Source organism: Falco punctatus (assembly GCF_963210335.1).
Source record: "Falco punctatus genome assembly, chromosome: 4".
Taxonomy (NCBI): Eukaryota; Metazoa; Chordata; class Aves; order Falconiformes; family Falconidae; genus Falco; species Falco punctatus.
In genome coordinates, this window is record NC_137583.1 from 84,289,094 (window position 1) to 84,405,124 (window position 116,031).

Sequence of the window (116,031 nt, forward strand, 5' to 3'; positions counted from 1 at the left end):
TAGAGATTTTTGCAGAAGTATTGGCTGTCAGTTAATAGGCTCATTTTTCTCTCAAGGGAAAATAGATTTTCCCTCTATAAAGATTTTTTTTTTATTTCCTCATAGTGTGCAGCACTATAATTTGCATGCAAGGGACTTGGAATTTACAAATGACAGTAGCCTTTTATTGTGTTTTATGCACTTGTAAAACTAGAATGGCTACTGTAACTAAAATAATATAGTAGTCATTTTCTATGCAATTTGATTTAGGGAAATCTAATGTCTGATGAGAACTTGTTATGTGATTGAGCATTAATATTCTTTCTTGCTCCTTTTTGGTTTAGTTCCTCCTTTTTAACAAAAAGTTCATTGACATTCTCCCAGTCATGCTCAAGGTTATTCATTACGTGATCATTACTGCCTACCTTCAACTCACTTTTGCAGAATTTCTAGTCTCAGGTAGTTACAGTGAGCCCTTCAACAATTCTAAGGTTTTGCAGAAATCAAAATAATTGCTTCTTCAGCACTATCCAAAACTAGTGAGACACCCTGTCCCTCCCCACAGCCGCAGCGATAACCTCCGGTGGCCCAGCTGCAGGTTTGTTCCATGCTGCTACTCAAGACTGATGGTGAGTGAAGTTTCTAAGTTTACCACGGGCCTTTAAGGGTTCCTCTACATCACTCTTACACTTTCGATGTGTGACTTTTATCCCAATACACTTAAAGCTATTTCTTGAAATGGATTTGTTCTAAAAATAAGGACCATTGAACCCAAATGTGCCTGAAGTCTATAGGTTTGATTTGCAGGGAACATGCCTTTCTGCACTGCCAACTTTGTGATTTTAAGCTGAGGTCTGACATTTGCTGTTTAAGCTAGTGACATGTCTCTTGAAGACTGATGATTGTAAGACTGTCTGCTTTCATTTAGGTGAAATCTCTAGGCCTGTAACTACATGGCATAGTTTGAAAACTTACTCTGAGTTCACTTATCAATTCCAGAAACAAGGACAGAAGCTTTCCAATTAAAAAATAATTTAGCCTTTTTTTTTTTTTTTAATAGGATTGCTTTTTGTCTTGTGGAGTTTAGGGGTCTTTTCTGAGGTTATGGATTTGTTACCGTTTTGGATTATGGCACATTTTCTAAACTCTTATCTTTTGCACTTGGCAAAACAGCACATTGCCTCTATTGTCATTTTTGTCACTGTTGTCAAGAAGTTATTAACTCTTGAAAATTGCTTTGAGGATCTTTCAGATTACTGCTTCTTATTAAGTCAGGCTGTAAATGATCAGAGTTAACATAACATATTAATTAGCCAGCTGACCCAGGGATCCCTATGGGAAAATCAATAACATTAGGTTTTTCAGAAATGGAATTAAATGAAAATGCATTTGGTTTGTCAGATGAACTGTCTTTGCTCTTGAACAAAGCTATACTGTCTATAATAATGTAAGTGTAAAGAAACTAGGGTACAGATGTCTGACAGGAAAAACCACAGAAAAGTGTTAGAAGGAAAGGAAAACTGAGAAAATCTGAGTGGTTTTCATCAAGAAGTGTCAATTTCAGGGGGCTGATTAGCACCAAGAAGCTCTTGGCACTGGCATGCTACCCCAGTGCAAAGAGAGGCTGCCATATTACAATAAAGTAATATTCTGGTCCAAGGAAAACTGATTTTTTTGCTGGAGATGTTTTACTACTTCACAGAAATAAAGCAGTGGGATGTGCAGGATGCTGAACTGTGTATATACCTTCAAGCTACACTAACTTTCAACAGATTCCATGTAATAATTTTCTGTGCCTTCCCTCTTGCTAATCATTAAACTTTGAATATGATGAGCTGCCTCCTGTGTGGGGAAAGGGGCAGAAAGGGCCCTGACCTGCTTTAAAGAGGTCAAAGAGGGAGAAGTCCAAGTCTGGAGGGGCAGTCCTCTGTCACAGGTATAAATGAGTATGAAGTTAACGTTGGAGATTACCAGTGTGTTTGACTCTGCAGGCGCACCACTTAACTGGAAGAGAAAATACCTTGTTTAAGATGCATGCTCCATAGGGATGCCATCGCTGAATTTTTAAAAAATAATGATTTCTTTTTAAAGCCACCAAAACAGATACAAGTAGGTTTTCCCCACTCATATGAGTTCCTTAGTTCCTGGGCTATAAAGCTGGGATATATCTTCTCTGTTGTCTTTCTAGCCTTGTAACCATTGCATTTTTAGAATATAGCTTAGATTTTCTTGGGTCAGAACCTTACATTTGAGTTGGTAATATTCCTTCTGTTTAAGACCAAAGCTGAGGCTTTAGCTCCTCCACTGTCTTGTCCCAGCTCCAGTCAGCATGTCATGGCAAAGTTTACCTTGTATTGGCAACAAGTCCACACTGCTAAAGGGTAGCAAGGGGAATATTCTGTTTCAACCACTGTCATTCTAAGCTTTCCCCGAATTTCTGTGCCTTCCTGCAGGCACCAGGAACAGCAGGGTTTCTCAGTAGCTCACCAGTAGCTGGCTGCAACTTCACAATACCAAAAGGGTGTTCAAACAGTATATTCAGCAAGTACAAACAGGCTCATTTGAGTATTGAATTACTGCTAGCCAGGAGCTGAACATTAACCAAGCCATGGCAATGCAGAAAAGACAATGAGACAGTTTCATGGCTTGCTCTTTTATCTTACCAGAGTTTTGGTTTGTTGTTTTTTGTGGTTTTTTGGTTTGTTTGGTTTTTTTTTTTTTTTTTTTTTTAACAATAATTAAGGAAGTTTATGATGCAATACAATGTAATCTAAACACTTCTTCCTCATAAAGTTTCAAACTTTACAGACTGCCCAGTCATCACTCTTTTGAACTCAGTAGCCTGTTTATCGAAGCAGCAGAAGTACATGCAAAGTGATTTTGCAGTGTAACTTTAACAGCATTTGTCATGTACTGGAAAATCACTTAGAAATGGCGTTTCCATGTGCCTCCTGTCTTGGAGTGCAGAGGGTCTAGCATTTCAATAGGATGTGTCAGTAGGCTTTGAAGGTCAGATCTATGTTCTTATTCCATTGAAAATCAAAACATACTGAAGGTTTTTCACATTTCGATTTCATACTTATGCTCACCTTTTTATTTTGTAACTTCTTCCTTCATATTTCTTGTGTGGTTTCCCCCTTCTTCTATTCAGCTTCCTCCTTTTCACCTCCTTTTCCTGTGCAGTTCAAGCTTTGATTATCTAATAAGACTTGTTCTCAAAGTGGAGTTAAGCTGAGATTGAAGAAGTATGTTAGCTCACTGCCCAGAAATAGAAAACGGCCAGGAAACATGCACAATACCTGTGACCAGAAAATAATAAAAATGGTAATAGATGTAACTCTGGAGATACGACACTCCAGAGTTTCCTTGCAGGGGTGCTAAAGGACCACATCTAAGGAAATCTCACTGCACAGCTAAAAGATATTGAAACATTAACTACCCAGAAATATTGACTATGGGAAAGGAAATATTTTGTGAATGAAAAACTAAATTGAAAGGTTGTGCTGGTAGAAATGTAAGGAGGGGAAGAAGAGGGAGAATGACGTCATGCTTCATTAAAAAGAAATGTCCCTCAGAAGAGAAAGTCATATCTTTCACTTTTCCACTCCTGCCAGGTCAGTCCGTTCTCACAGGCAGGGCTGCTGGCCACACATGAGTCATCTCACCGGGACCACACTTTCATCCTCTTTTCCCCTGGTCACCTTTTTCTTGCTGTTGCTCTCCACAATACTGCAGAGTCAGTGCAGTATTGTGGACAGATAAGAAGTAAATTATGTTCATCATGCCAGAATAACAGGTTGACCAGAAATCTGAGGGATAATTATAAGGGTGGAAAAGAAAGGAAGATCTGGTGATATAAAAGGAACTGAGATGCAAAGGGGATAGGGATATCAGCATTCTTTGTTGTTAATGAACGTTGAGCAACAGGCTGATTTAAGATAACTATTCTTCTAAAAGTCACTTTTATGGCTAGAAACTGACTGATATGTATGAATTTATATCTACCTCTAAAATATGCTACTGATCCTGCAACAGATATACAATGAACTCTTGTTTCACCACTTGAATAAAAAAGAGGGTGGCTTTGGTAACCAGAGAAAGTGTCCCAGTTTCTGTGTCTCAACTGATCCTTGTGCTCAACTTCATATCAACAGATTCCCTGTGCTGTACCCAGAAAGGAGTATTTTTAATGTATTATAAATATGTTTAGCTTACTTACAGCTTTATTTTCAAAAGAGATATTAGTGTGCCCCTCATGAATGGAAGTGAGTCCTATAGGAAAATTAAATGGTTTTCCAACAGAAGTCATAAATACTAAATTCTGCAGCAAGCAGCCACTAGTCTTAATATTTGCAAGAAAACACTGGTAAGCAAAAGGTGATATTTTCTTTCACAAAGGCGGGTGCATGTTACTTAAAGATCTGATGCTGAATCTGTGCAAGAAAAAACTTTATTGTGAGATAATTTTTGAAACTCCTGGGGGAGCTGAGCAGCGAAGGGGACTAAAATACAAAGTGTTCACAAGGACTGGAAAAAAGTACAGCCCACAGAAGGCCCTGCAGCAATGCCAGCATTACCTTTGTAACCTGGGAGAGACACTGCCACTGGGGAGATCATTTTGCAGGGTCTGGTATTTAAAAGCTTTGCATCACCATATGAAGAAGCAGCAAAACAAAGCTATAGCATGGACAAATCTCTAGGACCTTTGCACACCCTGCATCACCTCAGAAATAGATAATCCCTGCTTTCCCAATCCCCTAAGAGATCAATTATGGAATTCTTTTGAATAATAAAACATAAGCGAAATTTCAGTCTCAGCTGCTACCTTACCTTGCATTTAAATTGAGTCATCAGAAAGCCTCGCTTACGGCAGAGGCAATGGCACGGGAAGGGCAGAGGGAGTTTATAGCGTATAGTTTATAGTGCTCTAGCTTGGCATGGGTACACACCTTGCACAGAAAAGTTTCAAAAGTCTTCTGATTACAGTGACTGTGGTATTACTGGTTTTGAGCACATAATTCCAATCCCTTCATTTTAAAATAATCTATGCTGCTGCAGAAATACTAACTCCAGAGGACAGTGGTGCAGGGGGTCCCAGGCCAGCAGTAGCTTTCAGGTCACTCCCCACCTCCTACCGAGTCAGTGGCCAGTCCTGCCCAGTGCCCATAATCTGCTGCTGCCCAGGACCACCTGGTTGGTGATGGGCTACACCAGTACCACATCACCCAGCCCACAGCTCCCCTCAGACACGAATATTTCCACATCAATTAGTGCTCTAGGACAGGTTTTTAATTAGTGGCATTTCTTTGTAACTGATGCTGTCTGACACTGCTTAAGGCAGAGGCCATTGTGCAGGGACAAGGAGCTGGTGTCAAGTCCTGTGGTATTTATACAGGAACCCTGCTGTGGATTTCTGTTAGCTCAGGATGATATCAGCAAGTGATACATTTGCTTATTTTTGACATCTCACAAACCATACAAGAAGTCCTTCTTCTGCAGGACTTCCAGGTTCATCCTTCTACCTCCAGACTTTTTTCTCCATGGGTCAGTGCTGTTCATTTAACAGTGAGACAACGCCTGAAGAATGGGGCAGCAGCTTCTGCATTCCTCGAGTCTTGGAGCTTTTGCTTTAGTTTGCAATGCCAAGATATTAATATAGCGTGCAGCCTATCTGACTATCTTCAAACTGTTTGCAAGCAATGTGTGTAGGAACAGCTCTTGTGCAATGAAGCAGGCTTGGGAGGAGGAAAGTGGCTGTATGAATACACAGCTTGTTTTCCAGATCTCACCTCCTCCTGGTAGTGAAATCCCTTTGCAGAATGGCCAGGCTTGCACTTAGGCGCTAGAAGAAAAGTGTGTGCCATTGCGTGCCTGTTTTTTCATTATTTTTTTTTTTTAAAGGTTCATGTTTACCTTGACAGCAAAGGGCTGATGGTGTGGCTTGCAAGCCCTGGTGTGCTGCAGCAGCTGGGATGGGAGACAGGTGTGTTGGCAAAGCCAGGGCTCCCGGCCCCAGCTCCATGGGTGCCAGGGCCCCAGCTCATGCCCAGGCACCTGGGAGTCTCAGAGATCTTCTTTAGAGCCAGGGCATGGGATTACACTTATTTCTGTAACTCTGAATTCAAATCTACAGCTATTGAAATTAGTCACCATAAATTTCATAAAAGTTCAAAAAAGAATTTTTCTGGGTGAAGTACTAAGGTATGTGGAAGTGTTGCATTAAAAAGCAAAGAATTGACTATTTAGATCTCCTTGACTGGTAATGCTTAACCAAAACACTCTGTGGAGAGTGGTATCAATAAAGCAAGTCAGATCATACAGAACACAGTGACGGTTTGTGAGAGGTTAACATCAGGTAGCAAGACTGTTTCAGAAACATCACAGTTAGAACTGACAGTTTTACAGCCTCCTAGAAAATACACCTTTACTTTGCTTAGCTGCACTTCAGAGCCTTCATATATCAGTAAGCCCAGAAGAAAAATGTGGACATTATTGTTTTGTCTAAACAAAAAAGTCTGTTCCAATAACTTTTGTGGCAAAAATTAATGGGACTAAAATGACATGTCAAAATCAATGTGTGCTTAATATCAGTGTGGTGTTGTCTTGTTTTCCTTTGAGTCTGTATGTTGGCAAACACTCATGGGATGTGGAGTCCTCATGAAGTTCCATGGGTTTGGTGCCTATACATAAACTCAGTAATGTAAAAATACATTTCATTAATGACCAGTACTTGAAATAATACTTCAGGAGTATTGGTAAAGGTCAAAATCTTGTATTGTCCCTAGAAAATGTTGGTATATGTTGCTGAAGTCCCAGTGTGGTATACATAGGTCCACTTATATGTGTCATTGCACATTTCAAACTTCTCACTGATCAAATAAATCTTCTGGAGGAACTGTGGTTTATGAGGAAGCTATGCCAATACCAACCAACAGATATTAAGTTCAACAGAGTGCAAGGCATTTTCTGTTGCATTACAGCTAAAATCTCATAACCACCTTTATCCAAAAGAAATATGAGCTTTTAACATCTTTGAGGCGAAACCCATAATAATAGCTTTTTTATGTAGCATTTTTCATTTCAGGATTGCACAAAGTGCTGTGATTCATGGAGCTGCTTTTAAGCCAAGAGAAATCATGATTTTGGTCTCCTGCAAAGCACAGACCTGTAGTTCTTCTACAGTGCCTTGTCACTTGTGGTCGCTGTAGTAAACTTGGAAGAGCCCCATCAGGCAGGTTATACCAGGCTTATTTTGCAAATAGGGAAATCGTGATGTTCCGTTAGCTGTCTGACTCTCAGAACACACAGCAAGAATTAAAATGCTCAAAATAAATGGAGATTAATCTAGGAATTAGTTGTTTTGCCAGCTGCAAAATGCCTAGCTCTTTTCAGACATGCATTTGATGAGAAGAAAACAAGCTTCTGAGCAGTTCCTTCTTTAAGTCTCAAGAACTTGTATGAACAGAATTAACTGTCTTTAACTGAAACTGTAAGAGTAGTGATAGACACTTCCTGATAATATTTTTGGGGGTTCATTATAGTATTTGGATTCCCTGTGTAGTGTTGAGGAGGAGAAAGTTTACTTTCTTTTCCTGACACGCCATTAACAAGCTGGTGGTGATGAAAACAAGTCATAAGGAATGCTTTGGGGAGATTTTATTACATTTCATTGCTATAATAAAATAATGAATAGTAATAAAAGAGAAGCAAATCGAAGAGCAGCAGAAGAAAATGGAGAATCAATGTTGTTTATGTTCCATGCTAATAAAGGGCAACTTCTTTTGTGTTGATTATGCACTAATGATCAGAGTTGTGTGGATAAATATGAAGTCTATTTGGTGCCAGACAGAATGGCACATAAAAAGGGGCTGTCCTTTAAAAAAAATTTATAGTGGAAATGATAAAATTGTAAGGTTCATTTTCATCTACAATGGTGTCTTATTGAGATGCAGAGCAAGATATGTTGTTCAACATTAGGATCAATGAAACATATTTAACAGATCCAGTTTGCTGCTAAACTAAACACAGTTACTATATTGTTCACTAGCTATAGGAAAAATCATATTAATATCAATTTTTTGCATTTGTTTTCAGACTTGGTTTTAGAGGCTATTGCTAATAGCTATATAAAGTGTGTAATAACCCCAATTCTGCCAAGTTCTTATTGTAAGGCTTCATTTACAAGTTTCCCTACAGTCTTTCTAAGAAAGTTGCATGAATGGGGGTTTTTGGTGAGATTTTTTTCATCTACTTTTCTTTGGTAAAGTTTATTTTTGCTGTTGCTGCTTTATCAAATCAGGGGAATCAAAACACCGGAATCTAGAGAAAAGTTTAGGGTTTGTAAGGAATATCATTCCCTACAGAAAAGTTTCCACTGTATTGGGAGAACTGTTCTATTAATTTGAGGAGGTTTTGTCTTTAAATCAGTAGCAGAATGATCCACTTAATTACGCAAGATAATTTCTTTTTTTAGTAGTGCAACATAACGTTGTATATATTTAGACTCCTGAGAAATGTTTGTTGAGCTTTGAGTCAGGTCCTAGGTATTGACAGAAAGACTCCATCTTGTTAAAGGATGTCTTTCATCGTAGCACTTAGTAGATGAAAGGAGTGTTCATACAGGGTCACCTTGTCATTCTGGTTTCTCATCGTTCCTGAAGAGAGAGACTTTTTCAGCTTTGCTGAAAAAGCCAAGGAAGCAAAATGAGGAAATAAAATTACCTGCTTCTTCACCTTGCACACTTACAGACACTTGAGATTAGTCTGCTCTCTTTTATCATGGCAATATATATTTCTGCATACTCCACCACAGAAATTTGTTAGGAATTTTTCACCTGAGTGGTACAAATAATTAAGCACTGTCTTTTCACATTACTGACATTTCTTTCAAGATGATTCTATGCTATTGTTCAAGCTAAAGTACCACATCATAGATTTTTAAGCTTAAAGAGGTTCCTGATTTCCCACAGATTCAATGATGTCAGGATGCCTGGGAAAACTGTAATTTATTCTGATTTGGGTTTAGAGTTTAGGTGTTCAAATTTTGCTTAGTTAGCACTGTATTGATTTTAGCTTCTAAGTGACCTATGATTATGGGCTTATGTTCTAACATTTGAATGTAGATGGAAAAGAGGGAATTACTTTCTCTGTATCAATTTCCTTTTTTGCTCTAATGGCTAGGAAGCCACGAAAATTTTAGACAAGCTGTGTCAGTGTGATTTCAGGAGTGAAATGTTGGCTTCAAAGCATCCAGCTTTTTTCTGAGCATGAAATGCAACATAGCAATGTGACTTCGAACAACTGGTCTTTCATCTAGCCTGCATTCATCACTAGAAGTCTCAGAAACCAAGCTACATACTAAAAACAATTAAGGCTTTAATTTCAGCACTGCAGAAACACTCCACTGAAAGCAATTTACTCTAGGTAACAGGGTAAATTGTATATCAGGCACCTGAAAGGAAGAAAATAAGTTGAAGTATGCCTTTGTGGTTTACTGTGGTTATAAAATGACTAATTTAACAAAGTAGAGCATGAGCAGAAAACAACCTCTATATGCAGTTGAAGAGATATCATTAATGTGTTGCAGAATCCATTAAAATAATATACTGCTTCATGCAGTGTCTTTGGTAATCTAACTGGCAAGAAAATCTACCATCAGCAGCAAACCTGAAGAACACAGGTGAATTTGGCATTTTGCATTAAATTGTGGGAGAATAGTTGTTGTTATGTGGTATGCCAGAGGCCATCAATTGATCTGCAACATACTGCAGACACTGCAGTTAGGGTTTTCATTAAAAACTCTTGTTCAGGCTCTTCAGTATCACACAGCAGTGGGCACGTACATCACCTAGACCTGAATCTTGCACTGCCAAGTTGTTCATGTTCCCATCTTTGCTTTTACTCCTGCTAGAGATAAAATGTGACGTCTGCCTTATAGAATTACATGGCAGTTCTAATAAATGTACTGCTCAGTAACAAGATGAAACCAAAACCTTCCTAAGGTTTCTTGCCCACTTCTGAAATACTGAATTATGAGATCTAACCCAGAGTACAAAAGACTTTGGTTGTAAAGAAATGGAAATGACCTCAAGTTACACAGGGGAGGATTGGATATTAGGAAAAATTTCTTCACTGAAAGGGTGGTCAAGCGTTGGAAGAGGCTGCCCAGGGTGATGGTGGAATCACCATCCCTGGAGGTGTTTAAAAAAAGCATAGATGTAGTCCTTAGTGGCACGGTTTAGTGATAGACTTGGCAGTGCTGGGTTAATGATTGGACTCGATGATCTCAAAGGTCTTTTCCAGCCTAAATGGTTCTATGATTCTATGGGTCATGAAGGCATGAAACAGCCAATATGACTCAGATTTCCTGGTCTGAATTATAACACCTCTGGCTTTGAACCCAAGGTTTCTTGCTTCTCACCTGAATGTCCAAACTAGAAGACAAATAGTATCTTTCTGTGATAGCTCGGTTGTTTTGACCAAAAAAGTTTCTGCAACTTGAGAAACCTTTCCTGAGTTGCATTGAGGCTGGTACATGAAGTCTTTGCTATTGAGTAGCTGCAGCTTGCTCTTCTGAGTCATTGTCTCTCCATATAAAAACTTAAATGCTATAGAGTTGGATTTTGACAGGGTTTTTTCTGCATTTGTTTTAGGGGGATTGGGGGAGTGGGTTTTGGGTTTTAGGTTTTATTTTATTTCATTTTATTTTAATTTAATTTTGGTCTTATTATGCATAGGCACTCTGGAAAAGGTAGAACCATTCATAAATCTGTCTCTCTCACACAGATGGACTTGTGCAGATGTTGTACAGATGTCCATCTTGTTGGAGAAACAAGCTGTTTACTGTGGTCCTCAGACCTCAGTTTTGACCTGTCTTCCAGAGCTCACTGATAGTCTGTTCAGACCAGTATGCAGAATGAGTATAACGTGTCTGCAGGAACGGGTGTTCCTGGGGAATGCAACACGACTTTCTCTCCTCATTTTGTGTCTGTGTGGGAGTGCCAAGAACTAATTTACGCATGGATAACTGAGACTAGCCCACCATCTTCCAGTGACAAGAAGCCAACTAACTGATCAGAAATGGTAGGAAGCTACATACATAGGAAATCTTACATGAGAGCAAAATGTCACTAAAGAATGCAATAGAGCTTTTCAAATTCTTCATGCTTGTCTGTCTGTGTCAGTTCTAGTCACAACCCACCCCATAATGGTACAATATTAGCACTGTCTCACTGCATAAAGATTATCTGATCTATAATAAGATGAAGAAAGATGTGTAATAAGGTTATCAGAGAAGATAATAAATATACAAATTATGCAAGATTAGGAAACTTGCTTAAAATGTGCAAACTTCCCTTAATTATCAGCTGCATTACTGGGGAGCTAGTCTTCCTTGTATCTTATTGTTGCTGGGTTTTGCGTTACTGTAGCATCTAGGAAATCCAGTTATGGATCCATCAAGGCAATCAGATACTATACTAGATATTTCATATTTTGTATCTATAATAATATTCTTGTCCCAAAGGAGCCAGCAATGTAGCAGTTAGACATCTAAGAAGCAGCAGATGCATGGGTATAGAGACAGTAGTCCAAGGGAACAGCCAGATGTAACCTCTCACTCTTCAAAAATAGAGCCAATGTGCTAACATAAAAGAGCATATTATGACACCTGATTCCTTTTGCTTAATATCTCATCTGGACAAGCTGCTATAAAGTTCTCTTGAAATGATGTTATGGAAACAATCTTTCCTCTCTCCTGTCTAAACTACTGCTTCTCTTGAATTAGCTGGGAAAGTGCTTTAGATTTCAGCCTTTTCCAAACCACTGTAATTTCATGGTCATGTGATGAATACAGATGGGATATTTTTGGAAAACAAAAATGTAGTTCTTGGTTTGGAGGCAAGTGGATATTCTCTCAAGTGTCTTTGCTCATCTTAAAATCTAAAAGGCCAGTCAATACATTTTACAAATTCATACACCAAGAAATCATAGGATTATGGAAAAACAGGATTGGAAGAGATCTGAAAAGGTCATCTACCCTGTTCCTTTGTGCCAGGGTGGGACCAGCCAGGTTTGTGGCATTTTAAAAGTGGAGATTGCACAGCCTCCTCAGCAGTGGGTTCGTGCTTACTGGTAGGTTGCTACTGATAATAAACCCACACATTTTCTCCTGCAAGTCCAGCTCACCCAGGTGTTCTGACTTCTCTTGCCATAGTAATATATTAAAATACACTGTATTACAATAAAACTGAGCAACTATCAGTAGGAGATGCATCAACTTTTTAGTTAAGTTCCTTTTTAACACAGTTGAGTATTTTCCTGGTAGGAAAACCAATGCAAGTAGGAAGTGAGGAGACTGACAGTATCTTTTAAATTAACTTTTTTTTTTTTAATTGAGGTGCAACTGAAAAATAGATCAGGGAAAAGAAAATGTGGTACTCAATGGTTTCTGCTGCTATTGTGATGCTTTGGATAAGTGCAGTACTCTAAGTGCATTCTTTTTAGGTAATCAAGCAGAAGTAAAGTTTTCCAAAAAAATTGTTACTGGCGATAGTCATAACTTCCCTAAAACCAGTAGCTTCAATATCTACTTATCTGGTTAGAATCATACCAAATCAAACTAGACAGAATCTTTTTTTCATAGTTTTTGACAACCACTCTATAAAATGTATGTAGAGTGAAGGCTGGAAAGCTTAATGGAGCATGCTAATTTAACAACTAGTGATTTTTATCAGGCAAAATGGCTTTTATATAATGCCCAGATATTTTATTTGTGATTTGTTTTATGAACTCAGTATGAATGCATCTGCAAGAATTGGTTATTTACATGTTCATTCTGGTGTTACAAATTAATTTTATATTAAATAAAATACTTGGAAATATGACAATTTAAGGTTGATATACAGTGCCATATAAATACTTGACCATTGTAGTGAATACTACAGATCTGATGATAAAGGGTCAATTGAGCAAAGCATTTTAAGGATCTTTGATTTCTGTGGAAGTTAAGCTAAACTGCACTCTGAATCTTCTTAACACACTGGTAATTTGGTTAATACCCATTCTGCAGTGGGGAAAATAAAACCTGCTATTTAGCCTAACTCACAGAGCTTGTCAAAGGCAAAAGCAAATTGTCTTCTGCATCTTTCTGCCATTACTATGCCACTTCTCTAGAATAAACGAAAAATCTGCTGAAGAGGGAAAAATCCACTACATCCTAATTGTCAAAGGCTAGCTATTCAGTCTGTATGTCGTAACGAAATAATGAAACAAACCGTGCCATTCTCTTTCCAATTCTGTAAGAGCAGAACAGGGAGACAAAGACTATTCCAGGCTCTAGGCTGACAGGGAAACGGGAGAACTCCGGTGCACTCCTCTGCTCCAGGCTTCCTATGTAGCCTCAGGTAAATCAGTTTTCCAGCTCTAAAATACAGGATAGATCTAAATCCCTATTCTTTGAAGAATTGTGAATAGCTGTATTATGTATCAGATGCTCAAGAATAGGATAGTAGTGATCTAAAAGGTTTCAAAATGATGGTCAGTATGGTGCCATTTAGAAATTTAATACCGGGTAATAATTTAACCTATCTGAAAACATACTTAAACTTCTATATTTGTTAGGTGTTAAGGGAAGGAATATGTCAAAACTTGAAAGAATAGTAATTAGATCTTTCTTGCAGCTTAAGCCAATGAAGAACAGTAAATGTCACCAGTGTAATGTTACCAGAGTGGCCCAAACCACTGATCCCGATCAAGCTTTTTGGCAGACTGAAGACTTAAATTGCCCAATTTTAAGATAATATTTTCTGAAACACAATCCTTTAAAGTTGTCTCAAATTGGTCATTCAAAACCAGCTAGTTCAAATCATTATTCCGCCTTGAAAATCTCAGTCTTCACTTTAGAATGGATCACCATATTTTGATGAATCCACTGCATTCAAAGATCTCTTTATGTACTCTCCTTCAGAAGTGTGGGATGTGATAGTTACTGTAAGCAATTTCTACAGCATAAGTCATAGGGATTGGTTTCAGCTTAGACACAAATTCTGGTACAGTTAAAGATCTGAAAAATGAGTAATGAGCAGAAGGGCTGGCTCAGTGTTAACCTTGTGCAGTTAGATCAATACTGTAATACAGACCCTCAAGCTGAGACAGCATCACCCTTCCTGATCACCCCTACTTACTGCATGCTGCAGTGCATTGTGTAAACCTTTACAGGAAAGGATTTAAAAATAGAAATGAGGTGCAGTGGTTATCTTGGGGCTGGTTCTTGGAAAGGGAAGGTGTTACAGACATTAGAGAAAAATCTTATCCTTTCCTTCTAAATGCATTGGGTGAGAGAATACAGCTATACAAGCTGTATTCTGACACTGCACTGGTAAAACTCTCACTTTTGCAATGTCCTGGCAAATTTAAAAGCCCGAAAGTAGGACCAGACCCACATACTTGATGCAGAATGCAATAGACTGCCTTCTAGCTCTGGGATTCCAGAATTCTTCCAGTGAAGTTGTATGAATCATTCTGCGGTTGGCTTATTGTGGTTCAGCGACTGATCAAACAGAATCATTGGGTATACTCAAAATACTCTTTTCTGGCTATTTCAAAAATAACCCAAAACCCTGCATTTTTTTTCACTTATTTTCCACTTTTGAAAGTTGTGTTTCTTTAATGAATGTCTAAATTAGCCAATTTTTTCTGTTTAGAAAATGTCAAAAAATATTCTGATACTTCAGGAGGGGTTTTTCTTATGCATCCTTGTTGTTTTTCCTAAATTTGTCTTAACTTTCTCCCAATTTTGTTCAAAATTTTTTAATAACTGGGAGACTGGAAGATTTCTATGTAAAAAAAGCTTTTATTAATTATATCATCCATCTTAAAGCTGCATCTAGCTCTTTTCAATGGTCTATTTAAAATATGTGTGTGTGTGCTCAGCCCATTCTTTTGCATTATAATCATCTTAATATCACTGTTAAGCAAAAAATCACTGTCAGAACTGGTTCCACTATTGGTACCCTTGCCAAGCATCTCAATGACTGAATGGACTGTGGGGCTCATTAGGCATCTGGAATGGGCTCATTTCTCATCTGTAAAGCTTGGCTTATCAGAAGGAGACTGGGGAGGATGAAGAATGCTAAAGAGCTTTTTCTTTTGTCACATGAGCCTACTGTGTTATTATCCATTTCATTTCATTAAAACATAAAAATGTATTACATGGCAATTTGATGATTTTAATTTTCATAATGAAACTATACCAAGATGATCCATGACTTTAAAAAATTTGAATCAAAACTCTTAGAACTATGGAAATCATTATACTGATTTCAAATTTGCCCAGTCAGATTTATTTTTTATTTTTTCTAAAGGTAACTAAAAGCTTAATATAATGTAATAAATTATTTTAAAATACTATTAAGGAAATAGTATTAATCTAATAAAACTATATCAATCAAAATTAAGAAGCCATCTTTTAAGCCACTGTAACCACAGCAGAAAACAAAAAAAATTACCTTCAGTAGATCTTGCGCTTTTTGTTTTATTTTATTGTGACTTAAGAATTTCATTCATGACACCTTAATTTGGATTTAGGATTCTAAAATTAAGTTTCTATTTTTGCCCAGATGTATCATTCTCTCTTCAGTCTTTAATCTTATTAATGAAAATGTGCCTGTTATAATAAGGGTTAGTTTATTAAAACTCTTCATCTCTCTGCTTACACGTTCACTTCTGCTACTTGAACTGATACTCCACTCCAGTAATTCAATGCTGAATTTAAATCTATCTTTCTACATAGCTGCCAAAGTGGCTGGTTTTGTTACATACAAATTTCTCATTTTCAATTATATTCTAATTTATCAGACAGAGTTCTTGTGTCTTATTTTTTTTTTCCATTTTTTTGTGGTGATCAGTAGTCTCCACTTGAGAGAAGTTTTCAGTGGGCTCTAGGCAAGTGTCACCCACATTGCTTCATCAATTCTAAAAATGTATCTGACAGTTCACCAAGATTACTTGACAATTATGTGGTTGCTTCACTATCTTTTCTCAGTATTCAACAGAAACTTAAGATATTTAAGAATACCAGAAGTGTCAAGTGTTGTCTATACTAACACCTCTCTACCACAAAAATTTCATAATTGTAAAACAAACCTCAGGAAAAGATGAGATTATCTGGGGAAAAACAGGTTGTAAAATACATTTTATATGCTTTATTTTTACTCTCTGGCTTCTGAGCTTTTAGGTATGTACTTCAGATGTATTTTGTACCCCTTCCTTCGCAACCACTTGAACAGAAATTCCTAAAAGAAAATGTAAACTGACATTTTCTAAATCATAAACTTCTATCAACTCTAGAGAGTTGATAACTGTGCCTTAGGTTCTCCCCAGTTAATATGGAAAACAACTTACTGCCAAGATCTGACTATAACCTTTTAGACAAAGTCACCTGTGTCTCTCTCCTCCTGCCTCTTCATGGGACGTAACTCTTGTGCTCGCAGTGTCTCTGTTCAGAGATGGAGCCAAAGCTGACAAAGGAAGCAGCAAAATTCATCACCCTGGTTAGTGTGTTCAAGAGCCTCTGTTAATCTGAGTTTACTTGCAGTGTAAAACAAAGCATGACCTTCTGGCTTTGCATTTCCATTGTAGGCTGGGGGCAAGGACACTCCAAAGCCATGGCTTCCTTGTTAGGAATTATTAAAAATAATAATTCTTAAATTCCTTTCTTAGAGAAGGAAAGAAAAGGAAAAAATCCTATGAGATTTATTCCTCACTTATTGAAAGTCGACATGAATTCTTCGAAATTGGAAGGGTTGATCCATAGTTTGTAGCAGCATTATAACTATGTTAAAATCTGGCTTTTGGTAAGCACTTAGACCACCTGTGTCTTATGCACTGAGAAAGTCTCTTTCTCATTTGCTTTTGTTTTAGTAAGTACTTCTCTGTGCCTTAAGAAGCAGATTGTTGTTGTGGAAACAAAATTTTTTTTCTGGTGCTGGTCCCAATGGGTCTGATCCAAGTTATAAACACTTTTTCAATACCTGTTTTTGGATTATTTATTCAGTAATATTCAACTTACATATGCACACATACATACATATATATACATTGAATATGAGGCATTGATTAGTCCTCTAAAAATCATGGTCATCAGCCAGACTTCTTAATCATAACAAATGCTGCAAGCGGTATTGAAATGCATACATAGAAAGCTTTCAAAATAGTCTCTTTTCAAGTACTGTTTTATTTGAAATGACAGTTCTTTTCTTATTAAAAGCAAAAGATTCTGGAGTTAATTTAATCATGTTGAATTGTATATAAGAAACAAAGTGTTAAATGTACCTAATTCATTGTAGAAGATGTATTTATTACTTCCTAATTTGTTTCCTCTGAAATAAGAAGCTGATGCAGAGAGCAGCACAAAGCAGACATGCTGAGCAGCAGGAGTTGGCTTTTTGTCTTTGATGGTGCCAGAAGTGTATGCTTTCATTTCAACATCAACAGATAAAAGGTAGTCTCCACTGTCTCTATCTTGAGAGGTCCCATAAAACATCTGTGGCTCAGAGCACTTATGAGGGTATGACTGTAGTTTCAATGTACTCTATAGCTGAAAAAGAAGGCAAGGCTCCTCGCACTTGGGGAACTGACCACACAGTAATTGGCTAGGCTTTGCTTTCAGATGCAGCAAAATTTCATCGCTAGCACCAAATTTGTGTTATTACTTAACATACTAATACTGACTCCTCAGTTCAGTGAGTCTGACAAAGTGCCGTACGACTACAGATCATGTGTAGCTTGTAACCTGTACTGGCAGCTCAGCAGCCAGATAAAAGCTCCGTGATAACACAATGCAAAAATCCTAAGAATAAGCAAGTTACTGAATAAAATGTCATCTAAAAACATGATATCCAAGTCTATCAGTTCTGAAATGCATTTCCGTCACCTCTGCTGCTCTCATTCCACCTCTTCAGAGAGTACCAGCCATATTTTAAAAGCATTGTACAGGATTCAGGCGCTTTTAGTCATTCTGATTCATGTTTTGTGATGTTACTCTGCTCTGCTACAGCATTTTTCAAATGAGAAAGTGCAGAAAGAGACTTGGTTTTCTATCTACATTTAATGACTACCAGTTAGATTTAAAAGCTATCTGACTAAAATAGCGAGAATAAATAAAGGAACAAATAACCCTTTATTTTAGTTACACTGTAGCTGCAATTAGTCTTTGCTACTATTACTGTATTGACACCTTTCACATTGTTTCATTTGATGTGATGTTTCATTCACTAGAGTAATGAGAAACAACCAGCTGTATGTTATTGTTGATAAGGGTCCTGCTAATAATCATCTTATTAAACTGGACCAACAGAGAATACGTGACAGAAAATTTTCCATCATAATTTCACCATTCCTTAATTACCTTCAGTTTCTTTACTTCCTTTCACATAACCAATGTGTAAAAGCTAATCATAAAGAGTGTAGTGATCATTACTAAAACTATATTTTCTAACAAAGAATGTACATTCAACCAGTTCACCAATTTTTTCAAATTCTGTTTGTACTAAAGTATCATTTACACTTAATTGTGTGAATAAAAAGGTATTTATCACCTTGGTTTGTGTAATAAATGCAGCAATGTAAATATAATATAATGAAAATCCTTGTAAAAATTAAGAAAAAATTTAGAAGTTATAAAAAATATGGGAAAATGGAGTAAATGGATCTTTATGTGAAGAAACACACAGTCAAACAGTAACATGTCAAGAACATAAATATTTGACCCAAGCAGTCTAAAATAAAAAGTTTAAGAGAGTTAACAGCAGTATTCTAAAGATCTGTGGCAATTTTGAAGTTTTAGACAGTTTTTTACTTGCTCCTTCTAAACAAGTTCATGGTATTGTAGTCAGTGTTACCTCCTGTTTAGCATGAAAGAAAGAAAGAAAAGAAAAATAAACTTGTGCACAAGGAAATGTATGGCCCAGTCAACATCATCCTGAACTGAGTAGTTGTTACTGGAATTCTGAATTGTTTTAATCTGGATCTCCCACCATGATTCTGCCTCCTTGCTATAGGCATCTGCGGTATTCAGCTTCTTAATTATGTATTTTCCATTGTGTGTTTTGGAGGTAAGTGTGAAGATCTTCATACTACAGGAGAGATATCCTGCCCTACTTTGCTCATAGGGCAAAGCAGAATTATTTTTAGAAACAGAGGAATGATGGAGACACTTTTAACATGGCAAAGCTAAAGGGCTGAGGCTGGGCTGAGCTGCTACCGAGACCTTAACAGGAGGTAGCTGGAAGGTTTAACCACCATAGGTGAGGCAGGTGTGGGTTTAGATGTCTTAAAACATGCACAGTAGTCTCTGAACATAATATACTAATATTATGAGCTTGTAGCATTTTATACCTGTGTTGCTCAGTTAACACTAGTAAATGGTAAGTTAGCACTCTGAGAGGTGGAATCTGACTCGGTCATTTAAGTTACTTGTGGGTTTTATTAAAAGAAGGAAAAAGACACTTGCCTAAGAGAGTCAAATTCATTGCAGATATGAACAGTGAAAACTCTGTTGAGGTCATTTGGCTTAGTTACAATATAAAATAACACAGCCTCCAGTGCTTAGGAAATTTTTGTTCTCTGTCTAAACAACTTTACACCCCTATTTAGAATAAAGAATATACAAACAGTGTGTTCTCTCTTACTTTCCATTTTAATCAGGCTGGAAAGTCTTACCAGGGCCATATGGCATGTGCACAGTTAGGCATCCCTCAGCTGACTTGAGAATGAACAACTGTTACTGTTATGGTCTGTTATGGTGTAAAATTACAAAGTCCATAAAGAGGTAGGTGATGCTCCTTCCTAAACCAGGATATTAAAATTATGCCAAACTGAACATGTCTGCAAAATTGGTCTGCATTTCTTAGGGATTTTTCTTTCCTCAAAGGCACCTGAGAGAAGTGTTTCCTCCTTATATTCAGTGTCTGCAAATGCCATCACAGAATGAATTAAACATCTAGAGATGGTGAGCATCTGAGGTATAATCCATCTGTATTGCAAAAGGCTCGGTCTGAGGCCCAGGTGTCAAAAGCACAACAAGTGGTGTCAATATTTTCTGCTCATACTGGACTTCGTTTCATCCTTCATGAGAACCTATACACTATAGTGTACACTATACACTTCAGGCAGGTAAGTAAACACCAGTATTTTTTCATTACCATTTTAAACATATTTTCAGCTAATTTTACAATATAAAAGTAAGGAAAGTGAAAAAGATCCCATCGCTTTAAGGTTATGATCAGTGAATATTTAGGAAGGAAAAGAGCTCAAAGTGGAACAAATAGAGTTACTGAAAAGTAATTAGTGTGCTTTGCCCTCAGGGGCATTGCTTTTAAATCTTATCTGGTTTACTCTGCTCTTGGCATTTTGCTGCTGACATCAAATGGACACTTTGCAGTTAGTTACCTAGGCTATGTCACAGATGTATGTGTCCCAGAAGAAGCTAACCATATAAAAGCAGCTTAACAAAACCAGCAAGCCATTTATAATGTGTCTCCAAATACCTGCTGGCTTTTGCAATAAAATTCCAATGCAATCATCACAGCTTCCAGAGCTCTGCAAAGCCTACTTCTGGTTTGGATGGCAAAGCAAGTGGCTAGCTTTTTTTGTCACTGATGTAAAATTGAAGCACACTTGCCACAAGACTTTAAAAAATATTTTAAAAGCCAGGGGGGGCGGGGGGGGGGGGGGGGGGGGCACTGTGTGCTATATCATTTCTGTATATTTATGACCACTTTGAAAACCTTGGATCCAAGCTTCATTTAGTATATATTGAAATCACTGATGCTGGGCTTATATACACAGATTATATGCATCTGACCTATAATTACTAGTCATGTGAGTTTGATAAGCAAACTTTTATATCTGTTTCATAAGCAGAAAGTTCAAGAAATGGAAAATTTTGAGGGTATGTTCTGGTATTGAATGAATCAGCCACAGTTTTATGGTACTGTCCTAGGAGGGCTGTAGCTCCTTCCTTAACCTTCCCAATTCAGTATGCTCACTTTGTGTCCTGCAAGGCTGAGATGCCCAGTGAAGCATTGCTTCTCCTGTTTTGTTTGGGCAGCTGCTGCTTCAAACCCTGCTAAAGTGGCAGGGCGCTCAGCTGTAGGCAGCCAAGCCAAGGTTTTCCAGTTGAGTGCTTAAGATTTCATGTCACAATACCTGTACCAGCATACATTGTGCCAACCTTAAAAGAAAGAGATTGTTTATCACCCTAACCACTTTTTCTCTTTTCCCTTGTTGCTTTCCCCAAGAAAATGACACTGTACTTATTTTAATTCAGAATGACCAGACACCTCTTGGCCAAGAAACTGATCCAAGGTGGGATTTCACAAGACAGCTTATGTACTCTGGTACTGAAGGTAGCCAGTTCAACTTACTGAATCAGTAGAGAACTAATTTAGGAAAACGAGGGACAGGTTTTCTTTCAGGTTAGTAAATTTCAGATATTTGTCAGAGAATTGCAAAGGAGAGAGAGGGGCCATGCACCTGTGAGCACTGACCCTTTAATGACTCATTTAGCTGGTCAACTGGAAATGTCCTCTTTGAGTTTTAAAGAGTAAAGTTAAACCTATCCAGATCTCTTGAGAGGCATTGAAGAGGAGACTGGCTATTAAATGCAACATGACACAGGTGTGCTTTCTGATGAGATCTATGTAATGATCAACTCTCTAACAGCAGGAATTTGGGGCATACAACACCTTGGTAAGATATGACAGCAGACCAGAGTTTTATAAGGGGTACAGAGAGATATTTCTGATTTATTAAGTCTGTTAAGCACACTGATTTTTTTATTTTTTTTTTTTATTTTAATTTGCAGCTCCCTTGTGTAAATAAGTGCAACTGTGTTGCCTGCTTTGGAGTTACATGAATGTGTTCTTTCCTTTGAATTTTATTTTGACTTGCCTTGAATGAAGTGCAGCTTCATGGTAAGTAAATAGCTGGAGGGCATTCCTTACACAACCGAGCAACAAATCTCTGTGCTGGAGCACCCTGGGTCCCTCCAAAGGATCTGTAAAGTGAAAGCACTACTCCATCTTCCTGGGTGAGTTAAAGATCTAGTACCTATCTGAGGGAAGACGTTTCTTCCAATAGAAGGTGGTGACCATGAAAACAATTCAACTTGCTGCAAGATAGTGAGATGCACGTTTGGACTCCAGGTCTCCAAGAAGTAGCTCACAGCACTTAGTGAAGCAGGCAGTTCTGGAAAGAGGTTGCTTTTGTTGTTCCTGATAACTTATACTGACAGTTATGTGAGCTCTGACAAGTGAGTCATGGGAGCAGACAAACTGATAGTGCTTGAAACAAGATAGTTGGGTCAGTCTGAACCTTCACTCAGGAAATACTGACTGTCATATGTTCAACATCACAGGAGGAGCCAGTGTAAGAAATGGGTGGGACAATGACTGGGACTAGAATGCATGAGTTTCTGTTCCTTCCTTTCATGCCAATCACTTGACTTATCCTGTGCAGTGGGTCATGAATATTCATGTATGTACAGTCCTTGTTTGAGGACAAGCTAGGTCCATGGTACTCAAACTGCTGTTGCAGAATTAGATGGGTAATGGTACTAAAATAACAGTCATGATCAAAGGGACTATGACAGTCGTAACAGTGGATGCCTGTGACCTTTTCTGCATAGATGGAAAGTATCTCTGTGCCCTTTACAGTTGAATTCTGTAGTTGTTTCAAGGACATCTTGACAACCGCTTTTTGCTCTGACTTTATGCAATGCCTAGCATAACAGTAGTGATGCTGCCTGTTTCTGGATCAGTTGTTACTACAAATAGAACAGTAATAAATCCCTTTGAATACATTGGTCTAAGTTATCTCCTGACCTTCAGCTGCGTCCTATCAGCATCAGGCTACAAATCTCCACTGTACGGCTTTTTCATTGTTTACACCAATATCCAAGATGTACAAAGAGGTGGAAGGAGGTGTGGATGTAATAGAAGAATAATGAAAGACAAAGACAGGGTTATAGTATTATGTATTGCCTTTAAAGTAGTCTTAATGAGTCTTGATGTTAATGTGACAGTGAAGAAGGAAACAGCAAACCATTATTAAAAGACAAAAAAAGAATAGTAAAAGATAATTTTGAAGGCTGAGATGTTGGATGTCATCACTTTAATGTCTGTAGGTATTTTGTAGGTACTTAAACATTTTTGACTTTCCTATGACCCTCTCTCCTTCATTAATTAAGCTGATTACAAATAGAAGCACAGGCAAGATTATGCAAGCAGATTTTGATTACTGTATTGTGCTCAGATATTATTGATTTTCTTGAGGGTAGTACTAGACACAGAGGAATATTTTCTGGAATTGTATAGGAACCAAATAAGGCTAGAAAAAGGAATTCACACTTTTTTATTATTGCATTCATGCATGGAAACTGTGAGGCATCTTCCACTAAATGAAACAGAGAAAAAAGAAATAACCCCAGAATGATGAAGAGACAGTCTGTTTTTTATTAGTCTGTGACTTGAGACAATGGCTGGCATTAATGTTTATTTCCTTTTAAGTCAAGTTGTTTTGCAGAATTTTGGTGGGCCATAACTAATAACATCATACAGGAACTCTATAACTAACCTCAGCAATTATTTCTCTGCCTTTTACTCGGTGCTATGCTGGCTTCCTTTTAGTGTTTGTGTAAGCACTTTTGTGCTCATTATAATCTTACTCATGTGCTGACAGTTTTTCAAAAAGTACCGCCCACAAAAATGTTCCTGTGTACTATATACCAAATGCTGTGTCCTTCTGGTGCACAGAAAAGGAGTGGGGATGGGAAGAGAAAGAATTTGGAATTTTAAGTTCCTTTTCTAAAAAAAGAAAAAATCATGATTTGTGGCATAGGCCATTTAGCACAGGTAAGTATAGGGAAACAGTGTGACTTTTGTAGGGGTTTTTTGTCAGCATTTGCAAGACTACAGTCCTAAAAGTGTAATGCTTGATAACATAAAACTAGCAGAATATAGGTGAATGTGGCTATATAACTAAGGTCTTTTAATATGTACAGTGAAAATTATTATTACTGCACATAATGAAGGGCCAGAGCATCCTTAACTTATATACATCTTTTAATGAGTCCCTTCGGCCTTAACAAGAAAAAGTTGGAGCTAGCAGCAGTGTTCTAAGTTAATAGGTATCCCTGAGGACAAAAATAATTGGACTTGAGGGAAAAAAATGTATGCAAAGCCAGTACCTTTTCTGGAGGCTTGTAGGAGGGTCCGGGTTCAAGATTTCTCATTTAGATTAACTAGCCTGGGATGTTATTTTCCTATATTCAGTGGTATCCATTTTGAAAGAACCAGTCTGCTAGAGAGAACTCATCTGAAATTATATGGTTACAAGAAAGCTGTTCGCTTTGGGCATGATCCAATTATATAGTGAAATATGGAATAATATTTCAATTAATAAAATGTAGTCAAAGTTATCATTGCTGCCCATTCTGGAGATGCATCTGACATTACCTAGAAAAGACTCTTGGATTATTTAAATGTTGTCTTTTCTCAAGACAACCTTGGTGACTAGGTGTCACACAGTCTTGGGTCTTACTTGCATTTGGGTATTACACAGAGAGACAGAGGGACTCCTCTATCAATGTCTTTGTCTGCTAAAGACATTTCACAGCTTTTATTTTTATTGGTCATGTGTACATTGCCAAGGCTGAAATAAAATAATTATAACAGTTAGGATTTCTGCAAAAACATCCTGTCTTAGAGGTCTGCTTGTAAGTGAATAAAAGCATCTCCTACATAGCCAATCTCCTACAAGCTCATCACAATTCATGGCCTGCAGTTACAATCCAGGGTGGCTCCTCTCTTCTGAAGGTCCATCCCACACCTGCACTTGGTGGGGTATCACCAGCTACTCACATGAGTACACCACCAGTCAGGCAGAGTGTACTTTCTTCATTGTGCAGTGAGATGAGTAGATCCCATGTGCAGAGGACGCCACAGTTTGGTTAGGTGATGGATATGTGTCCTTACACACAAGAGGAAAAATGCCTGCTGTATACAGCCTTTAAATGCTTCCTGTGAAGAACCTGTGAGCCTTGCTGCAGCCAAAAGACCAGTATTTCTTAACATACTTTTTCATGATAAGCCAGATAACTATAAAGGCAGCAATACCCAATGGGTAAGACATGAACTAGCCTTTGGAAGAATCCCAGAGATATCCTTTGAGTGACCTTGAGAAAAAGTTTTTCTAGCCTCACTTTGCTTCTTGTGTTTTTTGGCAGTTTCCATTACTGAAGATCACTGCACAGTAGATCTTCAGCCTCAAACAAGCCATTGATGTAGTACAAATAGATAACAACAATAATCATCCAAGTAATAATAACCTCTCTTTTTACCCCCCTCTCTGTTACCTTCCCCTCCTCTCCAGACATACTTTAGACCAGACAAAAATAAACTGTGAAGAGGGCTTGAAATGTGTTGATTGGCTGTTAATATCTTGTAGTGGGTTTAATTACTGTGTCTTCCACATCCTGTACTTTATTATATTTTCCTTCTCTGATGAAGTAACGTGACATGAATTTCCACAGGAGTACAATAGTCCCACAGAACCTCCATCAACATTGTACCTAGACTCAAGTATTCTGAGTTTCTGTGACAGCCGTGCTTATCTTTATGCAATCCAATCTCCAAAGTAAAATCCTGCTTGTTGTAAAAAGTCTTTCAAAAGGACAAAAGCCACGTGAGGTTACAGGCACTGCTGAAAACAGGAGACTGGCCTTAACTAATGTGCTGCTGCTAAATTTCTTGGCTTAATTCATTAAAAGTTGTATAAAATAGCAAGAAACCAGAAACCTGTGAGAAGGTGTCTTTTGCTTAGAGTAAAAATCATCCTTTGTCTTTGGCTTCTGTCTGTTAATGGACAGGACTATTACATCTCTGTGTTTTCTTTTTAATTTTGTCCAGATATATTCTTCTCGCCTGCCTTCAAAGTTATGTGTGGGCAGATTTTTTGGCTGGGGCAGCCTGTGTCCAGGCTGTTTTCAGCCTCATCAGGGGCCAGATCCTGGGATCTATTCCTGAGCAAAGAGCCAAATGGCGGGCTGGGCTCAGGCGCTGTAGCTCTAAGGGGAGAGCATCGCACACAGCTCACCAGGGGACTAGTGACAGGTAACAGCAGGATTTGTAAAAACCCAGCAAGGACCCACAGGCTGTGAGGTGGTGTTCATGGGGCAGTTGAGAGCTTGAGAGAAGCTCATAGAGGTATTTTATGGGTAGTAGAAACCCTGGAGAGCTGAGGGTGTTGGTGCAGAGGGTTGGAGATCAGAGAAAATGGGAGTCTCAGAAAATACCAGGACCTAGAGTGGTGGGCAAGGGAGGGTGGCTGAGATGTCAGGTGGGGTGGGAATCCACACTGAATGGCTGCCAGACAGGTCAAGGAGAGGACACCTCTGGGCAGAGGGGCGAGAGGTTTGGAAGGGATGAGCAAGCCCGGGAAGGCAGGCTGACCGCATGGGTCACAAAGGGGTCTGTGCAACTGATGTACCGATGTGAAGTCTTAACCAGCACCCATGGTGGGAAATATGCACAAGACAGCTCCTGTTCGAGTCTGCACAGCTCACTGTTGTTGTCCCCATCTCAGCTGCATCATCACATCATGGAGCAATACAGGCCTTTCATAGGCAAGTAAAAAACGAGGAAAGGGCAAGGCCCATTTAGCTTTTCTGCAGTAGTTTGGTATCTTTGATACGCAGAATATAGGGACTGCCACTTGTCACCTTGCTGCCTGGAGGCCTCCAGGTAAAGTGATTTATTTGTATGTGTGAAAATGGAGCTTCTGTCCTAAAACTTTTAACAATGCTTGAGGGCATATGGAGCTAACTCAAATTTCCGTTTCTATGAGATAATCCCCTGGCACTAATGACTAAGGTCTGTAATTTATTCAGCAAAATGTCCCAACTCCTTCTTGCTTTGTGACATCTTGCTAGAGCTTCAGGGCTTTCGCTGTTTTTTTTTTTTTTTTTTTTTTTTTTTGGAAGATTGGATAATCCTATTTAACCCTCCTGCAAATGGGACCCTAGGGAGAGCTTTTCAGTTACACACAATTAGTTTTATCAGCAGCATTATTAAACCATCCATTAGCTTGTGTTGTTTGTTTGTTTTTTTTTTTAACTCCTTTATTAATAGCAATAGAGGCTTTTGTATGAAGAATAGAGGGTGGTATTATATGAAATAGTTTCAGACTAATAATAGCATTTCCTACTTGCGAGTAGAACTAAGAAATGTGCTTTCTTGTCTGAGATTTCATTTGGTATCTACCACTCCTTCCCCCACTCCCCACCCCTCTTCTCCTTCATGTTTTTCCCTCAGATGCATGAAATAGGACTGTGCTGGATCCTGAAAGAAGAAAGGTCCATGGGCCAGTCCCATCCCTGAGGAGTCTGGCTAGGTTACCATCTCCCTGGTTAAAGTTTAGGATGGTGCTCCCCCATCAGTGACCCCATTGCCAGAAGCAGCCGGCCGAAGGGTCACAGCTCAGCCCAACCAGCTGCTCTTGGCACTAGAGGCCACGGACCAGGAGAGGGGCCATGGCTGTTGCTGAATAAGTTGATGAGCTATTGCCTGGGCTGGAGCAGAAGGGAGGCAGGGTGCTAGAAAGGAGCCTGCTGGGATGCATGGACTGTGCAAGTCCTGGGTTTGTAAGAGTGGTGGGAGAGTCGGGGTGAGAGCAGGCGCCTGCCCGCTCCAGCACCATAGTCTCCAGGGGTGAGTGTGAGAAACAGAGCGAGTGCAGGACATTTCTCCTTGCTGCATTTTTCAGTATCTGACTCTGAGTTATACAAAGCTGGTGGCTGTACACAAACCACCACATCCACGAGGCACTTTTTTCCATAAATTTGATTAATCGCCTTTCGCACCGATTTATGCTTTTGTCTTGGACAATATCCTGTAACAACACATTCCCCAGTTCCTCACTGTGTGAAAAGGTATTTTTGCTTATTTTTGAACCCATTGCCTGATAACGTCATTGTAGCGAGACATACCAAGCAGTCATTGCTTATTCACTTCCCCCCTGTCACTCCCGATTCCCTTTGTTCTCAGGGTATTGCATTTGACAAGGCTGTATTTTAGATTTTGTTCTGCATTTACCACAAACGTAATGTTTAAAGCTCTGAAGTTGTGGAGTGGAGCTGAATGCACGTCATCTTTGTCTGCTGTCTTGGGACTATTGTGCTGCCATCCTTATTCCTGGCAGGCTAGTTAATTTACATTTTAAAACCTGGGATTTAGAATGGATATGTAAATCGACTTTCCAGTCAGTATAGTAACTCCTGCTATTTAGTTTTAAATTAAAAACCTAATGACAAGTTTAGGATTTAAGATATAGGCTGTATTCCTTGCCAATTTGTACTGAAGGGATCACAAATAACAATTTGATTTGAGAAAATTGAAATGAATGTTCAATTAAAACCAATCATCAGCAGTATTATTTCTTCCTACTGAAGGTTCAGAAGCTTGTGTGAGTTTTGACTGACCCTTTCAAACAAAGATTTGCCTTTTCAAACTTACTTTAACGATTCTCTAACCAAAAGAAAAGAGAAAATTCGAGAGCATATTCTTGTGAGGAGGCCTGGCTTCCCCAGCAAGCTCCACAGACAGCCCTCTTCTCAATAGTGAGTTCATTCTGTTTCTGAAAGCAATATAAGCAAATTACTTTTGCTTATGAACATGCTAAAAGGAGTGTACATTCATCTTTTTAACACAGAGAATTTTTAAATGAAGAAAAATGTGCATAAAGGCATTGCTCATTTCCCTGGTATTAACAGAACCACGATCTTTCACCCTGTGGCTATCTTCCTCTTGTCTTTGTCTTATAAAAGCAAAATAAAATCCATGCAAGATTCCAGTGGAAAATACCATTTTCCTTTGTTTATTTTGTTTAAAAATATATACTGTAAGTTTTAAAAAAATAGATATTATATATATACATTGGCAACAAATATAAAATGACACTTTCTGTACTAGAATAATCCTGGGTTATTTGAATAGCTATATCCCATATTGTCTGTAGACATTTATTGGCAGCAGAACTATCAAGAACAATAGTTATCACCCACATTGGACTAACATTTTCTTTACATATCCACAATTGTTCTAGGACTTCTCCCGGGAATTTAATAGTCTGGTTGGTATCTCACACTAACCTGCAGAATACCATTTGCTACATCGTCTTCCTAGGGGGGGAAAAAAAATCCAACCCCTTTACTGTCCATTTTATTGTCTTTTCACAGGCAATTTTCATAGCTACAACACAAACAGAACAAAACAGCAAAGCTTTGTATTCCTATTTGGTTCAGCTGTCCATAGCTGAACAAGCCATTAGCTGATGAAAAAGCAGGATCACTGGGTTTAGCTGGGAACATGGTATTGCCATCTGCAGTTCTAAACAATAGCCTTTATTATTTAGTAGGTCATTGTCAGCTGGATCACTTGCTGAGTCCAGAAGTACTTTAGGAGTAAGTCTTTAGAGTCAACTGAACATAGCAAAATAGTTTCTCCTTTGGGGCTGCATAGTGTTTGCTTTTCACACAGCTTAGATTTACAGGAAGAATTTGTGAAAATCAGTCATTTTCACAAACTAAAAGACTTAAGAGGCACTTGCGCACTTCTCCCCATTTTTCTGGCCTCAGTAGGAAGAAGGATGGCTGATGCCTTCCTCCCTTTTTTTCCCCTGGATGATTCCATGAAGAATGCCCCTGAACCTGCAGCTTGCTCTTGCAACCAACCTGCTGCCCAGACACCAGCTTGGGAAGTAGCCCTTTACTTATATTTTAAAAGAAACTTCCTCTTCCTCCCCTAAACCTCTGCTTTCCAAAAAAAAACAAGTGAAACTTAAGGGACGGAACATTTCCCCAAACCCAACCAGAGGACTAATGTTATGTGGGGGACTAATTTGCCTTTTCTGTCCTGTCTCAGCTGTTACTAATTCAGAAATACAGCACCGCAGTGTGCCATTAAATGGCAAGGAGCTGAGATGCCTCTGCACTGTAACACCAGGAATGGTCTGCACCTTCATTGAAAAAGCAGCATTTCTAGCAGGAGCGACAGCTAGATTTTTCTCACCACCGCCCACTGTGGAAGGTGTCTGCCCCACTCAGGTGCAGCCATACCCGAGGGAACCATTTTTCCAGCTCTCATGGGGAGGTGGAATTGTAAAGCAATTAGTGAGCACACAAGGTTTTCATTTTCTCGTTTGCTTAAAAAATGTACCTAATCAGAGGTTAGAAGGATGGTGAAAGGGTGTTTTTTTCCGCCTACACATACAAAGGGAACTAGAACTGGCTGACACAGCTCTTTTCCCCCAGGCTGCACAAAGAAATTGGGAAACCTGGAAACTGAGAGTCATTTAAGGCAAGGACCAGCGGCTGGTATTTTTCCTTGTCTCTTCCCAAGGAGTTGTTAATCTCATCCCACTTCGAAGAAACCCAAGAAGGTATGTGTGCGAAGAAACCTAAGAAGGTATGTGCGCAGGCTCATGGGAAAGCTGTTCTCTCTTGACAGGGTGGGAGGAAAGGAGAAAAGGTCAAGAACAGAGTGTGTTTACCTAAACCATGTGCTCCTCACTCAGCTGTGCGTTGCTGCTAAGTGCAGCTGCTTCCACTCTCAGCTGGCATTTTGTGGTTTTGAGCACTAGAGCACTAAATAAAATATGGGGTTTAATACCTTTTTTTTAATATATCCAGTGTGGGCTGCTAAAGTAAACAGAATATTGCATGAGTGCACATTTCATTCATATGAACAGAAGCTTAAAGCAAAAACAGGGAGCGCAATTAGCAACCAAAACCCAAAGTCAAAAACTCTGGAGTACAGCACAGCTACAGATATAAATTCCCTTGCAAAGAAATACACTTGGAGGATCAATTGCATAATTCTGCAAGCTAAGGAGAACACTGACTCACTAAGTCAATATTTGCTAAATCTACTGGGCCAAATTCAACTCTCATTCAAGACAGAAACAACTTTGCTGTTGTTTCACAGCAATGAAAGGGCGTGGCCATGAGAATAAGAGGCGGCAGCCTCTGTTCCCTGAGCACTCCTCTTCCTGAGCTCCTGACCACTGACCACCTTCTCGGGGTGGATTATCCTTCAGCCTTGAAGGCTTTGGGTAGCTTGTCCTTCATATTTGGCAGAACAACACAACGAGGAATGGGTGCTTCTGGCAGCTTTCCCCCCCTTTTGACTAGTAGTAATAACAGGAAAATACAATAATTGCTTTCTTTTTCAATAGGACATGTAGTTAACATGTTTACTAAAGGGTAAGAAACTCAAATGTACAAAAAAAGGGTGGAAGCAGAGAGCTGTCTTCAGCAGCAGGAGTAAGCTGTGTCGCTTAGCTGTTACAGCCAAGTTAACAAAAGAGAAAAAAAAGAAAGTAAGTTAAAAAAAAGTGGCTTAACAGGGCTTTAAGTAAGGAAGCATTGCCTGCTGGGATGCCTGAAGATCAGCTGGTAAGAGAACAAGGTGAAGCTGAAAGATTTGATCCATGGTCTCCTCTGGTATTTCAGCTTTTAGGAAGCAAAAGAAAAAAAAAAAAAAAAAGTATTTCCCTGCAGTTTTAAGCAGGGAGATGGTGTGTGACCTGCTTAAAACCGCTGCAAAATCCTGTTCAGGTCTCACAGTCTCTGCTATGAGCAGGATCTAAGGTGAAAGCAGCACAGCAGTCTGGGAAACCTCAGAACCCTGGAAGTATGCAGTGGTACATTGTAAGTATAATTTTAAAGAATTTATTTTAATTTAATGCCTATTTTTAATATTTATAATTTTAATATTTGAACTTATCATTTTAACTTCAAAGAAGCCTATTCTAAAAGGAATCAGTATGCACCTTTTCCTTACCCTGCAGCACAAAAGAGAAAGACAAAAGATACTTTTCCCCCTTTTTTTGAGCCTTCACTGCCTGCAAGGAGGAAGGAACAGCTAGTGTCTGCACTGAAGTACAGATAACAAGGGAATGTTATTTTATACTTTCTCTGCAGCTTTTTTTAAACCTGCACAAGGCAAGATATAAAATAGGTGCTAGCAGCTGACACAACTGGGACCTCTGATAATCGGACTCCTTTGTTTCCACCTTTCCTTGATCAGCAAAAACAGTTACTGTTCTGTGGGCTGAATTCCTCATTCTGTTGCAAATCAGGAGGAAGTCCACTGGAGCCAGATGACTTGCACACATGCTAATTCAGTCATCCCCTGATACTAAAAAGTCTTTTGGTGAGTGAGCTTTCTTATTACCAGAGCAAGTGCTCTTTTCTCAGCGTCCTTCCTGAGCTATGCATGCTTTGGGAAAGCTTAATGAAAATAGAAAAGAAAGCAGGTTAGAGGAAAGGGGAGGGAAAGAAAAATGTGTAAATGCACTGTTTTGTTTTAAACCTCCTTCTTAGTAGAGATCAGCTAAGACAACAGTGGAAGCACAGATTCTGGACTGAAATGCTACTACTTTGTAGTACTCCTGAAAGAATTTGGCTTTGTCTTCTCAACTGCAAGTGATGGCAGAAGCCAATTTTCTTTTCAGCTGGGTGTCATGAGTATTTGCTGATGTTTCTGAATGAATGTTGATCAAAGGTGTTCAAAATGGCTTTAAGCTTTTAGATATACCACTTAACTAAAAATATATTTAACAACTTATGTTAAAAAAGGTATTTAAAGTTGGCTAGCCTGTAGCTATTTATTCAGCCTGTATTTTCTATTTATAATAAGCTACTCAGTAACTGAAAGATTTTTATTGATAGCACCTAAGTGGGGTTCTTTTTAGAACATATGACTAATGATAATTCATTGCTCCATAAATAAATGAATCTAAAAAGCAGCCCACTGTTACCTTTCTTTAGGAAAATAATTAGGCCATCACCAATATTCTTCAGTAAGGTAGAAGAAAATGATCAACAGAAGCAGGTGTGAGCTGCCTACAGTCCTACCTACAAAGTCACTCTTCCCTGTTTACCTCTTTAGTAAGAACAGAGTAGGAATAAGCAAATGATCAGAGGGATGGACAGTGTACACCAAGAAGGCTTCCTGAATTTCCACTCAGCATAATTTAGGCATATTTGCTGGAATTTAAACAAAACAAAACCAAAACAACAACAACAACAAAAAAAAACCCAAACAACAAAAAAAAAAGACTCAAACCCTGTTAGGTTCTATCAACACACCAAACAAAGTCAATCACCTTTAACCATTGTCTCTGTTCCAGTTTTCAAAAAACACACCAGAAGCTGTTTTGGAATGACTGAGTAGCACACACCTATTTTTCCAGGTGCAAATGCCTGTTTAATTCCTGTTTTGTGAGTTTTGTCCCAGCAGAGGATGAAAGAATCCTGAAGTTTTTTTCCTAAGCTAACCTGCACCTGTTGACTTAGAGTGGAAGTTTTTGGGCACCAATTGCAATAATGTATTAAATATTTAGATTTTAATACCTCACTGAAAACAATGTAAACCTATGTTTAAGAGGCTGAACTCATACATGCGTAGCTGTGGTTTTTTAAAACTTATCTCCACCTAGAAGTCAGTGCAATCATAAATTGTTAATTTTAGAAACGACCTTGTAAGATTCAAGTCATTTTTGTTGATGTCACTAGTTTAATCCCCCATTCTTTTCTTATTTACTCAGTAGCCATTAACAAGCTCTGACCATCTGTGGCTGAGAACCATGAGGCTAGAACCAGCATCAACTCAGGTAAAGCAAACTGCATTCTGTCATGCTCTACAAGCATTACTGAAGCACAAATATCAGCATTACAGTTACGCAAGAGATTTTCTGAAAAAAATATATTGGTAGTCTATTCTTCTTCCTCCATTTTGGAGAAAGCACTTGCCCTTAACACCTCCATGCAGTTCACAAGAATCAATGTTCCAGTTAACTCTCGCCAATGTTTTGTTACTGGGTTTTTCATTTTATCCAAGGCTGATTGCAGGTCTTGTAAGACATCCCTGTAACTGTCTCCATAATGGGCAGCCCACGTGTACAGAAAGTCATATGCAGGTTTCCACATCATCTGAAAATAAATGGAAAAAATGAAAAGATTTAGATGTAGAAATTTCATTATCGAGCAAAAAACCAGCAAATTCCTTCCAATGGTAGAAAAGCCATACGAAAAAAAAAAAAAAAGGAAAGTGATCCCTAGCTGCACTGAAATGCTTTATTATAAAAGGCATGCTGATATAAAAACTCCAGTAACCTTATGTAATTCATTTATATGAAACTCAAATTCTTAGAAGGATAAATAATGGAAAGATAAATCATCCACTCAGATGATTATCACCAGGTTGAAATATATCCCTGTCTGAAAGTATAATTCAGGAAACGGGTGCAGAAGGAAAACACTTTTCCCCCTTGGTCATTTTTGCAATGCATATACCCAGCTGCAGTTTCCCTATTTGGAGCTTGGCTGTGCTTTTGATGCTTCCTTTTGCCTCGTTGATCAACATCCTACTGTCCTTCTACTTAGCCTGGAACTTTTAGACATGTGTTTTACCTTTACAAAAATGCTTTTTAGTAACAGCAGCAGGAAGTTGGGTCAAACACCAACCAGAACTTAATCTGGCTGTTGTATAAAACACAATAAAAAAAAACTTTCTATAAATACATTAGCAACAAAAGGAGGGCTAAGGAGGATCTTATCCTTTATTGGATGTGAGGGGAAACAGTGACAAAGGGTGAGGAAAAGGCTGAGGTATTTAATGCCTCTGTTGCCTCAGTCTTTAATAGCAAGACCAGGTGTTCTCTAAGTACCCAGCCCCTGAGCTGGAAGACAGGGAAGGGGAGCAGAATGAAGCCTCCATAATCCAAGGGGAAATGCTCAGTGACCTGCTACACCCTTAGACACACACAAGCCTATGGGGCCAAATGGGATCCACCTGAGGGTACTGATGGAGCTGGCAGAAGTGCTCACTGAGCTACTGTCCATCATTTATCAGCAGTCCTGGCTAACTGGGGAGATCACAGCTGACCAGATGTTAGCCCATGTGATACCCACCTACAAGAAGAGCTGAAATGAGTATATGGGAAACTGCAGGCCTGAACTCGGTGCCAGGGAAGGTTATGGAGTACATCATCTTGAGTCTTATCACATGACATGTACAGGACAACCAGGTGATCAGGCCCAGTCAGCAGGGGTTTACAAAAGACAGGTCCTGTTTGACTAACCTGATCTCCTTCTATGACAAGGTGACCCACTTAGTGGATGAGGGAAAGGCTGTGGATGTTCTCTTCCTAGACTGTAGTAAAGCTTTTGACACCATTTCTCACAGGATTCTCCTTGAGAAACTGGCTGCTCAGGGCTCGGACAGGTGTACTCTTTGCTGAGTAAAAAGCTGGCTGGGTGGCCGAGCCCAGAGAGCAGTGGTGAATGGAGCTCAACGCAGCTGGCAGCTGGTCACAAGCGGTGTTCCCCAGGGCTCGGTACTGGGGCCAGTCCTGTTTGGTGTCTTTATCAATGATCCGGACAAGGGGATCGAGCGCACCCTCAGTCAGTTTGCAGGTGACACCAAGCTGGGCGGTAGAGTTGATCTGCTGGAGGGCAGGAAGGCTCTGCAGAGGGGGCTGGGCAGGCTGGGCTGATGGCCGAGGCCACTGTGTGAGGTTTGAACCTCAACAAGGCTGAGTGTGGGTCCTGCACTTCGGTCACACCAGCCCCACGCTGTGCTACAGGCTTGGGCAGGAGTGGTTTCTTATTAACCAGGGAGGTTTAGATTGTATATTAGGAAAAATTTCTTCACTGGAAGGGCTGTCAAGCGCTGGAACAGGGTGCCCAGGGAAGTGTTGGAGTCACCATCCCTGGAGGTATTTAAAAGACGTGTAGGTGTGGTACTTGGAGACATGGTTTAGTGGTAGACTTGGCAGTCCTGGGTTAATAGCTGATTTCAATGATCTTATAGTTTTTTTCTGACCTAAATGATTTTGTGATTCTAAAATTATGTATCTATAAAGTCTCTGTTCAAAATAAAAAAAAGAAAAGGAAAAAAATCACTCTATAACCAGGAGAGACAAAAGCTTTCATAATGAAATTTTTTTAATCAGGGCATGTAACTTTAAAAGTGTCCTGCAAGAAACAAAGGAAATTAAAAGATAGGTTACCAGTGCTCCTTAGTTCAAACTACAGTATGTTTATTTTATGCCAAACAAATATGGAGCAGATTCACAGCAGGTGTAGTTTGTTATTAGTCTAGTGATGTTAATTAAGCTATGACAGCACGATTCAGATACCAAGGGGACTTATATCTTTCAAAGTGCTGATGTCCAGAGTAAGTTTGCTCAGTTTACAAACAAGAAGATTGTTTTCCCAGCTGCTGCTTTTCCAAATTTAACATGGGCTATCCACTTTCTAGTTTCCCACTCCTCATTGGCAATGAAGAGTTTGCAAACAGCAACTGAGTTAGAAATTGTAGGAATGATCCACAAAGAAACTCATCACCTTCCTAAAAGGTTCTGGCATTTGCTGTTTTAACAGAAACACACTTATGTATAGCAATAAAAGCATACAGACTGATGTGTGCATAAAGTTATATAACATATATACACACAGACAGAGAAGTGATTAGGAAGTCCAGATTCTCTTTTAATGGAAAGGCAGTTTTCCTGGTTCTGAAGGATAATTCAGTAAGAAATTTTTTATTTCCTCAATATAATCCTATTAATTTACAAATGATACACCAACATGAAGCTCTACGACCTTGATTTAAGCTTTATTTACTTGAACCCTTGAAGACTTGAGTAACAGGAATATTTCTTTGCTCATAGTTCTGAGATTTTCTCCACATTTGGGCTAAGAACTCTCCATTTAACCCAAGACTGATTCTGTCATAGTTTCTGTAAACATTTCCTTCAACTTCTGCTGCCTTTCTCCCCATCCCTGAATAGAAAAAGCCATCAAAATCATATCCCCAGAAGCATGTCTCACAGTCTGATTAGTCTGGCTTCTGCCTTCAGTATAAGCCATAAAAAAGTCCCTATGCTTTCAGTGAAGTTTCTCATTTTAGATCTACAAAAGGGAAGGGTATCATCATTTACCCAAAACGAATGGTGCCTGCTTCTCGCTTTAAGCAAGTCTATCTTAAGTCATAGTCATAAGATTACAAAAAGAGGAAAGAAAAGTAATTTGGTGGTAGGTGGGAAGAAGGAGAGTAATGAATTCTTTCCTTTTATTATACAGGCTTTCTTGAAAAGGAAGGTTTTATTGTACTACTGTAAATACTAGATATTACAACATATTTTAATGAACTAAAGCAGCTCACTACTGTTTGTATTTATGCTGAGACCAGAAAGTTTCTGTATTCCTATTTTTAGCTTGATAACCAAGGTAGCCAACAAGTTTGGGTTTCCCAATACTCTGCTGCTGGCTATGCCTTTTCTCTGCCTCCTGCTTCCTTTTCTTATGTTCCAGTTAGACCAGGATATTTGAAGAATCAGGGTACAGCCTTCTGTCTTCACTAGAACGTGAAAAGACAGTGAGCAGAAAAAGGTGCTGTGCTTTGACTTATGCTGAAGGTCAGGCTGACCCACTGCAATCAGACAATTGGCTGAAATATGCCTAAAATACAAACCCTGTTTTCTTCTACTCTGTCACAACTGATTTTTTCATGAGACAAAAGAAAAGGTGGTGGGAAAAAGGGGGGGTGGGGAATCAAAAGCTTTATAACCTGGTCATCAGTGATGCACAATTCACTCAGCAATAATCCACTTACCACACTGAACTAACAGTGCAAAACAGGTTTCTAAGGCAGGTCCTTTCCCACATCCGCATACTCTAATGCAATGGGTGAACTGAATTGCATTTGACATTCCTGAATTCTATCAAAGCAGATTCTCAGGCAAAATACTAATTCACTGCAGCATCCTGGGCAAGTATCACCTCAGGCTGCGTGAGTTTTCCTTCTGCTCCCACTGCCTCTGCTGAGTAGGTAATAATAATACCTATATCCTCTGTAAAGTGCTTTGGAATTTACTGATAAAAAGCACTTCAGAACTCCAGGCACCAATTCTATGTACCTCAGGTTGCCTCTGTGATCATCTGGGAGAAGATTTCTCCCACTAAGTAAAATATTAAATTTAAAAATAGAAACATGTTTCAACCAATCAGCTCTCTCAATGGTAGAACAGTCCTTGATGGGTAGTGAATTGATTAATGTTTTCCGATAATCCTCAATAATTAGTCAAAACTTACTACTCCCCCACCTTTGCTGTTTTCATGCTAACTACTATTAATAAGAAAGTTTTTCCATTAGAAAAATCCAGGCTGGGATAAGATGGTTTCAATCAGGGGTTTTTTATACCTGCTAAGTAAATGTGATGACGAGCAATTATTCTGAAATTAGTCAGACTAATGCCAAACTTGTAACAGTGCTGGGGGCATCTCCACACAGGTATGAATTTAAACTGCATTAGCTACGTTTGTTCTGCATCCCTGCTGAACAACATACACAAAACTTTATAAGCAGAATATTGCTTTCTGTATGTAGAGGTTCAATTCACCAGAGCACCGAGAAGTTCAGAGCTCAGAAGAAAGCACTGAAATTCAGTAGAAAGTACTGAAATTTAAGGTTAGAGTCACAGGACACTGAGGATGCTGAGCTTTCACATGAGATACCAGTGCTAGAAACCTACTGTGCTTTGAGCTCACACCTGTGTGGACCAATGCTATTACAAAGCTCACATGAAACCAATAAATTCCCTGTGGGCCCATACTAAGCTTTGAGAAATTACATAAAAATACAGCAAAATTCCAAATTTTGATTGCTCATTGAATGTTCTTTTAAAAAACAAAACATACTCTATTATTGGCTCTTGTATGATGAATTTGACTGTACTATCTTTTGGCAACAGATGCTGTCACTGAAAGGCAGAGAATTTTGTGGGTGGTTTATCATAAAAATGATATAAAGAACTCCTGAAAGTAAAAGAATAGGGTGTATGAGGCAGAAGATGGGCTTCATGGAAATAGACATGTAAAATAATAATATTTTAAACATTTTATATATTATTTTAATATATAAAAATAAATAGGTACGGTGCTGGAAAAAGAGTTTTCAGATTGTTTTAGTTGTGCTGTCTGTTAGCAAAGGAGAAAGCATTTCCCAATTGAGACCAGTAGAGTCACACATTGTTCAGGTCTGTAATTCCTTCTGTAGAAAGCTGGGGGGGGTTGTCAGAAAAACAGAGAAAGCTTTAATGTCTAGGAAGTTAGACAAGTCACTGCATTACAGTAAAAAAAATTAAATAATGGAAATAAACAAGCATCCACACTTTGTTTGATTTTAGCATATTAGAATAAACTAGTGTAAAGCTAGAGAAAATAAGAGGGTGATTTTTTCACTAAAGGAGAGTAATAGACTAGGGATTAGTAGAACTGACTGGTTTATGAGAAAAAAAATTACAGAGGAAGTTTCATCCCAGTACGTGTAATGTACTCAGAAAAACTAAAAAAAAGAAAACCCAAACCAAACAAATTACAAAAAAACAATCACAAAATAGCTCAAAGAGAAAAGGAAGATCAAAGGAGGAGGCAGTGTTTGCAAACAGCAATGACAGAGATAGTTGTGCAGAACCTTGTAAGTAAATGTGTGGAATTTTGGTCAAATATTGTTTGGGGAAGGAGGACAGAGCATTCAAAGGGAATAAGAGGTGGCGGTTCACGATTAGAGCAGAAATTTCTTGATAGCTATCACCATGCAGATAAAACTGAGGTGAAAAACTCACTGGACTCAGGCTGTGGAAAGGAGGGTATGTTTGGCAGAGAACAGGAAGAATCAGCTACAGGGAAAGAAAAAGGGAGGGAAAAATTGTCTTGAGTAGCTGTGAACCTGTGAATGGGAAATAGCGTTTCCTTTGGTGGTGAGAGGGAAGGAATTCAGGCTGGGTCATGTGCATTACCTGCAATAATCAGGGGGTGATAGTACAGGCAGAGGGACAGTCAAACCTGAATGTAAGTGCTTAAGGCAGAAAGGTCAGCTTGAGCATCATTCAGCAGCACTTATAAAAGAGGCTGTTCAGGGTAAACCCCGGCCTGGAACCTAGAAGTCAGCAGCATATAACTCTGTGGGAAATAGTGGATCTACTGCATGCTTCAGTGTTTAAGAGTAAGAAACCACAGAAAGCAACTTGGCTGCCCAGGCAAAGGTGTGCCAGGAGCGCAGGCTGGCCCTCGGTTCAGAGGCATGGACGAGGGCCCACCCCAAGTCTTGTGGCACATGTGACATTGCATGGATGCCACGGGTACCTCTGGGCACCTCAAAAGGCACTAGAGAAATAATAAGGCACCTAAATTCCTCCTTAGATGCATATGCACTAAAACACATCTGAGAGGACAGCTTGGCTTTTATTTAGAACTCGTACGTCTGTATAAGCACAGTGCTTTACAAAGGGGAATAAATAGCATAACCTACCTGACAAACTATGAAATTAAAACATGGATTTGCCATGTTCACACAACAGGACAGAAATGGAATTGGTATCAGAGCTTCCACCATTTCGTCACACTGCTTAAGCTAAATGATGACAAATATTACACAGGCACAGAAAAGCGTTGTTAATGGTGAAGGTAAGCTTCCTTTCAGTGGAAAGGGCAAAAGCTGTACTGGGGGTGATTTGAAGTGGTTCCTGCAAGGACTGGATGGTCTTGCTCACTGTGTCTGAAATGACAGCAGAGGAGTGAATAAGATTAACAAGTTAGACAGGAAATAAGGACTGAAAGTGGCCCCTGGGGTGGGAGTAAAGAGCTGAAGCTCAAGACAGATACCAGGACCTCCACAGCAAATTAATTTGGCACGATAACACTGAACAACCGGCCTTAACGTCTATCTAGATCATTGCAAGCAAAAGTTGGTGAGAATTCCTCTCATTAAAGGGCTTACACATTAAATAAGGAGGCCAAAGTGCAAAAGGAAAGAAGCACACTAAGCAAGGAAGAACGGTCCCCAGCTGTGTGTGCTGAGGCGCAAGTGAGCACACACTGTTACACCAGAGCCTTACCTCCAGAGATACCACTCCGTTTTTCCCTCGGTGGGGCACTTCGTAAGCCTCAATTTGCTGCTTTGTGAGTCGGGCTAGCTTCTCTGCAAGCTCCCGCCAGTATTTGCCAAGCTTGACAGCTGAAGTCAAAATGATAGTGTCCTGGGTAAGACGCGCCACTAATCCCTGGCAATCTATTTTCAAAAGTGCCTGCAACAATAATTTTCATTAGCATTCCTTCACCAGTAATTACAAACAGAGCATTATCATTTGTTTTTATAGCACTATTCTATATTTCAAAGCAGGGAGGAAGGCTTTTTGTCTGCCTTGTGTTCTTACAAATACATAACTTTTTTTCCTACGAAAATATGTTGCCAACAGTTTCATAGGAAAACTGCCCATAAGTTTCAGAAGAAATTAAGCTGGCATTCAGCTGCTTCGGCATTCCAGTGTCAAATGGATCCTGCCAAACTGACAGATCCTGAAGGAAAATATACTTCTCCAACAAAAATATTTGGGACATCAAATTTAGCATCTTAAAAGTACAACATGAAAAAATTGAGAGCAGCATTATACTAAGGTGTGGTCCTTTGCTGCTTTTCTGAAAAATCATTGATTACACTGACCAGCACCTTTTGATTTACTCTTCCCACAGAACTGATAATTTGCTGACCATTAAGCAGAAATGCAAGCATAAAACTCTTTCCTCCCCCACACCAAATGAGCATTTAATAACAAACAAATTAAAATGGTTCCAGGAGTGAAACCCTGAGATGCAGATATGTTGCATTCTCCTTTCTTCATTTGTTTGGATAAGGGCTAATGAGAAAATTAGGTGGATTGTTGTTTTTTTCTTCTCCTTGAATTAACAGCAGAATGTTCCGTTGAAAACATTCACATTTTTAGTGAAAGATCAAGAACAAAATCCGGAAGTTTTCCTTGGGTTTTAGATACCAATTTTTAATAAAGTATCAAGTATTTCTGTAGAAATTGGACATTTGTGTGATTTAATTGTAAAACATTTTCCCATAAAAATCCTCATTGCAAGCAGTAGAACTTTTCGTAAGCACAGTAGTGAGAAGCAGACTACAGTGTGCAGTACAGATCCCTCTATACTCTGGCAGAGTGGAGACTGAGTTGTACAATTTGCCTTGTGGTAATAATTAAGAAAGCTATTAACCATAAAAATAGAATATTAATTAAAAGTAATTGAATGCTAAATTTTGCCCAACTGACACAGATGATATCCAGTTTTAAGTCTAGCTTTACAAAGATGGACCTGCATTGGCACTTCATAGCTTAAAATCATACGCATCTCAACAAAACAGGACATTTTGTTAATTTAATTATGCCCCACTTTTAGCCTAGTCTGTAATGAACTCTGTTTCACTGTATTCAATTAAAAGTTTGGATCATTTTCACCATTGCCTCCCCTCTTCACTTTTTCTACAGAGGCATGGCAGATTAAACTATACTTGATACTTGCTGAGTTTTATTCCATGCAGTTTAATGCAGCCTTAAGAGTTGTAAGTGGCCACTGCTATCAACATTTCCTGAATCCTGCTGAAATCGCTGTCAGCATTTCAAAGAGGGTAGATGAGTTATGAGAAGTAAACCTGATAAGGTTTACAATCAGGTAGTCAAAAGGCTTCAGATGAAAGGCTACCATGTGAACTTTTAAACACCCATTTTTATAGCACTTTATTCTCATATAAAAAATATGATTTTCTTCTGTCCCTCAACAGGCTGGTAGACTTTTCCATCAGAGCCAAGGAAAGTATTGAGTAATCATTAATTCCAAATTTATTTGTGCACAGATCCATAAGTAAACTAAGATAGTTAACAACGCAACCTATTACCTGGAAGCATTTAGAATAAAACCACTTAGATTCACATTGAACAGTACTGAATCACATAGAATTGCCCAGTGACTTGAAAGTGTGGCCCAGGAGAATATATACTGAAATGCAATATTGTCCTTAGGTCACTACAACATTGACTATGAAGTTGTCACATGTGGATAGAAAAATCTTGTCTTCAACATGTGGGTCAGGATTTCCTTGCTTTAAACATATGAAGCTAACTGAGACATGCACCTTAGGGTACACAAATATATATAAATAACGGAGGTTCCACACTATAAGGTTATTAAATACTTGACAATGGGAATGTGAACTGCTCAGAGAAGCAATTTACCACAATGACTTCCATGACAAAAGACAAAACTATTTCAGTCATAGCTGTTTAAAACCAAAAAAGTCAACTCAGTCAACCTACCAAATGAGCAAGGCTCCTGGAACATTTATAGAACACTCACTGTTTATAATTAATTCATGAAAGATTTATTTTTTATGAGAGTCTGAATGTGTCTTCCTCCTATAGGTGCCTACAATGTTTAGTAGTATCTTCAGGTTTGTAAAGATTCCTACAAGGGTGCTGGACCATGTTCACACATTATTATTGAGTAGTTTCGAGGAGGTGCATTCCTAATAACCAAGTTAGTTCATGCAATACTTACAACAATGAGCTCATAAAGAAACAGTCTTTTTTTTTTGTTAGCATGGCAGTCTTCCTTCATTCTCTTCACAACGTGCGCAACTCTCTCTGACTCTTTATCAGCATGTGCCTCATTAAAGTTATCCAAAGACATATGTGAATATCTCAGCACCTCAGCCAAAGCTCTCCAGTCATAAACACTCTCTGATACTGTAGACAGAACTACTGAGTAGATGTAAGTCAGTTTTTTGAATGGCAATGCAATTTGTTCAACAAGATTCCTGGTTGTTAGCTCACTGTCAGTAGTGTCCATAGCTTGTTCTTTGGAAATCACTTTTATGTTTTTGCAATGTACAAGACCAATCTTTCTTCTGAGAACTCCCACGTACCACTCTTTTATTTTAGTTTGTCCAATGGCTTTTACTTTGTCTTCACCAAGAAGTGCTATAGTGTCCCCTTTAAAATATTCTAGCAAATAGTCAATCTTATTTTGACGTAACACAGTTTTCAAAGCCACTCCATAAGTATTGACACTCAAAGTTTTATCTTGAAACTTTGGATATTTGACTGTTGGTATTAAAAGCCAAGGTGCAGACTTGATTTCTTTGCGGTTTTGTAAGTGCTTTGGCCTATTAATAACTCCACTTAATTTTGGAGCTGGATCAGGAGTCGTAACATGGAACTGCGTTACTTGGCTACTTTTTAAGACTTTAATTTGAACAAGAAAAACAAAGAAATGCATCTCCCTACATCCAAGCATGGAAAACAGGAATTGTTGGCGGATCATTTCACCTGTTTTCAGCTCCTCCTCTTTAATATTTTTGCTTTGGTCTTCCATCTTCACTTCAAAATCTGGATCACAGGATACCAAAGAAATGTTTAGATCTTGTGGCTTTTCAAGCAGAAACGTATGTTTTCCCCACAGCTGAAAGACAACAGGAGGCATATTTTTCCCCCCCTTTTTTATATCACAAATTGTGAGTTTTCCTGGAATGTAGTTATGACCAAAGACTGTAAAAACTGCTGTAAAAGATGGATGAATATATTTGGGGCCATAAATTCCAACTGAGACTGTTCTGTGAACATAATCCCAGACATTAGTTGCTGGAGGCTGGATTTTCTTTGCTTGTACAGCAATCACTGCATACATCACATGACTTAGGTCCGTTAACTTCACTTGTATGGTATCTTGATAGGTGTAGCAATTCTCTAGCTTCTTAAAAGGCCCTTCTTTATTGAAACTAAAAAGACACACTATATCACTCATAACTTGGCTGAGTGGATCATTCTTCACTTTAGCTGCAACTTTCACCTCGAGGAAAATGGCTTCCCTTGTGTTGAGGTTGCTCAGTGTAAGTTCTATCAGAGGACTTATGGTGCTAGACAGCTCATTGTTGAACGATGATGGAGGGTTAAGGATAGCCTTTAAACCAACTTCTTGGAATTCCCCAGGTAATACATGACCCACAGGGACATGAATGTTGATGTCCGAGTCAGGTAGCTGTACTGAACCCCCTTCATGATTCATTTTACAAACTACATGAATGTCTGTAGCTTGTGTTTGTGCCCATCCAGGACTATGGCTCATGGCTTCTAAATCTAGACAAGATCGGGTGAGTTGTCGGTGACTCAACCAAGCCACTTTGTAAGCTTCACGGTCACTTTGAAGCCATGTCATGTCTGAAGCTACAGTTTTTTGAGGTATTGTCTTGCGAGGATTAAATCTTTGGTTATCAACAATATCCAGGAAGTCAGAGACACTCTTGGATCGTCCAGATCTTCTTGCTGAAGTCTTTCTTAAAAGACAATCAATATCTAGCTCATCACCCGAGGAAGCCAAAGAATCACTGTTGCTAGAAACTTTAGAGAACAAATAGGGTTTTTCTTTTAAGATCGAAAGGTATTTATTATTTTCATTTCTATTTGAGGCAGCTATGTCATGTACAAAAGGGTTGGAGGCTGACAGTTCATTCCAGAAAGGATTAGTCTTGGAAACTGCATGGGCATGTCTGAATACATCAGGCCAGTCAATATCCAAATCCGATTTACTTTCATTGACATCTGTTTAAAAGAAAAAAACAGAAGCATTTCCTAAAGCATGGAGATTTGAGACATTCCATTAATTTCCAACTGATAGTCTGTTAAATTCACAGGTGACTAAATTTATCCTCCTAAAATACATATAGATCATTTATATATTTCTCATTCAGTTTTTCAGAGTGTATCAATATTGATTTCTAAGTGGCTTTAAGAATCTTGTTAATAGAAAGAGTCTAGCAAGTCGGTGCTGAAGGATGTAAAGAGTCTTCTTTGAAGCACTGATCATCATCAACTCTTACAACTGTTAATTGACACGCGCTAAGATCCCACAAGGTTTAAACCCTTACATTCCAGTAACCCTTGGCCTCTTACAAAATGCCATGGATTTCTTTCCTTTGTGTCTAACTCTCCACAAAAATTAAACAATTACTGTTTCATTTTTCACTGTAGACAGCACAGATAAATGTATTATTCAGGATTCCTTTTCGTGCTAGTGCACATGCATTTCATTGATAACAGTACTCTTACAATTTATGTCGGTGTGTGGAATTTGTTATACTAGCTTTCCATTAAAAAAAACTGATTGGTATAATTTATGAGGTCTTGTACAATTTGAAATTTGGCAAGAAACGTTTTTGTGCCTGCTGATTTTTCTGAGATTGCATTTAAATAGACAAATAGGGTTGTATAAGTGATATTTATGTATGATTTCTAATAAAAATTGTCATTATTAACATAATGTCTACCTGTTCTGAAGACAAGGTGTCCTTATATTTTATGTTAATAACTGTTCACAGAAACTGGTTTATAGGTTAAGACTCACACTCCTTGCAACAAAGTATCTGCAACTTCTTGTGCCAAGGGTTTCTATTACTCCAGTCTCCCATTATTTTTCTATATGCAGAGGTTATACCATCATTTCTTTGTACATCCTTGTGAAGAATTTTAATCTTAGAGGGAAAATTCAGCATTTCTATTCTTTCAGCATATCTATATCCTTCATTATTACACTTTCCATAGTACCTTCCATTTCCAAGGTTACTAATTATTGCTCAATTGCAAAAATGACAGTGTATTCAGCCACAAAAAGATATATTTAAAAAAACCAACCAAGATGTTAGTACTTTTTGTTCATTTCATTTGTCATGAATTGTGACAAAAAGCCAAAACTATGACTTTTTCCACAGTTCCTGAAAAATCCCAATTTGGAAGAACCAAAGTGGAATTTACCTGCTTCCCAGCTGCCCCTCTGCAAGGCTCTAGCACTGTCTTGACAAGAGCCTTCCAGGTGAGGTGCTGGGGTGGGGGGGGAGTGAGCCCAAAGGCAGCAAGCCCAGGGACAGCCTCCTCCCCCTTGGGCACCCAGCCTTGGTCAGAGCCACTAGATGGGGATGGGCTGCATAGCACCAGCTGCAAAGTCCTTTTGCTCCTGCCTGCAGGCCAAAAGTTTTCCTTGCCCTTTGATGCTATTACAGTCAGATCATTATTATATGTTAAAAAATAAATTCTTTAATCCCAAAAGAAATGTTAGGGGTTTGGGGATTTTTCCCCATCCTAAAGGGCATGTTTCTACAGGAAAAGTCTGAGCAGAAAACTCTGGCAGAGCCTGAGTCATTAGGCTGGATGCTTTCTCATGCCAAGGTAACAGCACAGATTACTGTGGTGCAGGAGGTTAGTGAGGAAATAATTCCTGCTTCCCAACTCATACAGCAAGTGCCAGACTTTACGTCACTCACATCTGCTACTGGACAAAGGCTAAGAGAAGGCCTACCTTGCGGAGGGGAATGTTTTCTTAACTTCTGGGTTAAACTAGCAATGAGATTAAATAAACTTTGCAGAGCCTCCCAACTTTTAACTGGGCTAACTCCAAACTTACCTGGCCTTCCTGGTTCTTAAAACCCTCAATTAATGTAGTTGGACTGAGAATTTCTACTTCTCTTCCCCATCTCGACCCCCAGTAAGCATACCCTAAATAGCATTTATTCATGTAATGATTCCAGCCCTTCCTCCCAACCTGCCTGACCCATGTTTGCTATGGCAGGGGACAGAGGAACTTCTTTCATACGGTAGTAAGTTTCTCCTAGGGGACCTTGTGACAATCCCTTGTGTTCTGGGTCCAGGGACACCTTACAGTGACCCGAGTAGTGCAAAACACAAGCAATTAAAAAAAAAAAAAAAGTGTACAGGGGTGTACGTAGGAGTTATCACTCCTGACACTACTGTTTTGCAGAAATAAAGACTTGAGGTGGAGAGCCTTAGTACAGAAAATAGTCAAACAGACATACTGTAGCTGGCTGCAGGGGTCCGGTCATCCACATCAATCAAAGTTCCCTCTGACCTGCTCCTTGGAATCTCTCTGCTGGTTAGGGAATCTGTTCCACTACTGGAAGTGTTTTCTTCCTAGGAAACAGTTAAACATATAAAGCATCAGCAAGCATGCAGTCTGAAAAAGGGAAACTGTTGAAAAATAACTGAGCTTTGCTCTTGTGATGTGACACAAATTAAAAAAAAAAAAAAAGTGATGTTATGGTTTATGAGTAAATTTATGGACTCTGCCTGAGAGCATCACAATCCTGAGTGAGTCTTACTATCTAATTTTCAGCAAAAACAGCAGATGCTACAGCTGCAATACAATATGGTACCCGTCCATAGTGAAGTCCAATACATATTTAAACATCTTGCAGTTGGAACTAAGCCAATTGTACAATAACCTCTGTACAGAAGTTCTTGAATAAAAACTTCTTTTTAAAAAAGTAAACATCCTCATTCCTGTTTTCTGCTAAGTGTTACTAGAATCCTTAAAGTGGAAGAGCTAGATCTGTTCCTTCCTTTGCCAATTAACATTAAGTATTTCCAACCCTTTCAGCTTTATTATTCTTCCTATGTTCTTCCCTGAGACAACATCAGGTCAGAATTTCCTTTTATTAAGAATGACTTAAAGTACCCTTCCTTAGGGTCCATGCCAGCACAGCAACAGCCCAAGAGAGGACATTCAAGTCTCTTCTCTTCCTTGTTTGGTCTACAAGTGCTGGTTGGTTTTGACACAGTTTGCACATGGACTGGGCCACATGAGAGCTGTAAACCAGATGCTGTGGTTGAAAGAGAGAGTCCACAGCAGACCTATTGCAAAGGCAGGGCAGGAGGGGCATCCCTCTGAGGCAGGCAACAGGAGGATGATCTGCTCAAGGCACCAGTGCCTAATGCTGTGTTCAGCTGCACAGAGAGAGGAGTTGGAAGTCTTCAACGGAGTGTTGGGTATCCTACATGCTGAAGTTACCGTGTCCCAGAAACAGAAGCTGGAGGAAGTAAAATATTCGAGTCTTTTTGTGTACTCATTAAATTGGTGCTATAAACCAAGCAATCATTTAGTGACTTTCCCAGAATCTTCTCACTGATCCTATACATAACGGGGTATAAATGCTTATGGGAACAGATACATTAAGACATAGTTAAAAAGAAAAGAAAACAAACAAGCAAACAAAAAAGACCACCAAAAAACGGGGGAGGCAGGGGGAGACAAAGGGTTAAAATAAACCAGAAGTTTTTCTGACTCCATCCACAGGATACAATAGTCAGCTTTGTTCAAGAGTCTGAAACATTGCAGCCTGTTACCTCTGCAGCAGTAGCTGCAGCCTAAGTAGATCTCATTTTATCATGTTTAAAATGAGGGGGGTGGGGGGCAGTGGGATATGCATTGGTCCTGCTTTTACTGTGGCTGTAAGAAAAAGAATTTCCAGTTACAGTTCTAGTAGGTGAGTTATGGGAAAAAGGAAGCATATCTTACATCAAAACATTACTGCATAGAAAGCCTGCTGTCTGTTTCCATTGCACAATGCCATGGTTTAAGACTTTCTTTTTTCCACTGCAGATGTAAATTGGTACTTTTTGTTCTTCCCACAAGAGCTGCCTTCAGCTAATGGCAATCTGTTCAGGTGCTGATTTGCACTCAGGCAGGATGCAAGGCTGAGGTCAGACTAAGCTCAACTGTCACCCAGCCACTCCGCTATCACAGGGCTGTACGGACTTTCAGGTTCCTCTGTTACCAGAAGTCTCAGATGTAGGCCTTAGAAGTCCTGATTTCAGACAGCAGTGAAAGCTAGCCTCCAAGACTAATACTTTGCAGCTTCTGCTATTAATACCCCACCAGAACCAAACTGGAAACTAGAATACCTCCTTAATCCCAACATCAGAATTCCAAGATCTGACATCCCACACCTGTATAAAAATATCACTATTCCCTCTGTTTCTGATAAAAGACAGTATCTTTGATAACATGTACCGATTCCTTCAAAGGAAATAAATTCTGCTTTGCTGCTGCATCTCAAAATGCTGAAAAAAAATGAACAAATTGTATAAACACGGAAGATTTTTATCCCAGCCTTCTACTTCAGGGATTGGGGAGGTTTAATCACACCAGTGTAGGGCATCCATAGTCTAAAATCCCAATAAATGTACAAAACCAAAGTCTACTTTTTACAATACCAGTGTATTTGTTACCAGCACTAATGTCTAACTGATGACTTACCAATCAATTGAAATATGAATCTAAGAATAGTTCTTTAAATAGTTAAACCACCCACAATTATTTCAGTAGCTGTTTGAAGTGGGAGGCAGTAATGATGCAGAAAGAGCACAAGAGTGCAAGTAGATGCACAGGGGCTAAAATAGGAAACCCATGGGGAAGGGGGAGGGAGAGAGAAAGAGAAAGAAAAACAATCTCTTTACACAGTGGGAGTATATTGACAGGGGCATGACAACAAGTTTGCATATGGAAGTTTTATAAACGCTAAGAATTTCTGCAAATAGAACAAGCCATTTCCTAAAAGTTCCCTCTGGGAACTCCTTAAAACATTCACCACTAGCCTGGCACAAAGACAGAAATGGTGGATGCTGAAAAGGAAAACTACTTTCAAAAATAAGCTCCCCCCTGCCTTGAAAGCATTCCTTGGTATGAGAGCATGATGAGGGAGCCCTTGTGACTGAGGCATATCTTCAGGCCAGCCAAGAAGAGGACGAGTGAAGGGGGGAGATTTAAACATTCCTGGGCAAAAGATGACCACATTTGATCAGCATGTCAAGGGATGTGGGAAATTCTGGGAACAAACTGTACACATGCCATCGGGTACCGGGCAATGTGCCTCCTGAACAGTTACATGATCTGACACCAGAGCTGGGTCCCGTCTCTCCTACGTCCCAGCCTTAGTGATCAGAATGCATAAATCCCTAGCACCTTCACAGACACTAGGAAAATAAGAAGATCCGATGCTCCCCCTTTTCCATGGGTACATTCTGTGATAAAATAGCATCCCAAATGAAACTTTTGATAGGACAACCCTATTAATTAAGAACCCATCAAATCTAAAGCACTTACCTGGACAAATCCAGACAAACGATCATTCACAAGAGAAGAGATGTGGGATATAAAGCTATGCTGATCTGTGGCAAAAGGAAAGGTATGAAACCTTTTTGCTGCAAAAAGAGGAAATTATGTATAGGAAGAATCAGAAGCTAAGCTTTTAATTTGCTGTAGGTACTGGGTAAGAAATATGTAAACTGACAAGTGCTTAATGGCGCAAAGAATTATTTGACTGACGGCATGTCAGCTCACAGTGTGAAGTGAGCAGAGAATGAAGTGAAGAGGTTGGAAAGAGACCAGCTATGGCGATGACCAGTGACTGCTGAGGGATGTGGCATTTTTCTATATGAGGGCAAAGAAACAGTTTGCCAGGTGCACTCTGTGTTCAAGCGCAGAGTGTGCTGCTCAGCCCTTAAGAGCAGGGGACTCAGGACCCAGAGTGCTGCTGGCAGGCACATTCAGCACTGTAACAGGGGAAGCAAAATGCACTAGAAGAAGAAAGTCTCAGGTAGAAAGTTCAGCTTCGCAGAAGTCAAGAGACAGATTTGCTGCAAATGGCATTTCTGCTGCATGTGATGCCTCCAGAAATCTCTTCCAGGTCTTCCAAAATTCAAGACTCCCCCCCCCCCCCCCACCCCACCCCTCTACTGGAGAAAACATGTCCTGATGTGCTTAAAATAGTGGCAAGGAAGAAAATAAAAAAAAAGCTCTGCCCTCAAAAATGAGAGGGAACACATTCCTTTGTGTTTTTACGGTATCAACATCTCAGAGCAAAACACTAGCAATTTGTCTTTCATTCAACATTAACCCTGTTCAGCTGTCTTCAAAAGCAGGTTGTATTAACAGCAGAGGTCCCCTGTGGCAGTGTCTCCCCATGGACTCCTACTTGCCCCTTACACAAATAATGCTACTCAGCCATACCATTATTCATAGTGATTCGCGGACTTTTTATCTAAAGGATGAAACTTACGCATTTGCAAAGACAAGACAAGCAACACAAGCAGGCGATGGAGATATGCCTTATTCCTCAGGCTCACTTTCAGCTGTCATGGGGAAAAATAACTTGCTAGTTATATAGATTGGGTTGTTAGACTTACTTTACAAGTTTATTTCTGAAAAAGGAACAAGGTATATTCACCAGAATCCTAAATACATTGTTCCTGGTCTGAACAAATACTAAGTATACTGAACTATTTAAATTCTGTTAAATAGAAAAGGAATTCTAAACAGAAAACCATACACTGAAGAGATGGTTTCAGAGGGCACTACACAGCAGCATCAAATCAAAGCGACTGCCCGTTCTCAGCTTTTAACATGTTTCTACATAAAAAATGACCTATTACTGTAACTAATGCTTAACAGACCCTCGGTACTTGTGGCCTGGAACTGCTTTACACAGCTCAGAGTTTGGTGAGAGGCAGTTGGGCACAAGTTTACCAATCTTTGATTACAGGGCTGAACTGTGGTACTGTAGTTAGTGATTGTAAAGGAGAGCAAATGAAACCTTCAGTTGAACTGGTAAAGTCTTTGACTTACTCCCTTAGCCTGGTGCATGTGAGGCAGTCAAGGAAATGCAACTGTATCTCATTCTGAACAGAGACAGAAATGGCTTTTAATGTTCAGCCATGAGAGATCTCAACCCTATATTACCTATTTTACTAATACTCGGCAGTAAGAATATACTAAAGGTAATACTTTAGTATAGCCCTGTTACTCGTCACTTTACCTATATGATAGAAAAGCATTTTCAATTGAAATATGTACTAGTTTATTCTGTTGTTAAGTAGTTGCCAAGTTTGATACTTACTTTTTCAAAGTTCTGAAGATTTATCACCCCATGGGAACTGGGAAGCCATTCACACTCCTGCCTGAAGGGTTTAAGCTTACTGCAGACCCAGCGTATGTCTACACTGCTGCTTGTAACTGATGTAATCGCTGCTCCTAATACTTCATTTAAGCTACTGTTAAAGGCTAGAGCTAGTAGTCTCAGCACAACAAAAATGGGATCTGAAGTGGGTCACCCTCTCAGTAGATTTCCACAAGTTCACAAGTGGGTTTTTACAGTCTCTGCTCAGTTCTGCACAACCCAGAACTGACTGCTTTACAGCCCGGCTTGGGGAACAAACTGCAAGCAAAAATGACTATACTATAGGCACTCCCTTTACAAGGCAAGTCTCCTTCCTTCCAATCCACACAACTACGCTTCTAAAATTGCTTGTTGTAAGCGTGGGAGCTAGAGCATTTCTTTTCAATTATAAACTTTACATCTGGGTATATCGCTTTTCAGAAGACTCAAGAATATGTAGTGAAGTTTTGATGTTGTCTTTGGGGTTTCAGCTACCACTCTGAAATACTCCGTTGCTTCTCTTTGGCCTCAGGAAGAAAGAAATATGTTGCCTTCTACTTACATTGCTAAGTATCATTTTAAAGAACAGGAAATGGAGAGTAAAGATGTCACTAAAAAATGAATGAAAGGAGCCAACTTTGTACAACTGAATTGTAGTATTTCTTCTTTTTGCTGAACAGAGAAAGCTTTGCAAGTTTATTAGCCTAATTCTTCTATGAATTCATTTCCTTACCACCTCTCAAAAACCTCTAAAAACAATAACAGTTAAAAATCACACTGGATTCTCACTTATTGTATGTAACCCTACCTACTTTGGAAGCACAGTTGGTTTCTTGGCTTTTGGAGGTCCTATGAAACCACTTCTGGATCCTTCACAGAGATTGTAATACTACAAGTTATCACTGGCTGTGATACCAACAGTTATTCCTTCAAAATGGGTGTTGAAAGCACTCTGTAAAGAACACCTTTTATTTAGCAGTTTTGTTAAGCAGTAATTTTCCATTTCTAGGTGCTGCAGGTTGCTTCAATGCCACCATAATACATGCAACACTGAAGAGCAAAGGCAAAGCCTCTATGTACCATGCTCTGCATGTAAACTACAGCCCTGCTGCCCATCCTTGGGTATTTTTAATGTTTGTTAGGATGAAACAAAAAACCCAACTGTCAACATTTTTGAACAACCTAAAGGAGTGGAAGCAACTGGGAATCTCAAAATCTCTGCTATTTATACCCTTGTGAACTATAGCTGTGATCACAGGTTTGTAAGTACAGCATAGCTCCAAAGTACTCAACATATGATTTTGTTACCCTGATTTCTTCTTCTTTTTCTATCAAATTAGACTTTTACTCCCATCCAAGTTTCATGCAGAAGTTACACAGGGTCTTGAACTGAGCAGCTTGCCTGTTAGTGGCAAGTAGGGACAAAGCTTTAGACACCTGCACACTAGCTAGATTTAGAGAGCACTCCCAGCTCTGCTTAGTATTTATTATGCTTGTCCCTGGGAAAGGCTCATGTCTCTGCCTGTTAATGCCAAAAGTCAGCTTTGCAGAGGGACAGATGTGAGCTGTGGTCTTTGAGGGCAGGAAGCTGTGGTGGGAGACAGAAGTAGCAGTAGCATTAACAGTGGTGAGTGATTTACAGCCTCAGAGCTAACATCAAGGATAATTAAGGAAATTTAAAAAAAAAAAAAAAAAAAACAACAAACAGAAAGCCTTTTTTGTATGACTCAGAGTCACAGGGGCATGACCAGAAAAAAGAAAAAAAAAGAAAAAAAAGAAAAAAAAAAAGTCTTCCTCCATCCCAAAGACTTGATTTTGGCCACATCTTACTGTTTAACACTCTTCCAGTTATATATAGAAAATACCACTATCCATCCAGAAAACACAAAGAGGATACAGCTTCCGGAGAATCAAACTCAGGTTAAGTAGCAAAGTAGTTCTTAATTAGGAACGGACAATCAGACACTTATGAGTTACATGTTCCATTGAAATAATTAATTTAAGGGCTGAGCACAGGCAGGGGCAAAAACCCTCTTGACTTTCAACATTTAAATGTCTCATCTGAACCAGTGCTGTGACGACAGAAATCCTACAAGAGCTGGGCTCTCTTCACAGCATCAGGGCAAAGCAGAATGTGCCAAGGAACTCACCTGCAGAGAAGGGCCAGTGTTTAGTTGCTCATAACTTTTAAAGTTCTCAAAATTATAACTGTAATTAACAACAGGTTTTAACCACCTGTATCAGCTGGATATGTTAAAAATACGTAGGACGGGTTTTCTGCTATCGATGTGGCTGACACTATGCCAGGACCCACACTTGAACATCCAATTGTGGAACTAAATTGCCTGTCAGTATGCTGCATGGATACTGACACTTTATTTTGGATAGAGGTAGATTGAAGATGAATTGGCAAAAATGCAGCAAGAACCTTGAAGGAAATCAAACCTGATATCCAGGCATATAAAAGGTGCCTTTACTCTTCTGGTTTCAGCAAACTGAGGTGAGTGCCTGGAGAAAGATACCAGGGGACACTGCAGTGGGCTGTGCTAGTGAAGAGACGGGGAACTAGAAAGGGCTCTTTCCATAAGCATGACAGACTTCTGCTCCTGTGGAGGGGAAAAACACATCAGAAAACCTGCACTGTCAGGTGAACCTTCTCATATGGAACCACTTTGGTGTTGGTTGACTTGGTGGAGGGACAAAAAAACCCAACAGAAAACAAAACAAGAAACCCCACAAAACATACAGCACTACCACCCCCCCAAAAAAAAGTTAACACAGCAATACACGTGGTGAGTTTGTTTTGCAGTGTTTAAACTATGTCAGGCAAGATTTCAAAACGTGTAAAGGAGTCAAGAAGAAATCCCAGTTGCCGGGGGGGCGGGTGGTGAGCAGAGACTGGGACTCATGTCAGTCACTTGTTCCATTTCTTCTGGGAAACATAAAGAGAGATCAATACTGAGAGGGCAGAAACGACAGAAGATGGGCAACACGTGACCAGCTCAACACAGAAAAAAAATAAAACAGGCAACCACCTGTGTTGGGAAAATAATTCCATTAAATATCATAGAAGAAAGTAATTTCATTTGGCAAGGAATCCTCTGGTTCTCATTAGAGGTTAGTTTAGAGAGTTAATAACTGTAAGCCTAATCATTCTTCAGTGCATCCACAAATTACATTTTACTCTACTTCACTGACCACATAACAGACACAGGAAACACGTAACAGCACAAATAGTATGTTTGATAGATTGTGATAATATTTACAAGGGAAGACTGATACCATTTTTTTGTGTATTGATCTGTTTTGACAGAAGAACTTGTTTAACAGTCCTTGGCACTTCAGGAACACAGCAAAGAAAGCATCAGAGAAGGAGTCTTAATCACAGGAACACTTTCCAAGGTATACTGCAGAAAGTGCACCACTTCTTTGTTGTTTTTTTATGGCAACTACAGTCCTCAAAGTTTGGTTGGAACTCTCCTCCAGCAGCAAGACATCATCGCATTTAAAACATTTGTGCCTGCATTGTTAATAATTGGCTGAGCTGTCAATTAAGCTACACCTGCCAATATATTAGTTATATTTGACACTTTAATTTTGAAGTGAGGTAGGGAGGGATAGTCATAAAAATTTATTTCATTCTCTAAAAGCCAAACCCAGTACCTGTCATTAAATTGCAGGCTCTCCATTCCCTTTACATAGCAATTATACATGCTCTTGTCAAGCAGAAAACCCTCTTATTTCTATCAAATGGGATTAATGTTTAAATTGATAGTTTCTCTACTAATGAAGGACATTAGAATCTCTGAATTGTACTTTTAACAACTTCTGATTAATAGTATTAATACTTTTACTTACTGAAACAACAGGACTGCCAGATCAACTCTAAAATGGTGGTAATGGTCTAGCAACAAATAATGAAGTCAGAAGAAGATAAACTTCCATGCAATATCAGATCCCATTTAATCCATCTCTGATCACAGAAGACTACATATTTCAGAGGAAGAAATAAGAAATCTTACATATGAAAATGAGGAAAAGCTACTTCCAGTATTGCTGATAGTTTTATAATGGAAATGGGAGTGATCTGATCTTCAAAAAAACCCAAACAAATACATCGGTCTACAATATCATTGTTAACCTTCTTCTAAAGGAATGATCAAGCCCAATAAAACTGAGACAAGTTCACAACAAATTGCATGCCTTTATGTGTCTAAATTTAGTTCTTAAATCTACCTGCCTTACAGGCTCATTGATTGGACCATCTATTCCTACCTATTGAGAAGAGGGCATCTATACTTTTGTTCCTTACTGTTTGATATGATAAGGAGAATAACATGTCCAATCTCATCCATTTTTATGCAGCAGTGACAAAGTCACTTTTCAAAGATATTATCTTCTTTTTCAGAATTGAAACTAAGAATTGTATGAGACAGTTGTTCCAGAACTCTTCTTCCTCCAATCCCTACGTTGTTTAACCACATTCATTGTCTCCATTGTACCACAGCATCCAACTGTCTTTCCAGCAGCAGTTGTCCCTCTGGTGATGCATACCGTTAGCCTGGATGCAATACCTCAATGGAAAGCTAGTTTTCCTAGCCAGGAAAACCACACTATTATATTGTGATAGATAGTATTACCCACTGGAAGCATTTTAAGGCTGTGTATTCCCTTGTCCTGCCTCCCTGGAGGGCTCAGAGGCAGAAATCATTCCTGAGGTTCTCACCAGTTAGTTGGCAGACCTCCAAAATCAGTCAATGAACTGCTCGTACAGCAAATCAGAGAAGTCCCCCACGCTAGCCCAGGCAGTCCTATGCTGAGTTTAATCTTCTGTTGTCTCTATTCACCCCCCAAAAGCAACAGCACAGCTCCAACTTGCTCTTCCTAACAGCCCTACTCTTCAAGCTGCTACAGGCATGCTACCTTCCCACTAGTTCTGGTTTTTCCTTCTCAGCCAACATCACTGACTTTTTGAGGGCAACTTTTGATGAAGCAGCTGAGAGAGCTGCAATTGCTCAGGAATAACATGAGCAGGCACTATACACAGATGGGTGCCTGCCCATTCAAGAAATCTTCCCCACTCAGCTCTATGACACTTTTCCATGCCATTTATCATGAAGAAAGCGCTTAATGTTACTTCTTTGCATTTAATATGGCAGTGGTGAAAGGAGAAAGAAGGCATAAAGCTGTTGCTTCCTTCTTTCTTATTTCCCTCCCTAACACCACACAAGTGCTCTGGCTACAACACTGTAGGGAGTGTCTGTGTGGAGGGAATTAGTACAGGACAGAAAATGAGGGAGTCAGTAGCTCGAGCTCCACTCAAGTCACATGTCAAAGGGGAGAAAAAAACCCAAAACCAACCCCTAAATTATCATAAATTTCATCCTTTTATACAAAGAATAGTCAGATTAGTTGAAGAAAAATTTTCATCTGCCTTAAAAAATCTGGATGATACCCTCACATAAAAATAATGGCTGGAGTGATGTAGTTACAAATTGCTTAGAAGGTTGGGCTAAGCTCAAACTTATCAAATTCCCAGACAGTGCGTCTCAGATAACCTTGCAGAAAATCTTCAGGAAAACTATTCAGAAATGCTATGGATTATAGTTCATCAGCTTGAAGTCTGTGCCCCATTTTTATTTCATTTATTCTGCCTCAGTAAGCTTTATTATTTTTCAACACAGCTGAAGTTATTGCCTTTCTAGAAGCAGAGGGCTGCAGATCCGTAACTCTTAGATATAATCACAACAATTTCAATGTCTTATCTCCAGCTTCACCCCTGGACTGTCCCTGTCATCCCCCGCTCCACACACACACACACCAAAAAAACCCTAAAATATCCACCATAACTCCAGTCAGTCCTGCATGCCTTCAAGAATTTTTACATGCAGTAAATTCTCTTTTTTTTTCACTGATATGGCAGTCTATACTAGACCTGGCCACTGCAGCTTTATGAAGCTGCAAGGTCCTGGTGTCAATCCCTTCTTCTGCCTCACCCTTCACAGACACCAAGCATGCTCACCTTCTAATTTCATGTAGACTGAGCAATCTCAGTATTTTATGCTATTAAGTCTCCAAAAAGGCCGCAGTTCTTTGACCTTGCTGGCTTCCTACACAGAAAAACCTCGGGCATCATTTATCATACAAAACTACCTCTGCAGCATATGATGCTCCATTCACTAAAAGCAATAATCACCTGGTACATGAAGTGAAACTGCTATATAGGTTATTGTCAGACTACAGAAGTTACAGAATATTGATTTGAGACAACTAGGATATTTAAACATCATGCAAAACCACATTAATTTCACAACTATTATTCTGAAAGGGAATTGTCATGCACTGCCTAGAGTTGAAGTTTTTCTGGCTGCCGGTCTTGCAGAAGGGGAGGTTAATCTCTCCCTGTTGGAGGGAACTACCAACAGTGTCCTATACATTGGCTGTAGCAGACTGAAAGGAATAGACAACCATCTCAAATATCATCAGATAGCCCAGGGCACAAAGTCCCTACAGGTACCAGCACAGGCCATTTCATTTGGGATCAATGCTTCTGTGAAGCTGGAGTTCCTCTAGCTGGCCAGTTTCAGTCTAATCAGTTATAGCAGAATAACCTTTGCTTCAGACAGAAAGAAACCAGGTACAGGGTTACAAGTGAAATAAACTGAAATCCAGACCACACTTGTAACAGCTTTTCAGTACTTTGACTTTCCTAATTAGGAACCTGAAGGTACATGCTACGTGTTATCTCAGAGAATTCAGCCTATTCAGCAACACCTTCCAAATGCCATCCCTACAGAAACACTTTTTGTGGTTTCATCTTCATAAGTTTATTGCCCTTGCTGCATTTGCACCAAAATGTGGGAGGAAACATTCACAGCTTTTCCAAAAGGTCACTGACTTTGATGATCAAAGCATTTCCCTACCCATCTCACCTCCTTGGCAGCAAGTCTTGAGTTTTGCACCCTTAACTAGCTCCTACCTCTCAAGATGATAAGGGTTCAAAATGTATGTTATGTGAAATACGGCAGAATTGTATATGCAAAATTCTACTGTTTGTTTTTTTTGTAACCAAATCTGTTATTTTATGGGTTTTCTATAGAGACCAACATACAAAACACATTTACAGTGCAGTTGAAAGACTGTTTAGATCAATGAGCTCACTCCTACCATAATGTATGTATCCTTGCCATCACTGCCAGAAGCTCCTTGATTAAAGTATACAAGTGTTATAATGTGCACATATCATTTTAACTAAACATTGAATCAAACACACACCTTGATGTATTTTATTTTGCTTAAGATGCTTTTCCTTGGCTATAGTGAGACAGGAAACTCTTGTTATATCTCTTTGCTACAGACACATTATCCTGGTTGTGCAATTTAATGGATGAGATTTCCACTCTCCTTCTTATGGCAATTATTCTTCTATGTTTCAGGTCATCGATGGTTACAGGAAGGTATTAGTGGAACATAGGATTCTCCAACAAAAAGCTGTCTAGTACAGAAGGAAAAGAAAAGCATGAGGTATGAAAATCAAAACTCAAATATGCTCTGCTTCCAAAGCTTCATCTGAACATTAATTTGTCAATTATTCTTAGAGATGCATGGTCCAAACGTTGCCCAGCATGTAATTTAGGTCAGCTCCTGACAGATCGCAATCCAGGGTTATACGTGGGTAGATTGCTGTTTGTTATGGACTAACCAATGTACAACTTTGCTCACAACTGGAATCATCATGACCTAAAAAACTTCATCAATGTATTGTTTTTCTGTTAGCATTTTTCTGTTAGCTATTGTCTAGCTATGCCACATCCACTGGAAGTGAGAAGTATCAGTCAGCAGATCATCAGAAAGAACATGTAAAGAGATCTGTCTAATTCGGTGCAAGTCCTAATCTTCAGAATTTCAGGATATTTCACTCAACTTCACACCAAGTAAAAATGACCATATGCCCAGACAGCTTGACAAACATAGCTAAACAGTTTGTTCTGTTGTGAAAGTTAGTTCAGATAATTTTTTACAGCGCAAATTCATCATATATTGCTGATTTTAGCAAGATTTTACACTGGTAAATCAATGTCTGTCATCATCATTCTGCATGCTGAATCACTGGCATCCACACAAATAATTTTATTTCTGAGTTCTCTAGAGAATAGCATTAACAAAACCCTAAGGTTTTACCCTTAATCCATTAACTTTTTGCCTGGAGGGAAAGAGATTGAGCTTTTGCTCCCCTTTCTCCATATTAGGAGAGATGTGATTTGCCACCTAAGAAATGTGCAGGTGTTTCAGCCTCCCAGATCTACCTGTCCCAAGAGGAACAGGGCTTAAGACACACAGATTTCGGTACCACAGGTATAGAAGCTCAAAACCTGGCAACTCCTATAGTTGCCAGACTGTTTCAGAATCACTAGATTTTATTTATTCACAGATATCAAATCCAAAGAAACAAAGCAATCATCTTTACTCTTCCTATGCAGAATCAAGGCCATAAACTTCTACCTAGCTGTTATTCTGCAGTTAAACACTTTTTAATTGAACTGAAACCATTACAAAAAATATTTCAATTTTGAGCCCCAGAGCTGGTGTCTGCTTCTGTTGGGACCCAAACCAGGGGGTTCTTTTACATTTCCATTTCCTTTTCATTTACATCGCGGTAGAACTAGCTAGAATAGCATCCCTCTGATAAGCTTTGTACAAATACATAGCAAGGACAACCTGGTCACAAGGAACTGATTTTTGAACGCACAAGACAAGGAAGGGCAGGGATGGGAGGAAAGCGGAGACAGACAAGTTTACGAATGGAAAGACTAAGACGCAAAGAGACCAATAGCCCCATTCCAGCATCTTCCACCTTTAATGTTAAAATCGTGTAAACATGTGCTAACCCCTTAAAAATCTGACTCCAAACAGTTTGTCCCAGACCACTCACAAAATCAGTGACAGAGCCCAGAATGTCCAAGGGCCATGGGAAGAAAACTCTCACCAAGACCACAAGGGCTTTGAAATGACCACATAAATATCACAAGAGGCCTTCTCTGTCTCAAAGTGTTCACACCCTGAAATGACAATTAACTGGAGAGCAAGGCAGGTATTCATAACACCTCCTGACAGCCTTTGGCATTGCTAGGTTTGGCCTCCCTTTCCACCTATGAGCAAAAATCACATACCAAAATCAGATACACATCAACTGTAACTGTAGCTACATATAACAGGTAGCAGAAAACTACTAACATATACACACACGCCACACGTTGTTTTCTCTCTTCCATGTTTTCATTCGCCTGGTAAAACAACTGACCAGTAGCCAAACTTAGACATCTGAGGTTATTTATTCCTTTTTCTAAAAAAATGACATAAATAAATAAATCACAGTGATGGTGAATGCAACTTCCATTAAGTTCAGACTCCAAGCAAGCTGTTATTCTGTTTCTGTTACCATATACTACATGAGATGAGGAAAAGTCTAGCGAAATTTTTACTTTTCTGGGGAGCACATCAGTAGTGTATACAGTACCTCCTGCCTTTGTGTTTTGTAACTGGAGTACAATCATTACCTTTAAAAATACACCAGGGAATTCCAAGATATGAAAGGTTCTCACATATTTTCCAGATAAGTAGCACTTCTGTGCTCAGCCTTAGTAGTATCCACCTGACAGTGCAAGTCAGGCAAGTAACTGTGGGTGGGATCCAGCTGGCAAAGCATAAGTACCTGTGCTCTCTGGCAGACAAAAAGGTAATTCTGAGAGCCATTAAACACACCTCTTACTCTCCACTGATGAGATAAAGAAATTATGTTATTTATGTTAGGATGATGCATGCACTAAGCACATACAACTAGAATCACATACATACCTCAGAGTCCAAATAATTCTGAGTGCTGCAGAAAAAAAAGCAGTTATCTCACTGGGGAACCACACTAGTTTCCCACACTCTCCTGAAAACTATGTGTAGTTTAGCTTGAAGGCTTTTAAGCTTGATTCAATTAGCGTAACCCATGTCCTGTGTCCCTTCTAGCTGTAGGACTAGACAGCTTTGCTCATTTTCCATTGGAAAATGAGGAGACAGGTTTAAGTTTAGCTTTCCTCTTCTCACCCCTTAAGAGACATATTATGAATGCTTCGATCAGAAGTTGCTTCTGCTGAGAACTGTTAGATGTTATGTTAGATAAAAAATGAGATTTTATCAAGTATATTTGTGATGTTATTCATTTCACTTGATGGTTGTACAGAACTTGTTGGAAGCAAGTTAACGATTCCAGCACAAAGCTGAAGAATTAGCGTCCACACTAAAGAACAGACCAAATTTCAAATACGAAGAAAGAAAGAAACGAAAGAAAATAAATAAACACTGAGTAGCACAACAAACTTGCATTACGCATGTTCATAGTATAATGTCACATGCAGCAACAGGTGACAATTTGTGCTGCAGGAATTAGGGCAGTACAAGGAATAAATAGAGAATTCTTCTCTCTGCTGCATCACAGCCCTCCTGCCTTTACAGAGATCCTGTTAAATTAAGACTAGTGGATCAGAAGGAGTAAACTAATAAAAAGGTTATAATCACATCATCGGCTTTTCTTCTGGGCTCAGAATTGGTATTGCATGAAATCACGTATGAATAAAACCAAACCATCCAAAAGTCTTGCCATCTGCCTCCCCACCAGTTATTTCAGCAAAGTAATTTCCTTTTAATTACACAGCTTAGTATATGTAGAAATACAGCTTATTCTCCACGTAAATACGTATCCAAAGTTAGTCCTGATTAGGTCATAGGACAAAAATTAGGCTGTAGGATTTGCCACTGATGTCTCACAAGCTTCGAGTCTACTGGAGAAACTTTTGGGGGGTTTTCACAGTTGTAGGCTCAGATGAGAAATCAAACAATTTCTCATCAAATTGTTGAACAAATGTTTTGTGATGCAGCCTATTGCAGCCAGTGGGAAAGGAGCTGCTTGCTTTGGCATGTTTGCAAGATGACTGGCACAACGGACAAGCAATGCTGTTGGCAGTTCAAATTAGTAAGTAGAGATGCAACCTGAATTAATACCATTTTATCTAACTAGAGGTCACTGCAGATTAAGGTATGAGCCAATACATTTTAGAAGCAATTTAAATACTTCCGAACTCACATTTAACGCAGGGAAGTATTATGCCTCCATGGAGAGAGAGACAGAGATTAAATAACAAATTCAGAGCAAGCCTGGGATAGAACCAGGGTCAAGTCTCCCAAGTTTTTAAGGTATCAGACAAGAGACAAGATCATCTGGCATCGTGCTTGTGGCTAAGCATGCTCTTAGGGATGCCATCTGACTGGGTGGTTGGCTGTCTGTCTGCTCCAGAAAGCAGCAGCCCTACATCTCCTTTGCATCTACACTGGTGCTTATCTGGTCTCACAGGGAGCTGGCCCAGGCGTGATGAGTCAGTGTTCACCTGTGCTGGCCTGTAGGAAGTAATGGCAAGGTATGAGAAAAGGGACTACCCCATTCAGCAGCAGGTACCCATTACAGCAGCTTAAATATAGTGCAAGAACTCACCCAAAGTAAAATGGCAGCTCCCTATCTCGCAAGTACATTGCAAAGAGGTACATAAAGATTATCAAGTACTCCAAATCTCCAGTGAAGGCAGACTTCCTCTAATAATTCAAAAAGATCCTTTCCCCATTGAGAAAGCTGAAGAAAATGGCAAAGTGATTCAACTATTTACATTTTGGACTCAAACATTTGTCATCCAGAGTCTTTTGTAAATACATATCCCAAGAAGACCTAGAGGACTTTCTTCTGGGCTGCTAGAATACTCACTGTGTTTCCAGAACATTTCAGCCTCCAGAGTCACTCCCACAGCAAGGGGGAGGCAGCATTTGGGGGCATATAACACAGCTTTCAGCTAAATAATCAGCCAACTTCCTGAGCAGGCTGGCTTCTGAGGTGAAGGTCAGCTCTGCAAGGAAAGGACTCCTGCTGTTACAGAATATATGCCTGCTATAAAGTTCCTTGAAAAGAATGTCTGGATACATCCAAACCTTAAAGCTTTTTCTCTGCACCATGAGGACAGCAAAACAGAGCCCAAAACATCACCTGCTGCAAGCTATAACACTTCTTTTTTTTCAGTTTTCTGAAGTTTTCAGTGGTTCAAAGCCCTGATTCAGCTTCACCACTGCTCCTTGTTAGGGAGGTGCTCCAGTGCCTCCACTTATGGAAGTATACAGTAGACACTTTGAGTGAATTCTGGAGGGCGAGAAGGGAAGGTCGACAGAAACTGATACGGATGTTTGCTTACAGACAAAAATTACTGAGGTTATTAACACTACAGCAGACATGAAGAACTACTGGAATGCCTAATAAATTGGACAGCGTAAGATTAAGTTTGCTGTAGATAAGAACAGGAAGAGGTGCTTTCAGAGGAGCAATTTAAAATTACTCATACCTGTTGATTTCTAAACTAGTTGTAGATTCTTAGAAAAAGCTCAAGTATGATCCTCAGCGGTTTAACAAGGCTGTTTGCTCAATGAGCAGAAATAAGATACTGGTCTGTACTGAGAAGCAGATGAAAATATGGTAAAATATTGCAGAGCCAATACATATATATGTTTTCCATGAGTATATGACCTCACACTTACTCTGGAATTCACTTTCTGGAAAGAAAAAAAAAAAAAAAAAAAAAAAAAAACCAACCAAAAAAACCACCAACCTACTCCTGAAAGGAGATTAACTGAAAAGAATTCAAGAAAGAGGGTAAGTGATGAGAGGAACAGGCTTCCATGAAAGAAGTTAGAAGAGATAGATGACCAAATCAGACTAAACTTTTTGTGGTAGCAGCACAGTATGGGAACATCAGAAGAGGGATGTTATTGAAATAGCTCATTTTCTCCTCTCCAGTCATGTTCCATTTCCCATTGTGGGATCTGTGAGGTAACTTAGGGTCTTATGCAGCTTTTTGTAGAAGGGATGGGAGACCCTATAGTTCCAGACAAAGCCATGCTTACTCTTTTACTGTTTTTTATTTGCAAGTACACACCATAGCTTGTGGTGCCCAAGTTTGATGTACTGCAGCTGCTGCTACCATACAGTTCAGCCCTTCAGACAGGAGGACATCATTCAGAGACCATCAGATTAGGCTGACTAAATGGCTGTTCTGTCCAAAAAACCAGTCATCTGGCTTTTACAGCAACATGATTTATATTGCTGCCTTCTATGTGCTTTTGGTGTTTCTTCCACCTACTTTGTATTCATATTTCAAGGGTAGACTTCCCTGCAGGGGCTTAAGCCAAAGTTTACAGTAGCATAAATGTGTAGTTTCTCAAGAAGCTTGAGTTTATCTGTTACGAAAAATAGAGAGGAAAGGCATCCAACTTCACAGGTAGTGAATTTCAAAGTTTTTGTTTCCTTGAATACCCTTCATAGAAATCTCTCAGAGACTGCCCACCAAACACAAGCGTTCCTGGACAACAGGCTGAAAATCACTATAATAAAGAGTTAAAGGGAGGCTGAATTGTGCAGTTGAATCCAATTAGCCATTCTCATAATGAGGGGAGAAAGCGAGGGAAGAGAGACAGCACATTTTAAACCAAACATTTAAATTCTCAGTAAGCCTTCTATTGCAATGTATAATTAGCCTGTTGAACACATTCCCACAGGATATTGTTGTACTATATAGTTTAGTGAATATGACTGTAGGTATTCCTTGTTTCTAGTGTACCCAAGGTAAACACTATTCTATGGCTTCTAGCATGACAATAACCAGCTTGTACTTGTGTTGTAAATCCCATTGTGTATCTCCCACCCAACACAGACACTGTGCAACTGGTTTCAGTACGTAAGTTCAGCATTGGAACATTTCATATTAACCGGTGTCAAATACATGGTTCTGGGCTAGGGAAAGTATTGCCAGTGTGGCAATTTGTGCCTCCCAAGATCTACCCAGTACAAAAGATCCCCTCCCTCCTTACCTCCCTCTCTCACTTACTTAGGAGGATGCCTATTGCCATTTTGTAGTAAAGCCAGTAAAAAATTATTCCCAAGCTGTTAAGATTTTGAGCTGTCTCCTGAAAGAAAGAAATCTATATCAAAGAAGAGGTGTTACTAGCCGAGTGGTAATAACAGGTGGGAAGAGAACAAGAACTGTTTCTTTCTTGTCTTTCATTTAAATGTTTCTATTTTTAAACAGACCAGCCAGCTCTGCTTATTTTTTTGCCATAAAGGGAGTTGGTTCAAGGTCTGTCAGCAGGATAGGTCTTGCCTCCATTTAGCCTGGAGATATTACCTTTCAAGGATTCACTTAATAGAGAATGAATATTTTAAAGTTTAGAAGTATACGTGCTCTTTAAACTCTATTTTTCTGATTTCCAATAGCTGCCTTGTTAGCAGGGAGGATTCTCGTGCAGCGTTCAGCATTCTATTGCACGCTCCTGATCACAAAGCCAGGGGCCAGTCCAGCTGCTGAATGCATGGAGTATTTCAGTTCATACAGTGCTTCAAAAAACCTCAACCAACCATCAAAAAAACCCCAGCCTACACATGCACACACACACAACTACAGCGGCTTATTTCACAAAAGAAAAAAGACAGAGAAGCCCAGCTTAATATTGGTTGATTTAAAATTGTAAGAGGTTCACCATTATTTATGCTCTCAGGAAAGGCAATCACCAGCACTTAGCAAGCGCCGTACCTTTCTCCACACATCCCAAACCACCCTAGGGTAAAATATCATGCAATTAAAAATGTACACAGGTTCTGAATCTTCTCCAGAGGCACCTAGCACTAGCTATGGCCAAAAAGAGACCATTGGACTGCAGCATTAGTACTAGGTAAAAAACTACTCTGACGTTTCAGCCCTTCCAAAGTATTTTAAACAAAACCAGCAAGAAATACTTGAAAGAAAAAAAAGCAAACTCACCATTCTGGAAACTAAGAGCTTTCTCCTAGATCCAAATTATGTCTTTGTTCAAGACATCAGCGGTGTTGAAGGAGCACTCGTTCTTGCTCCAGCATTGAAAAAGTCCAGCGTGCTCAGGGTTCGGGTAGGTGCTGGGAGCACACCTGGTGAGCCTCCCTCCCCAGGGTGCTGAGCAATGCCTGCTGGAATGTGCAGTCTAGCAGGTACCTGGCACCACTTGTTCAAACAGATAGGAGGGAGCAATGGAACTACATTACCCATAATTGCCTTCAGCTGGTTTACGATTACACCTGAAACCAGGAGAGGTGGTGTGGGAGTTTCGCCTTAGGGAGGGGAGATAGGCATGCAGAGAGAAGAAGGAAGTGTGGGCTCCTTGTGTGCTGCTGGAAGAGAATTAGGGTTTTCTACTTTCACTCACTATGTTGCAGATATATTGAATTGCTGAGAGGGGGACAAAGGATGGCTTTCTGATGCAGGTCGGGGTTAGAAATAATTAGATTTACGGGTAATGAATACAGTGACCAAAATCGTATGAACCTGTATGACCGGTTTGGGCATTTGTGGACATCTATGAGGAAGCACATGAAGGAGGGGTGGCAACAGCCTAAGAAGACATCTACAAAGGAGGGAACGCAGAGACATTTGGGAGGGTGGGAGCAAAACAGCTCCTTTTTGGCCCCATGAGCTTGAGGAAATAGCAAGTTTTCCCAGACTTTATATTGCAAGTATTTTTCTCAGTAATCTCAGCATTTTGTAGGATCAAGTTGATAAAGATTAGAGGGACAAAGATTATAGCCACAGAGAGGTAAGATAAATGGTCTTTGTGCCAGGAATGCCATGGGGAGTTGAAGAAGAGATGATTTGCCAGTCTTCTTGTTATTTGCTACCTGTGGTTTTGTCACTTAGGACTCGCAACTGAAACCCCCCCTTTGATGAAAAGAGGCTTCACAGGCTTTCTAAGCCTGCCTCCAGAATGCTCAAATACAAATCAAACAGTATAAAAAAATGGAGAAAAAAAGAATCTGGTTTGTTTGTGTAGGAGATAGTATCGATAGTGGTGGACAATTTCCACCAAATAAACTGCCAAAATAAATGGTTTTGTTTGACCAGGGCTGGTAGCAAAGTGGGGTGAAACTCAGCAAATGGTTTCACCTGGCGAAAAATGAAGTTGAAATGATGCCAACACCCTTTTGACTAAATGGACAGTCCACTGCAGCACCACTCAGCTCCTTCAGAGAACTGAGCACTTTTTCTTCCCCCACCACAATCCAGAAAACAGCCTTTCCCACCTGACCATATGTGACAAAGATGAAAAAAGAGATGCCCCATCACCAAATACTTTAATAAACTAGGTATATTGTTGAGAGAGCTCTGTCCTGCTGTCAGAAGCAGAAGGTTAGAGTAACACCGCAGGGTTATTCACTTTGTACTAAAACTACCTGTTACAGAAAAAATAAGCAATTTCTACTCCCACTGCCTGTCTGAAGGTGTAGTTTAGAAACTCAAGATCTGGAAATAGAAAATGTAGGACAGATAAAGCCCTGTCAGACACCAGGAGCAGAAGGGAAACATTTCCAGAGACATTTAATGGCTTACTCAGAGCTATTAAGAAAGCAAGTATTTAGGGTTTGTTATATATTTAATTTTCTGGGGGTTTTTGAGGTAGGTACTGTCTATCATGTGTGTCTAATACTAATGACAATGACACTCCAAATAAGTTGAAATTCACTGTTATGGTAATATAATTTAATAATAAATTTAGATCTACATATCCTAAACTCTAAATTACAACACCTTTTCTGTATCTCAGACTACTACATAAAATTTCCCTTTAGATAAGATACTTTCCCCCAGATTTCATTTCTCTGAATGGGCCATTAACTTATAGCAGAAATGTTAGTTCCCAGCAGAAGTATTTTCAGAGCCAGATGCTTTTGACAGTCCATTCTTTCCATTTAAGGAATAATTTTAAAAGTATTAGTGGTATTTTATCTTAATCAGAGAGATTTTAAGTTTAGGTTAATGATTTTTAACATCCTTTTTTATAGGGATGAATAAAAACTCAAACAATCTGATATGCTTCTCAATGTTTTCCCAGCTAGAAAATCCTTATAGAGGATATTTGTATCTGCAGGATCGTAGGACCCCATGGGTGGGACCCTGCTGACCCACATAAAGCATCTAGAGGATTTCAGTTCACCTCTGGGCCTCAGAAAAGGGCTCGAGTACTAACATAGTCTATCTAGGTTTTCAGTACAAGAGTGACCAATCATTTGTTCCCACATTCTTATTAAAGTCAGCCATTTCTGTCTTGTTGCATAACAGAGTTTACCTCGAAGGCATCTAAAATAGGTGTTTAAAAGACAGTACTACCTACTCTGCTACCTCTCCAAAACCAGATCTGACCAGCCAGCTTCCATTTCCAGACTCCGCTGAAACCTATACTCTGCAATGACTTGTCTTTGAACATCATTTGGTGAGACATTGTGGTTTTATGCACTTCAACTCATTTTCAAAGCAGTCTTCCAGAAAGCAAATTTAGACTGTTAGGACTTAAGAATGCTAAGTAGTATGTGGATAGTTAATAAGCAATTTCATGCATTTAATTAAATGCACTGTTTGCATACAGGAGAAACCCACATGCTGTACAGGCAGACAATAGCAATAGCAGATGCTCGCAAGCTCATTTGGCAGGATATTATTCACATTTTTTGTTTGCTAAGCTAAATCCATTTCTCAGGTATATTTCTGTCATTTAAATCAATGGAATTTTGGAAGAAATATTCTGGGACAGAAGCAGGACCTATGAAGTTGTCCTGTTTTCAGCTGGGATAAAGTTAATTCCCTTCTTAGTAATTAGTACAGTGCTGTGTTTTGGCTCTGATTTGAGAACAATGTTGATAATGTGCTGATGTTTTCAGTTGTTGCTGGGTGATATTTATACTAAATCAAGGACTTTTCAGTTCCTGGGCCCTGCCAGCCAGAGGGCTGGAGGGGCACAAGAGACTGGGAAGGGACACAGCCAGGACAGCTGACCCAAGCTAGCCAAAGAGGGTGACACCATATTCCAGACCATATGGTGTCATGCTGAGTATATAAACTGGGGGAAGAAGAAGGAAGTGGGGGGACACTTGGCATTATGGTGTTTGTCTTCCCGAGTAACCGTTACACGTGATGGAGCCCGGCTTTCCTGGGGATGGCTGAGCACCTGCCTGCCCATGGGAAGCGGGGAATGAATTCCTTGGTTTGCTTTGCTTTACCTATTAAACTGTTCTTATCTCAACCCTTGAGTTTTACATTCCTTTCCCATCTTCCTTCCCATCCCTCCAGAGAGGGGGACTGAGCGAGCGGCTGCACGGTACTTGGTTGCTAGCTGGGGTTAAACCACAACAGAGGTTAATTTTAAGATGGAAAATTTGGAAGCTAGGAACACATGTACATAGGAAGCTCTGCATGAAAGCTGGACATGATGGGTCAATCCACGTGAACAAAGCAACTAGTGTAGTGAGGCTGGTCTGCAGCAGCTGGGCCTACCAGCGCCAGGGCACAAGCAACATCATGGGATATTTACCTCACTTTAGAAGTGGGTGAATGCCTCCAAGCCACATCCTTTGGCTTTTGCAACCTTACTGGTAGTGGTGGCAGGATCCTGGAAAACTTGGGAGTGTAAACAGTTACATTCCGGCTTGTCATAACATAACATATATGGGAAGTGGCAGTCATGTCTTCACTTTTCATTTGATTACAGTGTGTGTTTTCCACTTCACGGACTTTTTCCTTTTTGTTTGTTTAAATGACTACATATTTTGATGGCTAAACCTAGCAATAATTGCAGGGTCAAAGGGCATACTTAGGTTCTGTCTGTAAATGTATTTCACTTGCCTGAAGCAGATTGAATAGCTGGGGCAGAAAGTAGCATATCTTTTTTGGACTTGATCTCAGTTTTGCTGCAGTTCTCATCATAAGAATGATAAATGCCAAGGATTCAGTGTACATTACATACTGTTCTCATCCCATTTGTTTCAGTTGTTCCTAAAGCTTGTGAGAAAACAAATATGACCCACATGCCCATAAAACTGTTAGAAGAGGGGCACCAAAGCCCTAAGCCATGGTGACATTTACTTGTACAATTATTTCCAATAAAAATTATGATTTATTATTCTATATATAAAATATATCGAATATATAATATGATAATAAGAAATAATCATAATAAATCATATTTACTTATATATGATAATATATATTTATATATTATCATATATAAATATCTGTGATTTATTATTATTATTTTCATTATTATTATTATATTATGATTATTACACTATGATTTATGCATGTCTGTGTGAGAGGAAACAAAAAATACAATGTCAGGCCATTCTGGATAGAAAGAAGCCACTAGGACATGGTCAAATTATATATTTTTTTTCTCCTCCCTACTCCTCACCAGTGGAAGAAAAACTTGCACGGCAAAGAATGTCCTGCCAAAGATGTTGACACATTGGGTAGCGGCTTGGGTATACCTCCCAATGAAACAACACTTAATAACCAAGAGAGGTGTGGGGGTGAAAACTGGGATTCTGCCAGGACTATGCTAGAAAACATTTAATAGTATATTATGCTGGCAAAAGCAGTTTTGAATGTTTTTACTGATTCCAGAACCCTAAGTATAATCTATACCAGCAAAAGTACTTCTGCCAGTTCTGTGTCCACATTAGGGCTCTTGCCAGTATCAAATGTTGCCAAAAATCACATTCCTAAGGGACATTACTTATACTAACAAAAGTTTCTAATACAAAGCAGGCTTTACAAACACTAATGAATACTCCACCCAGGCAGGCAAAACCACCTCTCCTGATAAATGGTGTACCCAAGCAATCAGAAAGCTTTTAGCTGGTTACTGAAGGGCAGGATAGTTCTGGGCAATGTTAAACATCAGAAAAACAACTCTCAAAGCATGTTGTATCCTCAGTGGGCTCTCTCTCAGACTTTAGTGAAGGTGAAACCTTTGTTTAAAACAAAATCTGTGGCATTGCATTTTAATGAACACAGAACTTGTGGCAACAGTACCACAGCACGGGAAACTACAGCCAAAGTTTGCAGCAAGAATATGTACTGAAACTGCTGAAGGCAATAGACCAAACTGAAACAACACTATGCAGCATGGAAGTTAGTAAGGAAGATGTTATATTGAGCAGCAGAAGCTGTATCTGTATTTACTGTATCTGCTCGCACTCTTAAAAAAACAAAATTGCAATCAGGTTCTCCATGGTGAGCTGGACCAGGAACTGAAATTTGTTTAAAACAAAAAAAAAAAGGGGAAAAAATACCACCCAGAAAGTCCTAGTGAAAACACAGTTGTTCTGATTTGCATATATCAACATCCCAAGGAAAATCATTGGTTTCTCTAATATTTATCTTCATGAAAGATAGAGTATATCATGTCCTTATCCTGATCAAACATTAAATTGTATTTAAAAGAGATTTTTTTTTCTAAGGAAGAGAAAATTTTAAAGAAGATCTATGCTGATTGAACATTACATTTTATTAAATAGAGAGAGGGGTGGGTTTTTTTTCTAATTAGAGAAAACTTTAAAGAGGATCATTCAATCAAAACATTAGTATGAATACATAGCTGGCAAATTGGACTGAAGAATATCAGGGCAGGAACTTTCCTGAATGGTGAGCATATGGTTGCCAAAAGGCACTTGGAGGAAGGGCTCTGAAAATGGTAGAGAATGATCTCCTTCTTTTTTGAAATAGCAAGTGGGTTGGAACTTGTTCCCTAGGGAAGGACTCACAAGATGTCTTTTGTACCATGAAAACATTTGTTTCCTCTCTGTTAACTAAAGATGTTTAGCTTGGTTAGTTGCTAGATTACTTTATGCAAAGTGTGTTCATTAAACAAACAATTTCTTTTTGTGTTTACACCATTTTCACTCTGCTGCTAGCAAACCTCTCTCCCACAGCTGAATCTGCTGTGCTCTGCAGGGAAGGTTCACTTACTCCTTTCCCACAGAGAAAAGGCACCCGGTGACCTCAAAAGAAGGAAAATACATTTGGCTTCAGCATGTAAGCCTACCCACCTCAGTCAATAAGACATAGGCAAAGATGCCTGTGGCCCAAGCGGTGTTTTGTAGAGACTCATCCTGGAGAAGTGCTGGCAGCAGTGCCTCCAGATCCCAGGCAGAAGCAGCAGTAGACAGGGTCACATAGCGCTTACTCCTGTAACATCAGACTGGCAAAAGAATAACATCTTTCAGGTTAGGAAAACCCTGGTTTTGTCCTAGTTCCTCATTAAATCCCACAGATTCATTAAGATGGATCACTTCACTTACATTGCATGTTACCAAGGAAAGTGTTCCATGTGACAGTAAAAAAAATCATGCAAGCAGGAGCAACAAGGCAAAAGAACAGGGTTCGGACCAAAAGGTTCGTGTCTTAAAGAGTAATGAGCAGCAAAGCAAGAAAAATACTGTTCCATCTCATAAAATTTCTTATTTTGTGTTTCTATAAATGATTACCACACTGTACTCAGCCACACTTGTGTAGAAAATAACTGAAGCGAGTAAGATTTTTTTGTTCTTGTTATTTTTTGCCTGATTTCCTCAGGAAACAGGATCTATACAACCATGCTGTGTCTGTCTAAGACCCCAACTGATCCTCCTCACCACTAGTTTGTGAATCCATTAGCCAGTTCAGCTTAATGAGGGACAGAAATCTTATATTTGTTACAATGCTGTGAGTTTCATTAAAAGGCTCATTCAAGTAAAAGCTGAGGATCTCTGTGGAGGAAAGGTTACTATATTATTAGACCTCAGAGAATCACACAGAACACAAAAAATGAAAGAGAGACCGCTATCAAAGCAAAAAATCCAGAGGTTTCTGGTTTTAACAGTTAAAAATCCAGTTCAAAACACAAATTAATGAGAAATTCAGCTCCAGAAGTTCCTCTTGCTCAGAGAAATACATTTTTATTTTTATCGTGGTTAGTCAGTGTCCATACAGGAAAAAAAAGGATACTTCTGTGCTTTTATACTACATAGATAAAAAGAATCAGAATCTGATCTCATTGTAGATCCCAAGCAGTTCTGCTGAATTAAGTAGTGGGTGGCTAGCTTTGACCATATAGGTTGTCAACATGGACCAGTTTTTCAGCAATGAGTATGTTAAGAACTTGAAAATCTGGCCATGGGTGCTTCACTGAGAGTCAGGAGATACCAGATGCTCTTGAAAGTCAAGCCTCTGTTTAGATGCCTACATGCAAAGCAGGTGCTTCTGAAAATCAGATTTGAGCTACCAGGGTAAGACCTGAAAAATGTATTCTAGCATCATTACAAACTTAAATCTGATTGTCTCCATGTTAGATGGGGGTTGAACACTGGCATAAACAAAAGGAGTTTCATGTTCTCTATGCCATTTAAAGCTGAAAGTATTTACTAGCTATGTTTTCTTCCTTTTACTTCAGATCAATAAAAATGCAATTTTGGAAAGGCTCAAACACATTAAACTTCTTATGTTACACCCTCTTACCATCTCAAATAATTATTTGCTAAATATCTGTCAATTACAGCATTATTTTAACTTTTTACCTATAAACCAACTATTCATCCCTTTAACAGATTTTATCTCCACTAATACATGAGCTAATAAGTCCTGAAAACCCGGGGCCACAAATTCTGTTTTCTTCATTGTAAAGTGGGGGTTGGGCTTGGGTTTTTTTCCTCCAGTAGAGAACATTTCCTCAGTTTAGTAGAAAACATTTCTCCTATTTTAAGGTTAATAGTGTTTTAGCCTGTATTTAATGATAAACCCAAATGTGATTTGCTGAACTGTGGTCTAAAAAGTAGCTAAATAGCTAGTCAGCAGAGAAGCTGGGAATGGAGCAAAAGGCTGACTTCTAGTCCCTTGTCACAATCACCTGGCATCCTTAATCACAGCATGTTGTTGCTCCCTGTGACATTTCCTTGAGATGTGATCTGTTACAGTAAGCCAGATGACCACATTCTTCTGCAATAATTGAAGCAATAGTCTTGGTCTACTACATTTTTGACCTACCATACCCAGTACTTTGTGTCTAATACCTTAAATATTCATGACTCATATTTACGGTGTGGTATATCAGATAAAGAATTGTAAAGATTTCCTTTCAAATGTTGTGTACAACTAGAAATAGGAGTCAAGGTTTGGATAATGTCTGCAGCGTGAAAAACAATTTATCTGTAACACTATCATAGAACTGTATAAGAACTGGACTGATCAGCTTTCATTCATCAATTATTTACACATCATTTTTGTAGATTAAAAATGTACAGGCTTTAGTTGCATTTTTTATCTATTTCCCCTAGATAATTTTATCATATTTATTTTTGTGGGGACTCTTATCAGTTGAGTTCCATTATGCCTTTATCACAGATCTGAGGTATAGAACTGCAGATTTGAGCTCTTGCTTTCTGTACACTCATTACATGGAAAAAGACACTCTGTTTCTAACAGTCAGGTACATCAAGCAAGGAAAAAAATCTTATAACAATGCAAAGGAAAAAACCCACATAAATTATTCAGCTATGTAATCACTCAGGTGTTCAATTAGGAGCCAGCAAAACATCAGTTAATCTTGTTGTTGATGTGATTCAGATGTGTATTTAACTGTGTATTTTGGTGTTTGGCTCTTTAGGAACAGCATTATCATACTTACATTGTATATGGAATTTTTTTCTGAGCTGGAATCTAGGCTCCGGAATATATATCTCAGCTCCACAAGCAGTGATACTAACCAGACACTGTCACCATCCTGACAATACTATCTCACCTTTTAATAACTGAAATGTATTTTTCCAAAAGCTCTACAAACACCTACCTGATCTTTAAAACACTATTTATGGAACTGAAATCTTTTTCCTACAAGAAATTTCTGGTGTACTATGAGCACATCACGTTCCTTCTAATGCAGACTGACCCCACTCCTTTCAGAAAAGGTCTGGCACAGTCACCCTTGCAAGGGAAAAACAGGACCTGGCTTTAATTCCCAGGTGACCTCACATGGCTAATCTGAAGCACACATAATGGCCCTGAGACCTTCCTAGAGGGTCATTAACGTTGCCTACCAAAATGGAAGATTATTTCTGGCTGCTTTAGGAGCAATAGGGCTGGAACCCAAGAGCATTTCAGCTGGAAAGCCTTTCTCAGGCCAGCTCTGGGAATAGCTGCTGTCACGTCTGGGCCCATGGTACTTGAGAAAGATCCTTTTATTCAGTAACACCACCAGTTGCCACTGATTGCCATAATGACTGTGATTAATGCCTACACTACCAGAGCAGCATGTGCTCGTACAGCAGCCCTCCACCCACTGCCAGCACCTCTGGCCCTTCCACACAGCATATGAGGCAGCGGAAGCTGAGCTCTCTCTGTATGTACCAACATTTTTTGAGGCTGCTAATATGGGAATAATAGTCATGCAGTAAGACAATATTCTGGCCTCACCTTCTGTTAATACCACGTTTCACTTTAAGTCTTTGTTTTAAGTTTTCTTTTTTAAGGCTTTCAAAGGTTCCAACTAAAAGTTATTTGCTAGCTTAAAGAAAACCTGCAAGGTGTAATAAATAGTATGATTTAAGTACAGCGTATACTGAGAATGCAGTTATAAAAAAGAAATAATGCCAGATATTCAGCTGCTATTAATCAGAACAGCCCTGCTGAGGTGAAGGGAGTAATTCCAGTTTACATCTTCTGAGGATCTGATTCCTACATTTACCACCAAAGCTGTTAAACATCGCTTCAGCACACTAGGTCCCTGTTAACTGAAAGCTGTGGAGATGGAGAATATTTGGGTTTGAGGCCTTTATGGGACCTGTTCTGGAAGGCAGGTTCCTGCATGCAGTGAAAACTTTCAGTGCTGACTGGCTCAAGGGAGTGCTCACTAAGAAATCTTATAGGTTCGTTCCTGTTGCCTTAATTTTGAATGTAATGATTTATCTTAATTGAGCCTTACAGGAGAAGGAGAAGATCAAATAATAAACAGCTTTAAACCTCTGTAAATGACATGTGTGGTTTCAGGAAACATTTTCCAGCAAAATAATACAACTGGTGCTTAACCTGGCATCTTCCAGCATCGTACACAATTCTTTTTGGCTCTTAAAACAAATGCAGTGAGGAAGCTGTGATTATCCAGGGGTGATGAAATAGGAGTTCTGTGCCAAAGCTGATTGTGGTAACAGCTGCGACTTCGCTGACTTCAGACAACTTTGAGTTTAAACTAGCAGTGGCACTGCCCTGTGAGTGGAAGTTCAAGTAGGAACAGCAAATAAAAAGTGCTGTAAAGTCATCTCAAAATGTAATAAAAAACCCCAGTTGCATTTCAGTAAGCAAACACACAAAAGTTAGTAAGTCTATGAAGTAAGATGGTCCTGAAAAACAGTATGGACTGCAGAGGATCCATAAGGATTCCCTTTGCATGCATCTCTTGTTGAAGACCAAGTTCAAAAACGTGCATAAATTGGACAGTGATGCTGGCATACTTCAGCAAAACTTTAGTCTACAGTAATGCAAATGCAAAAACACATAAGAAGTGCTCATAAATACTTCCCTGTATAAAAATCTACATTTTTGCTTTCATATTATTAGCTACTTTTTTCACTGGCTTAGTTTACTGGCATTTTGGACTTGATTTCTATATAAAGAAATACTTTTTGGAATATTGGCTCATTATCTCACTTTATTAATAAGTGGACAAATTTAGTCATAGTACAATATTATTCATTAAAACATTAATATTTTAAATATGAGGGAAAAGAACAACTTGCAAATCTGAAGAAAGTCTAAAGAGTGATCTTTCTGACAAGCAAATTGAAATGAGATCTTCAGCAACATCTGCAAGCTGTAAGTCATCATTTTTTTCCCCTCATAAACATGTAAAATCATATATAAGTTCAGTCATGATTTTTAAATTGTGGATCAAAGCCACGGTTTGTTATAATGAAGGGAGTACTTAAATATGCCCATGAAGAGCATTCATTGTCAGTGCCACCAGGCCCATCGTTACTGCCTTCATCGCTTTTGAAAACAGGATATTGGTTGGACAAATATACATATTTCTGATCTGACTTTAACAATCTTGTAGTGAGCTGACACTGCCTCACAACAGATAAGACCTGTCAAGCCTCACCGAGAGGTCGATGCTTGTGCGTGTGACCTCAGTCTCCTGCTCCTCTGTAGCCTGGGCCACATCTCATGCACTGGCTATGCAGTGCCTTTGCTCCGGTTCCTTTACTGCTGTTTATTTGCTGACCAGCTGTACCTGGAGCATTTGGTTAAAGAGTAGGGGAGTGTGCTGGGTTGCCTCATGTGGAAGGACTTCTTCCAGTCCTTCTTCTAGGACTCATTTCTCTGGTTAAAATAGTGCTACTTCCATGCCAACCACTTCAACTCAGGTCTCAACCTCACATTCCCCTTTCCATCATGTAGAATCTTCCTCGTGCATTGAAGCAGATGAATCTTGAAAGGAAACATACTAATAAAGTTGGAAAATCAGTCAAGCATTGTTGCAATTAGAACCATTATCCAAAACATGTCTGTATGTGTGATTCTATTAAGGCTGACATCATTATAAATGTCCAGATCTTATTTAATCGGTGCCTCTTCTGTTCAAAGTTTGATTGAGTGCTGGACATTGGGAAATGTTTTTATAAGCCAATGAAAAAGTCATAAAATACTTTGATGAATTTGAACATCTAGTTTTATTTGTCAGCCACACTTTCTTTGGAACTTTCCTCTTGGAATTTCAGGCACCTCCAAGAATTTCTAACTTCACATCTTTTTGGTGGATTTGTCCTAGAATATAACCTTTGGCAAATCATTCCTGCCAAAATGTCTGTGGCAGTTAAGAAATTACACCCTTCACAGATTTCTATCCTTGTTTCTCTGCCAAGAATTCTGTAACTAGAGCTGTTCTAACATAAAATATCAGGTGAGTGCTCCTCATTGCATACATAATCTGAAGCTGTACTGTGAAAACCTCCTACTGCAGCCCCATTCTGCCGTTCGAATTACAAGGTGCTAATGACATCTTGTTTCTAGATTTCAGCAATGGGAGTAGACAGAAGTAAGATTTGCCTTCTTTTGCTGCAACTTGCACTGGAAAGAAGGTCTACTCTCTTTGGGTTTTTTCCATATAACTGGTATGAAAGAGGGTGATTTTTAAAACTCTCAATACTTCGCAATTAGTTCAAACAATCATATTATTTCTTTGCATGTCTCCCAGTTTTCCTATTGCAACATGTTCTAGTCAGTTCAGAAATTAAAACCAGTGCTCCTCCACACGTATGTTATCCTTTTGGTCAAATTCTTTATGATGTCATCATGACTATTCTTTATTTGGCCTGAAAAATAACATCTCATTTGTGTCATTTAAATTAAATGCGATAGTGTGGTAAACAACTACAGGGCTATCACATACAATAGTAGTATTTTCACAGTCTGAAGCCATGCCAAATTCCAAGCATGGGCATTGTAATGAGCAAATGGAGCCTTTGCCAACTCCTTTCTGCTACATGTGGTACTACTAAGCTCTTCATAGTATTGGCATACTCACAGAAGTTTCCATGACAGTTGTTGAGCCTCAGGCCTGAATAAAATAGTGTAACTTCATCATTATAACTACTTCTCCACATTGAGTAATCTTGTGGACTCTAGATGAACCTTCTGTCGTTATCCATGTATGCTTGAATAAAGTCACTTTTTCTAGGGGAAGTTTGCTGTTTCATCAACCATAATTGGATACAGTTTACAAGAAACCATTGCAAAAATAGCCCTCACAGACTTAAGATCCATGATTTCTGTTATCTCGCTTTGAGTAACTGGAACTGTGAGTCTGTTTTGATGTTTTTCCAGTTGTTATAAAATACCAGGATCACATCTGCTTGCAAAAAGCAGCTGACTCAAGTCGCAGTCAGCTTCTGAGAGGCAGGCATGTCTTCAGCTTGTTCAGTACAGTGATCTTCCGGTGCAAATCTCTGTCTTGCAAGAACATAAACACAACTTAAAATTTTGTTATCATTTGCTTTTTTCCTTCTTTCTTCTATGAATACTGAAATCTTACCAAGTCCCTGGCATTCTTTGTGGTTGCTTGAAGAGCAAGAGCATTGATGCCTCAAACATCTTTTCTCATTAGGGGACCCAGGCTAGGTAAATATTTATTCTGAGTACTTAATCAGAAGTTATTCACAATTATAAGCTGCATGACCACAGAAATGGAGTGTATTGTCATAGACTTCAAAATAACCCCCCCGACAATCTTCAGATTACAGTGAGGAGAAGAGGGGCTTCATTTCCCAGAGCTGCACAGAAGGAAAGGCTTCAGTGGCCTCTGATGAAATGTTTCAATGTTTTCCTGGAATCAAGCAGCGTTTCTTCTTGTTTCAAGTGCTGATAAGCATAGGCCATTACTACACCAAGAAAAAAGGTTAACTTTTTGTTAGAAATAGAGCTCCATTTTTTTAAAAATGTTTTACAATGTATTTCATTTGAAATATATTTCATTTTAAATACATTTCATTTTATCTTCAGAAACAATTACACTTTCTCATTATTTTGTTCAATCACTACTTACTGCATTTCTTAAAATATATAGGACTCCCGACGAATGAAACTGTTCAGTTGAATTTAGGTTTACTTTTTAACTCTTCTTTATAAAGTAGTCCAAAATACAGCAGAATGATGAGGGGAAAATTAGAAAGTTAGGTTCGTACTTGTCCACAGAAGTATCTTTTCCTGACTCTGAGACAACTAGTTGTAACCAAATTGTTAAAATACAATTCTAGAGAAAGAAAGAAGGAAAATAAGGAAAAAAATGAGGGAAAAAAGACACTTTAAAACATTTCCTGCAAACTTTTTTTTTCTCCTAAAAATGTCTGGGAACGTCATAAAAAATACATTTATTTTAAAATATTTTCAATAGCAAAAATTAATTAAGCAGAGGTTTTGACTAAAAACTTTTGATCTCTTCTTCTATTTAATAATCATCCCAAAGTCACACATAGATTTTTCAAGAATGATGCAGATTTTTTAATCATTTATTATAACCTCACCACAAGATCCATCATTACCTCAGTGCCTCATATGAAGTTCCCAAATTACATAGGCCAAATGTTCAATAAGTATCAGCCTTGCTGTAATTGCCACTTGCCCTCACTTTTTATTGCTTTTTTGAAAAGCAGGAAACCAGGAAAAGAGCTATGCCTGGTAAAAGAAGAAAGCTTACTATTTAATTATGTTTGGAGATGTCCTGCCAAATGTTTCAGGTTCACTTTCATGAGAAAGAGCAATATTACTAGAGGTGAAATATGTCTTTGTTGCTCTAAACATCAGCAAAATACTGATGATCAAAGAGACAGAAGTATGCTGCCAAATCATAATTTCAACAGAATATTTTTTTGTTTCTTTAACCGAATACTTTGTTAGAAATAAAACACTATTTTACCAAATCAGAGGACTAAGAAAAAGATTTCCATTAAACAAACAGAAATTAACTGTCGTTTCTGTATTCCATAACCAGGAACATAGTGGCTTTAAAAACTAAAAAGCCAAGAGCCACATCTCATGGTTTTTCAGTCTGGATAGAAAATCTGGTTACATCCATGGAGCATGAAAGGTATATTTTAGTCCCTGTCCCTTTCCTTCCCCTTCTGATATCTTTTTAAACTATCCTTTACTCAGTCAATGTTCACTATGAAGATCAGCAGTATCCCACTTTCAAAAGATCAGAAAACTTTACATTGTTCTGTGAGTTCAGGAGTTGAGAGGTTTAGGTTTTGATTTTGAGTATTTGGATGTTAATGCCATGTTTCTTGATAAAACAAATGGTCATATTAGCATGTATAATGATGCCTTAAAAACTTTCTTTGTATTATGACCTTTTGTTGCTGTTGTTACTTTTTCTATAAAGACCTTATCCCACTTAGTCATTGATCAGTGAATCTACAGTGGTACTGATAATTTTTATTATTAATTTAACCTCTGGGGTAACAAAGTTTTTAGTTATATATTTAACTTGAAATGTTTGTATTTAATGGAATTGATTGAAGTGTGCATTTACATGCTTTTCTGATGTCAGATATTTAAACAAAAAAAAGTGTTGAAAATTCAATCTCTACAGTAAAACACATTATTTTTTACAAATGGATTCTATTCTGTAAGAGATATCATATGGCAAGTTGAACAAAAAATATGATTAAGTGATTTTTATCCACACCAACTTTCAGATGATTTAAATCAAGAGATTATTGAATGTGATCTGTATATAAACACTTGAAGTCAGGGTTAACAGACATCTTGAAAACAAAAAAATACTCTAACATCTTTTACAAACATTTCCACTGACAAAACACCCATGAGTCATATTTTAAAAGTTTTGCAATAAAAAAAGCTGCTGTAACAGGGCTCTATTCCACACGCACACACAAAAATGGTTGGAAACTCACATTTATTTGATAGTGGAATAATTCTATTCCAGAACGTGTTCTTTTGCCAGCTTTTTTTTTTTTTTTTTTTTTTTTTTTTTTTCTATGGAAACAGCAGATCTTTCCCCATGAAACACAAGGCTGGAAACATAGTGTATTCAGTCACCAGCAAAGCATGTGCATTTTTATAGAGCCTCCTTGTAACAGGATAATACAATTAGAAGTAAAAGCTTATTTTGCTTTTTTTTATATTTCAGTCAGTGAACTCACATTTAAATGAAGAATTTATGCTTATCATTAGATGTAGAATTAACTATTATTGATGAGGAAAACAGAAGTGAAAAAGAAGTTTATAAAGCATTTTCTACAAACAGCATTTTCAAAATCTAATGAAGCTCTTGTTTGGTTCACATAAAAATCTTTAAAACCTTACATTCTGGATCACTAATTAACACACTAAAAGAATGGTGTCAATCTATCATGGGCTTCCATATTCCAAATAGACAAGAAATTAAGCAAGCATATGTAAATCAGGCGTGTTTGTGCCTTGCAGCGTTTGTTCCAGGCACAGAAGTTTTTAAGAGAGCAGCAGAGAGATGCTGCACACTGCAGTTGTTGGCAGGTGATGACCTTTGGAGTATTCAACAGGCCTGGCGCCATGCCACCTTCGATAAACCATAAAATCTGCTATGCAGGTCTTTACTACTGAGGTTCTGTCAGAAATAGTGCCAACAGACAAGAGTCCAGAAAGTGAGGAAAGTATTATATCAAAGTATTTGCCTGGCATTCCTGGATGGGAAGCCTACTGAGAGCTATGAGATAGGCCTGGGGCAGATCCATTCAAGTTTAATCTTTTTCAGAGAAATTATGTGGAGTGTTTTATCTAGGAGGGCAAAACAGGTGATCACAACAGTTCCTTCTACCTTTATTATCTATGAAAAATGAAGGATCCCATAAATTCCAGAGGAGTATTTAAGGCAAAGATATGGCCAATCCTGCGAAAAAGAGAATCTGTAGAGCCAAGACCAGCCTAATATACTACAGCAACAAAGGGTAGGCCAGCCTGGGATGGTTTGTACAGAGAATACTGTGCTAACACAGTTGAAGGCTTTGGAAGAAAGGGCTGAAATAAATAAACTCTGGAATTTTTAATGGGATGAAAGATGCAGAAAGGCTTGGTAGGGCCATGTGATAACTTTAAGTGAATGAGATGCATTAAGAAAATGTTTGTTATGGAGCCTTCTCCTGACAACACACTTTTCATGCAATGATTAACAGTAAGGCAGTTTTTAAAAAGTTTTCTTCCTTTTTTTCCAAAGACCTGAGGTCCCACTTTAAATCCCATCAGTCTCAAGAGAACAATACACAGCTCTTACAAATATATGAAGGCTGATATTTTTGCATCAGCATCCTGTTGAACATAATTTGTTACTAGCTCCCCTAGAGTACCATTCTTCACCAAACAGTGAACGCAGAAGCCACACAAGAAGGTCCCTGCACAAGTTGTGACACTGCCATGGGCAAAGTGGCATGCTCCAGGGGCTTCTGACAGCACTGGCTTGCTGAAGTAACCTCACTAGCTTCAGGAGCCAAGGATGACAAAAGCAGAGTCTCTGTTGCTATGATACCCCCTTCCCATTAAATGGAAATGATCCGTGGATTTCGTAAATGATGTTGCCCAATTACCCAACTGAAACATTGCTAAACATCTTTAAGTTAGAACAGTTTATGCATCCTTTTGCTTTTCTTTCAGCTGTTGTCTTTGATGTTCAGACTGCACATGTTGTCTTAAGGGAGAAAGGAAAACTTTCTTCTTGTTCCAGAGCAGCTTTTCTGTGTTTTCTTTTCATAATACTGACTGAAGATAAAACTTAAGGATTCATACTTAATCATTGCCAGATACGCTGCAAAAAGGTGCGAGTGTTGTTCCAGAAAGCCTACAAATATTTTGGGAATACCTGTTTCAGATCTGCATCTGTTCTGTTGTCATAACTATAATCCAGAAGAAACCCACAAAAAAGAGGAGAATGAGGACACTTTTAGGGTTGCCTGAAATGCCCCTCACTGGAGGAGCTGTAATAGGATCTCAAATGAATTTGAGACCTGTTAATCCTATGGGTCATCAGGATCTGGAAGGAAATTGCTTCCTGGATCAGGGGTAAAAATACTTTGTAATCATGTAACTGTGTACAAAAAGAATCTTAGCTGCAATATTTCCTAACTTCTGAGCCCTTGATTTTGTGACATACATTTTCAATGGAGCAGGGAATGCTAGAGGAGTGGGCATGCAGACCACCTCTCTACAGTCTTAAATAGGTGGAGAGAACATAATTTTCTCATGTTGAGATTGTTGCCAGGCCCCTGTGGGATGTTAATTGCAGCACCTTTTCCTTGTGCTAATGACTGTTAGGAGGAAATCATCACTTTCAGGCTACAAGTAAAAGTAAATGCTCAGGAAAATAGTTAAGGTGGCCTTAATGCATGTTTGATTCCTGGTTTCCCAGTAACTCTGGGTGACTAAAGCTTTGTAGTGCTGTTCAGAGCAAGTGACTGTTATCAGTCTTCCAAGTTTCTCATGCAAAACCAGCATTCTTGACTAGTGTACATATTTGAATGTTCAGTACGACCAGCTGTTGGCCACCAGTGGTCTGCAGACCAGTTCTGGAATCTATGCTTTAAAATACTGGCTAAATTAAACAGAACTCTAAAGCTTTGGAATGTCTCCCATCATTACTGGCAGTAAAAATACTGGGTTAGTTTTCTAAAAAAGGGTTACTGTGTGCTTTGTAGGCATAGTTGGCCACTTAGAAATAGGAAGTATTGGTCTTGGGAGCCAATTATAACGTTAGGTGTTCCATTAGAATGTCCCTTTTTTAGCATGATTAGCACTTGGAAACTTCTCCATTTACAGGAAAATTATTCCACTCCTAGTGTTCTTTTGCAGTCTTTCACCCCGCTATCTCACATTTTTTCCAGAGGTCTCAGTGCCGAAAAAGGCACAGTTGTCAGCAGAGTTGCTACAGCTTTTGAAGGCAGATCTCTCATTGAAGTATAATAATAATTTTTTGTATGAGAGGGACTCTTGTGTTATACTCCTTACTGTGTAAGGATCAGACCATGGATAAAATAAACTTGCTATAAAACTACTTTGAATAAGATTCTTTCTTTCCTTTTCAAGACTGCATCAAAGAAAGTAATATACAAACGGGATCTTAAAAAATAAATTAAAGAGTCCAGCTTGCTTTTGTCATTGGCATGCAAAATAATGCAGAATTGCTTTACATTGGAGAGAAGCTTTTGCTGCTCAAGCATACATCCCTGCCATACAGAGGAGGAGCAGTCATTTCCAGCTGCCTGACTGGCTACTCAGCCTGCAACACAGGGCAAGGAGAAAAGTACATTATAATAATGAGAATACATATGACTAATAGTTTACAGTCATGCCTACCTAATGCATGTCTGTCAATGCAATGCATAATTCACAGGCTGCCCCTCCAAAGCACAGCCTAGATATAAAAAGAAAGTGAAAGGTGCCACAAGCATTTGTACACTGCACACAGCACATTGTACGACTACTTACTCCTTTAGCTCAAGCAATCTCTCACAGGATTTAAAGGACCATGTTTTATAACAAAATCACAGTTATACACTTAGAAACATAGTCTTGTATATTGGGAATTTTATTAGGTTAGAGCAGAATAGAAATTGAATGTGCTATTCACCAGGTGAATTAATGTTTACCACATAGGTAATGTGCAAAATATCTAAGACTGTTGTATAATTTTTAGCCCTAGAAATAGAAACAACCAAGAGACTACAGGCTCTCTGCACATTAAATTTTGCACTTTGGACCATCATCAGTAGTATATCAGCATCTCATAAAAGAAATGGATTGATACAACTGCTTTTTATTTTTTTTGATTTTGGGTTATGGATTTTTATTTTTTTTTTATCAAATCAAAGATTATTTTATTTCTCTAACAGGTAGAGAAAAAGGTAGCAAATAATGGTGTCATTCTGGTCCTGAGAAGGAAACTTTGTCAAGTAAAAGTCTGGTGATAGGTCTGCATATTTCTCATTTAGCCAGTCTCCTAGTAAGAGTGCACAGGATTTACATGCTTAATTTTTGTTTTGATGATCTGTGTTCCCTGGAATAATACAACCTTCTGCACAGTTCATCAGATTATTGTAAAAATTCTTCTACTGGAGTTTTATGTCTAAGCTTTAGCATTAGCAAAACTTCAAATTCAGCATTTTTGTTTGTTGTTTCCCATGTTTGATTTGAATTTAAGAAAGAAAAAATGCAAAGTCTGTTTTTCTTTGTTGGGAACAGACTCAAAACCATACATAGGAAAAACAGTGGGTCTAAGACCTGAAGAAGCTTTGGGATGGGGATCCTTTGGAAAATTGATTTGTCAAATTCACAGTAAGGGGTTAGGAAAAATCTGGGTAGAGAACTCAGCTTATTTGGAGAAAAAGGTGCATTTCAAATACATGAGTGACAACCTACAACAAAGAATGCTTGGAAGAGTGATGGCACCCTGTAGCATGCATTTACTTGGCAGATTAAAAAGCACTCAAAAATTTCTGGGGACCAGCACAAGGATTGAAACATTGAAGTACACCTGTAGTTGAACAGTCCTGCAAAATACTGTGTGCTCTCAGTTCTCAAAAAAATTGGTGGGAACTGAATGTAAGTTCAAACCTTTATACAACTTTTTTTTTTTTTCTAAAGGATATGATTCCCTTTTTCTTCTTTTTCCTTCTCCTTAAGTGGATTTCAGTAATGTCTTCTAGCAGTATATTACCTAGCATTTTATTCAATGTGTGGAGGGCATTAGCCTGGAATCTGAGGTGTTACTTTGCTCTAGATTTCTCATATGACCTTGAACAAATAACATTAAAAAAATATTTTTTTAAGAAGCTAAAAACTTTTGTAGGTCAGACCTTAATCTCTCCTCTCTACCTTCTCTACCATTTTTTGGCATGTGAAGAGGAGATAACAGGACTTTTCTATCTTACAGAAGAAAAAATAAATTAAAAAATTTAATGCAGTCAGATACTGAAGGGTTTGTTTCATAAGACTGTTAATGAAGCATTATACATGTAGTCTGCATATTTTTTCTGGCTGGGAAAAAATGATAAAATTATACAAACTACAATTACAGACTTGTCAGTCTGTCTTTGAAAGCAAGACACTGCCTATAAATTGAGTTAAGATACAAACGTGGAATTTAATGTATGATAGCCACTAAAAAATTAGGCTACTTTTAATTGTCATGACAAACCTGTTTAATCAAGTAATTTTAAAAGATCTAAAATACAATGTAGGTCATTGTAAATGGAAAATTGAGAATATGCATGCAGACATAAAAGAGTTCATATAGCTCCCTGTTATCATGGTCCCAACAGAACAAAGTATTTTCTGCCAGACAGGCTATGGAAAACAGACATTTCGGGTGTGTGCAACTGGGAGTGATTTTCCTCTGGAATTAACATATGTATGGAAAAGTAAGAACTATGCACAGACTTCCAAATACTTACACGTAAATACAGAAAAGTACACGTAGGTATGTGTATTCGGTTCATATAGATTGAGAAAAGTTAAAAACAAAACAAAACCAGCAAAAAAACCCCACCAAAAATACTGTAACAGATTAAAAAATTACAGGGAAATTAAAAGAATATAATTTTATATTTCTGGGAAAATGAACTATGGCTTATTATTTTGAGGGCCTGAGTTTGACAGTAATGACTCTGTAATAGAAATAACATCAGTAGTTCTCTATTTCTTGGAATATTGCCTAGGACAGAATAAATCTGGCATCCACAGTTTGTGGCAGTATTTTCTCATTTTTATTTAGCATAAATTTAGAATTCATTTAGAGTTTACATACTGAAAGAACAGGGCCATATACACATGCACAAATATATGACATATGCATGTATGTAATACTTAACTCAGCAAGTAGAAGATATGCTGCATCGATTCCCCACTTCATAGCTATGAGCGATAATGCAGATTTTTTACTCATTTTTCTCATTGTCTGTGACAAAGGACACACATGATCTCGCTCTAAAAGCCCATCCCTGAATGGTAAAAGAGTAAAAATAAAGATTTCTGATTCTAGTAAAACAACACGTATATTCTTAACATATACACACACCACTTCAGCACTTTACCAGCATCATACGAGAAAATAAAATCCTGTTGTACCCCTCAGAATGTCAACCCTTTAACTCTACACAGTGGTTTTAAGTCTCTAATATGGAAATATCTTATATGTCTATCAAATACAGGGTTTATGTACTTCATAAGCCTGGTTTCCATGCATGAAATAAACTGCAAAATATAATGGCAGGCACCAATTTATTGAATAGGCACAGGTGAGGAAGAATAATATCTAGAACAATCAGCAGAATAAAAACAGTAGTAGAATGACCTATCACAATATGAACATTCAGCTGCATGATTAGTCATTAGAATTTAAAATACATATTCAGGAATGAAGAATAATATCCTTTTGTTCTGAAGTGTATCTTCAATTGGAAAACAAAATGGTATCTATTTAGGCTGTAAGGAATATTCACTCAAGTATATCGAAGAAAATGTCCTCTAATATTTTCTGATGTAGAAGATAAATATCTACAAGTGTAGCTTAGATTTAAAACTCCTGTATGATTTGTCCAGGGATGATTTCATTTGCAAATGACTATGGAAGGGTACATAGTGGAAGGAAGCCGGGTGGTAAGATTAAGCAAGGGAAGAGCAGAGGAGCCTCTGACAACATGTGCATGGAAGCTGAAGACAAGCTTATTGTGATGGGGTTTGCTGTGAAGAAACAAGAGCTTGTACTGAAACATGACTTTTCAAAGATGCCTTGACAAAGAAATTAAATAATAAATTATTATATTAATTGTAAACTGCATGCTACTATCATCCCATCTGTCTCCCAAAACCTAGAACTTCACTTTCCCACATGGCTGACAACTTTTTGGCACCTTGGTCACATATCATATTCTTCTATCATGACATCTTCTTCAGGAACCTGGGAATAGTAAAGATATTAGAAATGCAGAGAGAACAGAACTTGTAAGAGGAAAAATGTTAAAGACATTTGAGGTGTTTCCCAATGGGAAAAATGAGAGGTGGAAGTATGAAAGTCACCAAAATAGAGAGAAACTCTAGGACTAAGTAGAAGTCACCTAAGAGTCGACTTTTCTACGTATTTGACATTTTGTTCCATAGCTGATGCTTTTTTTCTATCTCATACTTTCCATTAATTACAGTTTTAATGTGTTTCACACTGTGCCTTTTTAATCAGTTGACTCAATGGAGAGATCAGTTAATCTCTCATTTCAACCTTTCTCACCTTTCAGCCTCTCTAACCAGAAGAAATACGTTAATTATGCAAAACTTCAAATATTTTAAAGGTCACAAAAAAATAAAGTGAGATGTAAATTATACATCTTGGGACAGATGTGTATGCACGTCAATCTATCTGTATTCACTCAAATGCCAAGCTTATCTTAGCCTTCTTCAGGCATGCGCTTTACAGACTTCAGTGTCACTCTTTATCTAATTTCTCCAGCTCTTTTCTGGTCATTGCTACTTCCAGTTTCCTTTGCGCCAGTCTCACTTCTCAGCCTTTTTCTAGACTACATAGCAGGCCATGCAATAGGGAAGAAACCACAGCATAAACCTTCTAGAGAGGGGTGTAAAATCTGGAAAAGCTCCTCTGCAAGTGGGGCAAAGAAAAGGCACAAAAGATGCCCCCGTGTTGTGCTGTGTGGGAAAGTAGGGACCGAGATGAAGGCACGGTGCGCACTACCACCCAGAATGTGTCTGCCCCGTCCTGTATCTGCCATGGGTTCTCCCTTCCTGGCTCCTGGATCAGTTTTGAGTCAGCTGGGGAGTGCCACCTACTGGGTGACCTTCTGAATGTAAGTCATCAGCTTATGATTGAAAAGAATTGTAACAGGAATTTACACAGAATAAAAAAAAAAAACAGCAAGGGCCTAAAATTAATGAACTGACTAATCAGTCTCGGTGAGAAGGACAAATTGCACTAAATTGCTCCCCTACAGTTTCATGCCGGCTTGCTGCCACTTTTAGTAGTCTTTTTCTGGCATGCTGGTCAAAAATCTGTAGAGCTGATCATAACTTGCCCCCTTCGTGTGCAGTGAAGCTTTTCAACTGTCAGCATGCAGAACCTACCTATCCACCTGCTAAATCTCTCACAGATCTTAGGGTTTGATCCTAAGGTGTGATACCTTATCTCTATACAAAAAGGAAAAGAAAGAACTGTCCGTCAGCTCTAGACAAGGTCTTAAACCTACACATACCAAAGTCAACAACAAAATATTCTGAGTCCTCCTAGACATCCTAAAGTAATTTTCTGTGGTTCACTCAGTGTAACTGCGAACAGCCAATGGATGAGATGGATCAAATTCTTTTTGAGCAGTGTGTTTTAACTATGCACACATATCACTCTGCTAATCCTGACTCCAAAATTCCTAAAGTGGGGAGACTCACAGCACAGGCCAAGAAAGGCAGACTTTTGTCTTGGCTGGGGACATCAGGGAAGATTAATTTCATACATTGCTTTAGGTTTTCTTATCTCTTTAGTCTCTTAAATATGCCTCAGGAAGCTGGCCTAAGGAAGTTTAATGAATAATTTTATTTCTAGAACATGTTGTAAACTGCATATGGAAACTGAGTTTCTATTACCTTCCCTGTTCTGGGAGGTGTTCTAAACTAAGGTGAAGATGTAAAAATGTGGCACACCAGGTTTGGGCAGCTATGACACATTGGGTAAAGCACACCGTCTGCCTAAAAGAACAACGACTATGATTTCCTAATAAAAATATTATGCTCGGTTAGTTGGTGAAGTTCACATTACACATGATATCTCAATATTTATCTGCAGTTATTGGGGGGGGGGATCACAACAAAATGCCAAAAATACATAATATTGAAAAAAAAAGAGGAAGAATTTGAGACAGAGCTGAACTACAAGAGTGATAAAATCCCAGAGGTTCTGTGTCTGATGATCTCAATGGGCTGCCCAGAAAAACACAGCAAGGTCTTTAGTGAATGTCCCGGCTTCGGAGCCAGAAAGGAGGCTGCCCAGAGAAACTCAGTCAGGATCTAGCACCTGATTGTTGCCGAAATACACATTGGAAAGGTGGAGGTGATTGTTTAGTTAAATGCAACAACAGTGCAACCATTTCCCAATCTGACTATCTCAGGATAAGATAAAATGGTCTAAAACATGGCAAAGCGATCCTGTGAGGGCTGACTGGAGTAAATTAATCTACTTCTGTATGAAAAGGCTAGCAAAAGACACAACGTGATTGCAGCAAAGGGTAAAGCAGCAGAAAAACCACACATACTGGCATTAGTTTAGATTTTTAAGATAATGGTTAGTGACCAAACAGCACAAAGTTTTCACTTCAGTGGCCATCTGTGGCCAAATAAAAGAAGTAGAATACCCTGCCGAGAGGATTTTGAAGGGTCTACTGCCAAGAAGATGGAGTGGAATTGAGAAGGTGGAGGAGACAGGCTGTTCATAGCAATACGTGGGGGGGACAGGAGAGACAATGGGTGTAAATTGAAACAAGAGAAGTTCAGACTAGATAAAAGGAAAAACTTTCACCACGAGACAGACAGGCAGCTGAAACAGTTTGTCTGGTTATGAGGAGGGTATGCTGTCTCCATCCTTTGTTTTCAAGACCACAATAAAGCCCAGAGCAACCTGGTCTGCCCCTCATAATTGTCGTGAGTGGGAAGTTGGACTAGATGCCTCCTGAGGTTTCTTTTCAGCAGAATTTTCTGTGAGTTTAAGATTATATTATACTGTGAAAGTAAATAACTGAAAAATAATTTAGGTAGAAATCTACATGAGAAGAAAATCGTTCAAAAAATTGACTGGCAGAAGACTTATATGTTATGATGAGAAAAACAAAAAGAGCCCAGTAAAATTCAACGATTTAAAGATCACAGTCATTCAAATACCTCAGCTGATGTATAAAGATCACACAAGAATTGAAATACCTCAGCTGATGGGTCACGACTGTGAATAACAATGTTAGTTTAAATGTTAGTGGTCAGGATGAATAGATTGAGAAGTTGGAAAATCCCTGCAAGATGAATACACTGAATAAACTGCAATGTTGAGTGAACTAGCTGATGATTAAGCAAGTCACAAAGTGTATGTCAAATTGGTGGCCAGCAAGGAGGGCAGAAGAATGACTACTACATAGAAAGAAAATGGGATTTCTGGGGAAAGTTCTACATAAAAGAGCAGATATGCAGAGAAATTATAATCACAGTCTAGCGAACCCCTCTCACAGAAAAGCTGTGTGGAATGAAAAATTGCATCATGGCCAAAAAAAAAAACAATTACAAAAGTTTAAAGAACTCACAGAAAAGAACAGAAAGAACTGAAAGAAACTGTGGTCAACTTGAAGGTAAAAAATGAGATCTGCTGACTCCAAAATCAGGATAATAAGACTACGTAATGTCATAGATCTGCATAACACTTGAAAAAAGAAAATAGAATGTAAAAACAATCTCATTAAAAAAAATAGTCACTGATATATATCAAGCCAGAACTTCAGCCCTGGGTTTTGTTGCAAAAGCTGGTAAAAGTCCTAGGAGGACTATGTTTTTGTGAGTAGCCCTGCCCCTTGTATTATACTGATAAATGCTATGTGAACATGCAGCTCTAGGCTGAATACAACAGACGATGATGAAAAGGGAAAAAAACAGAAAGAAAATAGAGATATGAAATTGCTCCATTTTACCTGTTATTATAAATATTTTAACACAGTTGAATTGTCATGCTAGTACTAATACATTTTCTTGCATTTTAATACGCAGCTGATCAATTGTAATGATGATAATTTCCAGCTTGTCCATCTCCACTTAGCTTTCCCATCTTTTGTTGTAGATATTGTTTCATACATTTGAGCTTCCTTTTTTTTTCATTTTGTCTTCCCATCATCCATCTCTGGTCATTTCTAAGGCAACATTTCTCTTTGAATCTGATCAGGAAGCATATTTCTGCTTCCACAAAAAAAAATACTATTACTTTTTAAGAGTCACAAATCAAAATGTAATTCTGAAAGCTCATTTTTGTTTTTATTTTTAATGGGAGTCTAGAAGTTATGATTTTTAAAAAAGCAAAACATTCCAAGGGCTGAGTCTGTGTTTCTTAAGCTAGATGTGTTGCCTGGGCTCTTTAATGGGTGGGTGTTGGGCAGCGAGGTCTCAGGGGCTCTGACTTTCCCAGTCCTTTCACACACTACATTGCAGTGGCCTGGAAGGACTGAGCTCTTGGAACTCAGAAACCAGCAAGTATCTAAAAAACCAACTGATGAAAACTTTGGGATCCTGGTGCCTAGGTCAGCTGCCAAGGTATAAAACCCACTTTGTAAAAGAGCCAAATGAGTGTCTACAGAGATCAACATCCCCCAGAACAGTTCCATTTTCAGCAGATTAGTTTTCTTCAACAGAAAAGCTTCACATCAGGAAATGGCCAGCTGTCTTTCGCACCTTATTTGCATCTCCGCAAACCAGGTCTGTATATCCACAATGCAGCATTTCATCACAGCTCCAGCTTCCAGCTTCTTTGGTCATATGTTGATCACTTCCCAACACCAAATCTGTATTTATCTTTCTAGGCAGTTTGGAAACCTATTTTATTGTAGCATACGTGAACCCTTCCAATTTCTGCAACAGTCCTTGATCTAGATGCTCTTCATTTAGTGCTAATATAAGGAAATAGAGCTTTTCCCTGTCAAAACGTTGTGAAGCAGGCATTCAGTAATCACATTGACAGCTTACTTTTCCCAGGAAATTCGTTGGACAGGACATCATTAGCTCATGTTACATATCACAGCAAAGTGTGCCATGCCCAGTGGTGCTTGGTGACAGGTTTGCATTAGATAAAATGAAAGACTAAAAAAAAAACAACAGTGACACCCCGCCACCAAAAAAAAAAAAAAAGAAAAAAAGTGCCGTTTGAGAACTAGGAAAGACCTGTTCAGTTTTCTTGTGTAGTTACCATGCTTGTTCCTCAGCAGTAGAATCATGAGTCTCCTCTTGGAATAGAGAAGTTATGGCTTCATATTAAAGAACTGTGGTTTTCCCCTTGGTTTAGTAAAAAAACAGAAGTTTTTTATTGATGTCAAAGTTTCAAGACGGTACTGAACCTGGCTGATAAAGAAATCATGACATATCAAACCATTAAAACACAAAAGACACAGGAAGGAAAGGGTATAACTGAGGTCGGTAGAGAACTGAAAAGCTGAATACAAAAATCGGAGAGAGGTTTGGAAGTTCTGGGGACACCAGCTGGTTATTTATGAGTGGTCATCTCCTGTCAGAAATATGCATAACATATTTCTGTGTGTGACAAGAATCTACTTTATTGCTCCCAATTCCTGTATTTTTACACTCCAATCTGACATTTGAATATAGGAAATCTAATTATGAAATACCTGTTGATACATTTATTGTCTTCTGTTTGACTAGCAGTGATCTGGCTGGAACAATATTCTCAGTGGCTTCAGTTTCATGCCTCTTTTATGGCATAGGAAGTTATACTGCTTGATGTGACTCAGATCTGTTCTGATGCTGGACCACTGCCTTGAAATAATACTTCATTATATGGCTTCAGATATTTAGCAGTGGGTTTTTTTTGACTAATGCTCCCATACAAAAGAAACTGCAGTTGTGGGAAAACAATTTCTTCTAATTCTTCAAATTATTTAGCAATATTTTAAATTCTGATATTTAATTAAATTAAATCTTGTATTGCTTTCATCACTCTAACAAAAGTTCAGTCTTAAAGAAAAGTGATAAAGTGATACCACTTGATTTCTTCGGAGTTTTCATTATAGCCTCTAGTCCTTGGGGCTCTGTAGACAGAGAATAAAAATACTTACGTTTGTTTCATGACTCTGTCACCAACATAAAATGTACCATAGTCGTTCAGGGCTCCAGTGTTTACATCTAGAAAATAAAGAGCATGTGTACTTTCCTTTATAAAATATTTTAACATCTGAAGTAATCAAATTTCAACAAGCTTAAGAGTAGCAGGTTCCCCTTGGGATTTATTTCATGGTAAAATCGTGCTCCAGTTATTTTTTTCATTTTTTTTTATATTTGTCTACATCTTGCTTTGCTCAGTTTTATTCACTTCCATTATTCCAAGCCGAAAAAAATATTTGCTTGCAGTTCACTTTTGATGTTAAGTACATTTTAAACTGCCAAACCCCAAAATTATATATATAATTTCAATTTTCCCAGTAGAAATATGAAAACCTGCACAACTGAATTTGTCTTTAAATTATAGTATGGATTCCCCCAAACCAATATTTGATATCACATTTTGATGGAAAAATCTAGACAAGCATTAATATCACCAGATGTCACTAAACCGTCATTTCCTTTTCAAAGATTCTACTTAATTGTTTTCCATTTGGTAAGATAATCATATTTCATTGGTTTAGATTTCATATTCAGATATGACTTTGCCTTCCACAACTGCTTTGCTTATCACCTACATTGTGTGCAAACCACTGTGCTGTACGCTTCAGTGTGAGAGAACAGTTTTGGTTATTGTATACAATTGTCTGTGAGGGCAGGTAAAGCCTTCTTGTGGGTTTGTTTTTATAAAGTATTCTGTTTTCACATACACCAAGTAACATAAGAACTTCTATTTGTGGTACCTTAATGTGTTTTTATAAACTAAAGTACTAAAAAATCTCTCCCCATTGAGAATATGTAAAGAGACTATTCATACCTGCCTTTGTGCGAAACTTGCTTCAGGTTTCATATGTACCAAACCACGTATTTTCCTGAAACCTTTCAGAAGCAGCAGAAAATGAATATGCAAGAGAGAAAGGCAGCCAACCCTACATTTTTCATGTAGCTTTCAACAAAGGCCAGATTGGCCCCTGAAGTCTGCTTTGAAGGGGGTACGCCAGCTTACAGTTGTCTCTACATGTCCGCATAAGAGGGACAGAGGGATACACATTCCAAACAGCCTCTACCTTGAGACTACCCAGGGAAGGAAAGAAACTATCCTGGCCCTGCTGAAACAGCCCAAGAATTCCAGCTGTGCCACTGTGCAAACACCTGGCAGGCTTTTCGTACACCTTGGGCAGCACTCAGGATCTGTCCTGGGGACCTCACCCCTGGGAAACCAGTGCCACCAGTGACCGCAGAGATGTTCCAGCATCACCTCTTACCTCCCCATTCCTGGCTCCTGGGCTTCCAGTTATCTTACGTTGCCAATACCCAAATATCTAACTTTCATGCCATGTTCTACTACGACCAAAAAAATTGACATGATTCAGAATGCATGGTAGTGCCACAGCTTATTTAGAAATAAGCATCTGGTTTTAACATCTCTCTTGCTAACACTGAAAGTGTGTTTGTCCTGAATATAGTAGCTCGGATTGCCCGAGTGTAATTTTAATGCATTGCTTCTGCCTGAAGAACCTTGCCACCATCCGCTGATTTGTTATCTGTGTAGTGTGGAGTGTTCATTCTTTGCCTGATGGGATTTTAATATAGCTGTGTCTCTTACTAGGTTCCAGAGGTTAGATTTGCCATGTTTCTTTTTGATCCACATTTTTCCTGCCTGTCTTTGACACATATATAACTTTTTCAATAAAAGCAAGGCTTTCAAGCTAACTATCTTTTACACAGCATTGTTTTCCCTTCCTGTTTAAGCTCTTAGTTATACCCTGTTACAGAAACTTGGTTACCCTTTAAACTTCACCAAAACTTCAGTCAATTCCGCCTCTGGTTCCAAGGTCAAAACCATTTGTCACACACATAAATTAGCCTGTTTCAGACAGCACTGGGAACATTTGTAGCTCTTGGAAATTAAGCTTTCCCTATTACTAACCTTCACAAGCATACACATATCTCTTTTAAACCTGACCTTAGTAGTAAGAAAGTTACTAAGAGCAAGCCCCTAATAGCCCGGGTAGTGTTTAGGTAAGGAAGGGGTTCAAATAATATTTCTGAACTTCTAAGGGCATCATTTTAACAACCTACCACCAGAACTGAATGAGGAGATGTCAATCCATCTTAATCAAATATTAGTGACCCCCTCTGTCCGTGAGGCTCCCTCCAGCTGTCTGTAGAAGGCCTCATCAACTTCCTCTTCCTAATCAGGTGGCCTGTAGCAAACACTCACAACAGTGTCACCCATGCTGGCCTGCCCCTTAATCTTTACCCATAAGCTCTCGACTCATTCTCCATCCACCCCTTGGCAGAGCTCGATACACTTCAGTTGCTCCCTCACATAAAGAGCAACTCCAACACCTCACCTTGCTGGCATGTCTTTCCTAAAAAGTACAAAGCCATCCATGGCAGCATTCCAGTCATGCAAACTATCCCACCATGTCTCTGTAACTGCAATGAGATCATGGCCCTCTGACCACATACAATTCTCCAATTCATCCTGTTTAATCCCCATGCTGAGAGCATTGGTGTATGGGCACTTCAGAGAGGTAACCAAGCATGCAGGTTTCCCAAGAGGGATGCCAAGTGGATCCACCATAGCCATGCGCACCCTTGAGGTGGAGGCAGCTAAGGAGCTTATGTCACTGCTCAGGTTGGCCTGGCTTATTCCCCAGCTGGATGCAATGGTATGAGAATTACCACTTTGGACCCCTCCATCTGAGTTCCTCAGTTTAAAGCTCACCTTACTAAGCCAGCCAGCTTGCTGCCAAAGCTTCCCTTGCCTGTTCTGGGCAGATGGATCCAATCCCTCCCTAACAGGCTATAGTCAAAGAATGTCCCGTTGTCATATCAGCCAGACCCCTCATGACAGTACCAGCTGCAAAGCCAGAAGTTGGTGTGCATTATAGGTCTATTTCTGGCTGCATCCTTTCCTGTTACTGGTAAAATGGAAGAAAAGATAACTTGGGCACCAAAATTTTCCACTTACACCCCCCAGGGCTTTATAGTCTTCCTTGATTGTGCCCAGATTCTGACTCGCAGCGTCATTCATGCCCACATGAGAGTAGCAGAGGATAGTAATCTGTGCTCTTGGCAAGTTGTGGCAGCCTCTCTGCAACATCTTAGCTTCTGGAAGGCAGCATACTGCACATGAGTCCCTGCCAGGCCAGCAGATGGGCTCCTCAGTGCCCCTTAACAGAGAATCACCCACTATAAGCACACAATGTTTTTGTGGTAACCATGGTGTGCTGCTGGTACAGTTTCTCCATGCAGACCCTGCTTGTGGATGTCTGTAGCTGTTAAATCTTCATATCTGTTTCTGTTTGTAATGCTGAAGGGTGGAGACTGAAGCAAAGTCCTGCTTTTGTGGGTCACTAGGGTCCAAGGGACCTCATTCTCTGTGATGTTCACTGCAGGAGCATGGTTCTGAAACCACCCATCTATTTTCATCTCGGGCCCTTTAATGCTGACACACATCTACATTAGGTAATACATGCAATATAGAGGACTATATAGAGGTATATAAAACACAGTCACGTTTCAATCAAAAAATCTGGCTGGTGGTCACAGCTGCAGAGAAGTATTTAAAAATCTGTGCCTTATGGTCTCTAAAATATCCCTGAAGAGAAGTCCACTCGTTTTAATAGCTTCCAGATGTAATGTTAAGAATGGGGTATCCATGAAGAAGGTCTATCTGATTTATAGTTTGAGTATTTTCTTCTTCATGTTGTGGTACTACACAGTGACGCAATGCTATAAAAGGCCATGTACATTGAATTCCAGAAGATACTTGCAAAAAAATGAGAGGCCTAGAAAAATAATGCATATGAGGGAAAAAAACCACAGGAGTGGTTTTAACCTATCCTTTTTGATACAATGTGCTAGGATTCTTACTATTTTCACAGAGACGTACAAGAAAGTGATAATACAATCAGATACTTAATCTGAAATAGAAGCCATTATTTTAGACAGCACATGCAGGAAATACAGACAGAAATAATGCACTTCAATGAACGTAGCACTGATCTAGGCATGAGTTTCCCCTTTGGTGCATTACTGGTTAGAGATACTCTTATCCAAAAGCTTAATAAAGAATTTTTGCTTATGCCAAGCAGCAGATGCATGGGTTTCAGAGAAGAAGCACCCATCCTTTCTCTCTCAGAAGTTCCACATGGATATCTTATAACAATGAAGAAACAGGAATACATTTTATACATTTGTCATCAATATTCAACTCACAGAAAGCAAAGATATCTTTATATCAGGTTCTTACCACTGCTTTTTCTGCAAAGTTCTATCCATTTTATTGTTGATTTCCCCTTTTCTTTTAACAGCACTTAGGCAATAACAAAAAAGTTTCTGTATTGTCCTTTATGGAAAAAAAAATATTAGAAGAATGACTAATCTTTTAAAAGCTATGCCTAAAACAACAGCAGATCATTTAAGATTAGGGTTATTTTATTGTACTTTCAATGGAGAAAACAAGGCATACCAGGACAGTGTTTATACTGTTTAAGCAGTGTGCTTATGCCTTGAATTACATTCCTCTGGGGAATTTATCTGTATCTATATTTTGTCTTTGCTCTGGTCCATCTCCATAGCAACATGTTTGTTCCTATGGAGAATCTGGGTGAATAACTTCAAATTGAGCCTGAAATTTTTAACACAAGGTTTCTGTTCTCTATTAAATAATTATGAACAAAAGCAATTTTTAAAACCCTCAAAAAATAAACATAGTTTTGCCCTTGTTTCTTTTACCCTACTCTAGACATGGTTAGCTCTGAACAATCCTTTGATCTGTCTTTCCCGTGATGTTCAGACTGGGAGCAGGCTTATCCACATGACTTCAGCAGCTGTTATAAAATCTGGTGGGGAATTTTTCATTCCAATTTGAATGGCTCACTTACTGTATTCACTAATTATGTTGTTATATACACACATTCCAAGTTTTTACTCAGAAACTGGGATCTTCACTTAAAAAAAACCCCAACAAACAAAAATCTCAGGGCAGAGGGGTGTGGGGGAAGAGAACACAGGATGACTTTACAACTACTTTCAAAATAATACAGGTTATTTTAGAGGTGGTCTTTAAATTATAGCCAGTTTCACCTCCTGCTCATATTTGTAGCTGTTCTCTCCTTCATCTCAGGAAAAGATTCTATGGCTGAGAATTGTTTATTGCTACATGATAACAGTGTTAAAAATAGTTTTTTAAAACAGATTACTGCTCTTTAACATTACTGCTAATAAAACAAATGTTCATTTCTTCAAACTTAGGCACCCAGAGAAACCAAAAAAATAAGGAAAAATATTTCCATCAGAATCTACTGGAAAATAAAATTAATTGGGGTGTGTGGGGGGTGATCAGAGAAAAAAAGTAAGAAAAAATATCCCTAATTATATAGTTAGGATTTTGATCATTACTTTTCATAGACCAGTATGTCTAGTGGTAAAATGATCCAGCTGGTTTTTCACTCAAATAATTTCAGGAATTCTCATGGAATTGCCAAATTTGTCTCACCAAAGTCAGCTTTCCTGCATTGCACAATACAGCAAGACTGAAAATCCTGTGTATAACCTGGCATAAAAGAAAGGACCCTTGTTTTGTTTAATTGCTCAGGTGGTGTCAGCCTATTGAATCCAGCCCAGATAATGTGACTCATCCAACTACCAGAATTACTCCTGTGAAGTTTGAACAATCCTGCAATATTTAAGGCAGACCCAGCATCTCATCTGGAGGTAATGAGCCTTTCATTCTCTATGCCAGCTATTCAAGTCTTGTATCTGATGCTCAAAAAGTTTTCACAGATGGTCCATTCCAACCTTTCTTTTTCTGCTTCCCCTGGGTTTGTATTTTTCTAAGCATTTCCCATCTGCCTGCTTTAAGATCTTTAAATAGGTGGAATATTCTGGTGAGAGGAATGAATACTTCTATTCTGCCTCCAAATTCTTTCCCAGTGATGCCACAAGCTGGCACACCCATACTTTGAAAAGAAGCATAAAGTTAAGAAGCAAAATATGGACCTGTTTTATATTACAGTGAGTCACTGCTGCATTTCAATCCTAGACTACAGACAATAAAAGAGAAATAAAGTGTCAATGATTTAATTGGCAGTAATAGACAAAGGCTGTATAGAGACAACATTATCTCTTTTAAACTACAAAAACATGTTCATTTACAGGATAGGTGCCCTGCCATCAGCCAATGAAGACACCTTTAAAATTCTATATGGCATAAGTAAATAAGACATACAAATATGGAAGTTGTTTCTGAATATCACTCAGACAGTATACTTGAATGAAACAAACATAACTGAGAAATATCTAAAGAAAGATCATATCATTCATTTTGAATAAAAGTATTGAAAGAAATGCATTCCTATTCCACAAAATAAAACCACCAAACATTAAGCAGTATCTGTGACAATTTGTTTTTAATCATTTAAGCCAACCTTTCCTAGTTCAGCTAGGAAAAAAAAAAAAAAAGGAACACAGAAAGAGGTGGCAGCTTTGTTTGTAACCAAGACTGGATTTCTGTAAGAAAAAAAATCGCATGTGGCATGTGTGGCTTTTATTACTGCAATGTGTGCACTGAATTAATCAGCCATCTTCAGATTTCAGATTGCAATTCACTTAATTTCAGTGGGAACTAGAGGGAAAAAATCAGCTCCTGTCTACATCAGATGTCTAAAATTGTGTTGCTCAGTTCTGAAGCACTTTGAATCTCAGGCCATTTTTGAAAATTTGGGTTCAATGTGTAGCAGTCTGTATTGACTTGCAGAGTCCACTCATATTTGTAATTTAGTACTTCTGCTTGGAAAAAAATAATCTATGAACACCTGCAGAAAGAAAGAGGAACATGTTCATCAAAATTAGAGGTACTGAAGACAACAGAAATTATTACTCAGGTTCATGCAGTTTTAGTGTTTTCTGTCCTAAAATTCAAGCTGATAAATATATCCTGCATTATAGCATCTGTGTACAGTCTTACAATGAAAGTCACAGTCGTTCATCAAGTCTGTGGAATATAAAATAAAAAATCCAAGACAGTGAAGTACTGAAAAATGAGGTTTATGTCACATGAAGAAATAGTAGAACTAACAAGTCAGGAATAAAACACTGAAATATGAGAAGAAAAAACACCAGACTGATTTCAACAAATTAAAGTTATCAGCAAGTCTCACATGCAGTTTTTTAAAAGCTCATGGATAGATACTTCAATGAGGTGTTACTAAAAGGCTAAAAACCTTTTCCTGACAAAGGAATATTTGGAGACTCACCATCTAATAGCAAACAGTCATGGATAAATAAGTTCTTCTCAAATCCAAGAACTGTCTCTAACTATGTGGAGACCTCATAGGGAGCTCTTGGGAATACTGTATGTGTTTTGGATCAAATAACTAAGTGACTTAACTGTGGTTTACTGGAATCTATGTCGTACTACAGGTTGTATGAGGACACATAGGATAGAAGTTAAACAGCTAGTGGACTGAACAAAATGAACTGTATTACTATTTATCAGTCTTTGATACCGTGTATATTCTGTATAGCCTCATCTCATTCTAAATAAACACTACACTGTCTTCATGAATGCTGGCATGTCATGTTAGAACAAGTCCTTTTCACAAACATCTTTTCTATATATCTGTGTTACAGAAAGCCAGGCCAGAGATATATGCTTTGCAATTGGAAGAAAAAAATGGAAAGATACACAGGTTTTAAAACCTGTATAAGGCAATTCCATTGTTCTTTTGCATACGCAAGTTTTACTTTAAAATAGTAGGAATTTTACGAAGCTGGAATAAGGTCACAAAATACCATACCATTCATGTAAAAGACAGACTGACATTCTCACTCACCAAAATAGTAAACCAGAAGTTAGGGAACTTGCCCAGAATTTGAAGTTTGTTAATCCAGGGAGCACCTTAACTAATATATTAGCTTTTCCATGTTGAGTAGGAGAAATTTTCCCCAGGGCAATGTATCTAAATCTTATGTATTGCCAGAAAATATTCTGGTTTCAAATGAGGAAAAAAAAAATATAGTTAACTTTTTGCTGGCTCTACAGATAACAAATTAAGAGCGTGTTATTGACTGCTAGGATAGGACCTAGCTAACTCACGATAATATTAACAATCAGAAATAATGCTTTCTGTAAAGCATCCGTAAGGAACTGAAAACAATTCAGACACTATAAGATGTTAGCCAAATGTAAATTTGCATCAATTAGCCAAAAATATGAACCCTTCTGACTCCTCTTTAGTGCTCTTTATCTTTTCTTGGTTGGCTTTCACACAGTCTTCTCCCGTGAAATGTTCTTATCCACGACCACCTCGTTGGCACCATGGTCTTAAGTGATGAAGACTGCTTACAACATTTACATTTCACACTAAAGACACACTCATTCACATAAAATAAAATCCTTTATATGCACTTTTATACACACACACATAGATTTTACATGACAAATACATAAGACATAAAAAAATGTGTTAAGAAAATAATGAAGTTACCAACATAAAAATCACACCCCGGCCAACGTTCTCTAAAGTCCACATCGCATTGTCTAGTGGGTCATGCCTTTCTCTGCAACAGTTCTTCCCAGCAGTTCTCCCTAAAAAGGCTTACCTAGAAATGTAGATTTAATTTCTGCTTTTTCTACTTCATCACCACCTCTGTGGCTCTGGCCCTCTTTTGTGCTTCTCTTTAGAGAGTAGAAACACTTCTGCTTTGGTGATTCTCTCCATTTAATGCTGTTGTATAGCAGGGTATGGGTGTTGCCTAATTTGAAAGCCTTGGCCACCTAAAATGTGGCTGTCAGTAGCAGTTGCTAAGAAACTACAGTTTAGCTGCTTTCAAATACAGTTTTATTAAAGTGCAATTACCCACACCTGCTATTACTATTTAGATGAGCTAGCATGTAATTCCTTCTTCACCATACTGGACACATCCTCTCTTACCTCCCATTGCACTAAGCCTCCTCTTCCCAGCAACTTGAGAGATCATTTCTCATCTCATCCAAACAAACATTTTAAGCCACCCCATATACTAAACATTCCCCAGGCAGGGAAATGTGTCACAAACCATCCTAGTGTAGCTCATCACGAGACAAAGCATAAATGTCCAGCTGGTCACTGTCACTTAGAAAACCATTAGTATGAGACAGAGCCTCCAGAGAAATTTTACCCCGAGAGAGACTGCACAGCTGCATATGAGGTAGATGGGCATTTTTTTAATTGAAGAAAATGTTTATGCAGCAATAAATTATTAAAATAAAGAGTGGACCATTTAGTAAGTCTGCTTCTAGGAAGTCAGTCTCCAGTGTTTTATTATATGAACAAAAAAAAAATGCAAGTAATGAGAAATATACATGCAAGAGGAGTGAGTGTCTTTTGGTTGGAAAATTTTTGTCTTTACCTTTTTTTATCATGTAAACATCTATTGGCGACTCTTGAATAACAAGGGCATCTTTTATAGTATCTTGGCTGTGTTCCACATCGGCTCAGAGCATTCTGTTCATTAAGTCATTTCAACCATGTGAATTAAATGCCTTATTCTTTGCTTCCTGGAGGTGAATGCAAACCTCTTGTAGTCAGTCAAGCAGAGACTTGAACAAGAGGAATTTTTTGCCAGATAATGGGAGTTAACAAAATGCAAAGGATTTGTAAAGCTTGATGCCTGCCCTTTTTTATGCAATGCAGGTGAACTACTATGCAGCAACGCAAGGGAGTAAGGGGATAACAGCCTTAAGAAAAGCATGGCACATGTCCACAGGTGGGAGAAGCCAGGCTCGCTTACCTCTTTCCTTCCACTCCGCTTCTACTCAGAGCTAACTAGACACAAACCAGCGAACAGGCTCTGCACAGAGGCAGATGTATCAGCCCCAGCACAGGTCTGTGTTAAAACAGCCATTAAGTCTTCTGGAGAGACCCTTGCTTGTACCTGAAGATTCAGAAATACTGGAAATGGCACTTCAGTATGCCCCCAGTCATTCACATGGGTTCACACAAAATACAGAATATGGCAGGGAAAGAGATGGAAAAAGGAAGAAACCCCAAATCATCTTATTTAATAAATACCTGCATACTCAGACAGACCTTACATATTCACAAACTGATTAAAACAAAGTTCTATATTTCAATGCAAATCTTGATGTAAATCAATCTTATTAGTTATTGAATCACTAGTCATTTAGCTACTTGATTTTTAAAATCTGGCTTGTAATCAGGGTACAATTCCTTGTCTCACTGCTGATTTGGGTATTTGTTCCACATATATATAGGCTTCTGACAGCAATGTTGAATACTTCAGCCTATCTGGGATGGTGCGACAATGCTGAGGTAAACAATGTGGTTTGTAGGTGCATGTGATTGTTTATTGTACCGTTCCCAAAGTTTTTCTTTGTGTAATTAACAGATTAGGCTATTACTAAATCTCTCATTTTCTGGTTTTAACTCCCAAAATACATAATACAAATGTGGCCATGTTTTCTTGCATGAAAATGGCAGTAAGTAAAAAAAAAATGTTCCATATCAAAATATACCATTATGCAGTTATTTGTAAAAACAAAGATGCATAAATAACTAAAATAAAGTCTCTGGAGTCTACAGTTTCTTTCAAATAGTTTTGTTTTCATTAACAAACATTATGACATCTCTAGACAACTTAATTACATATTGTAACAATGTATTTCAGCAGAATTTCAACATTACTGCATAACAGCAGCAAATTAACCTCAGGATTTTGACAAGTCCATTTTATGGAAAAAAACCCACCCACATTTTCATAAAGCTCTGTTTTAGAGTGGCACAAGGACAGTAATCCTGTATTACAGTTCTTAAATATACCATTTGAATGACCATCTTTGGCAATGCCATCTCCCACAGCATGCCCTAAACTCCCTGGGAGAGTTGCAGGGACATTATTGTGCCAGAGAAGCAAGAGGACCAGCAGCTCCTTACTGTCACAGCACTCTTCAAACTACCAAGCTACAACAAGGTCTTTTACCAGCTCATACCAGCACACTCTTCATGCCAGTCCCTCTGTGGCCTTCTCCTCATCTTGCCTCATCCAAGCTGTGTGTTCTCTCTGTTTTTTTTCTCCCCTCTCAGCTGCTCTCTCTCCATTGGCTCTCAACCACTTCACTTAACCAGCCACAGCTGCACCTCATCTAAATCAGCCAAACCGCCGCCCCTGAAGCCAGCCCACAGTTGTATATTATCAATGCTAATTAACCCAGCTTCATTCCTCTACACCTGCTGTGATGGGCTGTGGGGCTAAGGAGGTGCATGCCAGCGGGCTGTCAAGTGTTTCCAACCTCCTCCCAGGTCCAGACATGTGTTATCGTTCACATTCTGAATACAATATGAAAGCACTATATTGAATGCCATTTTTATAACAAATTTATCAACAGGAGTAAGATGTCAGGCTTTAGGGTGTTCTTTTACGAGTACTTTGAAGGAGACAGAGGGTGGCAGAAAGGTAACAGACCACTGAAAGAGCTCCTAGGTGCATTCCTGTATATCTAGACAAACCCAGCTTTTCAAAAAATTTCACCTGTGTGACATTTCTTCTGCTTTGCTTTTGGATGGATAATAAATTAATTCTTCATCCTATCCTCTTTGCCACCTGAAGCAGAGACCATAAACCACACAACTAATAAATCTAGGAATCCAAACTGTAGCCCTTGGCTGCCACCTAAAGGTTTTGTATATTCCTTTATAGGGATACCATCAGGCTCCATTTCTGTTTGGAATGGAAAAATGCTTGCCTATTATTGTTACAGGCAGCTTCTACAGTCGCTATGGCTGAAAGAGACTGGGGGCGGGGGGTGGGGTGGGGAGATGTTGGAAGAAAAAGAAACAAAAACAAGGAAAAAAAAACAAGCAAGGAAAAAACCCACACTAGTTCAACAAGCACTCCAGAAGTAATTTCTTCTCTCTATATATACTTTGGATTTAAAAGCCAATCTAAAAATTAGGGGGAGAAAACAGTAGGCACTACTTGGTTTTGGTAAAAGAAGAAAGTCAGAACAAAGAAACAATATTTAAAAAAAAAAAAAAAAAAAAAAAAAAGCATAAACTACCAAGCAACAGATAGCTCAAGAGCAAAAGGGGATGGTGTGCCCAGCCACCATTTGGGTAACGCGACAGGGGTAGCAGGCAGGTTGTATAGGTCTTATGCTCTCAACAGAGGAGAGATTGCTCTCTCTAGGCAGTCTTTAGAAATTCAAGCTACTTGGAAATAGCAGGAGCTCAGATGGAAAAGAAACCCTGGCCACTGGCTCCTTTTTGCACCAACAGGCAAAATTTTGCCTCAACTCTCTAGCTACAACTATCTTTAATTTTCATCAATTAACTCAAACTCATTGCTTTTTATTCACAGTGTCTGTATTAGGTGGGCAATACCAACTTCTTACTAAGGTGTTTTGTTTCTGTTATAAAATTTTCAATTTCAATGAACATGTCAAGACACCTTTTTCTAATGTATCTATGTATCTAGAATTCATAACATTATACAGTGAATGTTGTGTTTTACTTCTTATATAAGTGGATCTCATCAAAACTTTTTGGTAGGCTGTAGAATATAGAGTGGGATCTGAACAAGGAGAAAGAGGGCTCTGAAGTGTTGTGGCCACATAGTATACATGCAAAACTACTGCAGAATCAACCTATAGCTTGAAATTAAGTTGTAGTCAACTTTTTAGTGTTGGAGTAATACTAATGCACATTCTCTTTATCATTTCTGTGATGAGTTCATCATCCTACAACCTGGAGCACAAACAGTAAACAAAAGAGCAAACTAAGTAGGAGGTATTTCAGGAGAAAAAAAAACCCTACACTATCATAGACTCAAAAAATTTCTGGCCAACAAAGAACTGCATTTTTGCTGCTTTTTGAAGTTTAATCCTGATTTACACACCCAACTCCATTTTGACTCCTCACAGGATCTGATCTGTTTTATTTTCAGTTTACCCTCTCCTCCTACAGGAATGACACCTCTCATGTTCTTATAGGGAAGTGGACTGACCAACTGACAAAGATGCACTAAAAAATAAACCAAGAGTCTACAGAGAACTAGTGGTTTCCACCCACACATGGGAAGAAGCTTAGTGACAGCATCATTTTGGCCCCCATCGTAAAAATGAAAACCCACAAGTAATCAGTAAATTCATAACTGTGCATTTTCGAGCTGTGATCATAGTGTACATGCAGTATTCCCTGAGAGACAGTTAATGGCTAAGAGCAAAAGATCTAGTCATTCTCTTCTGTCCTTCTGAGTGGTTCGTATGTCTATGTCTTCTGGGGCACACACAGTTATATTTGAGTATATGACACTGATCACATCTCTTGAGATCATAACCTTCCACAGCAGTTATTATTATGATGGTTTGTGCAAAAGTAAGGTGCGTATCACTGATATTGTACAGCTTATGGTGCTGGCTGTTTTCTCTTTTACTTCAGTTTTGCACCTGTATTCTTCTGTTGAGCATGGTGAAATTTGTTTAACTTGATGTAATGTAATCCTTACTCGTTTCAGGGTCAGCCTGGACACATCTCCTGCAAATTAACATTTTGTGTTCCATTTTCTTCCAAATCCAAGTCATACAGTTTTGTTAATTGCCAGCAGAAATGCAGACACTTAGAAAACTGATAGAATTGAAATGAGAAAGAATATAGTGATTAACTTTTCTGACCTCCCATGTTATATAGGCTATACAACTTCACCTGGCAATTTCTCCATTAACCTTAACACTTCTGTTTGATCTATAGACTGCCTCTCATACAACTATTGGGTCTTGAATTACAGACCACCCGTGATCGAAAATGGAGCCAAAGAAGCCTAATCAGAAACATTTTTTCTTTTAACACCGTTAGGCTTACTAAAATATTTTGCAACCTCTACTTCCCCTCAGCTTCCAGCGTTCATTAGCGTGTCATGTCACACAAGGATTATTTGCTGGTACAGTATCACATTAACTAAATTCTAAAGGAACAAATTACTAGTTTGCCTGTAATTTAATTATGTAAAATATTTTCCATTTGAGATAAAAGGATAAGATCTGGCAAATCCTAAAGGTAGCTGTGTACTCTTACCAAGTATATGCTAACAGCGTGACCTTAATTTGGTCCTCAGTTTATACCGACTCTTTAAATGTTATCAAACAATTGTTACTTCTAGGCTGCCTCAACTCAGGCTAGAAGTATCTGTCCCAAACAAAGTGGTGTCTGTTCTTTAGCAACACATGAATCCCACAGTCCCTCTCATGCCCTATTCAGACGTCAGTAATGGTCAATACCAGATGCTTCAGCAAAGGCAAAGAAATCATCTTTAAAAGACCACATCACTATATGGCTGCAGGGGAAATTTCTCTGCAGCCCCACACAGTGGTTGGTTCTTGTTCTGAAGCATGAAAACTTATCTTCATTATGAATTTTTACCCCAAATTTACACTTTTTACACTTAAAGGCACATAAAGTTCATGTAAATATCTCATCTACTTTTAAATCATACAAAGTTCTTACCTGGAATCAGTGAATTCCACAAGTTAATTATACATTATTTTAAAAAGAATCTTAGCTTTATTATAGCATAAAGGAAAAACAGTAAAACTAGTAACTACAGCTCTACTACATCCTGGAATTAGACAAGAGCAGATTTATTAATATGAATAAAAAAAATTCAGAAGTAGGGATGAACTTGTGCGAGGTGCTGCCCAAACATACATGCTCCTATGACAAAATGATAACAAAGTAAGGATAAGCAGGATGTGAGAGGTAAGGAGACATATGTACAGACAGATATTTGACACAATTACAAAACTCAGTAAGTAATGGGTTTTTTTAATTATTTCTAAATGTCCCCATCTGCCTCCATTCTTCCTCCATCTCACCATTAAACATTCTTGATTTTTTTTGTCACGTTAGCAGTGAGAGTGGAGAGGGGGTATCAAGATAAATACCCCATAGAGAACAAGCATCCTGCCTCTAATGGGCACACCACACTCCAAGGCTGAGGACAAGAGCAGATGAAATCCTATCAGAGGCTCAAAACCTGTGATAATTCTGGAAAAACACACCCTCCCCGTCCCTGTTCCCCACCTCTCCCACTTCCCCCTCTGCCACACACACAGAGTTTGTCTGTGGGATTTTTCCACTCATTGGCCACTGCTCAATGCATCAGATTGAGCAGCTTAGCTATGGACAGGAGAAATGATTTGTATTCATCTATCACCCACTTAAAAATTTCCGTGTTTTAACTGTAGGATACTTTTTGAGAGTGAACTATAGAGCTTATTCTGTACCAAAAATCAACTTTAATTTCTGTTAAACAATACTAGTGCTGTTTCTAAACAACAACTTTCCCTTTCAACCTCTTACACTTAATTTCCTCAATAGTTTCTCAGGAGGAACTTCAATCTTTCAGAAGTCCCAAGAAATATTTCCTAGTATTTCTCCACTATATTCTAACTTTTTCTTTCTACCAGTTCCTTGTAAAACATTACATAGGAAACCTCTGGGAAATACGAGTGAGATAATGGTGACAGGGGCTTACCTGGGAGTTTTCTCTGAAAACTTTCCAAAATGTTGTCAGGCCTGCTGTATTATTATGGAATATTTCATATCCCCCTTTGGTAACCCAGTATCTTAAATCCTGGGGACAGACAAGAGGTGATATCATCACAGAAAGAGGATGAGGGAGAAACTGCAGCACTGCTTGAGTTAGCTGTATCAGCAGCAATCGTGACCTTGAGACTCCATCAGGGAAGTGCAAGAAGCAGGGAGGGGGTAGACAGGGAAAGCATGAGGCCTGTAAAGTATCTGAGGATCCCCCCAAAGTGACTGGGGAAAAAAAAATCATGAGAAGAAAGAGTAAAAAAATAATTTTATTGCAGTGAGGAGGCAGGAGTAATAGTCTTCAATGCAAAAAAAAAAAAAAAAAAAAAAGAGGAAAAAATAAATTTTGAGGAAGAATATAAATGAAATGAAAATGAAAAATGAAAATTTTTAAAAAAAGGAAAAAAGAAAAATTAAAAACCCCGAGGTGTAACACAGTCACTTGATTTGCACCTAAGCTGGCTCTCAGCAGTAAGTGGTGGTTACATACCTTTTTCAAGTATCAGAGAGAAAGGTAGGAGACAGGCAACAAGAACAGAAGTAAAAGGGTGGAGGTAAAAGAAGAAAGTAACACAAGGAGTGCCAGTGTACTGTGGACAGTTTCAGCTTGCAATAATACAAAAAAAAAAAAAACCCAAACCTGATAAAAGTCCATATCTGCTGCTGAACTTCACAGTGGCTGTTGCTGCTCTGAGAAATGAAAATAATATTTGCTTATGTCACAAGCTGTCCTTTGATATGTGTATTTTCAGAGGAGTTCAGCAGCCTTAGTGTCTGTGGATCTACACCTAAACCTATCAAGAGGAAACCTGGCCTTCACCCATCCTCTGTGGAGCTGGAAACCCATACAGTGAGCATCAAAACTGTAATGACTGTTTTGGGGTAAGATGCAGTCCTTTGTGAATATGAAACTAAGTAAAATGATATGCTCTGCATTCTCTGATAGTCATTGAAGGAAAAGAGGCAAATGGCACAAAGATTAGTAACACAGGGTCTGGTCTTCGGTCCTTCAGGCAAAAGTCCTACTGAAATAAGGTTAATGAAGTAACCTATCTGGCTACTGCTCTTCTATCCTATTCCTTCCAGAAATCAAGCTGCAGTGTCTGTAAATCTGTGATGTGATATCTGGAAAATATTAATGACAGCATTTAGAAGAACCCCAGGTAAATTTTATACTTTAAACACAGGCCACAGGGGAGCTCTTTCTGAAGTCAGAAAGGCTGTCAAAGCACACCACAAGTTTATTTGTCAAAAGGAAGAAAACACTTCTATCTCAAATACCAGTTCCGTCACATAAAAAAGCATAGTGGAAGTACCGAAAAATATCAAGTGTAACAGTGTTCTTTAAAACTCTGCATGTGGCAACAGCTAAAATGTTCTTCTTTTAGAATACAGCTGTTCAACTGAATATACTGCTGGGGTTTTTTCAGTAAATACTTCCAGAACAAGATTATTTGAGCATTTCAGTAAACAACCCCAGGCTTCAACCACTTGTTACAATACATGGGTTTATGCTTTTGAGCATCTTTGTTGGATTATATAGATAATTTCTTATGCTTGCTTGTCTCTAGAAAAATCATCCTACCCTTTCCGAAACAGAGGAGAAGGACACCTTCACTGAGGCCCCCCCTCAACGCTAATTTACAGATCAGCTGTCTGTACTACAGATGTCCCTGGAAATCAGTGTCTGTATAGATCTTAAACCATTGGTTTTCACCTACTAAACCCTAAACAGTCTGATACCTTCTCACCTGAGAAGCTACTACTGTCTCTGTCTCAACTGCATGCTGACCATTTTGGTTGAGAATCCATCTGCATTGCAATTTTTTTTTCTTGCAATGGTGTGAAATATCTCAGGTCTATTGTCTTACAACACACACTTCTGGGAAGCACTGAAGCACACACGATCAAGATATGGAATTTCTGGAGGACTACATACTCTATTTTTTAATATGCAAATTTTAGAATTCAATTGGTTATATAAGAAAATAAGGGAATTGTACCGCTGGGGTTTTGCAAGTAATTCTCTACAGAAGAGCAGAAGGGAGGAAATATTGCTGGCACTTAGACCAGGAAAAAAATCATCTGATAGTCAAACCCACACAAAGAAATCTTGAATAAGAACAACAGTCAGACACAATATACACAAGTCACCAGGCTGAACGTATGAAAAATAGAAGGTGTTATTCCTCCTGTCTCTGTATAACATTGACCAAACTGTAAAGTGTTGAGAAGGTAAATGCAAAAAGGTAACACTTCAGATGTTGCCAGATTGCTTCATACAGGCCTACTGAAGCCACTGGAGTTGCAAACCCAAGTAAGATTTGTAAGCCCACATGAAACGCCAATGTGAAATCAATGGAAGCCTTAATGAAAAAACTATTTAGAGTATTGGTCATTTTGGATTATTGTTTTTCTTTAAAATGCACAATTCTCTCCTTGTGCCATGTGCATCAGGAAATTCAGTAACATGGACTGGTAACTAAGGTAGGTATTAATGAAAAAATAATGGAAAATACTACTTGGGGGAGTAAATATTGTTTTGAAAGCTGACATTACAGTTTTACAGTGAGAACTGAGCCTAGAAATGAGAAACAATGTGCATAGTTTTAATGTCTTGTATTTAAATGCATCAAAACTTTGTCAAAATTATATAATTATATTTTATCAAAACTTTTGTATACTGCATTGGGCAGCTGGAATTTTATGTAGCATTTTACTGGATATAAAAACCAGCATAGGTGGATCATTCATAGTCCACACTGCTCAGGGAGAGGCCCATAACACCTTGACAATCTGTTTCTTGGGAACAGCTATTGACTTTGAATTGTTCCATCACTTGAAATTGATGGGTTATGAAAGATTTGCAAAATACACTGACTTTTTTTATATGAAACAGATGCAATTTAGATGCAAGTTTTGTGTAAAAAAAAGAACCCAACCTATAGCAAATGCAATTGTATCTGACAGGCAAGCGTGTGATCCTTTGATTTAGTTATACAGCAAAGAAATACAATTTGCATGTCAGTAGGATCAAGTGAAGCAACCAAATCCACAACTACTGTACTCCAGCAAGATTTTAACTTACTAAAATGGGGAAGTAGGAGGAAAGTGCAATTAATCTAAGTATACGAAAATGCTTTCTATGGGGATTTTAATCATGTCTAGAATGCCATGATAATGTAAGAAATCACGTGACAGGCTAATGAACACATAATGCATTTTTGATTTCAAAAAAGTTTTGATATTAGCAGTTGTGAAACACCATCAATCTTCCCTTTGCAATCTCGGTTTGGACTCTCCCCCTTGAAATGGCACATCAAAGATAGTTGGAAATATTCAACCAAAAAAGGAACATGTTTTTTGTAAGAAATGCTTTGGGTTTTTTGACTCTAGTGAACACTCATTGTAGATGCAACATTTTTAAAACTGTTTCCTGAAAAGAAAGGCTATTCACCAGCACTGTAATAGAAAATTATATTTTGTTTTCAATAAAGCAAATGTAAATACTGGAAAGAAACCACAGTTATAACACTTCAAGAAATTTTGTATACATACAATATAAGAACAGAGAATTACACACTTTACACCATAAAAATTCATTAAAAAACCTAGAGTGGAAAAAGCCCCACAAGGCCCAACCAGCCCTCTGCTCAACCATGTCCAATTAGATCAGGCTGCTCAGGAACTTGTTCAGCTGAGCGTCAAGTATCTCCAAGTATGGGGATCCACAACCACATTACTTCAGACATTCATGGCCCTGTGGATAGGACAATGGACTGAGACTTAAATCCAGTTCCACTGGTCTTAAACTCCTTGCTACGTGTCTTTTATGCAACCCTAGAGATTCAGTTTTTCCACTTGCAAAACCAGAATTATTCAAATCTCCCGTGTAATGTTCTCTGAGATGCAGCTTACATCATTGCATTATAAACACTGTCTATACAACAATATATTCAAAGATGCTATTGCTGCAAAGTAAATATTTTTAAGTCTTTGTATTTCACTATGGGAGGAACGAAGCTAAAGAAACAGGGAGAAGCTGCATTTTACATAAATCAGTAGAATGCTCTGAATATTTACAGTGACCTCAACCCATAGAGGCCTCAGCTATTGGCACCTTCAGCTCTTGGCTTTGTTACTGCTGATACTGGTGGCTTTTACTATTCAGGGTGCACAGCTGTCACCCAGTACTGGCATCCTTTACATTATGTTCTCAGTGTTTAAACTAATGACTAAAGTGTTGTTCTGGTTACTTATTCTCAGATTTTTTATGAAAACTATCCATTTTTTTTTCTTCCACGTTAGACAGCAGGTATTGTCTTTCTGCCCAGAATGCCAAATCCCTAGATGTCATCC

General features: G+C 38.7%; 1 protein-coding gene and 1 long non-coding RNA gene across 7 annotated transcripts; one reads left to right on the forward strand and one right to left on the reverse strand.

Annotated features, from left to right (window-relative positions):
* Positions 1 to 2,694: 2,694 nt before the first annotated feature.
* On the forward strand, positions 2,695 to 112,019 carry LOC308062934. 6 transcript variants are annotated; one of them, XR_013927755.1, is made up of 6 exons: positions 2,695 to 30,474; positions 31,652 to 32,249; positions 33,646 to 33,711; positions 56,032 to 56,120; positions 56,588 to 60,242; positions 101,676 to 112,019. It is a non-coding gene; the product is annotated as an uncharacterized lncRNA (long non-coding RNA). The 6 variants fall into 6 exon arrangements; XR_013927756.1 differs by having other exon boundaries at positions 60,155 to 60,242; XR_013927758.1 differs by having other exon boundaries at positions 31,652 to 31,744; positions 32,124 to 32,249; positions 56,032 to 60,242.
* On the reverse strand, positions 33,647 to 70,864 carry MACC1 (MET transcriptional regulator MACC1). The gene is made up of 5 exons (XM_080385216.1): positions 67,613 to 70,864; positions 47,802 to 47,916; positions 43,499 to 45,537; positions 41,002 to 41,190; positions 33,647 to 34,030 (listed from the first exon to the last, which is right to left on the reverse strand). The coding sequence occupies exons 1-5, from the start codon at positions 67,613 to 67,615 to the stop codon at positions 33,815 to 33,817; spliced, it is 2,562 nt and encodes an 853-aa protein (XP_080241342.1). The 5' UTR covers positions 67,616 to 70,864; the 3' UTR covers positions 33,647 to 33,814.
* Positions 112,020 to 116,031: the final 4,012 nt, after the last annotated feature.

Bases quoted from the DNA above. Each gene is read 5' to 3' on its own strand.
- MACC1 (XM_080385216.1), bottom strand. The intron at 41,191-43,498 runs GTAAGTATTGCA...TTATTGTTGCAG, and splicing joins TTCTTTATGAGCTCATTGTT to GCACTTTTGAAAATAGATTG. The intron at 34,031-41,001 runs GTAAGGCTCTGG...ATTTATTTTCAG, and splicing joins ACGGAGTGGTATCTCTGGAG to ATGATGTGGAAACCTGCATA.